The following is a 144179-nucleotide window of genomic DNA, read 5'->3' on the forward strand; positions in this document are numbered from 1 at the left end:
TGTTTTTAAATGACTGTTTTATGTCAAAAATGCTGGGGAAGCATTTTTGACCGTCTTGTGAATGAGGTCATGGTAACTTAACTGATAAAGTTACAACAGGTGACGAAGAGTCAATGGAGGACGTCTCATGTAGCAAGGTCGGCCGAGGTCTTTACCAGCCTCAGTTCGATTTAAATGGTGAGATTTCGGTACGGTGGATGAGGGACCAAGGAAGCAGCCTATGAGTGAAGCGCTAAGTCACCTGCGAAGGATCCTAGAGGGTGCTGACCATATGGTGCTTGGGCTCTGGGTCGCCGAAGATACCCACACGTGCGTCGTGGAAGATATTGGAACAAGGAGTAAGAGTTGTTTTCTAAAATCGGGCATGGATCTGATTGTTTTCTAAAATCGGGCATGGATCTGCTTGATTGACCTTGCTGGTCCTCAACGGATGAGTCCATGGCTCTTTTATATGGAGCTGTTGGTTGATCTTGCTGGAGATTCCATCTTGATTTTAATAAGTGATTATATTGTCGGGTACTATGAGCTAGGAACTATCAAAAAGTGGTGATGAGCGTTCTGGTTGCCAATGATGCCATAGGTACACCGATGAAGGAATGATTGGAAATTAGGATTCAACCGGATATTTTGGAGGATTATGATCAGTGACACTATAGTTTTATTAAATAAATATCTCGATCGAGGTATTAAATGAATCTCGACTGTCAAACATACCTCGATCGTGGTAATGACTTAAAATCTAAGCCGTCCATGTACCTTGAATGAGATACTAATTTCAAATCTCAGACGTCCATCCCTCACCAACCCTAAAATTAAGTGTGTATCTTGGCCGTTTGTCTCACTAACCCTAAAATCGAAAGCGTACATCTTGCAAACCCTAAAGTACATGATGCCACTCGAGGTTTTAAAACCAGAAAACTTTTTTTTTGCCTCATTGTCAGAAGTCATTTTCACTCTCCTTACTCTCTTGATTTGGATTAGCATTAGTGGGCCCATTAGCATTGTTTTATAGCTTCATTAGTGCTACTTAGAACTAAGCATTGGACCTTTGTGTTAGGCTTAGGTTTTAGCATGGAGTCACGCGAGGAGGGTCACAAGGAGGGCCGCTCGTCTATTGTGGACCTCATCCCTCGTCGCAAAGATAGACCGCGAGTTAGCCGCTATCTGTAGGAGTGCTAGAGACACACCGTCTACATTACATATCGTGGCAGACTTGGAGGTGATGCTTTCGTCTCCCTTCATAGCCTTCACAATATTGTTTATGTAGATGAGTGGATAGCCCACCATCGCATTGCTCCTGTGTCACATGGCCTAACATATCGTCAAGTCTGCGATCTTGGTCTGATTAGGGATGGAGCCTACTTAGATCTTTTCCTCAATAGTTGTGGGATGAGGCTTGGAGCAGGCAAGCCCCTTACTATTTCGCGGTGTTTGCATCCTCATATGATAGCACATATCTATAGTCGATATGTTGCCGCATATGGGAGGATTCTGAACAACCACCAGATTTCCATATACTTCGCAAAGCAAGTATATGCGGAGTTTGTCTTAGGGGAGGCTGAGGCCATCTCCAGGACCAGGGTAGGCGGCCTCCACCAGCCCTTCGTGTAGCTCCTATAGATCCTTCATTTGTGCCTATGTCGGGAGTCGAGGCTCTTGGCACAGGTTGTTATAGACGTACGGAGTACCACACAGAGACCATCCAGCACGTGCTGCGCTTGTTCTCATTATCGATACCGATGATAGATGTCGAGGTATTTACATATTTATTACTTCTTAAGTTTTTTTAGTCATTTATTTACATGTTTATATGTACTTTTCTAAATATATTTACATGAACGGCATGGTTGATTGTGTCACGTAGGGTCCCACACCTACCACACTGAGAGACTCACTCAGAAGTTGGTAGAGGCGAGAGAAAAGATTGACCGCCTTCTTAGAGCTGCATTACAGATGGCAGGGGCAGCTACTGCAGAGGCACAACATTTGAGAGAGTCTGGCATCCAGCAGGTAGGTTTCTCTTGCACGTAAAAGAGTTATAATTAAGGTCCTAAGTTATAAATTTCTTTAAGTAATACCTAATGAGAGAGACTAATCAATTATTTTTATGCTTTACTTTTTTGCGTAGGCTCGACTAAGGTAGATAGTTCTAGAGTTGAGGCGCACGATCACATGATTATGGAGCGGATTGCACAGCATAGGGCAGAGCAGTTGTTTGATGTTGCATGTTCGAGAGTTCCGTAGATCCTCAGACGTGACAGTGCCCTACTTGCATTTATATCCACGGCCTGTTTACAGAGGTTTTTCGATGACCTCTCCCTCAAGATGCACCACCATTCCTCCGTGATGCATGCTGCGCTCTCCGTATCGAGGACATTGATAGAACTGGTGGATATGCTCTAGGATGTGGACATTATTTCCATTTGTCTTGCATTACCCAGGACTGGTATGCTTCTCAACATGTCCCTCTTGCGCCATGCACGCATCGACCTAGAGACATACAGAGTTTTGGGCATTGATGATCTTCACCCAAGCTTCGCTCGAGTAGATGCTAGGACTGGTAGGCCTCTTAATTTTACCTCAGCTACTACTGACTTGGGACTCGGTGCCGCCGCGATGACAGAGATCAGGAGCCTGAGGTGCCTCCAGAGATTGAGTGGAGTGCACATGAGTTTGATGCATACCAGAGAGTCCTTTATGAGAGCCAGATCACAGCATACGAGCATGTGGGTGGTGCTGGTCCTAGTGGCACCTCGGGTGATGGTGCTAGCAGTAGTGCTGCTTCTCATCATGAGCAGTGTGTCCTTACAGCAAAGGATCTTACACGAGTAGAGTGGCAGACACGTACCATTCTTGATTATAGATTTTAAGTTTATAGACAGAAACGTCTTGCAGTAGCATGATGTAGAGAGAGGGAGAGGGCTATAGCAGCTTATGGGACTCGTGAGCTCTCGAGTATACCAGCACCAGCTCATGATCTTGCCTTTGAGGCAAACCTCCCCGCAGATATTCGACGACCCCCTGCAGCCCGCGGGCACAGCCTCCTCGACATGCACAGCAACCGCGACGCCCACGTCCACCAACAGTTAGAGATGATGATTTTGATTGGGTTACTGTTGATAGTAGTGACTAAACTCCGACTAGCTAAGTTAGCTCACTTACATTGTACTTAGATTTATGGGCAGTAACTAACCTCACACTAGCTGGGGTAGCTCATTTTCATTCTGATGTACTTATTTGATATTTATATCATTATGAGTTTTTCATTATTAAGTATCATTACATTTTAGTTGATGTTCTTGATTTTTTTAAAATTTTTAACACTTTGGCTATCATATTGTTTGTCGAAAATCTGCATGCCATCGTACCCAAACATGCTCCGAGATGGGGGGAACCAAACTTTGCAAGCATGTGGGGGGGAGCCCACCCCCACATGCTTGCAAAGTTTAGTCATGATCCGAGCATTTTTGGGTTAGTAATTAGTGCCCAGTGTGGATTTTTCAAGTCTCTTGGTGCTTAAGAGGCCATGGAAAATCCGGGCCTTCCCCATACCATCGTACCCAAACATGCTCCGATGGGAACCAAACTTTGCAAGCATGTGGGGGGGAGCCCACCCCCACATGCATGCAAAGTTTGGTCATAATCGGAGCATGTTTGGATTGGTAATTAGCGCCTAGTGCGGATTTTTCAAGTCTCTTGGTGCTTAAGAGGCCATGGAAAATCCAGGCCTTCCCCATATCATCGTACCCAAACATGCTCCGATGGGAACCAAACTTTACAAGCATGTGGGAGGGGCCCACTCCCACATGTTTGCAAAGTTTGGTCACAATCGGAGCTTGTTTGGATTGGTAATTAGCAGCCAGTGTGGATTTTTCAAGTCTCTTATGGAAAATCCAAGCCTTCCCCATACCATCGTATCCAAGCATGCTTCGATGGGGACCAAACTTTGCAAGCATGTGGGGGAGCCCACCCCCACATGCTTGCAAAATTCGGTCACAATGGGAGCATGTTTGAATTGGTAATTAGCGCCCAGTGCAGATTTTTCAAGTCTCTTGGTGCTTAAGAGGTGATGGAAAATCCGGGCCTTCCCCATACCGTCATACCCAAACATGCTCTGATGGAGACCAAACTTTGCAAGCATGTGGGGGGGGCCACCCCCACATGCTTGCAAAGTTTGGTCACAATCAGAGCATGTTTGAATTGGTAATTAGCACCCAGTGTGGATTTTTTATGTCTCTTGGTGCTTAAGAGGCCATGGAAAAGCCGGGCCTTCCCCATACCATCATACGCAAACATGCTCCGATGGGGACCAAACTTTGCAAGCATGTAGGAGGGGCCCACCTCCACATGTTTGCAAAGTTTGGTCACAATCGGAGCATGTTTGGATTGGTAAATAGCACCCAGTGTGGATTTTTCAAGTCTCTTGGTGCTTAAGAGGCCATGGAAAATCCGGGCCTTCCCCATACCATCGTACCCAAACATGCTCCAATGGGAACCAAACTTTGCGAGCATGCAAAACAATGCGTAAATGGGATCAAGCATTAAATTTTTACCTTAACTCCGCGTAATTACAACTTTCTACCAAAAACGATGTGGGGGCCCACCCCCACATGCTTGCAAAGTTTGGTCACAATGGTAGCATGTTTGGATTTGTAATTAGTGCCCAATGTGGATTTTTCAAGTCTCTTGGTGCTTAAAAGGCCATGGAAAATCCAGGCCTTCCCTATACCATCGTACACAAATATGCTTCGATGGGAACCAAAGTTTGCAAGAATATGGGAGGGTCCCACCCCCACATGCTTACAAAGTTTGGTCGCAATCGAAGCATGTTTGGATTGGTAATAAGCGCCCAGTGCAGATTCTTCAAGTCTCTTGGTGTTTAAGAGGCCATGGAAAATCCGAGCCTTCCCCATACCATCATACCCAAACATGCTCCGATAGGAACCAAACTTTGCAAGCATATGGGAGGGGCCCACCCCCACAGGTTTGCAAAGTTTGGTCACAATCGGAGCATGTTTGAATTGGTAATTAGCACCTAGTGCGGATTTTTCAAGTCTCTTGGTGCTTAAGAGGCCATGGAAAATCCGGGCCTTCTCCATACCATCGTACCCAAACATGCTCCCATGGGGACCAAACTTTGCAAGAATGTGGAAAAAACCCACCCCCACATGCTTGCAAAGTTTGGTCATAATCGAAGCATGTTTGGATAAGTAATTAGCGCCCAGTGTGGATTTTTCAAGTCTCTTGGTGCTTAAGAGGCCATGGAAAATCTGGGCCTTCCCCATACTATCCTGCCCAAACATGCTCCCACGGGGACCAAACTTTGCAAGCATGTGGGGGGGACCCACCCCCACATTCTTGAAAAGTTTAGTCACAATCAGAGCATGTTTGGATTAGTAATTAGCGCCCAGTGCGGATTTTTCAAGTCTCTTGGTGCTTAAGAGGCCATGGAAAATCCGGGCCTTCCCCACACCATCATACCCAAACATGCTCCGATGGGGACCAAACTATGCAAGCATGTGGGGGTGGGCCCTCCCACATGCTTGCAAACTTTGGTCATGATCAGAGCATGTTCGGGTTTGTAATTAGCGCCCAGTGTTGATTTTTCAAGTCTCTTGGTGATTTAGAGGTCATGGAAAATCCGGGCCTTCCCATACCATCGTACCCCAACATGCTCCAATGGGGACCAAACTTTTCAAGCATGTGGGGGGGGCCACCCCCACATGCTTGCAAAGTTTGGTCATGATCGGAGCATGTTTGGGTTAGTAATTAGTGCCCAGTGCTTGCAAACTTTTGTGATTTTCAACAAACAATATGGTGATGGTGATTTTCAACAAACGATATGATAGCCAAAGTGTTAAAAAATCAAAAAATCATGAACATCAACTAAAATGCAATGATCCTCAATAATGAGAAAACTCATAATGATATAAACATCAACTAAGTACATCAGAATGTGAGCTAACATAGCCGCTCTGGGTTTAGCCACTAACTCAAAAGATCAAGGTATTTTGAAAATGCACTACCCCAGCTATTTTGAGATTAGTCACTCCCAAAAATCTAAGTACAATGTAAGTGAGCTAACCCAGCTAGTCTGAGTTTAGTCACTATCAAAATAGAGATCTAGTCAGCAACACCCTCTCTAGCTCTCAACTGCTCTAGAATGCTCCCATGGTCATCCACTCGAAGCTAAAAACAAGGGTAAAAACTATGTTTTCGGCTCTCTACTCGATCAAGAGTTAGCCTGGTAGCAACCACTAGATGAGAGAACTGAAATGCCTCTAACTCCCACTTCCACTATTGGAACTCAAGACTCCCCAAATGAAGTCGACTAATCTGCTGGTAGACCCGGCCTGCCCCACAATCATGCTATGGGCGTCAAAAGAAAACCCATGATCATCCACTGTATCCTGGTCAAGGATGCACTTTAGCCTAGTGCAACTCATCACATAGTAGTCTACTCCCTCGCTGTTTCCCTCACCGGCAATAACAGCAAATACATCACCCTCTTGTAGCAAATCAGTCAAGTCATCATAACTGACCATGAACACAGGACCTGTGTGCTCATCAGACAACACTGGATGTGAAGGATGCTCAGGGGAGAGGAATGTCTGTATCCATGCATCTGCCCATCCTCTCTCGAGGCATAATGTGACCAATCGCCATCCATACATGCTCCACAGAAGCATGCAAACCGTCGTGTGTAAATCGTGGGGGGCCGCCATGGACGTGCTCTTGATGGAATGTAAGCCCAAGGTACCAGGCAGTACTGTGTCGCAGTCATGGGAGGCTCTATGGTCAATCATGCCACCATCCACATGCCAACAAAATCTCCTCACAATCTGAGCATCACGTTTGGGATACGATGATGCTGCACTCCCACACAAATGTTGGGAGCACCACTCGACTACGTGGCTCACATCTTTGAACCGCTTGCACGTTTTACACACGCGCCCGCACCATCATGCTCTCCCTTCCTGTGACCAGTCTCAAAGAATGACCAAATCACTGGGATACTAGACTGCACATGCCACCTATAAATCCATAAAACAAAGTCTTAGTTATTGATTTCTTTAAGATGTTCTAGTAAATTTAGTTTAATTACGAATATAACAGAACCATAAGTACTACCTGTAGAGCCAATAGAATTGTTGTGAATGACTTGAACTGTGTGCCACAACCATCCGACCAAACCCATCGTTGACCACGTATGATCCCACATTCTTGAAAAAAAATCGTCATGGAGACAAAAACAGTGTTGCACAAAATGTGCATCATGTGAACGATCATCACTGATATAGAAATGATACTCTCGAATAATGACACGGGGACACAAAAAATCAAATAAGTAATATAGCTCAAACACAAAACAAATATTATGAAATATAACCATTACTTGCTCTGAGAAAGTAATACTTAGATTGTATCTCCTGAAAAGGTGTGAAGGTGTAGTTCTCTGCAAAATGAATCACAGAGATGACCACACCAATAAGAAACTCTGCGAGGCATGCTCAAAACTGACGATCATGCCACTTGGCACAATGATTGTGCCGTATATAGGGGTAGATCTGCTCCCTAAATGTGGCTGTGAAGTGACAACGTGGTGTATGTTTGTCCACGAGCTGTAACTTCCTGGACTGTCCACCACTCTAGAGCTGGTGTGTCACATACTCATAACATTGCCATGGCACTATCTCTTGGTCACTTGCATCAAGATCTACCATCTGTAGATGTGCAAGTGAACTACATGATGTGTGCAATTGATCTCCACACAACACATCCTATGGAACTGGGCATCCTCCTTGTGTGCACACAAAAGAGAGTGGATGAAATCACGAGGACTACGAGGCAACTCTCTATGCCCACTAAGAGAATGGAACACATCATAAAAAAGCTTGAACTCAACATGGTAGCGACAACATGTGTCACGCTAATGTGAGTACCTCACAAACCAAGGCTTACACCCCTCAAATGACCTTTGCCCAATTTTAAGCTCTGGATACAAAGCCACAAATTGAGAATACAACTCTTGGGTCATTTCAAGAAAGCAAGCACCGTGCTCAATGAACACTCCTCTTGTCACTCTCTTACGCAAAGCTTTCTTGAAAACTGGCGAGGCACGACAATTCTCCTCCCAAAAACTTTCTATCAAGGCTCTAGTGGTTTCATCTAATAGGCGATCATGCCTAGCTACACGACCACTACTTGCCCACAAAGCACCAACCTCATTGGCATCTAAACTTTGTCATCTAATAGACCCAACTCTAAGTGCGTGTGGTACTATGGAAAGGATGCGAGATGTGGCACTCACCTTACCCTTCATTTGGGAGCTACTTATGGCTGCCACAATAGCCCATCGAGCAGCCAAAGTGTCTCCAGAGTTCCTCTTCTTGTTAACTATATAGGAATGACGAACACTTTGTAGCACCGCCAGGCTAGCTCTCCTCTCTCTTCGACCTCCAATGTTGGAAAGCGCCCTGCAGTTGGCCATGTTGGGCTGATCGATCAAAGCATCAATCACACATGCCTGTGATGAAAGCGTGAGCTCTTTGAAATAGAAATGGAAGATTGCATGGGAACGATGATGTGCCCCTGACTTTGATAGTTCTTTCCTATCCACACGATGGGTGCCCAAAGGAGGGGGTGGGTTCTTGTAGAAGAGAAGGGGACTCAGGAAGGGCGGGTTCATGTGGATTATCTAAACTAAGGGGTAGTGGGGGAGAAGAGGGCAGAGGGAGAGGAAGTGGAAGTGGAGGAGCAAGGCTTGGATCATCGCCACAACGGAAGGTGTTGCTCGTTGACGTGCTCTCCACTCTTTCTTTCTCTCACGAGCTACCCTTTTCCTCTCCTCCTCTTGAACTTAGTGGATGGGGGGAAGCCTAGTCCTATCACGTTTCTGACTCCTATGACTTTGAGAACGCATTCTCAACAAGGAAGCTAAGAGAGAAAAAATTATGAAGGCTCAATAATGGGATAGTACTAGAGATAAGTGTGGGATAGTACTAGAGATGTGTGATTATATAGGAAAAATAGGTTATCCACTTCAAATCTCATTGGATTTCCTATCTAATATTGATTGGATAATTAAGATAAACATAAAGATAATTAAAGATAAATTATTATCCACTTAAAAATTAATAATATTTATTAACAAGTCTATATATTTATCATTACTAGATATATAAATATATCTTTTATTTTATAATTATATAACTGTATTTTTTTATAATGTATTTTTTTTAAATTTTAATCTAAGGTTTAGTCTACACAAAATATTTTCAAGAAATATTAAACTTTAAAATTTATTTTTTTTAAATTGAATAACATGAACTTTAAAAATAATATTATTGATCTAATTCCAAAATATAATCCTTTAAAATTAGTGATTTTAAATTCTTTTATTTAATAAGTTATATATATTTTATTATTTAAAATTCTATATTCTATTTCTCTAAATTACTAAATTAACTTTTTCAAAAATATGTTTTTGAAAAAAAAGGGGAGGTGGGAAGGAGGTGCCACATGTCACATGCATGCATAAAACGTTGCATTCTCTTGACATGTGGCACTATTATGGTTGATGTGGCATGCCATGTCACCAAGTGCGAGGTGGCATGCAAAGGTGGCAAGAAGATGTGGCATTAATGATGACTAGGATGATGAGGTGGGGAGTCAACTAGGTTGACCATGTTGACATGGAGGGTCTAGGTGGCAAGGTGAGGTGGCAAGCTGCTTATGTGGATCTTCTCAAAGCTGATGTGGACATAAAGTGGCATGCATATATAAGACTTGTGCCTACCCAAGCCTCACACATGGAATGATATCTAAGCTTTGAAGTTTACCAAGCCTAGATTTCCAAACCTAACTAGGATTGGTTGTAGACTTGAAAAGGGGAGAGTGGACACAATATGGGAATTTTCACTTGGGAGGATTGAAAATGAGCCTTTCCATACTCAAATTAAGCCAAAATTTTTTTAATAAATTCATGGCAACAAGCGTATTGATCTCTAGAGTTTTTAGATTGAAAGATTCAATATTTTATTTTCTAGAATTAAATTACAATTGATTTAATGGACCTCTAACAGTCATACCAAATTTTCCAAAGTAAATCTACAAAAATCTAACCGTTAGATTTGTAATTTTACCTTATACCCGCATTATACTAATCTTTCTCAATCTAATCATCACTAGATCCATACAATTTGAGCATTTTCAATGGTAGATGTGGTGGGAGAATAAAATAGTATGTTTTTAACAATTCTAATACCTTTTAAATAATATAGAAAATAGTAGAACACATCAAAAATTACTCAATAAATCAAGTTAAGCTCTATGTTATTTGTATTTGTGATATGAAAAGTGGGAAAATCATATAAGAAATAATGTAAAAGTTATAGGCAATTTACTCACATTCACTGTACATGTCTAAACCTCCGACAGGGCCTATATACAATTTTGGTTCCCAAAGAAAAGGGGATTCGCAATTATTGGATATTCGATCAGATTATAGTTTTAGGTGCCCAACTTTGCATATGATGTTTCATTAGAAGACCTTGAAGTGAAACTCCTTGGCTAACTGGGAGAGAATGGCTATTCTTCTTGGAAAAATGCCTGTTTTCCGACTAAAGCCAAGGGCACCCACTACATGAAACTAGATAACTTCATCTTGCAACCACCCTTTTATTGACTAAAATATTTTTGCAAGAATAAGTTTATTTAGTACAGATGCTAATTGAATCATCTTGACTAAATTGTTTTTGTAACAAGTAGTTTATTTATTACAAATGCTGATAAAATCATCTCAACTCTCGAGTACTAGAGTATCATGTTTGTTTCATGTACTCCTAAAGTTTCATGTTTGTTTCAAGTTATGGTATTTATGAGCACCACTAAGGTTCATGAGATGATTCTCACTCAATTAAGTTTGGGAGTTAGTACAGCTCCCCCTCACAAATGTGAGCGTGGGGGAGTTAGTGCAAATTGTCCCAAAGTCATTATATTTATTGTGAAAATCTTTGTAAATGCAAATTTTTCATACTTTTGTGAATGAGGATGTAGTTTATTTTGCCTATTTCTCCTGATTTTTAATGGAAAAAGATAATAATTTCTCCCAACAAGGCCATTGTGGTAATTGGGATTTTCCAAAATTATCTAATATTGTCTTACATATTCTAAGTCTAAATTTGCAAGCTTTGCTATCCACATGGTTCCTTCCCTTGCCATTAGCATTAATTCTTGTATATCTAGCCTTAGACCTCTGCTAGTGGGGAAGGTAACATAGTTGCATGTATGTGGTTGCATAAGCTTTGAGCGCAGCAATAAGATTAGCATGGTCGGATAAAATGGTGTGATTCGTTATAATGCTTGCATCATGATCTTTGGTTGTAGCATCAAATTACCAGTTGGTAGGCATATCGACTAGACTGACATCTTTACTATTAGAGAAAGTTCCTAGTTCTTTAGTAGGCTTCTTGCCATGGAGGATCAATCACACTTGTTTTGGCATATCTTATGAAAACTCCTTGAGGTCAAGAGTGTTAGCAAGAAATTTAAAAAAATAGGAAAGGATGAGGAGGGACAATATCTTTTGGGTTTTCACTATTCTCCCTATTTTATATTCTTTAATTTTCACAAAGAGAGAAATTAGGAGCCTGTAGATGGGGTAAGTGTGTTCATCCTTAAATCTATCTTCTATCCCTTTAATCTATCTCCTATGGACAGGGTAAGTGTGTTCATCCTTTAATTTATCCCGTATCCATTTATTTGGGTTTGGAAATTATGGTTTTTGAGAGATAAATGAGTCATGCACAACATGCACATCTTCTTCCTCCAAAAATATAGTGTATTCTATATGTTCTTAATCAAAGTAATACACTAGAGTAGATGTTGAGGAGGTTTGATGTGCAGTAATAATGTCATATAACTTAAGAATACCATAAGGATGAAACATGGTGATATTGTGTATTAAAATGTGATGGTGGTGGGTATCCCATGCTTCAAATAATCCCTCTTCTTACATCCATTCTAAACTCCTTTTTTTGGGAGAGGAGATATGGAGGTTTCTATTGACGTTTTCATTAATTCCACAAGATCTTTCCATTCTTAAAAGTTAGTAGAATGCAATAAGACTCTACACCATGTGTAAAATTTGGCACTATTGGTTACAGGGAGTAGTGATCAATAGACTGTAGACATTTCAATTCTATTTCCCCATCGAATACTCCCATTATTATGGTGGGGTCAGTGTATTTTTAGTATTTTATTGAATTAATGATGAATCCCCTTAGGTGAGTTCCTCACTAACATTAATGTTAAATTAGTAGAGATAGAAGGTTAGTGAAACAAAAAACATATAAAGGTTTAGAGAGGGGTGACTCGAAGATCATCCAATGATGTGCCCTTTTCTTCAACTTATCAGATAGGTTACTTGTCTCTTAGGAGTCATGGGCTAGGATGTTTATCAAATGCTTTCGAAGAGTTGTAGTAAGTAAGCTTCCTTTGCTTCCAAAGCTTGGGTAATCTCTATTCTTCTCTCTTTCTTTTTGGAGTCTCTTAGTTATTTCCATTTTGTGGTTGGCCAATTCATTCCTTTCCTTTATAAGAACCTCAATTCTGTCTTCCAGACTTGACATGGTATTGGAATTTATTATTTAATTGTTTGAATGTGGCTCTAGTGATTGGTGGCTTTTGATCATGGCTTCCTTTTTGTGCATTATATCATGTATGTTTATTTTACAGTACATGGTTTATCCCTTCACATGTATTTTGGCCTAGGGTTTTCCTCCTCCATAGCCTCCAGCTACTTTTTGTGGTTACATTCTATTACAGCACTATTGCGCTTTTCATTTTGCAGTATACTTTGAGCATTGATTCTTGCTTCTTTCTCTAGCTCCAATTGGTTCAATAATTGCTAAACTTTTATATGTTGGTGGCAATGTCATCCTCAATCACAAGTTGTATAGCATGTTTGTCTTGCATGTAATGCATCTTTATCTTGAGATCAGAATGAAGTTTCCTATCATTTAAACTGTTATTTTTACCTTCTAGCTCTTTTATGAGAGAGTTCATTTGGATATGTAGTTTTCCATAATTTTCCTAGATGTTCCACAATCTACTTTGAAGCTCATATTTTTCCTCCTCATCTCATGACTTTGTTTTTGGGCACTTAGCTATGCATGCTGTTGTTCAATAGTTTCATGCAACTTCTTGATTTTGGTAGTCTTTTCTCTCCATTACAATTGAACACCATATTGGGGAATATGGGAATTTCCCATAAGTTTGGGACACGTGGTCAAAACTTTGGATTTGCCATAACTTGAACACCATTACTCCAAATTGTGCGCTTTAAAGCTTAATAGATCCCTCTTTTCAAGTGCTTTCCAATGATAGGTCACATGATAGGGTTTTGAAAAACTTATAGACATATTAATCGGGTCCCACCTTTTTAGTATTACAAAAATGGGACTTGGGAGATTCCCAAACTCACGAATATGGTGTTATTGCAAATAATGTGAAGGTTAATTAGCATTGACTCTAAGATACATCCTTTGCACTTTCATATAGATAGCTTTGTATTTGTCAAAAAGGTAGGGTTCCAATCCATGTGTTCACTTTTTTTGTACATACGTTTTCTTGATATATATCATGTTAGTAGGGAGTTGGTGGATGACAGGCATGCATGATTCCTTGTTGTACTTTTTGGTGCTCTTTCCATGCATGGCTGCCTCAATAGGGTTGATTTGTCTCATCCATGGTCAGTTCCTTTCTTTGTTCTTTTGAGAGGTTGTGGATCTTCTTTTTGCTATGCTCTGTGGCATGGGAAAGAGGATGGTCAACTGCTATTGTGTATGATGTTGGATTACCTCATCCAACTACATTGCATTGTGATGTTGTGGTTGCTCTATCAACATTTTTGGAGCACATCTACCTAATCAGAGCCTAATCCTAGACTAATGACAACACTAATCTAAGGTGGATGAAAATGAAGAAAACTTGTCATGAGTGTGTGCTAATTAATATATACTCAAGTACAATTAGACACCAAGAAAAATTAGCTTAGATACATAAAGAGACTTGAGATAAGAGCAATTGATATGTTTATTACTTGAAAATGGTCCCCTTTTATATGAGGAGGTACACCCTTTGGTTTGCATTTCAATGTGGGATAATTCCCTTTGCTCATGTGGCTTCATGCTAGACTTTTAACTTGCTTGGCTACTCATACTCACTCCCTACCTCTTCCTTGTGCTCAATGGAGCCACATTTCTCAACACCCTCCGTTAGTACATTTTCTTAGGCTATTGCAAGTTGGTTGGATGTGAGGTTTACAAGATATTATCATCATCCCCCTCATTTCTAACTTGGTTGGGTAACTTAGAGGCTCTTTTAGCTTGGTTACTCTCTAGCTCTTAGAGGTTATTTTAGAGATGGTCATGTTGATTTCCACTCCCCTAGGGTACTAATTTGGCTACTCTCGGGCGGTTGAGTGTTTACATTTGCATCACTTCCCCTAGGTTCTCTCTAGCTCCTCTTAGGTGTGGTAAAGCATGCTTCCAAACACATAGATTTTCCTAGAGTCATGTGGTGGCTTACAAAATATGAATTGATTAGGTTAGTGTAGTGGTTGATAGCTCCTTTTTTGCTCAGTGATGTTGCATGTTTGATATCTTCTTACTTTTGCTTAATGAATTTTCCTCATTTACTAACCTCATGCTTCATGTAGATGGTGTGTTCTTCCTCTTCTTTGCATGTTGGATGATTCTTGGCTCTTGGTCTTTGCTCTTTGGCTTGAATCTTGTCTCTTTGACATCTCCTTTGGTGTAGACTTGATGCTCTTTATGTGGAAGCCATGCTATGTGCTATGGTCATCTCATGCATAAAGTGTTATGATGATGCATTTTATGCGGAAGCCATGCTATGTGCTATGGTCATCTCATACATAAAGTGTTACCATGCATTTTATGTGGAAGCCCTTTGATTATGATCTCATTAAAGACTCGTGTGTTAATGCACACTTTGACAAAGATGTTCTGTGGTCTTCGGGTGATGGCCTATATACACCACCAACTGGCACAAGAATAGAATAAAAAAGGTAGGGTAGAAGAGGGCTTGAGCTTTTGCAAGCACACACGCACTCACACAAACCCTTGGCACCCAAACAATAGTACTACATGGATAATTTCATGAGGCTTATAGAGGATGGTTTCATACCAAGGGCCACATATCTTGACATATAAATGTCACATGCCATGCAAACTACACTGGTCCACCAGTAGCGGTTGTCATTGCACCCCCCAAGGGAGAGACATGAAGATACCACATGAGGAGCGATATCCACTATGTGCTAGCAAACAAGAGGTTGAATTAGAGGAGAAATTTATATGTAGGTACATTGTTTATTATTAGATTCGAGGGACGTTCTACTATCTCTTCAAAGGAGCACTTCATATGTAGGTACACCATATATTATGAGATTCGAGGGAGTTTTCATATTGTCTTCAGAGAGGGCTTTGGACCATTATCCTAGGATCATGGATTACCTAGATTAGGGATGCTTGGGCCTCTTCATACTAGAGCTTCATTGCCATAGAGAGTCACTGATTAGGGAGTTAAGATCCCATGGGAGACATCCACCTCGGCCCTAGGCGACCATCACTCAATTATTCTAACTGTGAGAGAAAGCCCCACAAACCATGAATGAAATACACACAGCCTCATCGAGCCACACATTCTCAAGTGCTTGAACCCGTGTGCCACATTCCACTCGGGTGTGGCTTTAGACCCAGCCATGACACTACAACGAGCCTAATGTCCCCTACTCCTTGGACCTCACCACCACCAACACAGACATCAACATTATCCTGAGGAGATCTTAAAGAGGCATAGAGCCACCTTTCCATGTCAAAATGGATTCATAGAGCCTTCTACATGTTGATCCCATGCTCGATATTCTCGGAAGATAAGAGGTCATTTGAATGAAAGTATAGATGAGTTTATTGGACAATATATCTATATTAAAGAAATATTTCATGGTGGTAAAGGAACCACTGTGTATGACCCTTGGAACAATATATTTGTAGATCTACAACAACTTCAAAGAAGAATGGTCGAGTTTTATGGAATAACATTTGAAGAGTGCAAAGGCATTTTGAAATTTATTATCAAACTGGATGAGTGAGGTTGTAAAGGAAAAGAAAATGGAAAGGATTACTATCACATTGATGAATGGAGCACTTGATACATCATTGACTGAAGCGAGTTTGAAGTATTTTAGTGTGCAGTCGGAGAAACACATATGGTGGTTGGGCTCCTTCCAGGTATGATCATTTTTTATTTCGTACTTGATTTTAGTCAATGTTTTCAAATCTTTTATAGTAAGACTTTTGTTTTGTATAATCACAGGTAAAGACAGAAGACCATGAAACACTAGATTGGGTGTTTCACCACACGGAAATACCAAGAATAATTAAAAGACAAGTGCAAGGAGAGAATCTCCATGTTGCAGGAAAAGGTGATTTTCAAGTAGAGTGGCACATGGCGGGGGATCTTAAAACACTTAAGTGCATGTATAACATTAGTAAAGGAGGTAACTCAAAGTTTCCTTGTCTTTACTGCAAAGAATCAGCTTAAGTAATGGATTCCAAATGGTGGAAGAGAGCACCTAATAGAGATAAAGTTGACCCTAACTTCAAGGCCATTCTTGACATTCCACTATGTAATGTTCACATATGCACATTGCATGCTCTATGTCGAATTATTGAGAAATTGGTATTTTTGTATATTGGATTTGCTTGGAAACTCCGTCCCGAAAGAAATAGAAAGGATGCTCTTCATGCATTGGAAAAAGTGTTATCCGATATAGGTCTGCATGGAGGTGATGTTCATATCACAAAGGATTTTAAAAAGTCTACCAATGGCAAGGAGGTACCAATCAAGCCCTCTATTGGTGGTGTTAAGGCAAGAAGATTCTTGTCTCGACCCAAACACAGTAGTAAGCAAGTAAGGCAAGGTAGAACAGTTTCAAGGATTAGTTATGGATTGTGGAAGCAAGTCCATAATGCCGTGAAAGATCATGAGGCAGATGGGGAAGCACGAAATGTGAAGGCAGAGGTGTGGAGGTCTCTTGATCAACTCTTCATGTTCTGTGACAATGTAACATGGACAAAGAGTGATTACAAGAACTTTGAAGAGGCAATTAAACATTTTGGGAAGTCAATGAAAGACGCGTGGACAGCCTGCAAAATAACTCACTACATGGTAAAGTGATTTCTTCTTCTTTTACTTAAGTGTGATCCTCTTTTCTTTTATAACTTACTATGCATTCTTATGTCTCTATGAAAATAGCATATCATCTACAACCACCTTCCCTATTTTGTCAAAAAGTATGGATGCCCAGCAATTTGGTCTACCCAAGGCATGGAGAAGTCTCACTACATGGCACGTAATGCATTTTTTAGACACACACAACACTATGGAGGGAGTCAAAAGGCAAATAGTCTGAAGAAAGTCTTCCAATGGTTTTACCGAGGCATTCTACAAAGGCTACATGCTAAAAGAAAAGTTGCTAGTTCCAAAGTCAAGCTTGCTTTTGTTCTAGCCCAAAGCAAAGACGAAGACAAACTTTGGACAATTCAATGGCAGCAGAAAGACATAGACAATGGTTGGAGGGATTCGAAGATATTTAGAAACCATAAATGGACAAGTAAACATGAATAGCAGTTTGTAACTTATTGGTGCTATGTCCACATGTTTTCAAACTCAATCAATAGATTTTTATTCTGTGGAACAAGTGACTCTTGGTGTTATGCCTATATGTTTTGAGACTCCATCAAAAGTATTTCTTTTGTGAAACATGTGATCTATATTAACAAGCATCAATACATCCATGAGCTACACACAAAAAATTCAATCAATACTACTTAATTATGCTAGACACACTATTGATCCTTACCAATAAGGTACTGAGTGTCAAACGCTCTTAGAAGCTACTGAGTGTGGGAAGAGTACTGAAGTGTCGTACGGTGATGGGACAAATGCAAAAGGGTACTGATCGTCCGTACGGACAAGGAACTAATGAGGATCAAAGACTTTGTACACCTGCCAGTCGGAACTCTCTTTTTGAACTTGATTGGACTCTTTTTCTTCCTGTTGGCTTGATGTCGACTTTCTGTTTATCAATGCTTGCCTCTGTTGCTTGTCTGAGAGGGGTATCCTTGTCTTCAGCTATCTCCACGTGTTCTTCTTCTTGGATTGTGTGGCCTGATGCAATCATGGGTGGCTCTCGAAACCTTATGAGCTTGTGTTTTCCATAGCCCTCCAGACATTTGGGCTCCTTAACACCACATGCTAATACATAAGAAGTGTAAGACAAAAAGTAAGAGGCCCTAGAGGCCTTCTTATTCACATAGTCCCCAAATATATCTATGGCGAACAACCCCTAGACAAACATTTAAAGAAGTAAACAATGGCTTCTCCATTGTTGCTCAACTGCCTATGGTAAATCAAGATCTTAGCACTGCCTAGATCATGAATATAATGAGCTAGGCTTGACATTTTGCCAAACCCAGCCGGCCTGCTTCCACTTGTTCTCTGGAGGAATGTGTCATCCTCAATTCGTAGCTGCCATGTATCAAAAGATTAGAGTGAGACAATAATACATAACTACAAAACATTTAAACACAAGATAAAGTATTTGATTTGAAGTAATAATATCATACCTTCTCATTTTCATCAGCAACAAGAAGTTCATCTTTCCGAAGATTTATTCCTCTCCCCTCCAATCCAGCCTCTTCTTTAACCTTTTCCTTATGAAGTGCTGAGAGATTCATAGCTTCCTGGGTGAGCTGGAAGGCAGCTTCATCTGGCTCTTGGAAATTTTCAGCCTCTTTGAAACAAATAGTAAGGGCCTCTGTAGGATCAAAAGTTGTTTCCAAAGCCAGTAGTGAATGGTCATCCTCTATGCCAACCTCCTTGTCAAGCCTTGAAGCCTGGGCAATAAGGGAAATGGCATAGTCCTCCCTCAAATTGAACATACACTCTATATCATGGAGGAAAACATAATCTTTACCACCAATCAAGACACCTGGAAGCATGGGCACTGCATAGTTGCTGCTCTGAACATCAAAATCTTCAACTGACTGTGCTGCCCTAAGAGTTTCAGTCCTCAATTGAACAAGGTCAAGAGCAGCCACTTGCAGCCCCTCATCCTCGAGGTTGATATCTTCTTCCTGCTCTGCCACATCTGTTGCCACAGAAATATCCTCTTTTACCTCCGCTATAGATATATCTTCTTCTTCAGCCTCCTGCCCTTGCTCTTCTAGAGATTGCTGATGGAAGACAATGTACGTAAGGAATGCCATGTTTTCCTCAAGCACTCTACACTTTCTGGTGTGCAAGTTACAGCTGAATTTATATTCCTCAGGCACGCTATCAAACCTTCTATTCACATGGTACCTGAGCCTGTCAATGGAGACAATATGATTTATATGCATAAAAACCTTTTCACCTTCCACAATCCTTCCTGCCTCTGTCACTTGTTTGAAGGTATCACAATGGTCTCTAAGAAAATCTCTGTGATGCTCCAAAACAGAGCTCATAGTGAACTCCCTGTTGAAAATACTGTGGTATATGTGGAAGTTCCTCTGAGCCTTGCACTTGTGAAGAAAGTCAAATAGGAGCAAATCTGAAGATTTGTCCTCTTCTGGTTCCCTTTCTTTTGAAAGGGAAGACTCACCTTTCTGCTCTAGTCTCTTGCTTTTGCCTGAACAAAAATTTATATACCATGAATTCTATATGCTGACATATGCAATCAGGTAATGTATAGGATATCACCAAACAACTCTCTTCATGAGCACACATGAATCACCTGGTGATTGCTGTGGTGTGAGTATAGCAGCAGAAAAGTCCAGCTTCCTCTTGAAAGGAGGGGCCTGAGAATCAACTGTTCCAAAGCAAAAACTTTTCTCATCATCAAGAAAGAAATCCCCAGGGAGATAGAAAGCAAAACAATGAGGAAACAGTGAAAACCAAAAGGGACACAAGAATTTGCAAGAAAACGCGATGTAGAACCATTTGAAAAATGTCAAGTACTCTCCTCGCATTTTGTTGCAAATTCTCCATTTCTATTGACATCCATCTCCAATCAAATGCTAGGGACATCTCACAATGTTCTGGACAGTAAATGACACTAGGAGGAATTCCCCAGGGCAAAAAAGAGCAAAACAAAGAGGAAGAAATAAAAACTGAAACTAATATCAGAATTTGTAGGAAAACGCGATTTGGACCATTTGGAAAATGTAAAGCACTCTCCTCGCATTTTGTTGCAAAATTCTAAGTCCTATTCATATCCATCTCTAATCAAACCCTAGGGTGATGTACCAGATTCCTAGGCACTGAGATTCAAGAATTCTATAGATGGAAGAAATATATATCAAAAAACATAGAAAAGAGTATAGATCTCTCACCTTTCTTTTCCTCTTCCATACTGTTGGAGTTGCCCTGGTGATTCTCTTGCTCTCTTCCAAACTTGAGCTGCAGCACAAGTAACCTGGAGATCTGGCAGTGGTAGTAGTCTTCAGACAGGTTGCAGAGTGGATGGAGTGTGTTGGGTAGGGAGTGATCAGAGGGGGAAGGAAAAGGATGATGGGAGGGTGCTGGCAGGGATGGAAGACGGGGAGGGAAGAGTGTTAATGGATATGATTATGAAATCATGATTGGCACAATTTCCAAGGCAAAAAGTGACTTTCACATGTGTCAAATTTCAAATCCCAAAAGATCTGGGTGGGACCCACACGTGTTAAAAAATGACTACATTTCACACGTGTGGTATTTAATAGCTCCTTTATTTGTATTTTGCAATAATCTACTCTCTTAACTCAGTTCTCTTGCATCTCTACCTCCCTACTCTACACCATCAGCATCCAGACCAGCAGCACAGGTTCATCCCCAGCACAGGATACTCATCATTAGCACAGCACACCTACAGATAGCTTCCAGGTCAGTAAGACACTCTATTTCCTTCTCTTCTTGTTAAATAGTATATTAGGGTAAGGTACTGATTGATGTGATGTAGGTTAGATATTATGATAAATATTATATGCATTTCTTAGATTTTTTCCACTCCAAGTAGAAGCAGGAACACTTTTTATTTGGGCTTGTTGAGTGAGAGCTTGATCACTTCTTGCTTTCTATAGACTCAATCCATGTTACACCAAGCTGTATACACACTGAAATGACTAAAGGCATGCTCCAGTATGCTGCCTCAAGAGTTTGCAGTAAAACGCGAGGAGAGGGCTTTAGAAATCTCAAATAGCCCAAATCGCATTTTGTTGCAAATTTGAAACTGCTTCTTCATCCACCCCTTTCATTGTGATTTTGTATTTTTCTAGGCTATTCAAGGTTGTATACTCCTTGCATAAACTCAATCCATATTGTTTATAGTTCTAAAGACAGAGAATTCACTGTAGGAATGCAATAGCATGTTGTTTCAAGTATTTGCAGAAAAACGTGATGATGAGCTGTTAGAAATTTCAAATTATCATAATCGCATTTTGTTACAAATTGTTCAATTTTGCTTTATCCAATTTGTCATTACCCTCTTTTATCATTCCATGTTCTCCATGGTTGTAATCTTTTTCCATTGCTTTGTATGCAGCTTTTCAGAGTGATGGCAAGAACCAAGGCAACTGCAAGGAGGTCTGGCAAGGGGCCACGGCTTGCAGCAACAGCAGTTGGGGCTGATATCAAGGAATCTAGTGTGCCTCCAAAGGGAAGAGTTGCACATGGCAGGAAGGGGAAGCCAATGAGCATGCTGCAGCAAAAGTCCAAGAGATTAAAACATTCTGCAGGTGTGCTAAAGGAGATCAGGAAACAACAAAAAGCTCTAGGCTTTGCAATCCCCAAGGCACCTTTTCAGAGGCTAGTGAGAGAAATTTGTGATAGCTGGCACCTTGGTTTCAGGTGGAACAGGACTGCCATTCTTTCCTTACAGGAAATGGCAGAGGATTACTTGGAGAAGTACTTTGAAGATGCAATGCTTGTAGCGGCCCATGCTCACAGGGTAACTCTGATGGCCAAGGACTTCAACACATTGTCCAAAGTGAGATGGAGGTATGACAAGCTGGTCCATCCTGTGGAATGGCAGGACATAAAAATGAGAGACATATTATTAATTCCACCTACAAGGAAATTGAAGGCAGATAAGGTGACGGTTGTTGAAGTGACCCACTCATCAAAGAGCACCAGAGGGAAAGCTGCTTATTATGAGGAGTCACTGAAGCAGCAAATAGAAGAATCCAAATCTGCTATAGATGTGGAGACTGTACAGATGGAGCTGCAGATACAGAGAAGGTTGCAGGAGCTGGGCCCTAACATAGTTGTCCATATTGAAGATGATTTTTTAGAGAATAATTTTGACTTGACAAAAGCATGCTTGGCAGCATTGGCTCATAAGAATGAGTATTGCTCAGATACTATCATTCTTGCAATGCTCTAGTAAGTGTCTTTTATTTTACATTTGTTTGCAAAACAATCCTTATTGTACCTCCTCCCTTACACCTTACCCTAATTATTGTTTTGTCCAATGTAGCATGATGAGAAGCTGGCTGAACCATGCTGTACAGCATACAGTTCATATTATTGATCCTGCAATTTCCTTCAAGTTAAGAGATCCAAAGGAAACTCCCATGGATATTTCCAATTGGTTCAGACACTGTGATTTTGATCATGTTGATATTTTGCTACTTCCATACCATAACAAGTATGTGGGTGGCTGCTTCTTTTGGGATTTTTCTTCAAGATTGAGTACTCTTGTAGCCTTTGATTTCTTAATGCTTTTTTCCTTATGCAGTGACCACTGGAGCTTTGCTTCTATTGACATCTAGCAGAAGCAATGCTTTTTATTCAACTCTCTTAGAAACACACATAGAGAGGTGAAATTTTAAGTGGTTTGTGTGCTATTTTTAACTTTAAACTTCATTATTTGGATTTAATGCACACTAACTGAATTATATGTATTGCAGTTGTATTAGAAGACTTCTAGATACATTGGATCACTGTCCTCCTAATGTCAATCTTTTGGATTCAATAGAGCCAATAGATTTAGAGGTAGAAAGTTGTTCCCTCTACTGATGTCTATTTCATGCTATGCCTTTGAACTTATTGAATAATTTTATTTTTTTCAGATATTAACAGATTCTAACATATCTTTCCAACTATCCATACACCACAACAAGATGATTCAAGTAGCTGTGGGCTGGAGAGTGCTGATTAGTGCCAAATATATACTTTCAAGCTATTTTGAGATAGGACAGCCAGAGCTTGTAAGAAAAAATAATTTTCATTTAGCTTCAAAAAATTTGATATTGGTACAAAGTGTTCTAAATCATCATATCTCATTGTAGATGAGAGAAGATAGCTTCAGCTCGAACTATGTATATAGTTTCAGAGCTGATATAATTTGGAAGTTTTTGAAGTATGCCTCCCCCAAACCTATTGTACCAGCTACTGTCGAGTTGGGTGAGAGCTCTAAAGTCCGAGAAGGTGTCATACACCTTGATGACACAGATGATGCAGATGTGGTGCCACAGGAACAAGGACCTAGTGCTGATGAGGAGAAGCCACAAGAACAAGGACCTGCTGCTACTGATGTTATTGAGGAGATGATGGAGCAGCAGCAAACAGATGCTCCAGGGGCAGTAGAGGAGACAATGGAGCAGCACCAAGAGACTGTACACGATAGGATGGAGCAGCAGAAAATACATTCTCCAAATAAAGATGATATGGTGAGCTTGGACCATGAAGAGCAGCCTCTAGATCAGCCTGTAGATAAATAGAAAATTGTTGTCAAGAATATGTTCTACATATATAATCAAACACTTCTGTACAGAATTTTACTTTATTGAATATAATACCTTTGTTTATGGAGTCTGTGTTATCTCAATTTTCAAATTTTCAATGTCTTTGCATTTTATTGAACTCTCTCTTCTTTTGAGCACCTGCAAAAAAGCAATATGAAACAATAGGGTAAAGTAAACTAATAGCAGTGCTTAATGAGACTAGGATAAGTCACATGGTATACCTTCTTATTGTTGTAGATAAATAAAAAGTCCTTTGAAATAGAACCTTCTGTCTCAAATAGAATGTCATTGCGTAATTGAGCTAGGGAGCAACATTGTCTTAATGAGATATTGACTAGCACATCACCATTCTCAACAACATCAATATCAAGAAGTTTATTTTCTGCACCAAAAGAATCTTCATCTTGATCCATTGGGACTAGTTTTGTACCTAGCATTCGACTGCGCTTATAATAAAAAGAAAAAATGAAATTTTGTGATGCAACCATGTACTTCAGTTGCATAGAAGGTTGGACAACCTCACAAAACACTGAACTACATGTCTTCTTATCCCAACCTTTATCCAAAAATTGTGGCATGCATGCCAGAATTGTTGCTTTAACTGTGAACATTGTTTTTGAAACCTTCACTCGAAAGGTATTAAACAAGTCTACAAAAACTGTGAGAGGCATACATAAAGAGATTTTTATTATCCTTGTGGCAATATTGGGCCTACAGCTTTCTGTACTTCTTTGAAAAGCTTGGCCCTATATGCCTCTGTAACACTAAAATGTGGGAGAGGCCAATCCACTGAATTCCATGCCGGAAGGTCTTGTTTTCTTAACACACCATGTGTGTTTGCATTGTCCAGCAATTGATAAAAATGATCAGTAAAAAATATACCGGATTGAGCTAGCTTTGTTGCACATCGACCTTGGTATTGTTGTTCTCCTATCGATCCATGCAAAACATCTATAAATCCCAGAATACAATTGATGTTTTGCCATGTCTCATACGATGAAGGGTATAAATCTGAAATAAAATAACACAAGAATGTCAATAAGCAAAGAAAAAAAGCTTTGTCTTAAAAATCCATACACCTCATAAAGAACAAAACCACAATAGAAAAATATACAATTAGGCCTGTGTTGCGGAAGATCATTTGGATAGTCTCGCAAGACAAGTTCTTTATGCATGTACACATGCTGAATCAAAACTTCTTTCACCGATATCTTCCCTCTGGTGATTTTAAAATCTCGTACTCTTCCCTTCCATGATGCAAGAAAATGTTTTTTATTTGGGGTCTCTTTCTTTTGCTAGGTTGCATGAGCACCCATGCTCCTTTCGCAACAGTAAACCTTTCCCAAGTTCCTTCCGTTTTGACTGTACTTGAATTCTCTACCAAAGAAATAGAAGAAGCAGGTCGACGGGGTAAGGATATGTGGTATAATTCTGCCTTCATAGCATTATCATCCACAGAGCGTCTTCCACAAGAACGGCCATAGTTTTTATTCACCATGGAGACCTTGTGAATCTGTAACCACAGCAAAGTAATGTAAACAAGATAACAAAGTGAAGTTTCAAGAAAGAGAAAGTGGGCAGACAGATAGTTGACAAGAAACATCTTACTCTAAGCCAAACAGGATCAAGGGAGCAGTTTTGGAAAAGAAGAGGCTGTTGCACAATGAGGCAGTGGTGTAGAATGGTAGACCTTTCGAAGGAAAGGCAGCACAACATTTCAAAGTTCAAAGGAAGGTGGAAGCGAGAAGGCCCTTGTCAGAGAAAATGTCAGACTAGATTCTATCTTCATGTCCAAAGATCTTGTGAGAATAAAAAACCAATCTCCACATTAATGTAGCACGCTTGTACCTACATAAAATATTGTTTCTTTTATTTATTTTCTCTTATTTTTGTAAATTTCCAACGTTACGTTAGCCCTCTGTTCATTAGTTGAGAGCTTATTTTTCCAAACCGTAAAAGGCCCCAAAATGAGCTCCCTTTTTCCCTAATGCTATTTTGGCCATTGTGTAAGAAGGGAGATGAAGAATACCAATGCCCCCTTCTTCCTTAGGCAAAGTCAATCTGTCCCATGCCAACCAGGCTAAGGCTTTCTTATTAGAGCTACCATTTCTCCACACAAATTCTCTAATGGGATTGATGATTTCCTGCCAATGACCTTTCCCAAAGTCAATCACTAGGCATAAGAACATATTGTAAGCATTTAAAATTGTGTTACATATGGCCACTCTATCATGAAATGGGACTCTAATGCCTTCCCACTTTTTCAAATTCAATTGAAACCTGTCCAGAGCCCAATCAATAAGTTTTTTAGTCACATCTACCCCAAAAGGAACCCCTACTTGTGTCTAACTATCTGCCCTCTTCTAATGACCTCATGCCCCCATCTCTCTAGAAAAAAATCATTATCCTCAGAGAGACTTATAATTTTGGACTTATGCATATTACATTTAGATCTATAAGCTAGCATCAGCAAAATCCTGAATGATGCCTAGGGCCCTCGTTACATTTTCATTGTCAGCTTCCATGAAAAGAAGAGAAACATCAGTAAAGCATTGTATTATCAATTGTTCCCCATTTCTGTCCAGTTACTTTCCCTTCAACAAAGTCACCTTCCAAAGCAACAATTAAGGGATCAAGAGGCAATGGCAAAAAGTAAAGGAGCAAGGAGGCATCCCTACCTCGCAAATCTGTTCACATTTTAAACCCTCTAACAACCCTACCATTCAGTAACAATTTAGAATGTCCTCCAAAAGTAAGGGTATATATACATGTAGCCATCCTCATACCAAATCCCAGTTTCTCCATTACCCTTGCTGCAAATTACCACTATCATAAGCTTTCTCTAAATCTAGTTGTAGCATAATGCATTTCTATCTTGTCCTCAATGCCAGGTCTCTGCCCGACATTGCAACATAAATATTATCATATATAGATCTTCCCTTGATGAAGACATATTTTCTCTTGACTTTAGCCAGAACTTTGTAGATGATAGTCATCAATGTGATAGGCCTCCAGTGACAATCTTTCACAGGTAACCTGCTTGGGAATGAGATTGATTAGCCCATATTTTAAATCCTTGTCCAAATTTCTTGTCCTAAAAGACTCTCTATAAAATTTCCCAACCAAATCCTTGAAGGATGGCCAAAAAGCTATTAAAAATTCTATAGAAAAACCATTCCACCTAGGTGATTTTTCCTTTCCTCGTTTATGAAGAGCATCCCAACATTCATCCACTTCAATATCCCTCTTGAAACATTTAGCCTTATGTGGATCTATTATGGTATTGACTACCTTAAGCAATTTGCTTTCATCTTGATACCTTTTAGCTGACTAATCCTCTCTTAGACTAAGAGTAGATCCCAAAAATTTCACCCATTTTGTAGCAATCAAACCTATACCCTCTATGCAACCCTTAATCTCATTGAACTTAAATAAGTGTGTATTAGGTTTCCTTTACTACTGAACATTTTCCATTTACATCTACTATCAGCTCTCCTAGAGTAGTTCTCATCTTCATTGTTCAAACCTTCTTGACATTTTAGGTACCAAATAACCTCTTCCTCAGATAACTTCCCTGTCTATCTTTTCTTCTAAAGATGACTTAGGATCTCACTCTACCTTCCTCTTTCTTGTCCCTTTTCCTTGTCCCTCAGTTTACGAACTCCCCTAATTATCCTTTGCATCTCATTAGCAAAAAGTCTTGATGATCCTTGAGAAGCTCTTCTTTTTAGCCTTTCTATGGCTTCTTGGTAATGTGTAGTTACAATCTCCAAGTAGGTGACGTGTTGATATATGTATGCTTCCAAGTTTAAGGTTGTTGTATGTATGTGTAGTTAAACTCTCAAGAAGAACAAGACTTGTAAAATCAGTACAAAGGTGTAGGAGTCATTGGATGGAAAGATGGCGTAGAGACAAGAGGATGAAACTTTGTCATTTTGCCAAAGCCCAAAAAGTTGTCCTTGGAAAAAAAGGGTTGATAGCTCTTTTTTGCGTTGAAATAATGAATTGAAAATTTCCGCATTATTGAAATTTGAGCTATGATAACGTTTTTCTTAGAGTATCTAGATTAGCATGAGAGTTATTGATTTGTGGACCTCTTGTCGTGTTTAATCAGCTACGCTATTTTGATACGCTTTATTAATATGCAGAGGTCGGGGAGGTAGATATGCAGGTTTGTCGGTAGCGATGGACTAGGTAGTCACGCGGCGACGGACAGGACGTGTGGGAGGAGTCCATCGTGGTGCGGTGGGGGTGCCCCAAAGCCTCTCTCTCTCTCTCTCTCTCTCTCTCTCTAATTTTCAAAAGCCATTACTTTCTTCTTCGTTGTCTGTCAAGAAAATTCTCTTTCGCCATATCTGCGATCTTTGCTCCTCTCTCTCTCTCTCTCTCTCTCTCTCTCTCTCTCTCTCTCTCTCTCTCTCGATCGTTGCCCTCAACCCTCCATACCTCTTACATGGTGCAAGAAGGCGGTGGCAACATGGTGCAAGAAGGCGGTCGCAATGAGGTTTTCCTGCGCAAGACACCGGTCTAACCATAGTCATCAAGGGGGCTAGCGTTTGCTGCAAATCTGGGGATTTCCTTTGCCACAGCCCTGGTGAGTCTCTCTCTCTCTCCCCCTCTCTCTCTCTTAGGGTTTCTGATTTTGGCATTCTCCTGTTCAATTACCATTGCTTGGGCATTCTTTATTCGAAAAGGTTCTGCGTGCATGCGTGCGTCTTTCTGCAAAATTCACTTTGGCCATAGCTTCGATCTTCACTCTTCCTGATACGGCTTGCCCTTGCTGGCCATACTTGTTATCAGGACAAGTTTTTCTGCAGGTTCAGGCCATGGCGATGGAGGTCGGCTTAAGTTCACATGCTGGTGTGCCTCAATTCGATCTTAGTCTAGAAAGGAAAGAACATTGGAAAATCAGACAAGAGGGTTTGTTGAAAATGGAGACACACGAGGTGTGTGCCATGGACGATAAGCCTCTCACTGCTCACCAGTTGAAATATGAAGTTACCCCACCAAAGAAGCGCCTAATGATAATCCCGAAGAAAGGTCAGGGCTCAAAGATGGCCTTGTATGCTAACTATGGAACAGGTCCTTTGTTGGTGACAGTAGACCTTTTGGATACACTCCTTTAGAGGCTCACACACACAGGGTACATGTGTTGTTGTGGCAGCATTGTCAATTGTTTGGGAGAGATGGAGGATATGCCCTTGAAGATCTGGTCATCAAAATAAAGAGCTTATCTGTTAGAGCAAGCGCTACACAAGATGGAAATATTCAGCATGTTACTTATCAGGGTCTAGTTCGTGTCCTTGTAGGTGAAGACAAAGGGGAAGAAGATGAAGTCGAATGAGATTTTTCTGAAGATGAGGAGGTTGATCATTTCTGTGATGAGGAGTTTAAGGGGGGCTTGCAAGAAGATGGGGAAGACTTGGATCTGAAGACCTTGTTGAAGCAGTATAGAGCAGCCAAACAGGAAGTCGATAATGGTACTACTTTGGAAAAGATAACCATCACTTGGCTTGACTCTTTACTGCAGCTTTCAGAATGTGGGCTTCTTATAAGAAGTTTACAGTCACCATTTGATTTTGTCGTAATGTCAACCGCAAGCTTGCGGTCTGCATTGATGGCGTTTGTGAAGTCCAAAACCAAGACAGAACGAATTGAAGCAGCCCACTTGTTTGGATCGTTGCTTTCAAGAGACTTCCTTTCTGAGACATTACATGCAACTCGAGTGGAAGAGGATGTTGATCTCAACAGCAACAAAGTGGATGAAACTCCAAACTTCTTTCTCCCTCAGCGACCTTCCGGCACTCTTACCATGGAGCAACCACTTTATGCCCCCAAAGCTTTTAGTTGCAACTGGAGCAGGTTGGAAGATCGAGAGGCTATACTTGACGATATATGGGAGGATCGAGAGAGATCCCTGCGGTCTTTGCAAGAGGATGTGAGTAAAGCACCAAAATTGCTCACTATCACAGTGACATTTTGGCGAAAGCAAGTCATGGATTTGAAGCAAAAAAGGAAGAGGAAAAATGAGAAAGCCAAAGCAAGAAAGAAGCCTCGACTACAGCAGTGATAAAGAAAGTTATGTTGCTTGCATAACAATAATGGTCTCGACTCTCTTACATCGAATATTGTAAGGATTTTGTATAATCAAAGATAGTGAAGGGTCCGCGATCAAGGAAGTTATGTTTCTTGCATAACAATAATGAAGGGTTCAATATTGATAGGATTTTGTAAAGTAGTAACCACAGAACTTAGGTAACAAAGCATCTCTTACCTTGAAGACAGTTAGGTTTATGCATTTACTGTTTATAAGCTTCAACAGATGTGCAAATTGCGAGGGAGAGTGCATCATATTTTGGTACAGCAAAGCACAAACTTAGTACGATCTTTTCTCTCATCTTTTGCTTTTCTTCCTGTCAACATCCACTGCTAGCATCTGCCCTTGCCAAGATCGTGGAAGAGAATGGGAACAGGTCAACTATCGGTAGAGATGAAAGTGCAGTACGCCAGCTTTTAAGTAATTCTACCTTGTATGCAGTGTTTCTTTAGTGACTTTTTGATTCAGTGAATCTTCATTGAAATAAAGTTTGTGGGCTCATCTATACAAGGCTAGAATAGATGTAAAAAAGTGAGACATGAGCTGTCACATGATGTCTTATGACTGGCGCTGTTTGATGCTGCTTTCTGGTTTTTCAATTCCATGCCACATTTGCAAGAGTGTCTACACACTCGGCTCGGATTCATCCTTTAAGTTGCCAATCTTCCCTGGATCTTGCCTGATTGCAAATTCTTCAACCCCTCTCCTTGATCTCTACTTGTGCTGGAATCGACATAAGACAAGTGGAGCTTGTGTTGATTTCAGAGTCTTTGCTTGCAGATACTGCCCTTCATTTACATGTTGACCAGTTTACTCTTATATATTGCAAAGATAGTTTGAGAGACTTGTGTTTATCTGATATCCTTCTCACTAGTGCTGAGTCTTGTACATCAAGTCCTTTTAGCTTTCATATGGTGTCGGCTGTTATGCTAACACTTGCTATAGATGGAATAAAACAGCTGAGTGTTTCTATGGTTATGTGCAGACCTCTAGGGTCATTACTTAGGCTATATGGTCATTTCATTTTCTCAGGAATATGGTTTATATTATTGAGTACGCAAGTGTCTGTGGAATTCCAAGTATTGCATTGGATACATGTCAAAGCAGAAAGGTTGTATGAGTACTTATGAGATCAATGAATATTAAATGAGAGCTGATGTTATTTACAAGTGTATGTGTACAATTAAGTTTTAATGTCATCGCTTAGAGGCTAAATGGTTTTCAGCTTCTCGAAGACCAATGTTTACTTTTGGCCTCGTGGTGCTGCAGACACTCCAATGGGCTCAATTGCCTCTTTGGGTATAGTTGTTTCCCTCTTGGGGATTCGTAATTCCCTGTTTGGGTTGCTGTTTCATGCCACTTTGGGTGCTTGTGGTGGACGATTATATCACCCATAATTTTGTTTTAATTTCATACCTCGTGGGTGTGGCCAACACTCCAATGGGTTGATACCTCTTTGGGCTGACTTTTCGGGTCTCATTTGTTTGCTCGAGTCTTATATTAGCATCCATTATTGGACGGACCCGTTTGGCCATTTATTTTGTTTAATATTTGTTTGTTTGTTTTTATTTTTTAATAATTATTACTATTATTTGAAAAGATTTTTGTCATGTTTGTGTAAAATGTTGTGTGTGCACGCAAGAGGAAGAGGGAGAAATGCAGAGACGCACGCAGACTTGTAGATGAACCGTTCTGATTATTATGGAAGGAAGTTGGTTACATTTATAACGTTGGGTTTATACCCTTTCGTGTGTCCTTTCAGAATGTTTCACACTATACGAGCATTAATTCGAACAAAACCATTCCCGACAATTCAAAAGAGGAGAGGGGTTTTTACAACATCATGGGTACGCTCTAGTTTTTCTAGACGTCGAATGCCAGTACTTCAAAACGTCGTGTGTGAGTATCAGATGCTACGCTTGGTTTACTCGCTATTTTTTAGACGTGTCAGTAGAAGATGACTCTCTTCCCACCATGGCCATCTGGTAGCGGTTACTCGATTTCGAGCGCGAGAGAACGATTTCCTGGTTGTTGGCGATGGCGGATTGGCCGATGAGGAGGAGGGGGGCGGTGGGCTGCAGAAGGCGTTGGCCCTTGCTAGTGGTGCTGCAAGTCTCCACGAAGGCGCCAAGCCTCTCGTAAGGTTTCTCCGGCGCCCACCGCACCACTATGGACTCGCCCTGCCCGAGTCTGAAGCGGGCCTCCTCCCACACCTCCCGGTACTTGCTGCGCAGCACAACCGTGGAGCCCGTGCTGTTCACGATTCTCGTCTCCACGCTGCTACTACTACTATTATGCCAACCATTGGACGCCAAAGTGTCCAATGCTGCACGTATCCAGCCAGCGATGGAACTCGCGAGAGCCGGGCGCTTTCTTGCGTCCAGGAAGGGCTTCATATATAATGAAAAATTGAAGAAGAGTTTCTATAGAGTTACGCTTTCTTGAAGCAGGAGAAGAGTTTCTATATATATATGCAGAGTTACGCTTTCTTGAAGCAGGAGAAGAGTTTCTATATATGTTTGTATGCAGAGCTACGCTTCTTGAAGCAGGAGACTGTTTCTCTCTGCCATAGCCATCATCTTTTTATACATGCGCGTATTCGGAGTTTATTTTGGGTAGCCGAAACGAAAGAAAGAAACGAAAAACAAAGACTTGACTTCCACGAAGAGCGTGTTGCTGGTCATACACCGGCTTTGACTAGTCAAAGAAGTGAGCGTGTGAACTTTGAAGCAAACTAATGTAGAAACCTCCTGGCATCTCACAATAAGCAGCTGCGCGCCCATGACTTTGATCGTGGAGGTTATACTAGTTGTTATATATATATATATATATAAAGTTAAGTCATTTTTCTACCTTACATAGACAATGCAGCTTTATCAGCATGCAGAAAAGGGTGCGTAGAATATATATATATAAAGTTAAGTCATTTTTCTATCTTACATAGACCATAGACAATGGAGCTTTATCAGCGTGCGCAAAAGGGGTGTATAATATTCATCTTTTTCCCGATTTTATGGGGCTTAGAAAAATGGCATAACTTTTACTTATATGAAATATGAATTACTTGCATGTGGCAAACTTTTGTCTATGTGATATATGAATAATTTTTCATGAAAATAAGAGACTATGGATAACTAAGTTGAAAAAGAAATAAGATACTATTGATAACTATGTTTTTCCCCTTCGTGCATGTGTTTCTCTCCAACAAGTGTCTATGTTGTTGTTTTTTAATTTATTAATTTGGTGTTTTCTTATGTTGGCTTTTGCTCGTTGTTTGTGAAGTTTAATTAATCTAAATGCATATGCAAGCATGTTTATTTAGGGTAAGGCTTTTTGAATGTTCTGTTTATTAAAGGTCAGGTAGTTCCGAAAGTGTTTGCCAAAGCCCCTCTATTTATGAACCATAAACTAGTACGTGCAATGCTTTTAAACCCTTTCTTTGATGTAAATAAGAGCTTAGTGGAAGCATGTCTTAGAGATTGTGGTACTGCCATCTTGGCTGTTGACACTTGCATTGAGAAGAGAAATACCCACAGCTATTGGTCCGATGCTTTATGTATCTAATGATGATGCGTCACGCCGACAAGCTAATAGCGTATGTATATCCTAAAATACATTGGATATAAATACCTAAAACTGTAGAAGTCAATTTGGAGGAGATGGGTAAACTAGAGCTTCCTCTTAGATTTGGTACATTTTTCAGGAGCTTGTTTTAAATGTGGAGGGTCTGCTCACATTGCTAGAAATTGTGTGGGAGGGGGTCAGAGTAAACCTCATAATAGAGAGAAAGAGAATGAAGGGAAAGGAAAGGAAAGCATACATAGAGGAGAGGATGTGGGTGATGAGGGGAACAATGGAAAAGGGGTCTTATTAAACAATGTTAAGTCGTCAGGCGAAGCAGAATGGAAAAAAGTTAAAGGCAAAACGAGTGTGAGACATGCTAAGGAAGAAGCAAGAAGCTAATACTATTAAGGCTATTAGGGAGGATGACTAAGGTAGTAAGCCAAAGTAAGCCATCTGCTAGGAGTGTGAGTCCGATTTTATACTCTAATCTGTTTAGTCCATTGGGAGAGGAGAGTGAGACTTCATCAATCCAGAAATTTAAATGTCAGGTTGAGGCAGCATGGAAAATGACTCAAAAAGAAGGGGAATCCAATGGGGGGAGGGGGAAGTAGATATGGTCTCTGAAACTGCTTTAACATGAATAATTATCTAAGAATGTCAGGGTGTACTTGGAATGCAAAAGATATTAAAGATAAAAAGAAAAATTGGGCCTTTTGGTATGGGTGGTTTTTGCAGGATCAAGGTGCCCAGTTTTGTGCACTTGGGCACCCTGTAAATAGTAAAAAAACAGGCATTTATTTACCTTTAGTGGCCAATCTCTCTTAGCTAACGAAGGAATTTCCTTTCAAGTTCTTTTGTTGGAACATCACATGCAAAGTTGGGAATATAGTTGCATAATCTTATTAAGCATTAGATAGTTAGAAGTCCTCATTTTCTTAGGTATAAGCTCAATGTATACACCTTGTCCCAAATTTGGGCTAGTTCCATAAAATGCTAATATCTTTCACATATAAACTCATATGAGATTTTCACTTTGCACCTTAGATCTTGACATAATATAGCGCTTAACTTGATTTTTTGAGAAATTTTTAAGCTATTTGTCCATTTTCTTTAAATATTTCAACGTCTTTAAAGTGTTATAATATATGCCAGTTTTTGCACCCTTAATAACTTCCACTAAAAAATGCTCAATCTTGTAGATCAAAAGAGTGGTAGATAGTGAGACATTGGTAGAATGTGGTGTGGTTAGTCAAAATTGCAAATTCAATGGTTGGATTTTGAATGATCTCTTTTCTAAAATTCTTCTAGGCTATCAAAAGGCCTGTAAATACTAATAATCTAGTTAGTAAAATTACATTTTAGATGTAGATCATCTAAAACCTATAGGGACTAGTGTACTTGTAATGGTGCATCTATGGAAAAAAAATTAGATCACTCTATGTATGAAAAGATTATTTTTTAATCGTTTCATCATATTTTTAATTAATTTTGATTACTTAGACTAGTTTATATTAATTTAAGTTTTATTGGGAGTAAATTTGAGTGCATGTGTATTTTTCTATTAGTTGCCTAATCTTTTGAAGTACCTTTCCTCCCCAAATTTATTGTCCAAGAATTTGTTTCCATTTTTGCTATACAGACACATAACCTTTTGGGTCTAGGATGGTAATGAAGGATATTTTTAAGGACTTGGATGTCTAGATCTTATATGGAGGGGGGTGAATGGAGGATATATTGGGGTTATGTTCATCAATAAAATCACTCTAAAGCGTAGTATAATAGCTAACCAACCCAATGGGAGAATTTTGGTGGTAGAATTTTCTGTTAAAGAGGAAAGGATTTGGCTGTAAACATTTATGGGGCTCACAATCAAAAACTCACAAGCAAAATGTGGGATTGGATTAATAACTTGAATGTTCAGAGACAGTGCATCATCTTGGGGAACTTTAACATGGTTGAGAAACATAGGGATAGATGTGGGGGGAAGGTTATGTTGATAGGACAAGAAAAGAGATGGTGGGAAGACCTGAGAGGAAGGATGACATTGAGGGATGGATGGGAAAGGGGGGACTGGGGACTAGTGTCGGGATCTCCAGGGATGGAGGTGCGTGTGCATGAGTGTGAGAAGGAGGAGAAGAAGAAGAAGACACATAGTGTTGGTGGAGCTCTGAGTGGTTCAATTTGAACCATACTCCTTATTTTATCTGTATTATTAAGAATGATATCCGTTAAGTGATGGTTAGTAAACGGGTTACAGCCACATGGCCTTTACCCCAACAATCTCCCACTTAAAGGCCAGTGTGGCCGTAAGTGGCTTTGACTAGGGTTAGGTAGCCTCACCCTACACCCATCAACTCGTGACTTTTACCAGGCAATCACATGACTAAATCAAACTAGTCACTAATCTCTAGGCCCAAGTAGTGACACTATTTTGTTACTACCAACAAGGGCCAGCTTGCCTCTACGGGCCAAGGCTCTCTTGTTGCTACAAACAGTAAGCAACTTGTTTGGACACAAGGCATAACCACATCAAGACTACGCTTGTACATGGTTCTCATTTGCCAAAGTTTATCACAATCTTCTAGCAACTGTTAAAAGATTGTGAAGGGTTATGAGCACTACGGCTCAATTAGGCTTACCTTGATTTCTCGTGATAAGCACTTCGTCTAATTTGGGCACAACTGATGCCATTGCCGGTCCTCTTAGCCCAAGTAAAACACACCGCAGTTTTAGATTTACACTATAGCCAAACTACGTGACTTTGATGGTCAATACTAAGTCTATGCTCAGCTTAAATTTAGTCTCTCTGAACCAAATGTGTGATCACCACATGTGCTACCCTCAATTCACTTCGAACTAGGACCAAGTCACTTCGGACTAGACCTGAGTGGTGACACTGAGAGACGGTGTGTCTACAGAAGAACACATTTGTTTGTCACTACAAAACAAACACAAATTTGTCCAAACAAAAACTTTGACTCTAGCAAGACGACGTTCGCAAAAGTGTAAATTGAAATCTGGTGAGGCTACGCTCCCAGAATCTTCATAAAAAAAATAAAAAATGGTCGAGAGGCTGTGCCTTGCCGGGATTATCCCTTGAGGGGATTAACTTTCCTCCCCTTCCGAGAGAGGATTCGTTTGAAATTTTCTCATTTTTAATTTCATAAAAATGAATAATGAAAATATATTAAAAAATAAATGGTTTTTTAACCCTTTTCTTTTTTTTTCTTTTTTCTTTTTTCTGGTCGCCTGCAGCGCTGGTGGCTGGCCGCTACCGCCCCTGGCTGGCCGACGTTGTGGCTACTTTGGCTGTCGTCGCCGTTGGCTGGCCGCCGCTGCCGCCTGGCTGGCCGCCTAGGCCTGGCTGGTTGCTGGGCTGGCCGCCTAAGGGTAGGTGGCTGGGCTAGCTGCCTCAGGCTCCGTGAGCTATGAGACATACGCGCTTTCCAACTGTGCTACACGACGGAGCTTCCTCTTCAACGCGTGGGGCTGATCTTCGCAGTGGGGCTGCTCTTCGCCCCCCCACTCAACGCAAGTCACCTCCCCAGGCTCTTCAACGCGGCCGTGGGGCTGGTGTCCCCCCCCCCCACACACAGGCTTCAATCGCAGACAGTGGGGCTGGTGCCGCCCTTCCCACACACAAGCTTCAACGCAGGTCGTGGGGCTGGTCTTCGCCCCCCCCACACTAAACGTTTTTTTTTTTGGCACAAGCTTCAACGCAGAGAAAAACAAACAAAACGAGATGCTTTGCTTACCTACGATGCTGCTTGCTGTGTGTGATGGGGAGAGAGAGAGAGAGTGAGAGAATTCTTCCCTTCCATTCTTCCTTGGCCGCCTCACTCCACACACTCCATTGGAGATAAGGATAAGGAGATGAATGGTTGAAAACCATCGAGTGGGCTCCAGTCCCCCGGTCATGCGCGGACTCTGACGATTCCATCAAACCACGCTCTGATACCAGTGTTACATGCTCGTAACGCCGCTATGGGCGTTACCACAGGAGGGGATGGCCTCTGGCTCACCACCCAGCCATAGAGGAAGAATGAGGATTGCCCCTCATCCCCGAGGCTATATAGTGTGTGGCCTGCCGTCCACACTAGCCTGGCCACCCATGACTCTGCATGGGCGTCCTCTCCCACTGAACCCCGGACATGGCCATCTGGTCTGCCGCCGTCGGTCACCACAGGCATTACAGCCTACGTGACATTGATACCAGTGTTACATGCTCGTAACGCCGCTACGGGCGTTACCACAGGAGGGGACGGTCACCACCCAGCCATAGAGGAAGAATGAGGATTGCCCCTCATCCCCCAGGCTATATAGTGTGTGGCCTGCCATCCACACTAGCCTGGCCACCCATGACTCCGCATGGGCGTCCTCTCCCACTGAACCCCGGACATGGACATCCGGTCTGCCGTCGGTCACCACCACAGGCATTACAGCCTATGTGACATTAGTGTTACATGCTCGTAACGCCGCTACGGGCGTTACCACAGGAGGGGACGGCCTCTGGCTCACCACCCAGCCATAGAGGAAGAATGAGGATTGTCCCTCATCCCCCAGGCTATATAGTGTGTGGCCTGCTGTCCACACTAGCCTGGCCGTCCATGACTCCGCATGGGCGTCCTCTCCCACGGAACCCCGGACATGGCCATCCGGTCTGCCGGTCGGTCACCACAAGCATTACAGCCTACGTGACAATACTCTTGGAGCAACAGTCACCCAAAGGATGTATAACTAAAGGCCTAATAGAAGCTTGTATCCAAAGAATGTATAACTAAAGGCCTAATAGAAGCTTGTATCCAACTTGGATACCAAATATCTTGGGAAACAAACTTCTTTTGTATTTGAGGATGAGAGGTGGACTCTGATTTTTGACTTGCTATATAGGGTATTTTGATGTAAGACGTAGATATCACAATCTTCTTTTAGTATAATAATTCATATATATATATTGGTCCCAAAAGAAAAAAGAGAGAAAAAAACAAGTAAAACCTTGTGAGAATTGACACTTCTGTAATTATCAATATTTATAATGTCCATTTGTTTGAGAAATACAAAATTTTAAGGTTGCGCACATCTTGATATGTTTTCGAATTTATAAATTAGAACTTTTAGTATATGATATATCAAGAGCTTTTATATTCTTGGTGTGGTCAATGAATTGCTTTTGCTCTTGTTTTGTTTTTGGAGCCGCGGTTCAGTAGCTTTAGCTCTCTCATAAGATTATGCTCCATTTTGAGTGAGACTAAACCTGTATAAATCCAAAGCCTACAGCCATGCTGGTGTTGCCATGGCTGCACCAGACACAAGAGGGAGAGGGAGAAGCGTAGAGACGCACGCAGACTTGCAGATGATCCATTCTGATTATTATCAAAGGAAGTTGGTTACATTTATAACATTGGGTTTATACCCTTTCGTGTGTCCCTTCCCAATGGGCGTTCACACTCTAGCGGATAGGAGCATTAATTCCAACACTCCCCCTTAATGCAAATGTCCGCAACATATTTGTTTTGTGATGATGTCGATACACTTTTTGTGGAAGTTGATCTTCTTGATAACCACAAGACACATGTTCCAATATGATGTTGAGACATTGTGCTTGGTAGTAACTGCAACATGTGTGTTTTAGTATGATGTCGAAACACAAGTTCTTCCACTCTCAGACTTGCTATTCGTATTCTCCCCCTCAAGTTGAGTAGTGGAATTCCAAGTATTGCATTGAGTATATGTCAAAGCAGAAAGGTTGTATGAGTACTTATGATTAATGAATATTACATGAGAGCTGATGTTATTTACAAGTGTATGTGTACAATTAAGTTTTAATGTCATCGCTCAGAGGCTAAATGGTTTTCACCTTCTCGAAGACCAATGTTTAATTCTGGCCTCGTGGGTGCTGTAGACACTCCAATGGGCTCAATTGCCTCTTTGGGCATAGTTGTTTCCCTCTTGGAGATTCGCAATTCCCTGTTTGGTTGCTATTTCATGCCACGTTGGGCGCTTTATTGTGGACGATTATATCACCCATAATTTTGTTTTAATTTCATACCTCGTGGGTGTGGCCAACACTCCAACGGGTTGATGCCTCTTTGGACTGACTTTTCGGGTCTTATTTGTTTGCCCGAGTCTTATATAGCGTCCATTATTGGACGGACCCCTTTGGCCATTTGTTTTGTTTATTGGTTTGTTTGTTTTTATTATTTAATAATTATTATTATTATTTGAAAAGATTTTTGTCATGTTTGTGTAAAATGTTGTGTGTGCACGCAACAGGGAGAGGGAGAAATGCAGAGACGCACGCAGACTTGTAGATGAACCGTTCTGATTATTATCGAAGGAAGTTGGTTACATTTATAATGTTGGGTTTATACCCTTTCGTGTGTCCTTTCCCAATTGGCGTTCACACTATACGAGCATTAATTCCAACAAAACCATTCCCTACAATGCAAAAGAGGAGAGGGGTTTTTACATCATCATGGGTACGCTCTAGTTTTTTTAGACGTCGAATGCCAGTACTTCAAAACGTCGTGTGTGAGTATCAGATGCTACACTTGGTGCTTTACTCGCTATTTTTTAAACGTGTCAGTAGAAGATGACTCTCTTCCCACCATGGCCATCTGGTAGCGGTTACTCGATTTCGAGCGCGAGAGGACGATCTCCTGGTTGCCCACGATGGCGGATTGGCCGATGAGGAGGAGGGAGGCGGTGGGCTGCAGAAGGCGTTGGCCCTTGCTAGTGGTGCTGCAAGTCTCCACGAAGGCGCCAAGCCTCTCGTAAGGTTTCTCCGGCGCCCACCGCACTACTATGGACTCGCCCTGCCCGAGTCTGAAGCGGGCCTCCTCCCACACCTCCCGGTACTTGCCGCGCAGCACAACCGTGGAGCCCGTGCTGTTCACGATTCTCGTCTCCACGCTGCTACTACTACTATTATGCCAACCATTGGCCGCCAAAGTGTCCAATCCTGCACGTATCCAGCCAGCGATGGAACTTGCGAGAGCCGGGCGCTGTCTTGCGTCCAGGAAGGGCTTCATATATAATGAAAAATTGAAGAAGAGTTTCTATAGAGTTACGCTTTCTTGAAGCAGGAGAAGAGTTTCTATATATATGCAGAGTTACGCTTTCTTGAAGCAGGAGAAGAGTTTCTATATATGTTTGTATGCAGAGCTACGCTTCTTGAAGCAGAAGACTATTTCTCTCTGCCATAGCCATCATCTTTTTATACGTGCGCGTATTTGGAGTTTATTTTGGGTAGCCGAAACGTAAGACCAAACTTAGAAAGAAACGAAAAACAAAAGAAAGTGATACAAAGACTTGACTTCCACGAAGAGCGTGTTGCTGGTCATACACCGGCCTTGACTCGTCAAAGAAGTGAGCGTGTGAAGCAAAACCTCCTGGCATCTCACAATAAGCAGCTGCTTTCGCGCCCATGACTTTGATCGTGGAGGATATATATATATATATAACTATATATATATATATATATATATATAGTAAAGTCATTTTTCTATCTTACATAGACCATAGACAATGGAGCTTTATCAGAATGCGCAAAAGGGTGTGCATAATATGCATCTGTTTCCCGATTTTATGGGGCTTAGAAAAATGGCATAACTTTTACTTATATAAAATATGAATTATTTTGTCTATGTGATATATGAATATTTTTTCATGAAAATAAGAGACTATGGATAACTAAGTTGAAAAAGAAATAAGATACTATGGATAACTATGTTTTTCCCCTTCGTGCATGTGTTTCTCTCCACGTGTCTATGTTGTTGGTGTTTTCTTATGTTGGCTTTTGCTCGTTGTTTGTGAAGTTTAATTAATCTAAATGCATATGCAAGCATGTTTATTTTAGGGTAAGGCTTTTTGAATGTTCTGTTTATTAAAGGTCAGGTAGTTCCGAAAGTGTTTGCCAAAGCCCCTCTATTTATGAACCATAAACTAGTACGTGCAATGCTTTTAAACCCTTTCACGATGTAAATAAGAGCTTAGTGGAAGCATGTCTTAGAGATTGTGGTATTGCCATCTTGGCTGACGCTTGCATTGAGCGAAATAGCCACGACTATTGGTCCGATGCTTTATGTATCTAATGATGATGCGTCACGTCGACAAGCTAATAGCGTATGTATATCCTAAAATACATTGGATTAAATACCTAAAACTGTAGAAGTCAATTTAGTGGAGATGGATAAACTAGAGCTTCCTCTTAGATTTGGTACATTTTCGGGAGCTTGTTTTAAATGTGGAGGGTTTGCTCACATTGCTAGAAATTGTGTGGGAGGGGGTCAAAGTAAACCTCATAATAGAGAGAAAGAGAATGAAGGGAAAGGAAAGGAAAGCATACATAGAGGAGAGGATGTGGGTAAGGGGGGTGATAAGGGGAACAAAGGAAAAGGGGTCTTATTAAACAATGTTGAGTGGTCAGGCGAAGCAGAATGGAAAAAAGTTAAAGGCAAAACAAGTGTGAGACATGCTAAGGAAGAAGCAAGAAAAGGTAATACTATTTAGGCTATTAGAGACGACTAAGGTAGTAAGCCAAAGGAAGCCATCTGCTCTAGGAGTGTGAGTCCGATTTTATACTCTAATCCATTTAGTCCATTGGGAGAGGAGAGTGAGACTTCATCAATCCAGAAATTTAAATGGCGCGTTGAGGCAGCATGGAAAATGACTCAAAAAGAAGGGGAATCCAATGGGGGGGAGGGGGAAGTAGATATGGTCTCTGAAACTGCGTTAACATGAATAATTGTGTAAGAATGTCAGGGTGTACTTGAAATGCAAAAAGTATTAAAGATAAAAAGAAAATTTTGGCCTTTTGGTACGGGTAGTTTTTGCAGGATCAAGGTGCCCAGTTTTGTCCACTCGGGCACCCTGTAAATAGTAAAAAAACAGGCATTTATTTATCTTTAGTGACCAATCTCTCCTAGCTAACGAAGGAATTTCCTTTCAAGTTCTTTTGTTGGAACATCACATGCAAAGTTGGGAATATAGTTGCATAATCTTATTAAGCATTAGATAGTTAAAAGTCCTCATTTTCTTAGGTATAAACTCAATGTGTATACCCTATCCCAAATTTGGGCTAGTTCCATAAAATGCTAATATCTTTCACATATAAACTCATATGAGATTTCCACTTTTCACCTTAGATCTTGACATAATATAGAGCTTAACTTGATTTTTTGTTGAGAAATTTTTACGTTATCTGTCTATTTTCTTTAAATATTTCAAGGTCTTTAAAGTGTTATAATATATGCCACGTTTTGCACCCTTAATAACTTCCACTAAAAAAATGCTTAATCTTGTAGATCAAAAGAGTGGTAGATAGTGAGACCTTCGTAGAATGTGGTGGTTAGTCAAAATTGCAAATCCAATGGTGGGATTTTTAATGATCTCTTTTCTAAAATTCTTCTAGGCTATCAAAAGGCCTGCAAATACTAATAATCTTCTTAGTAAAATTACATTTTTGATGTAAATCATCTAAAAATCGGGACTAGTGTACTTGTAATGGTGCATCTATGGAAAAAAATTTAGATCACTCTATGTATGGAAAGATTATTTTTTTATCGTTTCATCGTATTTTTACTTAATTTTGATCAATTAGACTAGTTTATATTAATTTAAGTTATACTTGTGTATTTTTCTATTAGTTGCATGATCTTTTGAAGTACCTTTCCCCCCTAAATTTGTTGTCCAAGAATTTGTTTCCATTTTTGCTATACAAGCACATAACCTTTTGGGTCTAGGATGGTAATGAAGGATATTTTTAAGGACTTGGATGTCTACATCTTATATGGGGGGGTTGAATGGAGGATATAGTGGGGTTATGTTCATCATTGAAATCACTCTAAAGCATAGTATAATCGCTAACCATCCCAATGGGAGAATTTTGGTGGTAGAAATTTTTGCTACAATAAATAAGTTAATAAGAAATTTAAATATATATATATATACATGTATGTATATACATATATATGTTAATGTGTGTGTGTGTGTGTTTGTGTATATATATATATATATATATCTACAAATGCACTACACACACACACACTGATATGTGTGTGTGTGTGTGTTATTTATATATATGTGTGTGTGTGTGTCTATGCATGTGTCGGAGTTGTGTGTCTATGCATGTGGGTGTGTTTGTATGTGTATGTATGTATGTATGTATATATAGAAACATACACATATAGACATGTGTGTGTGTGTGTGTTTCTATGTGTGTGGCTCTGTTTGTATTTGAATTTATATATATATACACAAACATACGTGTGTGTGCATGCGTGCGCATGCGCATGTGTGTGTGGCTGTATGCATGTATATGTATATGTGTGTGTGTGTCTATGCATATGTATGTTTATATATAAAAACACACTCACATGTACACATGCCCACACACACATATACATATATTTTTGTGTGTGTGTGTGTCTATGCGATGTATGTTTATATACAAACATACTCACATGTACACATGCCCACACATAGAGACACATATAAATGTGTGTGTGTGTGTTTGTATATATATATATATATATATATATATACAGACATGCACACATATATGTGTGTGTGCATGTGTGTTTTTGTATATATATATATATATACAAACAAACACACACACACACACACACACATTTATATGTGTGTATATGTATACGTGCATGTGTGTGTTTATATATATGTATATACACAGAAACACACACACACACATGTATATGTGTGTGGGTGGGGGTGTGTGTGTGTGTTTGTGTATACACACACACACACACACACATGTATATGTATGTGTGTGTGTGTGTGTGTATAAACACACACACATATATATACAAACACACACACACACACACACACATGTATATCACACAAGCATATATATATTTGTATGTTTGTGTATGTGTATGTGTTTGTATATATATATATATATATATATGTACACATATATATCACACACACACATATATATGTATATGCGTGTCTGTGTGTGCATGTGCGTGAGTGTGTATATATATATTTGTATATGTATGTACGTACATATGTGTGTGTGTGTGTGTGTGTGTGCATACATACATAGAGGGTCCTTTTGTGGACACTCCTTAACATGGTGCGGGATTTTACATCAAAAGCACTGCATGCATGGTGGCCTAACACAGTAAAACACGAGGAGCATAGCCGTTGTTACATTGAGTAAAACAAAACCAGAGGTCCCTATAGCAAACACAACCAACACCATGTGATAGTGACAATACCAAAACACCTGGTCACAAGATATATGTAATCAATGTTTTATCACTTCCACCCTCTTGAGAGTTGAGACAATATATTTTAGACATGTATGGGGAAAAATAACTAAAGTAATAGTTTTGAAGAAGGTATATTAAGACTCCAAAAGGTACTGTGCGTACATGAACTAATAGCAAGTGTTTATTTATATAAAATTGATCAAGATGGATACATGTTTCAATCTACTTCATCATCATTGCACAACTTAGCATCTATGATCCCCGCAAGTAGCTCTAAGGGAAATACCGAAGAAATGAAACATTTACATGATCAATAGGAGGAGGAGAGGGAGCAGAAGAGGGTAGCGCCTGAGTGGATAGCCGAGAGAGTTGGGGGACGTCCTCAAAGACCTCATATGACGGGGAGTAAGGTATGCCTGAAGGTTTTCTCTAATGTGGCGGAGCATCAAGTTTGTCTCTTCTCGCTTCATAGTGCTATTCTATTCTTCTCAGGTAAGCCTCCATCGAAAACAGACATTGGTAAATGGTTAGAGGAAGAGGTATTCCATGATAGAGTTCTCGCATGTCTTTTATTTAGGGAAAAGCTTTTTTAATGTTTTGTTTATTAAAGGTCAACTAGTTCCAGAACTGTTTGCCAAGGCCCCTCTGTTTATGAACCAGAAACTAGTACATGCGATGCCTTTTAACCCTTTCTTTGACGTAAATAAGAGCTTAGTGGAAGCATGTCCTGTTTGGAAACATGTCCTTTCTTAGTAGTGTACCCCCTCAAGGATGCGGATATCCAACGAGCTCGGGAGGGCAACTTGGGGAGACCCTAAACTTAAATTTTAATTGTTGTGACCCAAGTTGTTTTGCTTGTGGCTCATGTTTTTGAATTGTATCACTATTTAACGCAAGAAGATGATGCTGAAAGTGATGGTAATGATGAAGGTGGTGGTGCATGTGGTGAAGATGAAGAAAATATCAATGCGTTAATTTAATTAATTTTGGATGTCTTCATCTTTATTCATTTTTGGACACAAACACCTTATGTAATTTTTAACTATGTATGTACTTTGTAAATATAATCAATGATATTATTGTTTTGCAATTAATTTTTATGTTTGAAGTGTTTAAGTGTTTTCTTAAAATGTGATTAAGTAGTGTTTAAATAATGCGATTGAAAAAAAGTACGGATAGAATAGGGGAGAGATGTGGGGACACATGTCCCCATAAATCTCACATATTATGTCTCTGTTTCTTTTTATAGACAATCCACGGCTTTAGCCATGTGCAACTATATACACAGCTTTATGCGTGGTTATACATGGGTTATATATACGATTATATGCGTATTATAGGACCTTTTCTCCAACTACAAGATTTTAACAAATTTTACAAATTACTTCAAATAAGTTAACTACAAGTTAATACATCAACCTCAGAAGAAGAATTAAATGGAAAACTTAAACGAAAAAATATTTATGAACAGAAGAAAGACAAAAGCATTGTGTCCACAATATGCCCCCGATATGTAAGACCCGTGGTCTCACATATGAGTATTTCAATGATTTATTAAGGTATGAAGTAATTTGATATAATCATACCTCTTCTCATCCGAGGAGAAAAGAGAACATAGAAAGAAAAGAGAGCTTCATCCACGGAACCTACAATTCTTACAAACCATGTTTAATCTCTCTCTCTCTTTCACTTATGAAATAATTAAACCATATATGGAAAACAATAAGAGAATTAATACTCCCTATAGACGTTTGCTTGTCTCACCCTATCTTGACTCTACAAGTACAGGCTTGTAACTTGCAGCCACTCTATCTCTCTGGTTTTTTGTCAGAATATAGTTGAGTTGGTACTTAAAATTACGGGAATAGGCCTAGTCTACAACTCAACCGTATGCAAAAGCCGACCTAATTTTTGAGGATATTTATCATAAGTATGCTAGTATTTTTATCATTAATTTATTTTCTTTATATTTCTCTAATTGTTTAGAGATATTCATGTACTCTCATCTCTAACTATAATTCTTATTGAATAAATATAATTAAATTCTCAAGAAATTTTATAGACGGTAGTAAATGGTTGCGAAAAAGAGATCTCTCATGATAAAGTTCTTGGAGTACTTTTTTTATAGGGAAAGGCTTTTTGAATGTTATTTTTATTAAATGTCAGGTAGTTCCAAAAGTGTTCTCCAAAGCCCCACTATTTATGAACCATAAATTAGTACATGCAATGCTTTTTAACCCTTTCTTTGATGTAAATAAGAGCTTAGTGGAAGCATGTCTTGTTTGGGTAGAGATTGCGGGACTGCCATCTTGGCATTAGGGACGACTAAGGTAGGAAGTCAAAATAAGCCATCTGTTAGGAGAGTAAGTCCTATTTTATACTCTAATCCGTGTAGTCCATTGGGAGAGGAGGAGAGTGAGCCTTCATCAATCCAAAAATTTAACTAGCAGGTTGAGGTAGCATGGAAAATGACTCAATAAGAAGGGGAATACAATGTGTGGAGGGGGAAGTAGATATGGTCCCTAAAACTTCTTTAACATGAATAATTATCTCTGAATGTCAGGGTGTACTTGGAATGCAAAAGGTAATGAAGATAAAAAGAAAAACTTGGCCTTTTGGGATTTATTCAAGGAGTGGGGTGTTTCCATTTTTGCTATTCAGGAACATAAACTTTTTGGGTCTAGGATGGTAATGAAGGATATTTTTAAGGACTGGGATGTTGAGATATTATATGGGGGGTGAATGGAGGATATAGTGGGGCTATGTTCATCATTAAAAGCACTCTAAAGCCTAGTATATTAGCTAACCATCCGAATGGGAGAATAATGGTGGTAGAAATTTTTGTTGAAGAGAAAAGGATTTGGTTGATAAACATTTATGGGGCTCACAATCAGAAAATCACAAGCGAAATGTGGGATTGGATAAAAAACTTGAATGTTCAAAGATAGTGCATCATCTTGGGGGACTTTAACATGGTTGAGAAACATAGGGATAGATGTGGGGGGAAGCTCTATATGTGGATAGGACAAGAGTAGATATGGTGGGAAGACCTGAGAGGAAGGATGGCATTGAGGGATGGATGGGAAATGGGGGACTAGGGACTGGACTGTGGGAATACTTATTTTTGTCTCCAGTATTTTGGATCATTACCTAGACTAGATAGAGTTTTTTAATCAGCAAGCTGCTTGGGTTTCTCATACCCTGAAACTCTCTATTGATTCTAGCACTGCTCTATCTGACCATATGCCTCTTAGATGGAGGTGGCATGTCATGGGATGGGGTGAGGAGGAGTTTTACATATTTCCTACCAAGAAGTTAAGAGTGAATAATGTATTAAGGATGAGCTATTTAAGACACAAACTGAAGAAGCCGTAGAAAGGATGAAAAGAAGAGCTCCTCAAGGATCATGGAGACTTTTTCCTAATGAGATGCTTGGGATACTTTTGGGAGTTTGTAAACTGTGAGGGATGAGGAAAAGAGACGGCAAAGAGTAAGGTAGAGTGGGATCCTAAGTAATCTTTAGAAGAGAAGACAGATGGGAAAGTTATCTGAGGACGAGGTTATTTGGTACCTAAAATGTCAACAAGGTTTGAACAATGAAGATGAGAACTACTCTAAGGGAGCTGATAGTAGATGTGAATGGAAAATGTTCAATAGTAAAAGGAAACCTAATACACACTTATTTAAGTTGAATGATATTAAGGGCCGCAAAGAGGGTATAGGTCTGATTGCTGTGAAATGGGTGAAATTTTTGGGATCTACTCTTAGTCTAAGAGAGGATTGGTCAACTAAAAGGTATCAAGATGAAAATGAACTGCTTAAGGTAGTCAATACCATAATAGATCCACATAAGGCTTAATGTTTCGAGAGGGATATTGAAGTGGATGAATGTTGGGATGCTCTTCATAAAGTGGGAAAGGAAAAATCACCTAGATGGGATGGTTTTTCTGTAGAATTTTTAATAGCTTTTTGGCCATCCTTCAAGGATTTGGTTGGAAGTATTTATAGAGAGTCTTTTAGGACAAGAAATTTGGACAAGGATTTAAAAGATGGGTTGATAAAGCTCATTCCCAAAGCAGGTTGCTTCTGAAAGATTTAGTCATTGGAGGACAGTCAAATTGATGACTATCATCTACAAAGTTCTGGCTAAACTCATTGCTGTTAGGGTTACTTCTGTTCTTCATGATGTTATCTCCAAGTGAGAATACAGCTTCATCAAGAGAAGATGTATATATGATAATATTTATGTTGCAATGTCAGGTAGAGACCTGGCTTCGAGGAGGACAAGATAGAAATGCATTATGCTACAACTGGATTTAGAGAAAGCTTATGATAGAATACATTGGTAATTTGCAGCAAGGGTAATGGAGAAATTGGGATTTGGTATGGGGATGGCTACCTGTATATATACTCTTAGTTTTCGAGGACATTCTAAATTGTTACGGAATGGCAAGGTTGTTAGAGGGTTTAATGTGAACCTTGAAAGGCATGGATGCCTCCTTGCTCCTTCACTTTTTGCCATTGCCTCTCACCCCTTAATTGTTGCTTTGGAATGTGCCTTTGTTGAAGGGAAAGTAACTGGACTGAAGCTGAATAATGGGGAACAGTTGATAATACAATGCTTTGCTAATGTTTCTCTTCTTTTCTTGGAAGCTGACAATGAAAATGTAAGGCGGGCCCTGGGCATCATTCACGATTTTGCAGATGCTAGCTTCAGGATCTAAATGTAATATGCATAAGTCAAAAATTATAAGTCTCTTTGGATAATGATTATTATCTAGAGAGATGGGGGTGTGAGGTCATCAGAAGAGGGCAGATAGTTAGACACAAGTAGGGGTTCCTTTTGGGGTAGATGTGACTAATAAAAAACTTATTGATTTTCAATTGAACTTGAAAAAGTGGCTTTCAATTGAAAAAGTGGGAAGGCATTAGAGTCCCATTTCATGATAGAGTGGCCATATGTAACAATTTTAAATGCTTACATTATGTTCTTATGACTAGTAATTGACTTTGGGAAAGGTCACTGAAAGGAAATCATCAATCCCATTAGTGTTAAATGAATAATGATATGTCCATGATGATATAACTGCTTTGGTAACCGAAACATATTTGTTTTGTGATGATGTCGATACACTTTTTGTTGAAGTTGATCTTCTTGATAACCACAAGACACATGTTCCAATAGGATGTTGAGACATTATGCTTGGTAGTAACTGCAACATGTGTATTCCAATATGTTGTCGAAACACAAGTTTTTCCACTCTCAGACTTGCTATCCGTATTCTCCGCCTCAAGTTGAGTAGTGGAATTCCAAGTATTGCATTGGGTACATGTGGGTACATGTCAAAACAGAAAGGCTGTATGAGTACTTGTGATCAATGAATATTAAGTGAGAGCTGATGTTATTTACAAGTGTGTGTGTACAATTAAGTTTTAATGTCATCGCTCAAAGGCTAAATGGTTTTCAGCTTGTCAAAGACCAATGTTTAATTTTGGCCTCATGGGTGCTACAGACACTCTAATGGGCTCAATTGCCTCTTTGGGCATAGTTGTTTCGCTCTTGGGGATTCAGAATTCCCTGTTTGGGTTGCTATTTCATGCCACTTTGGGCGCTTGTGGTGGACGATTATTTCATGCCACTTGTGGTGGACGATTATATCACCCATAATTTTGTTTTAATTTCATACCTCGTGGGTGTGGCCACACTCCAACGGGTTGATGCCTCTTTGGGCTGACTTTTCAGGTCTTATTTGTTTGCGCGAGTCTTATATTAGTATCCATTATAGGACGGTCCTCTTTGGGTCCTTTTACAGGTCACTATCCATCGGTAGGTCTTTGCCTTTTTGTGGGTCTTCACCCATTTGTTTTGTATATTACTTTGTTTGTTTTTTTTGTTTAATAATTAATATTATTATTTGAAAAGATTTTTGTCATGTTTGTGTAAAATGTTGTGTGTGTAGGCAAATAGCTTGAAAGAGTAGGCATGTTTACGCTCACGAATAACCTGAATATTTAGGCATGTTTACGCTCACGAATAACCTGAATATTTAGGCATGTTCGTGATGTGAGTGAGTTATTGAATAAAATTATTTTAAATTATTTATAGTTATTGTTAGTAAAAATGTATTAATTCATTGGTTATTTTTTTAAAACTAAAAATAAATTAGTATTTGAAATAATAACAAAAATTATTAATGGTTGTCTATGTGGGCATGATCCAACTTTACATGATTCTCTTTTGAGCATAGATTCTAGCACTTCACTACCTAAATGCTCTTATCTTGCTTAAATTCCTTGACAATTGCTATCCTTCCCACCTCTTAAGAAGGACATACCCAAAACTAAAGGTAAGGCATTAACACTACAATTGAAGCTCTTTGGTAGATAAGTGTTTGAATAGCCTCACTTTTACTAATGTGGTTCCTTATGCCTTTACAGGATTGTGTTTTTTTGAGATGATCTTATCTACATTGTTTTTGATAGGGATTGTAATGATGGATATGAGTGTATAAAGTTTGAAGTTTCTAAATTTCATTGTTCTATGCCCAGATACCTCCTGATGGATACTTGGCGAGATACATGTCCACCATGCATTAACCCTGATAGTACTCAACCTGAACATCGCGGGGGTTATAGTGCTCCACCTTTTCAAACTCATTCTAGGTACTTTTATGCTCCCTTAGGTGAAAATTGCTGCGGGCATCACTTTGTCACTTTATTCTATCAACAGCATCATCCATTTCCACATTGTCAAGAGTGTGCACGACTTGTATTAGGAGAAGCTTCACACATTTGCTGGCTATGCCGCTCTTACTTTCAACGATATGGCACGGGCTTAATGAAACAAATAGTGGGAATTACACCCCAACGCCATAACCTTCTTGATGTGAGAGTACCACACCGAGGACCAAATCAAGGTAGATTACCTGAGGAGGTTCAAGCACAACAATGGAGGGATACATGCATAAAAACTTGCAACCACCTATCTTGCAAGCCCTTCTTCCCCCAGCCTCAACAAGTCAATTTTGGATCACTATGAGCACCTATATTGAGCAATTCCAAAATCGGAATTGTCTGCTTAACCTTCCCATAGAACCAATGCCATATTTTAGCGAGGAAGCACTCCTTTCTCCTCTACCACCTTCTCCAGAGGTCGGCTTTTGTACAGGGTTGTCCTTGCATCCTGAAGTGATTGATACAATCTTTCCAGCAGAAGTGGACACGGATCCACCGCCAGTGCAAGGATAAGCACATCAACTCCACAATAAGATCAACAAGCTAGGGCACTTTTCTCCCACTCGGTTTTTTCCCTCGGCTATATTCGGTGATTGGCACCAATAACAAATTTTATTCTTTTCTTTTCTTGTTTGTTAATAAAACATTTTGCAGAGATCTCAGCAAAACAAGAGCATACAAACACGCTCCAACAGTCCACCTACCGTGCACACAAATTAGGAAGGGGAGAGACATGCAATGCCTACAAAGAGCAAAGAGAAGCAATCTTCACATCAGCAATGCATCAAGACAAACGCGCCACATCAACGAGCACTACAACAGGTGTATTCAAATCATAATCTTTTGTTCTTTATGTGCTTTTCACTTTTGCATATATTGTTTGCATGTTCACACACAGTTGGCTGGTTTAAGTTTTAAATTAGTTATTACTATGTGGCGAGTGATTTCTAGATTCTTAGAGCAAAGAGAAGCAATCTTCACATCAGCAATGCATCAAGACAAACGAGCCACATCAACGAGCACTACAACAGGTGTATTCAAATCATAATCTTTTGTTCTTTATGTGCTTTTCACTTTTGCATATATTGTTTGTATGTTCACACACAGTTGGTTGGTTTAAGTTTTAAATTAGTTGTTACTATGTGGCGAGTGATTTCTAGATTCTTAGAGGACTTAGTAGAAGGTATTTCTATTTGAAGACAGTGTAAGATATATGCCAACGGAGTATGCCAAGTTCTTATGCTCTAGAAGTATATTAGTTATTCCTAGTGGTAGCTACCTCTAAGGTATGAGCTAGGTGCTACGATTCATAAAAAATTTACGAAACACATGCCCTAAGAAATATATAGAAGTGACTTGAGACATGATGTGTCTACGGCCATGTGAGATGCTTGGTAGGACCTTGGACTGTTTTAGCACCTTGGGACCGATGCCTTGGTTTCCATGGGGTGAACACGGACGTTTAAAAGATTAAGAAGAAGACATACAAGGACTCTATTGCCTTGATAGATGCTGGTAGGACTCTTGGGTACATTATGGGCCCTCGAGACCGATGCCCTCATCTTCATGGGGTACTCCTTATGACAAAAAGAAAGAAAAGGGTATGTCGCCCTTGAGATACTTAGCGACCTTTAGATTCTCTTGGCGGAGGTCTCTTGGCCATTGCTTGGTTCTCATTGGGATGGAACCTTCCTCTTTAATTCTCTTTAATCTTCTGCTATTTACATATCAAAAAAGAGAGAGAGAGAGAAAAGAAAAGAAAAGAAAGAAAGAAAGAAAGGTCCAATCACCATGGCTTCTATTTAGGAGTAGGGTTGCCACTTAGGAATAACTTAAACACTTTGGGACATTGAGACTGCGGTCATAACTTGCGGTGTACAAGCACACTTGCCTTTGCATAGCACTATCTACCACTTAGTCTCACTTTGACTAGTCTTTACTCGCTTCTTTTAGCACTCTTTAAAACTCTAATCGGCCTTGCACTTGCATGCTCACGTGTGAGATTTTCATTTATGGTTTTTTTTCAATAAAAGGCTTTACTTGTCTTCCATTGTTTTTTGCAACTTTTGTTTCTACCGCGCCCGAGGACGTGCACGATTTAGGAAGGGGGAATATTCCACAGGAACATGGATTATGGAAGGAGGCTGGAAGCAATTAATGCGAGAGAGTGGGATTGTAGCCATGGGAACATAAAGACGCACATAATTTTTCCATATTTTTGTGCCGAAGTGCAATGTAAATCGTTTTTGGTCAATGTGGGTTCTAAATGAGAGTTCTAAGTGTATTAAGCAAGGCTCACTTATGGGGTTGTCTACCCATGTGTGAAAGAGACTTAGGGTTAGGGTTAGTAGTGACATCTTTATAAAAGAGATGTTAGCTAAAGAAAGGGGACATGTTTTGGCCATTCTCATAAGCTATTGAGTGAAGCTCTTGAGCTCTCAAGCTATGGCAACTCTCTAACTCTCTCTCTATTGTACTCTAATGAGCATCAAGCTCCAATGAGTATAGCTCCACTTCTTTCTCTTAATCTATTTTAGCATCATTGAAGTAGATTAATCTATGATTAGTTGAATGCTTCTTTCTTTCTCTCGTGTATGCTGCATGCTTGTAGTGTGTGTGTGTGTAGTCTCCATTGATGCAAGCTCTTGCCCACTTCATTGGCAATGAGTTATTCATGGATAGACTCTCTCTATGAGCTTATGGGTTTGTGAATGTTACATTCTATGCTTGCTTAAGCTTGTGGGTTAGTAGATGCATGCTTATGGGTTTGCTGGCATTAGGGAAAGCTAAGATTTAATCAATGTTTGAATGGGATTAAGAGATTGCCATGCATTGCTTGTTCTCTTGATTAGTGTAGTAGATTTAAGGGATTGAGAGATTGATTGAGGTGTTGAATCGTTGAATCGTCAAGTGGTGGTTCGTGTATGTGAGCTCTCCCTCATGGGATAAGCCTTCATGCACTAATCGGGTCGAGTCCTCGGATTGACATTGTGTTTCTTAACACATTTGTTGATTGGTAGCACTCTATGAGCACTATATTGCACGGTAGAGAGAACCGCTCTACAGAAAGCAACTGGATGAGACCCTAAACTTAAATTTTAATTGTCACCCAACTTGTCTTGCTTGTGACTCATGTTTTTGCATTGTATCACTATTTTACATAGGAAAATGATGCTGAAAGTGACGGTATAATGAGATGAGGCACTACCCTCTTCCGCTCCCTCTCCTCCTCCTGTTGATCACACAAATGCTTCATTTCGTTGGTATTTTCCTCCACCCACGTGAGCCCGTCGTCCAAGTCCCCTGCATGTGTGTAAACCATCAGCACATTGTCATGTTGAGGCATGCACCTCACACATGTAAGGTGTACACATCTCAACTAAATGATAACTCTCTGTAGCCATCTCACCTCTAATAGGTTTATTTTGTTTTTTTATGAATTACTATAAGGCTTTATTGAAGCTGTAAAATATAAACGATTTACACCCCTTTACTTTGATTCCAATAAATAGAAGATGGAATATGTTTTTAACCTCATTGACACTTTTACCCTTCAAACTTAAAATCTGAAATTCAATTCTAGGGAAGAGGAAGCAGAGTAACACCCTTGAGTTTTCTCTCTGGTATGAATTATGAAATTACACTTTAGTATTCTTCATTATGTTCCTACAAGTGATGGAAATTCTCTAATATTTTATGACTCTAGAAGTGATGGAAATGCGCTGATTTTCTATGTCTCTATAACTATTGCAACATCAATGACCTACAGGAGAAGGTAGGCATATCCATGTAAGAATACAAGAAATATAAAAGTGAGCAGTTATGTGTGTGACTATAGTTGTTACTACAACAAACGAAGAGCAAAGCTACATGAAGAGTCGTGCAAATTTAAAAGAATCTATACATGAAAAAAACATTCATGCGACAATCAGCACGGCTATGCACATAGCTATAGCCACACATATAACCATGCATATAACCGTAGATATAACTCCATGTATAACCACGCATATAGCCACGTATATAGTTCCATGTGGCTATAGCTGTGAATTGTCTACAAAAAGAAACAGAGACAGAATATGTGAGATTTAGGGGGAATGTTTTCCCGCATCTCTCTCCTATTCTATCCTCACTTTTTTTTAATTGCATTATTTAAACACTACTTAATCACATTTTTAAAATGCACTTAAACACTTAAAACATAAAAATTAATTGCAATACAATAATATCATTGATTATATTATAGATTACATACATAGTTACAAATTACATAAGGTGTGTGTCCAAAAATGAGTGCAGACGAAGACATCGAAAATTAATTAAATTAACGCATGATTGGCTTTTTCTTCATCTTCACCACATGCACCACCACCTTCATCGTTACCATCACTTTCAACATCATTTTCCTGCGTAAAATAGTGATACAATGCAAAAACATGAGTCACAAGCAAAACAACTTGGGTGACAAATAAAATTTAAGTTTAGGGTCTCATCAAGTTGCTCTCTCAAGCTCGTTGGATATTCGCATCCTTGAGGGGATACACTACTAAGAAAGGACATGCTTCCAAATAGGATATGCTTCCACTAAGCTCTTATTTACATCAAAGAAAGGTTTAAAAGGCATTGCATGTACTAGTTTTTGGTTCATAAATAGAAAGAAAGCTTTAAAAGGCATTGCATGTACTAATTTCTGGTTCATAAACAGAGGGGCTTTGGCAAACAGTTCCTGAACTACCTGACCTTTAATAAATAGAACATTAAAAAAGCCTTTTCCTAAATATAAGAACTACGAGAACTTTATCATGAAAGACCTCTTCCTGCAACCATTTACCAACATCTATTTTTGATGGGGGCTTACCCGGGCAGAATAGAATAGCACTACCAAGCGAGAACAGACAAACGTGATGCTCCACCAGATCAGAGGAAACCTTCAGGCATATCTTACTCCCCCTCTTATAAGGTCTTTGAGGATGTTTGCCAACTCTCTCCGCTATCCACTTAGCTGCTACCCTCTTGTGCTCCCTCTCCTGCTCCTGTTGATCACGTAAACGCTTCATTTCTTCGGTATTTTCCTCCTCCAGTCTCCCCATCCTCCTTATTCTTGCAAGCGGCCCTCCATGCATCCAAACCATCAACACGTTATAGTACTGAGGCATGTGCCTCACACATGTAAGGTGCGTACGTTGATACCCCTCTCAACTAAATGATAGCTCTCTGTAGCCACCTCACCTCCAACAGGTTTAACTTGTTTTTTTTTGAATTACTATAAGGAGTTATTGAAGTTGTGAAATTTAAACGATTTACACCCCTTTACTTTGATTCCAAAAAATAGAAGACGAAATACTTTTTTTACCTTATTGACACTTTTACCCTTCAAACTTAAAATCTGAAATTCAATTCTAGGCAGCACGAGGAAGCAGAGTAGCACCCTTGAGTTTTCTCTTCTTCATTATGTTCCTATAGCTATTATTTGTGTGATTATATAGCTGAAACTATACAACAAACGAAGAGCAAAGCTGCATTAAGAGCCGTGAAAATTTAAAAGAATCTATATATGAAAAAAATCAAGGGGCAATCAGCGTGGCTATGTACACAGCTATAGCCACACATATCACCATGCATATGATCGTATATATAACTCCATGTATAACCGTGCATATAGCTACATATATAGTTGTGCGTGGCTATAGCTGTCGACTATCTTCAAAAAGAAACAGAGAGAAAATGTTTGAGATTTATGGGGATATGTGTCCCCACATCTCTCCCCTATTCTATCTTCATTTTTTTCATCACATTATTTAAACACTACTCAATCATATTTAAAAAAATAATTAAATACTTAAAACAAAAAAATTATTTTCAGTATAATAGTATCATGGATTATATTACAAATTACATACATAGTTACAAATTACATAAGGTGTTCATGTCCAAAAATGAATAAAGATGAAAACATCAAAAATTACCTAAATTAATGCATCACCTTTGTCTTCATTTTCACCACATGCACTAGCACCTTCATCATTACCGTCACTTTCAGCATCGTCTTCCTATGTTAAATAGTGATACAATGCAAAAATGTTAGCCACAAGCAAAACAAGTTGGGTGACAATGAAAGTTTAAGTTTAGGGTCTCACCAAGTTGTCCTCCCAAGCTCACTGGATATCTGCATCCTCAAGGGGGTACACTATTAAGAAACCCTATGTATCACATCCATTCAAGGGGTATTTAAAAAACCCCATTACCTATAAATTTATCATGAATAAAATGACCTCTTTTTCCTTATGGACTTATGGGTTTTTTCCAAAAAAAATTAAAAAAACCCTTTTGTATTTATGTATATTTACCTTAACATTTTGAATTAAAAAAACCCTTCATTTGAACTCACGTGCTATAGTTACATATTTTTAGGTGAACTCTGCGAGTCCGCATTAGTGACCACTCGCTCACATTTGAGCTACCCCCAAGTCTTGACTACATTGTGATGCTTGCGGTACCTATTCTCTCGAGACATTGGGAGGTGACTTGTTACCCTTTCCTACAACAAATTAACGACATGCATGAGATATGAAATCACGACGAAAAATGAAGTAAACTTAGTGAAAACTGGTAAAGAGAAAACTTACAAGTTGTGCGGGCTAGCTTGCCTTTCCTATGAATCTATACTTTGTTGAATCATACTTCAGTAATTGACTCACATATGTCACCTTTTGTGAGTAACCTCTGTAGCTTCCTTCTTCGCCTTATTCCAGTCCTAAATGGCGTAATTAGTGGACATTTGTTTCCCAATCTTTCATGCAATTCCTTGTGTGAATCCTCCTATTATTGAGGATCTTTATTATGTGATTCCTCACATAGTCATCTTAAAAAAGCGTGTGTGCAGGTAGATTTGGAAACCGCTCATGCTTTGTTTCCCTTCTCAGAAATTTTCAACTATCTTTATACGTGACATGTATAACTTAAATTCAGCACTCAACACGTCTCTTGAATTTTATGTAGTGAGATTTCACTACCACCACCATCAAAATTACAGTATAGCAACGAAACAACAACGAAATTTCATTGTTGTAGGTGTTGTTGAGCAATGAAATTTTATTGCTGAGCAGTGTTATTTTTCTATGGGATAGTGACCCAATTTCTCGACATCCCAACAAAATAAACGTTGCTATTCTCCCAACGTGTTCTAGTGATACTTTGTAAGCCATCCATGGAGTTTTGACTAGCTCGGCTTTTCCTAATTTGGCGGCACAATCTCCTACTAGACAATCTCCGTTCTTAGCTTCTTGAAAAGTTAATCCTCCACTTACGCGCACCACTTATGGCTCTCCATTTATGTGGCGAGCCTCCCCTAATCTCTCTTCAAGTGGGACCCCCTCTGGTCTCTCTCTATACAAGATATCTTTCCTCAAGCACATAATGTGTCTCTAGTGTCTACTAAAGACATAGGCCCTCTTCAAGTGGGACCCCCTCTTGTCCTCGATGGTCTCTCTCTATACAAGATATCCTTCCTCAAGCACATAATATGTCTCTAGTGTCTACTGAAGACCTAGGCCCTTCTTCCCCCCCTAATGACAGATTCAGCTCTCTCTAGTCACAAAGGCCCTTCTTCCCCCCCTAATGACAGATTCAGCTTTCTCTAGTCACAAGGGCCCTAAATGGCAACATGCCATGAACTCCAAATTTTCCTCCTTGGTGGCCAATAACACTTTGACACTTGTGCCACCCCCTCCAAATCATCGTGCTCTTAAAGTGCAAGTACGCTTCTAATGGTTCCATCTCCCGTTACAAGGCTCGTCTAGTTGCTTCTAGTTTCTCCCAGTTTGTCGGTGAAGACTACTCTAAAACCTTCTCTCTTACTTTAAGCATGGTCTCCTTGCATGTTCTCATGGTGGCAAGAGAGTAGGTTTTAGTGTAGTGCTCACACTGGCAACTTGGGAGAAACTGCAGGCAACTAGACGAGCCTTGTAACTGGATATGGAACCATCAGAAGCATTAACTTTGCACATTATCGGCTGCAAGTGGATGTTTAAATGGCCTTCCCCCTCCCCCCATTGGTTGGATTCCCCTTCTTTTTGAGTCATTTTACATGCTGCCTCAACCTGCCAGTTAAATTTTTGGATTGATGAAGTCTCACTCTTCTCCTCTCCCAATGGACTAAATGGATAAGAGTATAAAATAGGTTTGACGCTCCTAGTAGATGGCTTACTTTGGCTTACTACCTTAGTCATCCCTAATAGCCTTAATAGTATTCCTTTTCTTGCTTCTTCCTTAGCATGTCTCACACTGGTTCTGCCTTTAACTTTTTTCCATTCTGCATCACTTGTGATGACTCAACATTATTTATAAGTTTTCCTTTTTTCCCATTTCCCTTTGTTCCCCTCATCACCCCCCTTACCCACCTCCTCTCCTCTATGTATGCTCTCCTTTCCTTTCCCTTCATTCTCTTTCTCTCCATTATGAGGTCCTGAAAATGGACCAAATCTAAGAGGAAGCTCTAGTTTACCCATCTCACCCAAATTGACTTCTACAATTTTAGGTATTTCATCCAATGTATTCCAGGATACACATACGCTATTAGCTTGTCTCGGCTAGGTCACTAGATAGATAAAGGATTGGACCAATAGCTATGGCTATTTCTCTCAACACAAGCCTCAGCCAAGATGGCACTCCCACAATCTCCACCCAAACAAGACGCTTCCACTAAGCTCTTGTTTACATCAAAGAAATGGTTAAAAAGCATTTCATGTACTAATTTATGGTTCATAAATAGAGGGGCTTTGGCAAACACTTTCAGAACTACCTGACCTTTAATAAATATAACATTCAAAAAGCCTTTCTCTAAATAAAAGTACTATGAGAACTTTATCATGAGAGACGTCTTTTTGCAACCATTTACCACCGTTTGTGAAATTTCTTGAGAATTTAATTATATTTATTCAATAAGACATATAGTTAGAGATGAGAGTACATGAATATCTCTAAACAATTAGAGAAATATAAAGAAAATAAATTTATGATAAAAATAGCATATTTATGATAAATATCCCCAAAAAGTAGGTCGGCTTTTGCATACGGTTGAGTTGTAGACTAGGCCTATTCCCGTAATTTTAAGTACCAACTCGACTATATTCTGACGAAAAACCAAAGAGATACAGTGGTTGCAAGTTGCAGGCCTATACTTGTATATAGGGAGTCAAGACAGGCTAAGACAAGAAAACGTCGATAGGGAGTATTAATTCTCTTATTGTTTTCCTTATATGGTTTAATTATTTCATGAGTGAGAGAGAGAGAGAGAGAGAGAGAGAGAGAGAGAGAGAGATTAAACATGGTTTGTAAGAATTGTAGGTTCCATGGATGAAGCTCTCTTTTCTTTCTATGTTCTCTTTTCTCCTCTGATGAGAAGATGTATGATTATATCAAATTACTTCATACCTTAATAAATCATTGAAATACTCATATGTGAGACTACCGGTCTTACATATGGGGGGGCAGCTTGGAGCCAATGCTTTTGTCTTTCTTGTGTTCATAAATATTTTTTCGTTTAAGTTTTTTACATGTGAGAACTTTATCATGAAAGACCTCTTCCTGCAACCATCTACCAACGTTTGTTTTCGATGGGGGTTTACACGGGAAGAATCGAATATCACTACGGAGCGAGAATAGACAAACTTGATACTCTGCCACATTATAGGAAACTTTCAGGCATACCTTACTCTCCGCTTTTGAATACTATTGAAGTTCTTTAATGTATTCTAATAAAGAAATACATAAATTTCTATTTATGCTTAATTTATGATGGTTTATCCACTCAGGTGCTACCCTCTTCTGCTCCCTCTCCTCCTCCTATTGATCATGTAAACGTTTCCTTTCTTTGGTATTTTCCTCCTCCAGTCTCCCCATCCCCCTTCTTGTTCTTGCAAGCCCCCCTCCATGCATCCAAACCGTCAACGTGTCGTAGTACTGAGGCATGCACCTCACACGTGTAAGGTGTTGGGGTAAAGGCATTATGCCCACCCTTATAGTGTGTACAAGCCCATAAGTGCACTATGTGTACTAGTCCAATATACATGTGTGATAGGGGAGTCACAAACTCACACTCATGAGTTGACTTATCCCCACAACTCTCTCTCTCTCTCCCTTCTTCTCTCTATGTTTCTCTCTCACATGAACTCTAACCCTAACTAACTCTCCCATTCAACTGGTATCAGCAGAAATCTGACTCCAGGTCAGAGGCACGTGTGTGTGCCCAGCGCAACTTCTCATCAGAGCAAATTCGACGCCTCCCCTTTTTCTGCGATAAAAAATTACGAGGTATTTTGCTTCAATTTTTTGGGATTTTGCATGTTCAATCATCAATTGAGCAGGTACAATCATCAATTGAGCAGGTACAGGTCCAAATTGCTCAATTTTTGAGCAAAATTGGCAAAATTGGGTGACATTGGTCACAATGAGGATCAATTTGTAGGAAATTGGATGTCAAAATTTGGGGCTTTTGATGTAATTGTGCAATTAAGCATTCATACATGCTGTATGATGTGAGAAATCGCACATTCGGGCAAAATTGCAGCAAATTACGGTGCAAATCAAGGGGCTTTTGTGCCGATTGGATTGATTTGCATGCAGGCAATCGCATTTGATGCTTTGGGCAATGTGTTGATGCCTGTCAAGCACTCAATGTGCCTGTAAATCAAAGGGCTTTTATGTACTGGATGTATATGTGGCCAGGGGGAAGCATTGTGAAGACTCTGGATGCCTTCATGTGCGCTAATGTACCATGTATGATCATTCTTAAATCAAGGGGCTTTTCAAGATTTTATGCTTGTTGAGCTTGGCAAAGCAGCAGGCAAGATTTTTATGCCTTGAATCCTCAGAAATCAGCTTGCAATCAAGGGGCTTTTCCTCAATTTCTGTTTGGGGGACTGTTGTAATGTGTTGCTCCAGAAGAAGCAGAACAAGCCTATCAAAGAAAGGGGTGTAAAGCCCGCTTTTCTTACTGCTGCTGAAGAGTGGGAAGATATGGATGAGCTGGCAAGATCTACTATCATGTTGTCTGTGTCAGACTCTTTACTTTTCAGCATTCGTGAAGAGAAGACAGCTTGGGGAATGTGGCAGAGATTGCGGGACTTGTATGCCCAGCAAAGTGCCTCAACCAAAGTGTATTGGTTGAAGAAACTCATAGGTCTTCAAATGAAGGAAGGGGCGTCTATGGCAGCTCATCTCAATGAGTTTAATGGTATTGTCAGCCAAGTTATTAATCAATATGCAGATGTTGAGGGTGCTCTTCTTCAAGAAGAGATATCAAAATTATAATATACCAACAAAATTACATTGCTAGGCAACAAAACAACAAGAAAATTTCGTTGTAGGCGCTATTGAGCAAAGAATTTTTTTTGTTGAGGAGCGATATTTTTCTATAGGGCAGTGACCCAATTTCTCGACATCCCGACAAAATAAACGCTCCTAGAAAACGTTGCTATTCTCCAACGTGTTGTAGTGATCCTTGGTAAGCCATGCATTGAATTTTGACTAGCTTGGCTCTTCCTAATTTGGTGGCACAATCTCCTACTATACAAGCTCCGTTTTGAGCTTCTCGAAGAGTTTATCCTCCGCTTATCCGCACCACGTATGGCTCTCCATTTATGTGGTGAGCCTCCCCTAATCTCTCTTCACCGTCTTCAAGTCTCGCCCTATACAAGATATCCTTCCTCAAGCACATAATGTGCCTCGTGTCTACTGAAGACCTATATCCTTCTTCCCCTTATGACAAATTTAGCTCTCTCTAGTCATGAAGACCCTAAATGGCAACAGGACATGAACTCTTAATTTTCCTCCTTCGTGGCCAATAACACTTTGATAGTTGTGCCACCCCCTCCGAATCATCGTGCTCTTGAAGTGCAAGTATGCTTCTAATGGTCCCATCTCCTATTACAAGGCTTGTCTAGTTTCTTGTAGTTTCTCCCAGTTGTCTATTGAAGACTACTCTAAAACCTACTCTCTTACTCTAAGCATGGTCTCCTTGCATGTTCTCATGGGCAAGAGAAAAGGTTTTAGTGTAGTGTTCACACTGACAACTTGGAAAAAACTGTAGGCAACTAGACGACCCTTGTAACTGGATATGGAACCATCAGAAGCATTATCCTTGCGCATTATCGGCTGCAAGAGAAAAGGTTTTAGTGTAGTGTTCACACTGACAACTTGGAAAAAACTGTAGGCAACTAGACGACCCTTGTAACTGGATATGGAACCATCAGAAGCATTATCCTTGCGCATTATCGGCTGCAAGTGGATGTTTAAATGGCCTTCCTTCATGGTGGTGAACTTGATGAAGATATAAATATATAGGAACCGCCCCTCCTTGAAGGATGGCCAAAAATCTATGAAAAATTTTACAGAAAAACCATCCCACCTAGGTGATTTTTCTTTTCCCAATTTATGAAGAGCATCCCAACATTCATCCACTTCAATATACCTCTCGAACCATTTAGCCTTATCTGGATCTATTATGGTATGAACTACCTTAAGCAGTTTGCTTTCAGCGTGATACCTTTTAGCTAACCATTCCTCTCTTAGACTAAGAGCAGATCCCAAAAATTTCACCCATTTCTTAGCAATCAAACCTATACCCTCTTTGCAGCCCTTAATCTCATTCAACTTAAATAAGTATGTATCAATTTTCCTTTTACTATTGAACATTTCCATTTACAGCTACTATCATCTCTCCTAGAGTAGTTCTCATCATCATTGTTCAAACCTTCTTGACATTTTAGGTACCACATAACCTCTTAGATAACTTCCTCGTCTGTCTTTTCTTCTAAAGATGACTTAGTATCTTACTCTACCTTCCTCTTTTCTGTCTCTTTGCCTCATCCCTTAGTTCACCAACTCCCCTAATTATCCCTTGCATCTCATTAGCAAAAAGTCTCCATGATCCTTGAGGAGCTCTTCTTTTTAGCCTTTTTATGGATTCTTCTGGTTGTGTCTTAAATAGATCATCCTTAAGAAGTAAGTTATTCACTCTTAACTTCCTTGTGGGAAACATGTTCAACTCCTCCTCACCCCATCCCATGGCATGCCACCTCCATTTAAGAGGCATATGGTTAGATAGAGCAGTGCTAGAATCAATAGAGAGTTTTAGGGTACGAGGAACCCAAGCAGCTTGCTGATTTAAAAATAGTTCCCATCCATCCCTCAACGTCATCCTCCTCTCAGGTCTTCTCATCATCTCTTTTCTTGTCCTATGAACACAGAGCTTCCGCCCACATCTAGCCCTATGTTTCTCAACCATGTTAAAGTTCCCCAAGATGATGCACTGTCTCTGAACATTTAAGTTACTAATCCAATCCCACATTTTGCTTGTGAGTTTTTTATTGTGAGACCCATAAATGTTTATGAACTAAATTCTTTCTTCAACATAAATTTCTACCACCAAAATTCTCCCATTGGGATGGTTAGCTATTATACTACACTTTAGAGTGCTTTTAATGATGAACATAACCCCACTATATCCTCCATTCACCCCCCCATATAAAATCTAGACATCCGAGTCCTTAAAAATATCCTTCATTACCATCCTAGACCCAAAAAGGTTATGTGCCTGTATAACAAAAATGGAAACACCCCACTCCTTGACTAAAACCCAAAAGGCCAAGTTTTTGTTTTTATCCTCAATACCTTTTGCATTCCAAGTACACTCTGACATTCTCAGACAATTACTCATGTTAAAGTAGTTTCAGGGACCATATCTACTTCCCCCTGCCCCCATTAGTAGATTCCCCTTCTTTTTGAGTCATTTTCCATGCTGCCTCAACCTGCAAGTTAAATTTTTGGATTGATGAAGTCTCACTCTCCTCCTCTCCCAATGGACTAAATGGATTGATAAAGTCTCACTCTCCTCTTCTCCCAATGGACTAAATGGATTAGATTATAAAATAGGACTCACGCTCCTAGAAGATGGCTTACTTTGGCTTACTACATAGGTCATCCCTAATAGCCTTAATAGTATTACCTTTTCTTGCTTCTTCCTTAGCATGTCGCACACTCATTCTTCCTTTAACTTTTTTCCATTCTCCTTCGCCTCTCACCACTCAACATTATTTAGTAAGACCCCTTTTTACATCAAAGAAGGGGTTTAAAAGAGTTGCACATACTAATTTATGGTTCATAAATACAAGGGCTTTAGCAAACACTTTTGGAACTACCTGACCTTTAATAAATAGAACATTCAAAAGTCCTTCCCCTAAATAAACATGCTTGCATATGCATTTAGATTAATTACACTTCACAAAAAACGAGCAAGATCCTACATAAAAAAAACACCAAATTAATAAATAATAAAAAAACAACAGAGACACTTGTAGAGAAACACATTGACGAAGGGGAAAACCAACAAACTAAATCTATGTGAGGTGGAACACAGAGACACACTCCCATCCTCCTTCACCTCTCCTGGAAAAACCAAAATTGTGTCTCCTAAACATTCTTGATGATGATGAGCAGATATGTTTATGAGGAGTTCCATCGTATGCACTTGTGATGAGTAGGGAAAGTGGTGGTGTCATCCCACTACTAACTCTCTATACGAAGATAGAGTGAGGTTTCCTCGCATGCTCCCCATGGCAAGCAGTACAACACGAATCAAGAAATTCCTAACCCCCCATCTCCTAAAAAACCCTTGCTTTGACCTTGATAGTTTATCATCAGCAAGTGAGGATTTCATAGAGCCTCCAATGGCTACTACAAACTGGCCTTTTAACGAGTTATACTTAGCCAACAATGTTGTAGACTTACACCCTACTTGTAGATAAACATTTAACATAGATATTATTCCTCCTACTAGATCAGAGGAATTTTTCAAATCTCAATATCCACTAATGGGTGGTGTATTGGCATCCTTAAATAGATGATCAATCAAATCACACATGAGGTGGAATATGTTGATGGCCCCACCATCAGATCTATGAGATTGTGAAGCTTGAAGGGGTAAACCAAGAAAACATAGTTAAACTTTTGAACCCTAAGATTTAGATATTCACAAACCAAAAAGGATATAGACTATACATGGACCATAAGATTCTCATAGGAGAAACCCCTTTTGACCATAAAAATAGTCACTAAGAAAGAGGGTCCCCTTCAGTGTCAACAACAGGTAGGTTGCCATCTATAGAGCCTTTTGCAAAAACTATTGCAAAAACTTGATCCTATTCCCTCAAGCTATCCACGCTTGGTCGAAGATTATGCTTGTGTAGGAGTGCCAACTCGTAAGGCCACATTACCACATGATATGACAATTGCATCTAGTTTGGGACTTCCTTATATATCTTAATTGAATAATGCGCTATTGGAAATATTAAAAAAACTAGCAAAGGCTCCATCACATCAAGATCCCATTTTGGAGGGACCAATGTTGAGAAAGGGAGAGAGACGAGACAAGAGACACCACATACGCTCCACAAGAATGAATCATATTAGTCACAAGTCACATGTATATAGGCAAGACCTAGAGTGAGTTAGGGCTAGCTATATATATAGCTCCAACACCCCCACTCAAATAAAGGTCTCCAGCTGTGAGTAAAACAACCCTTGGGAGCACAAAGGAAAAACCCTTGGGAGCACAAGGGAAAAACCCAAGCTCCTACATATAAATGTACAATGCCACCTTAAAGTCCATGTGCAATGTCCTTCTATATAAAAAGTACAAAGAATAATTTGGCATGATGTGAAGTAATGTGTAAAGTGTCCTAAAGTCTATAGGCTATGTACAAGTCTAGACAAAATTGACATGACATGTGATGTGCTAATCTCCAAAAAGAGAGGCCACTGCAACTCCAAGTTTTGATCACAAAAGTGTAAACCGAGCTTCATGGAGTCCTTTGGTGAGAATGTCTGCAATCATTTGATCAGTTGGACAATGTTCTACCATTATTGCTCCTTTTCTTACTTCATGTTGAACATAGTGATAAAATGAACTGCAATATGCTTGGACTTGCTATGTTGCACATAGTCCTTGTGGCTACACTAATAGCACTTTGGTTGTCACATCTAAGAGGAGTGCTTGAGGAAGGAGAATGACCAATATCAGCAAGCAATTGTCAAAGCCAAACCAATTCACAAGCTGCTAAAGATGCAGCTACATATTCAAACTCTGTAATAGAAACTGCAAAATACAGCGTTGTTTCTTGCTAGCCCAAGATACCAAACAGCCACTATTGATAAAGAAGCAATTACCACTGGTGGATCGCATGGACAAGTTAGAGCTTGCCCAATCAGCATCTGAATAACCCAAAAGATTAAGAGAAGCTGATGAAGATATGTCTTCTTGACAGCGATATACAAGTCCCAAATCTGTAGTGTCCTTCAAGTACTTCAAAACACGTTTAGCTTGAGACCGATTTCTTGTAGATGGAGAGGATAGGTATTGTCCTAACAGATTTGCTATAAATAGAATATCAAGACGAGTGCTTATGCCCACGAATTGAAGACAACCAACAAGATTAGCATAGGGTTGATTTAAAGCTAATGATTCAGCCTCAATATTTGCAAAAGTACTCCTAGTAGAGCTTGCAAGACAAGGAGTGTTTGCCAAATGTGCAATAGCCAATCCAAACTTTTGAACAATATCTTGGATAAACTTTATTTGACGAAGAAGCAAAATACCATTGTGACGATACCTTTGAACTTGAATACCAAGGCATGAATGGATGTCACCAAGATCCACCATATCAAAGGCTGAGGATAAAACCTTTTTTACTTGTTGCATGAAAGATAGATTATTAGACACAAGTATAGTGTCATCAACATAAAGGGCCAATATCACAAAATGGTTATCCACATTGCGCTTGATATAAAGATTTGGATCAGAGAAGCAAGAAACAAACCCCTGAGATGTGAGAAATTGATCAATCTTGATGTACCATGATCGTGAAGCTTGTTTTAGTGCATACAAAGCACGGTGGAGTTGGCATACAAGATGTTTCTTTTCGAGAATTGTAAATCCTTGAGGTTGCTGCATATATATTTCCTCCTTTAAGTCTCCATTAAGAAAAGCTATCTTAACATCCATTTGATGTATTTCCAAATCAAACTGAGTTGCAAAAGCTAGTAGTACGTACTATGAACTACGGGTGAAAAAGTGTCATGATAGTCAATCCCTGCAATTTGTGAGTATCCCTTTGTAACTAAACGAGCTTTGAATTTATCAAAGGATCCATCTGCCTTTGTTTTAGTCTTGTAAACCCACTTACATTTGATAGAAGTACGATCAAAAGGTAGATTGGTAAGAACCCATGTACCTTTCGAGATCAAAGACTCATATTCAGCTTCCATGGCTTCCTTCCATTGTTCCTTTTATGGAGAGGACATAGCTTCTGCATAAGCTGAAGGATGTTCACAAACAGCCAATACGTGATTAAAGGTTTCAAGATCATCATCATATACATGATTTGCACCGTGCTCAAGTTCAATAGGAAGATCAACATAGATATCAAGATCTGTAGCAGTCTCCTTTGAAACCGTAGGATGAACATCAATAGACTTGTCTCCAATATCCATCAAAAGAGTGTTGTCATCATGCAAATCATTGTCCAAAAGTAAAAAAGGAAAAGAAGTGAGTAATGTTTTTGTATCATCAGCATCATCTGTGGACCACGAACCTCCCATCAATTGCTCATTGAATATAGCATCTCGACGACTAACAATTGTCTTTTGAGAACTTGGATCGTAAAACTTGTAACCCTTTGAGTTGTCAGAATAACCAATAAAAATAACCTTCAAACTAAAGGTTTTAGCTTGTGTCGTGTCTCTTTTGGGACATGGCTATAAGCAATACACCGAAAGACTTTGAAATGTGCAACAGAAGGAGTTTGTCCTATCCAAGCTGTGATTGGAATCTTACTAGAAGGTGCAGTAGTTAGAAGATGATTTTGAACAAAAACGGCTATCAATACTACTTCTGCACAAAAAGAGCGAGATAATCCAAAATGAATAAGCATGCATCAAAATTGTATGATTCTTTCGCTTTGCAACTCCATTCTATTGGGGAGAATATGGAATGGTATACTCATGGTGGATGTCGTGGTCGATGCCATGATCATGAAATAAGTTAGAAATATATTCACCACCATTATCACTTTGAAGAATTTTGACTCTTTGACCAGTGTGATTTTCCACAGATATTTGGTACCTCTTAAATGTGTCCAATGCTTCTGATTTATGGCGTAGCAAAAAGACATTTGTATACCGTGAATAGTCATCAATAAAAGTAATGAAGTAATGGTAGCAAGACTTGGATGGAGGAAAGGGTCCACAAATATCAGTTCGAATGAGATCCAAAAGATTATTTGAATGAATATTTGTAGACATTGGAAATGGCTTACGATGATATTTGCCTAGAGCACAATATTCACATATCCCCATATGCAGGTGAGATTTGAGGTCCGTATATATGTGTGTATGTGTGTTTGTATATATATATATATATATATATATATATATATATACACAGACATGCACACATATATGTGTTTGTGCATGTGTGTTTTTGTATATATATATATTTTACAAAAAAAACACACACACATTTATATGTGTGTATACGTATGTGCGCACACCCTCTTGAGACAATAGATTTTAGACATGTATAGGGAAAAAATAACTAAAGTGATAGTTTTCAAGAAGGTATATTAAAACTGCAAAAGATACTGGGAGTACATGAACTAATAGCAAGTGTTTACTTATATACAATTGATCAAGATGGATATATGTTTCAATCTACTTCATCATCATTGCACAACTTAGCATCTATGATCGTAGCAGGTAGCTCTAAGGGAATGCTAACATTTTCCATGCATAAGAAAGCATGATCAATACAAACCATTGGAGCTTTGTTCCGAATGAGCCAACCACATCCATTAGAAAGCCATACGTCGCGCCCATGGTTCTAGACTCTAGTACAAGAGATAGGTACATGATGTAGTTCTTCTTTTCACAATTGTACATGCACATCTCTAATGCTTGGGAGACTAGGAAAAAAGATCATACAATTTTAGTCTTCTTGACTTACTTCCATGTACAAGTTTTCTACTCACACTGAGCTCAACATCACACACCTCTCAATACCAAAGCAATAATCACCATCTTGGACTTACTGCACCACACCAAGCTTAGCACGGATTTGGAATGATACATTTGTTTCACAATTCAATCCTCTTGCTCATAAAAAATACCAAGATGTCTACAACCCACTGGTCGCAGTAGTAAGACGTTTTTTTAGCTTTAGCACTTCAGCATCTCTTCAACGATGTTTGCCTTTGTTTCCAGTAGCACCACCACCCTCCTACCTGGCCAAATCTCCTCTTCTCTCTTTAGTCGGCCTCAGAATAGCAACACATTGACCTCTTCTCTCTGCCTCAATTTAACTTCTTCACTAGGGTTCATCTCTATAGTAGTGTGGCTCTTCTCCTCCTCTCTCTTGCACAGTTTGATGAATCAACAGTGAGTCGACGCTTCCATCTTCTCTCCTTATGGACCCTAAAAAAACTATTGCAATAGTACTTTTCTCTAGCTCTCGTCTGGTCTTGGCTTAAAATACATATATATATATATATGTATGTGTGTGTATAACAATCTAGATGGCACTAGTATATCCTCCACGACGAAAGACGTGGGCGCTACACAAAGGTGGGGAGATGCCAGGAGGTTTGTAAATTAGTTTGCTTGACACGCTCACGCTAGTTTGACCACCTATACGCTATTCGTGGTAGTCAAGTCTTCTTGAAGCCGGTTCATCACTTTCTTTGGTTTTTCTTTTCTTTCTTTTGGACTCTGAACGTCGAAACGGTCATGACGCGGTTCGGCTACCCAAAATAAACTTCGAATATGCGCACGTATAAAAAGATGAGTGTGCATGGCTATGGCAGAGAGAAACTCTCTCCTGCTTCAAGAAGCGCAGCTCTGCATATATACATATATAGAAACTTTTCTCCTGCTTCGAGAAAGCGCAACTCTGCATATATAGAAACTCTTCTTCAAATTTTTATTATATATAGAGCCCTTCCTGCACGCAAGAAAGCGCCCGGCTCTCATCGCTGGCTGGTTACGGGCAAGCTTGGACACTTTGGCGGCCGAGGGTTGGCGTAATAGTAGTAGTACGAGAATCGTGAACAGCACGGGCTCCACTGTTGTGTTGCGCAGCAAGTACCGCGAGGTCCACTTCAGACTCGGGCAGGGCGAGTCTCGGCGCCTTCGGGGAGACTCGCAGCACCACTAGCAAGGGCCAACGCCTTCTGCAGCCCACCGCCCCCCTCCTCCTTATCGGCCAATCCGCCATCGCCCGCAACCAAGAGATCGTCCTCTCTCGCTCGAAATCCAGTAACCGCTACCAGATGGCCATGGTGGGAAGAGAGTCATCTTCTACTCACACATTGATCGAAGCACCAAGATACTGACACACGACGTATTGAAGTACCAAGCTTAGCACATTCGCCGTCTAGAAAAACTAGATGTCCCCATGATGTTGTAAAACCACTGGAAGCACTCCATTAGTTGCTTGGTAATGCTTTTGATACCTTTTGATCATTTGAGATCTAGTTGCTTGGTAATGCTTTTGATACCTTTTGATCATTTGATATCTTGGAAATCCAATCACTATATCTTGGAAATCCAATCACTGGGTGAATCTTAGATCCTTTGGCATCCACACACTTGGCTTATGGAAGGCTATTTCCATCCTTTTAGTGAGAGGTTTGACCACTTAAGCATAGTTTTGATGCAAGCTTTCATTGTGATTTGTCCCTTATCTATGTTATCCTGGCAAAGTTTGTTGCAACACCCATGGTAGTACTAGAGACACTCTTCGTGGAGACAACCACATACATTTACAAGATGAGTGCTATGGTCCCTTGGAGACTCCTGAGGCTCGCCTACAATCCTCCCAGTAGCTAACTAGCAGAGTAGATGGGCACAAGTCATGGTATAGCTGAGTACGTATCGGGTTCATGAGGGGACAGATCGCCTCCCCCCCACTCCAGTATGATTATAGGAACTGGGTGATTAGATATGATTTATTGGGACTATACATATAGGATACCTATATCATAACACATGGGCCACTCTCACGCAAATGGTAGTACTACATGGATACTTTCGTGAGACTAATAGAGGATTGTGTCATATGGAGCCACTCTCACACAAACAATAGTACTACATGAATAATTTGATGAGGCTTATAGAGGATGGTTTCATACTGAGGGCCACATATCTTGACATATAAATATCACATGCCATGCAGACTACAGTGGGCCACTAGTAATGGTTGTCATCATAGCCCCTAAGGCAGAGACATGAAGATACCTTATGAGGAGGGATATCCCCTATCTCGAGTCCCCTATGTGCTAGCAGCAGGAGGTTGATTGAGAGGAGAAATTCACATGTAGGTACACCATGTATTATGAGTTTCGAGGGAGGTTCTACTATCTCTTTAAAGAAGCACTTCATATGTAGATACACCATATATTATGAGATTCGATGGAGTTTCCAATGTCCCTTTAGAGAGGGGTTTCGATCCTTATCTAGGATCATGGATTACCTAAATTAGCAATGCTTCGGCATCTCTTACTAGAGTTTCATTGCCATAAAGACTCATTGATTAGGGAGTCAAGACCCCATGAGAGACATCCACCCCAGCCCTAGGAGACCATCACTCAATTATTCTAACAATGAGAGGAAGCCCCACAAACCATGGATGATATACGCATACCCTCATCGAGCCACACATTCTCAAGTGTTTGAACCCGTGCCAGATTCCACTCAGGTGTGACTCTAGACCAAGTCACGACACTACAATGTGCCTGATGTCCCCGACGCCCTCGACCTCACCAGCAACATACACATGAGCTTCAACTTGAGGAGATCTTGAAGAGACATAGAGCCACCTTTCCACGGCCAAATGGATTCACAGAGCCTTCTACATGATCCACTCGATATTCTTGATATACCTCTCTCCCTACCAGGGATTTCACTAACGTAAACGAGAACATGTGAATATGTTAATAACATATGTTAATAACACAAAAAATCTTGTGATCACATGTTATATTCACAAAGCTTTCACAAGGGCCTAAAAAAATTATCTTTGTCGGGCATTAAAAATCTTCTTAGGTGGCCACTGACCTGCTATTATGTGAAGATGGTAACATGAGAACATGGTAACATGAGAACATGTGAATAACTTATTCCCATGTGTAGCCAAGCTTTTAAGGGGTTCCCAAATGGCAAGTGACCTGTTATTTTGTGAGTGGTAACATGAGAACATGTGAATAACTTGTTCACATATGTTATTATCACAAAAAATCTTGTGATCACGTGAATATTAAATCCCTGATCCCTACCCTGGCGCTAGCTCCATAGGTTGTATAATGATGATGTTCCTACTTTATATCATATGGATTGGATTTGACATTCCCAGCTCATAGCTCTAGTATTTGTTTTCTTGGTACCATAATGAGATTATGTGGACACTATCATATCATTTTAGTCTCATAGACCCACTGGGTCTCTTGAAGACCTTTTATATAACTTTCTTTCTAATAGCCATTAATATAATCTTTATCTCTCTTTCACACACATGCACACACACCAACCAATGGTAGTATAATATTTCTTTCTTTGTCGCCCTCATCTCCCTCTCTCTCTCTCTCTCTCTCTCCATTCTAGACAGCCCCATGGGGCAGAGATACTTGATCTAAGGAGAGGGCAACACTTCAACTAATAATCATACATGGATCTACCTCATATACATTTTTCAATATTTTGTAGTATTTTCTACTCAGTTTCTCTTTGATGAGACACCAACTTCAGATGTACTCTCAGTTTTGGTCTCATAGGCCACTATGGCCTCTTAGAGATGTTAATATATCATTTAATTTCATTTCTCTCTCTCTCTCTCTCTCTCTCTCTCTCTCTCTCTCTCTCTCTCTCTATGTGTGGCTGTTGGCTAGAAGGTGAAGCAGTAAGGTTTACACTAGCATTTTCTTTTGTGGACTATGAAGGCTAGCTAAAGAGAGAGGTACACATCAGAAGACTAGACAAAGAGATAGATGCACAACCAGTTGAGAAGGCGAGGCTGGTCCAAGCAGGCAGCTAGCCAAAGAGAGGCAAAGAAGGCAGGGTTGGTATAAGGAGGAGCTACAAAGCAAGGCAGGGTTGGTATAAGGAGGAGCTACAAAGCAAGGCAAGCACTGCTAGCTAGTGCATAACAGAGCTAGCCAAGGTGCATAGCAGAGAGAAAAGCAGGCTGATTTTTTAATTACAAAATCATTCCAAGTGATCTTTCGATTGCAAGGCCTTCAAAGGGAATAGGGCAACGAGTGGAATAAAATAGGCTTGGTGAGGCTCTTCACAGTGGTTCTTGGAGGCCCATGGAAGACTTGGAGGCTTACGAAAAGAAGAAAGGGGGGAAATACTCTCATGACCAAGTTTTTTTCATTCTTTGCCTCTTAGTCAATTCCCTAAGGTTTTGATTTATGGTGAATTATATCTGAATAATCTCTACTCTCTTTCCCTCTCCTTGTGATAGCTCATCACCATTAAGATCCATAAACACAAAGCAATCTCATGATGAATCTAATTTTGGGGGTGCAGGCACATGTGATTAAAGATAGTTCAATTCCTTAGTCACCACCCAATCTAGTAAGTATAATCTATTTTGGTGCTTTTACTAAGTACTTTTTGAGGTGTAATGTACTATTAATGTGTGACAGTTTATGTGCATCTTGGGAAATTTAGTGTTGCAGATTTAAGTCATGATTTTGAGTAGGACTAGATGAGACTTGCCCACTCACTGGCTAAGATCTACGGGAGTGGTTAAGTTGACACTTGTCTCTTGCACCACACAACCATTGAAATATTGTGGCTAGTTGGTGAGGAGAGATATGAGTTATTAACCTTCTACTAGAATTGGGGGTGGGAGTATATGAGACTCACCCACCCATAGGTAGGGAGTTTTAATTGATTAGAGTCGTAGGTTGGAAATTTGATTGCTACACATATGTATTAGTTGTATGTGGTTAGAATCATTTTTTATTGCATTGAAGCAAAGGAATAGTTTGTGGTGTCATTTTTGTGTAGAAGCAATGACTTTAGCCAAAACTTTGTAGAGGACACTCATCAATGTGATAGGCCTCCAGTGACTAAATATTTCGCAAGAAACCTGCTTGGGAATGAGCTTGATCAACCCATCTTTTAAATCCTTGTCCAAATTTCTTGTCCTGAAAGACTCTCAATAAATTTTCCCAAGCAAATCCTTGAAGGATGGCCAAAAAGCTATTAAAATTTCTATAGAAACCCATCCCACCTAGGTGATTTTTCCTTTCCCACTTTATGAAGAGCATCCCAACATTCATCCACTTCAATATCCCTCTCGAACGAATTAACCTTATCTGGATCTATTATGGTATTAACTACCTTAAGTAGTGAGTTTTCAACATGATACCTTTTACGTGACCAGTCCTCTCTTAGACAGAGTAGATCCCAAAATTTTCACCCATTTCTCAACAATCAGGCCTATACCCTCTTTGGCAGCTCTTAATCTCATTCAACTTCATTAAGTGTGTATTAGGTTTCCTTTTACTATTGAACATTTTCCATTTACATCTACTATCAACTCTCCTAGAGTAGTTCTCATCTTCATTGTTCAAACCTTGTTGACATTTTAGGTATCGAATAACCTCGTCCTCAAATAACTTCCCCGTATGTCTTTTCTTCTAAAGATGACTCAAGATCTCACTCTACCTTCCTCTTTCTTGTCTCTTTTCCTCATCCCTCAGTTTACCAACTTCCCTAGTTATCCCTTGCATCTCATTAGCAAAAAGTCTCCATGATCCTTGAGGAGCTCTTCCTTTCAGCCTTTCGATGGCTTCTTTAGTTTGTGTCTTAAATAGCTCATCCTTAAGAAGTAAGTTATTCACTCTCTTAACTTCTGGTAGGAAATGTGTTCAACTCCTCCTCACCCCATCCCATGACATGCCACCTCCATCTAAGAGGCATATGGTCAGATAAAGCAGTGCTATAATCAATAGAGAGTTTCAGGGTATGAGGAACCCAAGAAGCTTGTTGATTAAAAAACACTCTATCTAGTCTTGGTGATAATCCAAAATACTGGAGAAAAAAATAAGTATTCCCAAGGTCCACTCCCTCAGTTCCCATCCATCCCTCAACGTCATCCTTCCTCTCACGTCTTCCCACCATCTCTTTTCTTGTCCTATCAACACAGAGCTTCCTCCCCACATCTATCCCTATGTTTCTCAGCCATGTTAAAGTTCTCCAAGATGATGCACTGTCTTTGAACATTCAAGTTATTAATACAATCCCACATTTCACTTGTGAGTTTTTCATTGTGAGCCCCATAAATGTTTATTAGCCAAATCCTTTCCTCTTCAACATAAATTTCTACCACCAAAATTCTCCCATTGGGATGGTTAGCTATTATATGACGCTTTAGAGTGCTTTTAATGATGAACATAACCCCACTATATCCTCCATTCACCCCCCCATATAAGATCTAGACATCCAAGTCCTTTAAAATATCCTTCATTACCATCCTAGACCCAAAAAGGTTATGTGCATGTATAGCAAAAATGGAAACAACCCACTCTTTCACTAAATCCCAAAAGGCCAAAATTTTCTTTTTATCTTTAATACCTTTTACATTCCAACAAGTACACCCTGACAGTCATTTTACATGCTGCCTCATCCTGCCAGTTAAATTTTTGGAATGATGAACTCTCACTCTCCTCCTCTCCCAATGGACTAAACGAATAAGAGTATAAAAAATAGGACTCACGCTCCTAGTAGATGGCTTACTTTGGCTTACTACCTTAGTCATCCTTCCTAATAGCCTTAATAGTATTACCTTTTGTTGCTTCTTCCTTAGCATGTCTTACACTAGTTCTACCTTTAACTTTTTTCCATTCTGCTTCACTTGACGACTCAACATTATTTAATAAGACCCCTTTTCCTTTGTTCCCCTCATCACCCCCCTTACCCACTTCCTCTCCTCTATGTATGCTCTCCTTTCCTTTCCCTTCATTCTTTTCTCTCCATTATGAGGTTTACTCTGACCCTCTCCCACACAATTTCTAGTAATGTGAGCAAACCCTCCACATTTAAAACAAGCTCCCGAAAATGGACCAAATCTAAGAGGAAGCTCTAGTTTACCCATCTCCTCCAAATTGACTTCTACAGTTTCAGGTATTGCATCCAATGTATTTGTGTACATACGCTATTAGCTTGTCGGTGTGACACATCATCATTAGACAGATAAAGCATCGGATCAATAATTGTGGCTATTTCTCTCAACGCAAGCCCCAGCCAAGATGGCAGTCCCACAATCTCTACCAAAACAAGACATGCTTCCACTAAGCTCTTATTTAAATCAAAGAAAAGGTTAAAAAGCATTGCACGTACTAATTTATGGTTCATAAATAGAGGGGCTTTGGCAAAACACTTTCGGAACTACCTGACCTTTAATAAACAAAACGTTCAAAAAGCCTTCCCCTAAAAAACATGCTTGCATATGCACTTAGATTAATTAAACTTCACAAACAACGAGCAAAAGCCAACATAAAAAACACCAAATTAATAAATAAAAAAACAACAACAGAGATCCTTGGAGAGAAACACAGGCATGAAGGGGAAAAACATAGTTATCCATAGTCTCTTATTTCTTTTTCAACTTAGTTATCCATAGTCTCCTATTTCCATGAAAAATTATTCATATATCACATCGACAAAAGTTTGCAACACGAAAGTAGTTCATATTTCATATAAGTAAAAGTTATGCCATTTTCGTAAGCCCCATAAAATCGGGAAACAGATGAATATTCTACGCACCCTTTTCTGCATGCTGATAAAGCTCCATTGTCTATGGTCTATGTAAGATAGAAAAATGACTTAACTTTATATATACATATATAACAACTAGTATATCCTCCACGATCAAAGTCATGGGCGGCAGCTGCTTATTGTGAGATGCCAGGAGGTTTTGCTTCACACGCTCACTAGTATGACCAGCAACACGCTCGCAAATCTTCTTGAAGCGGGACTTTCTTTTGTTTTTCGTTTCTTTCTTTTGGTGTTACGGTCATGACGCGGTTCGGCTACCCAAAATAAACTTCGAATACGTGCACTATAAAAAGATGAGTGCCAAAAGTTATAGGTTTGAGGCCCAAATACTTAGAGATGGTGTTTTCTAGTGTTGGGATACTTACATTAAAACTTAATTGTACACACACACTTGTAAAAAACATCAGCTCTCACTTAATATTCATTGATCATAAGTACTCATACAAACTTAATATTCATTGATCATAAGTACTCATACAAACTTTCTGTTTTGACATGTACCCAATGCAATACTTGGAATTCCACTACTCAACTTGAGGCGGAGAATACGGATAGCAAGTCTGAGAGTGGAAGAACTTGTGTTTAGACAACATATTGGAACACACGTGTTGCAGTTACTACAAAGCACAATGTCTCAACATCATACTGGAACATGTGTCTTGTGGTTATCAAGAAGATCAACTTCGACAAAAAGTGTATCAACATCATCACAAAACAAATATGTTTCGGTTACCAAAGCAGTTATATCATCATTGACATATTATTATTCATTTAACACTCATGATGCAAACATATATAGCATTACACATGAATTCATAATGCATACATCACTATACACATCACATCTCCTCATTCACCCTCATGCGGACATTCGTATTAAGGGGGAGTGTTGGAATTAATGCTCGTACTGGCCAGAGTGTGAACGCCCATTGGGAAAGGACACAGGAAAGGGTATGAACCCAATGTTATAAATGTACCCAATTGTTCGATAATAATCAGAATGGTTCATCTGCAAGTCTGCATATGCGTCTCTGTGCTTCTCCCTCTCCCTCTTGTGTCTGTTGTGCAGCTATGGCAACACCAGCATGGCTGTAGGCTTTGGATTTCTACAGATTTAGCCTCACTCAAGATGGACCATAATCTTATGAGAGAGCTAAAGCTATTGAACCGTGGCTCCAAAAACAAAACAAGAGCAAAAGCAATTCATTGACCACACCAAGAATATAAAAGCTCTTGATATATCATATACTACAAGTTTTAATTTATAAATTCCAAAACATATCAAGATGTGCGCAACCTTAAAATTTTGTGTTTCTCAAACAAATGGACATTATAAATATTGATAATTACAAAAGCATCAATTCTCACAAGGTTTATCTTGTTTTTTTTTCTTTTGGGACCAATATATATATATATGTATTACTATGCTAAAAAAGATTGTATTTACATCTTACATCAACATACCCTATGTAGCAAGTCACAAATCAGAGTCCACCTCTCATCCTCAAATACAAAAGAAGTTTTTTCCCAATATATTCATTATCCAAGTTGGATACAAGCTTCTATTAGGCCTTTAGTTATACATCCTTTGGGTGACTGTTGCTTCAAGAGTATGATCTACCTTGTTTACTTTCTTGTACGACCTTTTAGTCCTTGGTCCACATTTTATTGGTCTTTTTCTTGACTTTAGCTCTATTAATACTTGAATACAAAAATTATTGATAATTAGGCTCAACCTAGTATGCAAGAATGTTTTCCCTTCCATGGATACAATCAAGATATGGCTACCTAAAGGGTCATGATCATTTGTATCATCACATCCTTATTCTGCTTATTAATCAGATGTATATACTAGCAAATATGAACACATTTGTACATCAATCTTATTACATCCAACCCTGTATCAATAGCCCTTTGAAATATAATACAGTTCCTAGTGTTCCATATTTCTTAAAGACAACAGAATCTGATTATGTTGAATATAAGATCAGCATATTGCTCATTGGATGCCCATTTCTCAGCAACCAATCCTTTCATAGTCTATACATCCGAGTGCAACTATACACCCATTTACAGATTTTTGACCAAGTATCTCTAATAGCTGGAAAGTCCCAAAAGGCATGTTTTCCATCTTTAAGATCATTTTTGCATCTAGGAAAGCACCCATTAGTAAAGTTTCTGTGCACCAGTTTGACCCACAAAGGAAGAGCTTCCTTACAAACTCTCCATAGGAGGACTTGGGTCTTAATAGAGATCTTTAATTCCCAGATGGTCTTCCATCTTTTCCTCTAGCTCTAGGGACCCCAACTTGTCTTCTAGATCTTATTACAATAAACCACATTCTCTCGACCCCAACTTGTCTTCTAGATCCTATTACAATAAACCACACGATCCTCAGTTTTCCTTAGTTCCCTATACAATATACTGGTGGTCCCCTTGTCGAGCTTAACCCCATTATACCAAACCCAATCCTTTACCCAACATGATTCATTATAGGCTGTGGAACACCATCCTTTTTGCACCACTTCAAGCACAAATTTGACTAACTGTCTTTTCCCATAGTTCAGACTGAAATCCTCATCCAGCTGTTCAAGATCCTTCCATCCCACCAAAACCCTATCCCAGCAATCAAATAATTTCTTAAGGCCTTTAGTATTCAAGATCCTAGCAGTGTTAAGGTCCTCTAGGGCTAGAGGAGGGTTAAGTTTATGTGTCCAACAAATCCCAAGGCACAACAAAGAATTTCCTAAAACTCTAGCACATCCCTCCCATACTGTTAATTCCAAAGTCTCTTTCCATTTATTACTCAACATCCTCGCCAGAGAAGAGCCTGCGATCTTGAGGGGGGCATAGGAAAATAACTTATCCTTCCAATATAAACGTTGCTATTTGCCTCCAAAAGAGACATGAGAGACTTCAATAATTTCCTTAAGAATCATTGTCTAGAAGCATTTAGGAAGCAAGAGTGCTATTCTGGCCATTGTGTGAGAAGGGAGATGAGGAATACCAATGTCACCTTCTTCCTTAGGCAAAGTTAATCTGTCCCATGCTAACCAGGCTAAGGCTTTCTTATTAGAGCTACCATTTCTCCACGAAAATTCTCTAATGGGATTGATATTTTCCTGCCAGTGATCTTTCCCAAAAGCAATTACTAGTAATAAGAACATAATGTAAGCATTTAAAATTGTGTTACATATGGCCACTCAATCATGATTCAATGAGACTCTAACGCCTTCCCACTTTTTCAAGTTCAATTGAAACCTGTCCAGAGCCCAATCAATAAGTTTTTTATTAGTCACATCTACCCCAAAAGGAACCCCTACTTGTGTCTAACTATCTTCCCTCTTTTGATGACCTCACACCCCCATCTCTCTAGATAATAATCATTATCCAAAGAGACTTATAATTTTTGAGTTATGCATTTAGATCCTGAAGCTAGCATCTGCAAAATCGTGAATGATGCCCAGGGCCCTCCTTACATTTTCATTGTCAGCTTCCAAGAAAAGAAGAGAAACATCAGCAAAGCATTGTATTATCAACTGTTCCCCATTATTCAGCTTCAGTCTAGTTACTTTCCCTTCAACAAAGGCACATTCCAAAGCAACAATTAAGGGGTGAGAGGCAATGGCAAAAAGTGAAGGAGCAAGGAGGCATCCATGCCTTTCAAGGTTCACATTAAACCCTCTAACAACCTTGCCACATTCAGTAACAATTTAGAATGTCCTTGAAAACTAAGAGTATATATACAGGTAGCCATCCCCATACCAAATCCCAGTTTCTCCATTACCCTTGTTGCAAATTACCAATGTATTCTATCATAAGCTTTCTCTAAATCCAGTTGTAGCATAATGCATTTCTATCTTGTCCTCGAAGCTAGGTCTCTACCTAACATTGCAACATAAATATTATCATAAATACATCTTCTCTTGATGAAGCCGTATTCTCACTTGGAGATAACATCCTGAAGAACAGAAGTAACCCTAACAATAATGACTTTAGCCAGAACTTTGTAGATGATAGTCATCAATTTGATAGGCCTCCGTTGATAGGCCTCCGATGACTGAATCTTTCACAAGCAACCTGCTTTGGGAATGAGCTTTATCAGCCCATGTTTTAAATCCTTGTACAAATTTCTTGTCCTAAAAGACTCTATAAAATTTTCCAACCAAATCCTTGAAGGATGGCCAAAAAGCTATTAAAAATTGTACAGAAAAACCATCCCACCTAGGTGATTTTTCCTTTCCCAGTTTATGAAGAGCATCCCAACATTCATCCACTTCAATATCCCTCTCAAAACATTAAGCCTTATGTGGATCTATTATGGTATTGACTACCTTAAGCAGTTCATTTTCATCTTGAGACCTTTTAGCTGACCAATCCTCTCTTTAGACTAAGAGTAGATCCCAAAAATTTAACCCATTTCACAGCAATCATACCTATACCCTCTTTGTGGCCCTTAATATCATTCAACTTAAATAAGTGTGTATTAGGTTTCCTTTTACTATTGAACATTTTCCATTTACATCTACTATCAGCTCCCTTAGAGTAGTTCTCATCTTCATTGTTCAAACCTTCTTGACATTTTAGGTACCAAATAACCTCGTCCTCAGATAACTTCCCCATCTGTCTTCTCTTCTAAAGATGACTGAGGATCTCACTCTACCTTACTCTTTGCTGTCTCTTTTCCTCATCCCTCAGTTTACAAACTCCCCTAATTATCCCTTGCATCTCATTAGCACCATGATCCTTGAGGAGCTCTTCTTTTCATCCTTTCTATGGCTTCTTTAGCTTGTGTCTTAAATAGCTCATCCTTAATACATTATTCACTCTTAACTTCTTGGTAGGAAATATGTAAAACTCATACCTTACTCCCCCTCGTATGAGGTCTTTGAGGACGTCCCCCAACTCTCTCGGCAATCCACTCAGGCGCTACCCTCTTTTGCTCCCTCTCCTCCTCCTATTGATCATGTAAACATTTCATTTCTTCGGTATTTTCCTCCTCTAGTCTCCCCATCCTCCTCCTTGTTCTTGCAATCCCCCCTCCATGCATCCAAACCGTCAACATGTCATAGTACTGAGGCATGCACCTCACACGTGTAAGGTGTGCACGTCATTACCCCTCTCAACTAAATGATAGCTCTCTACAGCCACCTCACATCCAATAGGTTTATCTTGTTTTTTTTCTGAATTACTATAAGGCTTTATTGAAGCTGTAAAATTTAATCGATTTTTACCCCTTTACTTTGATTCCAACAAATAGGAGACAGAATACCTTTTTTACTTTATTGACACTTTTACCCTTCAAACTTAAAATTTGAAATTCAATTCTAGGGAAGAGGAAGCAGAGTAACACCCTTGAGTTTTCTCTTTGGTATGAATTATGAAATTAGCTTAAAATTTAGTATTATTCATTATGTTCCTATAGTTGTTATGTGTGTGACTATAGTTGTCACTACAATAAATGAAGAGCAAAGCTACATCAAGAACTGTGCAAATTTAAAAGAATCTATATATGAAATAAACATCAAGCGACAATTAGCATAGCTATGCACATAGCTATTGCCACACATATAACCATGCATATGATCGTATATATAACTCCATGTATAACCGCACATATAGCTGCATATATAGTTGCATGTGGCTGTAGTCCTCAACTATTTTCAAAAAGAAATGGAGACAAAATGTGTGAGATTTATGGAGATATGTGTCCCCACATCTCTCCCCTATTCTATCCTCACTTTTTTTAAATCACATTTTTTAAACACTACTTAATCACATTTCAAAAAAATAATTAAATACTTAAAACAGAAAAATTATTTGCAATACAATAATATAATGGATTATATTATAAATTACATAGATAGTTACAAATTACATAAGGTGTTCATGTCCAAAAATGAATAAAGATGAAAAAATCAAAAATTACCTAAATTAATGCATCAGCTTTGTCTTCATCTTTACCACATGCACTTGCACCTTCGTCATTACCGTCACTTTCAGCATCGTCTTCCTGTGTTAAATAGTGATACAATACAAACATGTTAGCCACAAGCAAAACAAGTTGGGTGACAATGAAAGTTTAAAGTTAGGTTCTCACCAAGTTATCCTCCCGAGCTCATTGGATATCTGCATCCTCGAGGGGGTACACTATTAAGAAACCCTATGTATCACATGCGTTCAAGGGGATTTTAAAAAACTCATTAACTACTAGCTTTTGCAACTCAGTTTGATTTGGAAATACATCAAATGTATGTTAAGACGGCTTTTCTTAATGGAGACTTAAAGGAGGAAATATATATGGAGCAACGTGAAGGATTTACAATTCCCGAAAAGGAACATCTTGTATGCAAACTCCACCGTGCTTTGTATGGACTAAAACAAGCTTCACGATCATGGTACATCAAGATTGATAAATTTCTCACATCTGAGGGGTTTGTTTCTTGCTTCTCTGATCCAAATCTTTATATCAAGTGCAATGTGGATAACCATTTTGTGATATTGGCCCTTTATGTTGATGACACTATACTTGTGTCTAATAATCTATCTTTCATGCAGCCAACAAGTAAAAAAGGTTTTATCCTCAGCCTTTAATATGGTGGATCTTGGTGACATCCATTCATGCCTTGGTATTCAAGTTCAAAGGTATCGTCACAATGGTATTTTGCTTCTTTGTCAAACAAAGTTTATCCAAGATATTGATCAAAAGTTTGGATTGGCTACTGCACATTCGACACACTCCTTGTCTTGCAAGCTCTACTAGGAGTAAGTACTTCTGCAAATATTGAGGTTGAATCATTAGCTTTAAATCAACCCTATGCTAATCTTGTTGGTGGTCTTCAATTTGTGGGCATGAGCACTCGTCCTAATATTCTGTTTGCAGAAAATCTATTAGGACAATACTTGTCCTCTCCATCTACAAGACATTGGTCTCAAGCTAAACGTGTTTTGAAGTACTTGAAGGGCACTGCAGATTTCAGACTTGTATATCGCCGTCAAGAAGACACATCTTCATCAACTTCTCTTAATCTTTTGGGTTATTCAGATGCTGATTGAGCAAGCTCTAACTTGTCCATGCGATCCACCAGTGGTAATTACTTCTTTATCAATTGTTGTTTGGTATCTTGGGCTAGCAAGAAACAACGTTGTATTGCAGTTTCTACTACAGAGTCTAAATATGTAGCTGCATCTTTAGCAGTTTCTACTACAGAGTCTGAATATGTCGCTACATCTTTAGCAACTCTTGAATTGGTTTGGCTTCGACAATTGCTTGCTGATATTGGTCATTCTCCTTCCTCAAGCACTCCTCTTAGACGTGACAACCAAAGTGCTATTAGTCTAGCCAAGGACTACGTGCAACATAGCAAGTCCAAGCATATTGCAGTTCATTATCACTATGTTGGACATGAAGTAAGGAAAGGAGCAATAATGGTAGAACATTGTCCAATTGATCAAATGATTGTAGACATTCTCACCAAAGGACTCCATGAAGCTCGGTTTACACTGTTGTGATCAGAACTTAGAGTTGCGGCGGCCTATCTTTTTGGAGATTAGCACATCTCACGTCATGTCAATTTTGTCTAGACTTGTACATAGCCTATAGACTTTAGGACACTTCACACATTACTTCACATCATGCATATTTATTCTTTGTACTTTGTATATATAAGCACATTGCACATGGACTTTAAGGTGGTATTGTACATTTATATGTAGGAGCTTGAGTTTTTCCCTTGTGCTCCCAAGGATTTTTTTACTCGCAGCTAGAGACCTTTATTTGAGTGGGGGTGTTGGAGCTATATATAGATAGACCTAACTCACTCTAGGTCTTGCCCATATATATGTGACTTGTGACTAACATGATTCATTCTTGTGGAGAGTATGTGGTGTCTCTTGTCTCGTCTCTCTTCCTCTCTCAACACAAAAGGCCAAGTTTTTCGTTTTATCTTTAATACCTTTTGCATTCCAAGTACACCCTGACATTCTCAGACAATTATTCATGTTAAAGAAGTTTCACGGACCATATCTACTTTCCCATTGGATTCCCGTCCTTTTTGAGTCATTTTCCATGCTGCCTCAACTTGCCAGTTAAATTTCGAGATTGATGAAGTCTCATTCTCCTCCTCTCCCAATGTACTAAACAGATTAGAGTATAAAATAGGACTCACGCTCCTAGCAGATGGCTTACTTTATCTTACTACCTTAGTCGTCCCTAATAGCCTTAATAGTATTACGTTTTCTTGCTTCTTCCTTAGCATGTTTCACACTTGTTCCTTCTTTAACGTTTTTCCATTCTACTTCGCCTGAGGACATAACATTATTTAATAAGACCCTTTTCCTTTGTTCCCCTCATCACCCCCCTTACCCACCTCCAGGGATTTCATTAACGTCTTCACAATTTCGTGATCACGTTAACAAAACCTGTTGTTAACATAAAAATTCTTGTGATCACAATGTATATTCACGGGCATTTTTTATGACCTGCAAAAACCTTCTCTGCCAGTAATCCCGCCGGGAAAATGTACATTTCCCGGCGGGCCCGCCGGGAAAACCCATTTTCCCGGCGGACAAATTAAAAAAATAAAAAATAATAAAAAATAAAAAAAACATCTTCACAGTCATTCTTACCATTTTTGGGCCTTCTGGACTCATTTATGATGTCAAAAGTTCAAAATTCTTGGCACAAAAAAAGTTTTGTATAATTTGCTGGCCTTAAGTTCAATTGACACACCAATTAAATCTAACTATACTTACATCAATTGACTCAATTGTCCATGACATCATTGCACTCAATTGAGCCCAATTGGACTCAATTACACTTGATTTACACTCAATTGATATTAATTGGGTGTTAATTGATGTCAATTGTGCCTAATTCGACGCAATTGAGCCCAATTTACACACAATTTGCATAAATTGGGTGTAAACTAAGTATCAATTGAGTCGAATTGGACTCAATTGATAATAATTGGATGTTAATTGATATTAATTAAGCCCAATTGACTTCAATTGGGTGTTAATTTATTACAATTAATGTCAATTAAGCTCAATTGAGCTCAGTTGACATCAATTGGGTGTCAATTGATATCAATTAAACGCAATTGAGCTCAGTTGACATCAATTGGGTGTCAATTGATATCAATTAAGCTCAATTGAGCTCAGTTGACATCAATTGGGTGTCAATTGATATCAATTGAGCTCAATTGGGCTCAATTGCACTCAATTGACACTCAATTGGGTGTTAATTGCATCCTATTGTGCTCAATTGAGCCCAATAGGATGCAATTAACATCAATCGGGTGTCAATTGATCACAATTGATATCAATTGGGCTCAATTGCACTCAATTGTGTGATCGATTGTGTGTCAATTGATGTCAATTGAGCCTAATATGATACAATTGAGCTCAATTCATGCCCAATTGGATGTAAATTGAGTGTCAATTGAGCCGAATTAGACTCAATTGATAGCAATTGGGTGTTAATTGATATCAATTAATATCCAATTAACACAATTAAAGTCAATTAAGTCTAATTGACTTCAATTGGATAATTTGGGTGTCAATTGAGCTCAATTGGACGTAAATGACATCAATTGGGGGTCAATAAACATCAATTGAACCTTATTGACATCAATTGGGTGCCAATTAACATCAATTGGACTCAATTGACATCAGTTGGGTTTCAATTGAGCCAAATTGGATGCAACTGACATCAATTGGGTGTCAATTGATTACAACTGAGCTGAATTGGGCTCAATTGCACTCAATTGATATTAATTGGGTGTCAATTAAACCTAATTCCATGCAATTGAGCTCAATTGACATCAATTCACATCAATTGCTCTCAATTGATATTAATTGGGTGTCAATTGATGTCAATTGAGCCTAATTCGATGCAATTGAGCTCAATTCACATCAGTTCATATCAATTGGGTGTCAATTGATGTCAATTGAGTAAAATTGAGTCTAATTGGGTGTCAATTGAGTCAAATTGAGTATAATTGGGTGTCAATTGATATCAATTGAGCCAAATTGAGTCTAATTGAGTCCAATTAGACTTACTTAAGCTAAATTGAGTCTAATTAGGTGTCAATTGATGTCAATTGAGCCAAATTGAGTCTAATTGGGTGTCAATGGAGCCTAATTGACATCAATTGGGTGTCAATTGATGTCAATTGAGCCCAATTGAAGCTAATTGTGTATCAATTGACACACAATTGATGTCAATTGGGCTCAATTGACATCAATTGGATTCAATTGACACACAATTGATGTCACATGGGCTCAATTGACATCAATTAACACCTAATTGATGTCAATTAATATCAATTGGGTGTCAATTGATTATAATTGATGCTAAATTGAATGAATTGAGTTCAATTGACATCAATTAAGTCTAATTGGGTATTAATTGATCAATTGGGCTCAATTGATATCAATTGACACCCAATTGGACTTAATTGATATCAATTGGACTCAAAAGGGTGTTAACTGATGTTAATTGAGCCCAATTGACATCAATTGGGTGTTAATTGAGCTCAATTGGACACAATTAACAATAATTGGGTATGAATTGAACTCAATTGACATCAATTAGGTGTCAATTGAGCCTAATTGCATCCAATTGAACTCAATTGACATCAATTGGGCAAATTGCATCCAATTTAATTCAATTGATATCAATTAAGCCTAATTGCATCTAATTTAACCCAATTGGACTCAATTGAATCCAATTGGACTCAATTGACATTAGTTAGGTGTCAATTGAGCCTAATTGTATCTATTTGGACTTAATTGATATCAATTGGGTGTCAATTAAACCCAATTGGAGTCAATTGATATCAATTGGGTGTTTATTGATATTAATTGAGTTTAACTGACATCAATTGGGTGTTTATTGATATCAATCGAGTCCAATTAGATGCAATTGGACTCAATTGGGTGTGAATTAGACTCAATTAATATCAATTGGGCTCAATTGACATCAATTAGGTGTGAATTGATGTCAATTGAGCCCAATTCGATGCAATTGATATCACTTGGGTGTCAATTAGACTCAATTGGCACCCAATTGATGTCAATTGAGTCCAAGTGGATGTCAATTGATATCAATTGAGCCCAATTGATCAATTGACACCCAATTAGACTTAATTGATATCAATTTGACTTAATTAAGTGTTAATTGATATCAATTAGACTCAATTGGGTGCTAATTAATATTAATTGAGCTCAATTAGACTCAATTGATATCAATTAGGTGCTAATTGAGTGTAATTGATGTCCATTAAGCCCAATTTGGCTTAATTGACATCAATTGGGTATCAATTGACTACAATTGATGTCAATTGAGCTCAATTGACATCAATTGGGTGTTAATTAATGTCAATCGAGTCCAATTAATATCAATTAGGTATCAATTAAGCCAAATTGATATCAATTGGGTGTCAATTGAGCCCAATTCACATCAATTGGGTGTAAATTGAACCTAATTGAACTCAATTAACATCAATTAGGTGTGAATTGATGTCAATTGACCCCACTTGAATGCAATTGATATCAATTTGGTGTCAATTGGACTCAATTGGCACCCAATTGATGTCAATTGAGTCCACTTGGATGTCAATTGATATCAATTGAGTCCAATTGATCAATTGACACCCAATTAGACTTAATTGATATCAATTTGACTCAATTGGGTATTAATTGATGTCAATTGAACTCAATTGGATGTTAATTGATGTTAATTGAGTCTCAATTGGGTGCCAATTGAGTGCAATTGATGTCAATTAAGCCCAATTTAGCTCAATTAACATCAATTGGGTGTCAATTAACTACGATTGATGTCAATTGAGCTGAATTGACATCAATTGGGTGTTAATTGATGTTAATTGAGTTTAATTGACATCAATTGGGTGTTAATTGATGTCACTTGAGTCCAATTAGATGTAATTAGACTCAATTGGGTTTGAATTAGACTCAATTGATATCAATTGGGCTGAGTTAATTGGGTGTCAATTGAGCCCAATTGACATCAATTGGGTGTGAATTGAACGTGATTGGACTCAATTGACATTAATTAGGTGTGAATTGATGTCAATTGAGCCCAATTGGATGCAATGGATATCAATTGGGTGTCACTTGGACTCAATTGGCACCCAATTGATGTCAATTGAGTCCAATTGGATGTCAATTGGTACCAATTGAGTCCAATTGATCAATTGACATCCAATTAGACTTAATTGGTATCAATTTGACTCAATTAGGTATTAATTGATATCAATTAGACTTAATTGACTTAATTGGATGTTAATTGATGTTAATTGAGTCTAATCAAACTCAATTGATATCAATTGGGTACCAATTGAGTGTAATTAATATCAATTAAGCTTAATTTGGCTCAATTGGCATCAATTAGGTGTCAATTGACTACGATTGATGTCAATTGAGCTCAATTGACATCAATTGGGTGTTAATTGATGTCAATTGAGTCCAATTAATATCAATTGGATGTCAATTGAGTCCAATTGACATTAATTGGGTGTGAATTGAACCGGATTGGACTCAATTGACATCAATTAGGTGTGAATTGATGTCAATTAAGCCCAATTGGATGCAATTGATATCAATTGGGTGTCACTTGGACTCAATTGGCACCCAATTGATGTCAATTGAGTCCAATTGGATGTCAATTGATATCAGTTGAGTCGAATTGATTAATTGACACCCAATTATACTTAATTGATATCAATTTGACTCAATTGGGTATTAGTTGATGTCAATTGGACTTAATTGGGTGTTAATTGATGTTAATTGAGGACTCAATTGACATCAATTGGGTACCAATTGAGTGCAATTGGTGTCAATTCGGCTCATTGGCATCAATTGGATATTAATTGACTAGGATTGATGTCAATTGAGCTCAATTGACATCAATTGGGTGTTAATCGATGTCAATTGAGTCCAATTAAGCCCAGTTGTGTCCAATTGGGTGTCAATTGATTGAATCCAATTAAGTCCAATTAAGCCCAATTGAGTCCAATGGGGTGTCAATTGATGTCAATTGAGCCCAATCGATCAATTGACACCCAATTAGACTTAATTGATACCAATTGGACTCAATTGGATATTAATTGATGTCAATTAGACTCAATTGGAAGTATAATAAGATCTAATTGATGGTAATCGAGCTTAAGGTGATAAATTTAGAGATAACTTTTTTTGTACAAAGAATTTTGAACTTTTGATATCATAAATGAGTCCAGAAGGCCCAAAAATGGTAGGAATGACTGTGAACATGAATATATTTTGACCATTTTTTTAACTTTTTTTCCCGCCGGAAAAATGGATTTTCCCGCCGGAAAAATGGATTTTCCCGCCGGAAAAATGGATTTTCCCGGCGGGCCCGCCGGGAAAACAAAAAGCCCGGCGGGCTTCGACAGGTTACCAGGTCACTGGTAACCTGCTATTTTGAGAACATGAAAACATGTGAACATGTGAATAACATGTTCACAAGTGTTATTAACAAAAAAAATCTTGTGATCACGTGAATATAAAATCCCTGCCCACCTCCTCTCCTCTATGTATGCTTTCCATTCCTTTCCCTTGATTCTCTTTCTCTCCATTATGAGGTTTACTTTGACCCCCTCCCACACAATTTCTAGCAATGTGAGCAAACCCTCCACATTTAAAACGAGCTCCTGAAAATGGACCAAATCTAAGAGGAAGCTCTAGTGTACCCATCTCCCCCAAATCCACTTCTACAGTTTTAGGTATTTCATCCAATGTATTTCAAGATATGCATACGCTATTAGCTTGTCGGTGTGACGCATCACCATTAGACCGATAAAGGATCGGGCAATAGAAGTGGCTATTTCTCTCAACGCAAGCCTTAGCCAAGATGGCAGTCCCACAATCTCTACCAAAACAAGACATGCTTCCACTAAGCTCTTAATTACATCAAAGGGTTAAAAAGTATTGCACGTACTAATTTATGGTTCATAAATAGAGGAGCATTGGCAAACACTTTCGGAACTACATGACATTTAATAAATAGAACATTGAAAAAGCCTTCCCCTAAATAAATGCATTTTAATTAATTAAACTTCACAAACAACAAACAAAAGCCAACATAAAAAAACACCAAATTAATAAATAAAAAAACAACAACAGAGACACTTGAAGAGAAATACATGCACGAAGGGGAAAAACATACTTATCCATAGTCTCTTAATTCTTTTTCAACTTAGTTATCCATAGTCTCTTATTTCCATGAAAAATTATTCATATATCACATAGACAAAAGTTTGCCACATGAAAGTGATTCATATTTCATAAAAGTAAAAGTTATGCCATTTTCCTAAGACCCATAAAATCGGGAAACAAATGAATATTATATGCACCCTTTTCCAAAACAGCGCTGCCTTTGTCGACCCCTCCTCTTCACCAGTATCTCCTGCTCCGGTAGCGATGCCACCTCAGGTCATCAGCATCTCTCCCTCTCAAAAGGCAGCATGGTTCTTAACTGCTCTCATGCTACGTCCTTCATCCAAGCCAGGCAGGACTCTATCTGTTGGTGGTACAGTTTGAAAACCTTCACACACAACACGATTTAAAAAAAACATTAATAATAATAACAATAAAATAACACCTTCATGTCCACATAGACAACCATTAAAAAATTTTGTTATTATTTCAAATACTAATTTATTTTTAGTTTTTTTTAAAACAACCAATCAATTCATACATTTTTACTAACAATAACTATAAATAATTAAAAATAATTATATTCAATAACTCACTCACGAACATGCATGCCTAAATTCGTGAGCACAAACATGCCTACTCTTTTAGGCTATTTGCATGCACACACAAAATTTTACACAAAAATGACAAAAATCTTTGAAAATAATAATAATTATTATTAAACAAAAAAACAAACAAATTAATAAACAAAACAAATGGGCAAAGACCCACAAAAAGGCAAAGACCTACCAATTGGCAGTGACCCGTAAAGGACCCAAAGAGGTCCATCCTATGATGGACACTAATATAAGACTTGGGCAAACAAACAAGACCCGAAAAGTTAGCCCAAAGAGGCATCAACCCGTTGGAGTGTTAGCCACACCCACAAGGTATGAAATTAAAACAAAATTATGGGTGATATAATTGTCCACCACCACAAGCGCCCAAAGTGGTGTTAAACAACAGGGAATTGCGAATCCCCAAGAGGGAAACAACTATGCCCAAAGAGAGGCAATTGAGCCCATTGGAGTGTCTACAGCAGAGCAGCCACGAGGCCAAAATTAAACATTGGTCATCGACAAGCTGAAAACCATTTAGCCTCTGAGCAATGACATTAAAACTTAATTCTACACACACACACTTGTAAATAACATCACCTCTCATTTAATATTCATTGATCATAAGTACTCATACAACCTTTCTGTTTTGACATGTACTCAATAATGCAATACTTGGAATTCCACTACTTAACTTGAGGGGGAGAATACGGATAGCAAGTATGAGAGTGGAAGAACTTGTGTTTCGACGTCATATTGGAACACACGTGTTGCAGTTACTACCAAGCACAATGTCTGAAAATGTGTTTTTTTTCATTTGGGACCAATATATATATATATATATATATATATATATATATATATGTATGTATGTATTATTATGCTAAAAAAAGATTATATTTACATCTTACATCAAAATACCCTATTTAGCAAGTCACAATTTGGAGTCCACCTCTCATCCTCAAATACAAAAGTTGTTTCCCAATATATTTAGTATCGAAGTTGGATACAAGCTTCTATTAGGCTTTTAGTTATACATCCTTTGGGTGACTATTGCTCCAGGAGTATGATCCACCTTGTTTACCTTCTTGTACCACCTTTTAGTCCTTAGTCCACATTTTACTGGTCTTTTTCTTTACTGTAGCCCTATTAATACCTAAATACAAAAAATATTGATAATTAGGCTCAGCCTAGTATGCCAAAATGTTTTCCCTTCCATGGATACAATCAAGATATGGTTGCCTATAGGATCAAGATCGTTTGTATCATCACATCCTTATTCAGTTTATTAATCAGCAGATGTATAGACTAGGAAATATGAACACATTTGTACATCAATCCTATTGCATCCAACACTATATCAACAGCCCTTTGAAATATAATGCAATTCCTAGTGTTCCATATTTCTCAACGATAGCAGAATTTGATTATGTTGTAGATAAGATCAGCATATTGCTCATTGGATGCCACTTTCCCAACAACCAATCCTTTCATAATCTATACATCCCAGTGCAACTATACACCCATTTTTTACATATTTTGGACCAAGTATCTCTAATAGCTGGACAGTCCCAAAAGGCATGTTTCCATCTTTAAGAGCATTTTTTCATCTAGGAAAGCAACCATTAGTAAAGTGTCTCTGCACCAGTTTGATAAGGAAGAGCTTCCATACAAACTCTCCATAGGAGGACTTGGGACTTAAAAATAGATATCTTCAATTCCCAGATGATCTTCTATCTTTTCCTCTAGCTGCAAGGACCCCAACTTGTCTTCTAGATCTTATTACAATAAAACACATTCTCCCGACCCTAACTTGTCTGCTAGATCTTATTACAATAAACCACATCATCCTCAATTTTCCTTAGTTCCCTATACAATACACTAGTGGTCCCCTTGTCAAGATTAACCCCGTTATACCAAACCCAATCCTTTACCCAACATGATTCAACATAGACTGCGGAACACCATCCTTTTGGCACCACTTCCAGCATAAATCTAACTAACTGCCTTTCCCCATAGTTTAGACCGAAATCCTCATCCAGCTGTTCAAGCTCCTTCCATCCCCCCAAAACCCTATCCCAGCAATCAGACAATTTCTTAAGGCCTTTAGTATTCAAGCTCCTTAGCAGTTTTAAGGTCCTCTAGAGCTAGATGTGGGGGTTAAATTTATGTGTCCACAAAATCCCGACACAACAAAGAATTTCCTCAGACTCGAGCACATCCCTCCCATACTGTTAATTCCAAAGTCTTTTGATTTTTTACTCAACATCCTGGCTAGAGAAGATCATGTGATCTTGAGGGGTGCATAGGAAAACAACTTATCCTTCCAATATAAACCTTGCCTCCACAATTTCCTTAAGAATCTTTGCCTAGACCTCCTCTTGATGCAAGCATTTTGGAAGTAAGAGTGCTATTCTGGCCATTGTGTGAGAAGGGAGATGAAGAATACCAATGCCCCCTTCTTCCTTAGGCAAAGTCAGTTTTTCCCATGCCAGCCAGGCTAACGGTTTCTTATTAGAGATACCATTTCTCCACATAAATTCTCTAATGGGATTGATGATTTCCTGCCATTGACCTTTCCCAAAGTCAATCACTAGGCATAAGAATATAGTGTAAGCATTCAAAATGTTGTTACATATGGCCACTCTATCATGAAATGGGACTCTAATGCCTTCCCACTTTTTCAACTTCAATTGAAACCTGCCCAGAGCCAATCAATTAGATTTTTATTACTCACATCTACCCCAAAGGAACCCCTACTTGTGTCTAACTATCTGCCCTCTTCTGATGACCTCACACCCCCATCTCTCTAGATAAAAATCATTATCCTTAGAGAGACTTATAATTTTGGACTTATGAATATTACATTTACATCCAGAAGCTAGCATTAACAAAATCCTGAATGATGCCCAGGGCCCTCCTTACATTTTCATTGTCAGCTTCCAAGAAAAGAAGAGAAACATCAGCAAAGCATTGTGTTATCAATTGATCCCCATTATTCAGCTTCGGTCCAGTTACTTTCCCTTCAACAAAGCCACATTCCAAAGCAAGAATTAAGGGGTGCGAGGCAATGGCAAAAACTCAAGGAGCAAGGAGGCATCCCTACCTCGCAAATCTGTTCACATTAAACCCTCTAACAATCCTGCCATTCAGTAACAATTTAGAATGTCCTCCAAAAGTAAGGGTATATATACAGGTAGCCATCCTCATACCAAATCCCAATTTCTCCATTACCCAGTCGTATTCTACCATAAGCTTTCTCTAAATGCAGTTGTAGCATAATGCATTTCTATCTTGTCCTCAAACGCAGGTCTCTACGTCGACATTGCAACATAAATATTATCATATATAGATCTTCCCTTGATGAAGCCATATTGTTGCTTGGAGATAACATCCTGAAGAAGAGAAGTAACCCTAACAACAATGACTTTAGCCAGAACTTTGTAGATGACAGTCATCAATGTGACAGGCCTCCAATGACTAAATCTTTCATAGGCAACCTGCTTGGGAATGAGCTTGATCAGCCCATCTTTTAAATCCTTGTCCAAATTTCTTGCCCTAAAAGACTCTCTATAAAATTTCTCAACCAAATCCTTGAAGGATGGCCAAAAAGCTATTAAAAATTCTACAAAAAAACCATCCCACATAGGTGATTTTTCCTTTCCCAGTTTATGAAGAGCATCCCAACATTCATCTACTTCAAGATCCCTCTCAAAACATTTAGCCTTACCTGGATCTATTATGGTATTGACTACCTTAAGCAGTTTGTTTTCATCTATATCTTGATACCTTTTAGCTAACCAATCCTCTCTTGGACTACAAGTAGATCCCAAAAATTTCAACCATTTCAGTAATCAGATCTATACCCTCTTTGCAACCCTTAATCTCATTCAACTTAAATAAGTGTGTATTAGGTTTCCTTTTACTATTGAAAATTTTCCATTTACATCTACTATCATCTCTCTTAGAGTAGTTCTCATCTTCATTGTTCGAACCTTGTTGACATTTTAGGTACCAAATAACCTCTTCCTCAGATAACTTCCCCGTCAGTCTTTTCTTCTAAAGATGACTTAGGATCTCACTCTGCCTTCCCCTTTCGTGTCTCTTTTCCTCATCGCTCAGTTTACGAACTCCCCTAATTATCCCTTGCATCTCATTAGCAAAAAGTCTTCATGATCCTTGAGGAGCTCTTCTTTTCAGCCTTTCTATGGCTTCTTCAGTTTGTTCATCCTTAAGAAGTAAGTTATTCACTCTTAACTTCTTGGTAGGAAAATTGTTCAACTCCTCCTCACCCCATACCTTGACATGCCACCTCCATCTAAGAGGCATATGGTCAGATAGAGTAGTGCTAGAATCAATAGAGTTTTAGGGTATGAGGAACCCAAGCAGCTTGTTGATTGAAAAACACTCTGTCTAGTCTAGTGATGATCCAAATATTGGAGACAAAAATAAGTATTCTCATGGTCCAGTCCCCAGTCCCCCATTTCCCATCCATCCCTCAACACCATCCTTCCTCTCAAGTCTTCCCACCATATCTTTTCTTGTCCTCTCAACATAGAGCTTCCCCCCACATCTATGCCTATGTTTCTCATCCATGTAAAAGTCCCCCAAGATGATGCATTGTATTTAAACATTTAAGTTATTAATCCAATGCCACATTTTGCTTGTGATTTTTTGATTGTGAGCCCCATAAATGTTTATCAGCCAAATCCTTTCCCCTTCAACAAAAATTTCTAGCACCAAAATTCTCCCATTCGGATGGTTACCTATTTTACTAGGCTTTAGAGTGCTTTTAATGATGAACATAACCCCACTATATTCTCCATTCACCCCCCCATATAAGATCTAGACATCCCAATCCTTAAAAATATCCTTCATTACCATCCTAGACCCAAAAAGGTTATGTTCTTGTATAGCAAAATGGAAACACCCCACTACTTCTTGAATAAATCCCAAAAGGCCAAGTTTTTCTTTTCATCTTTATTACCTTTTGGATTCCAAGTACACCCTAAAATTCTTAAACAATTATTCATGTGAAAGAAGTTTCAAGGACCATATCTACTTCCCCCTTCCCCCATTGGATTCCCCTTCTTTTTGAGTCATTTTCCATGTTGCCTCAACCTGCTAGCTAAATTTCACGTTTGATGAAGTATGACTCTCCTCCTCTCCCAATGGACTAAATGGATTAGATTATAAAATAGGACTTACACTCCTAACAGATGTCTTGCTTTGGCTTACTACCTTAGTCGTCCCTAATAGCCTTAATAGTATTACCTTTTCTTGCTTCTTCCTTAGCATGTCTCACACTGGTTCTGCCTTTAACGTTTTTCCATTCTGCTTCACCCGACGACTCAACATTATTTAATAAGACCCCTTTTCCTTTTTTCCCCTCATCACCCCCCTTACCCACCTCCTCTCCTCTTTGTATGCTTTCCTATCCTTTCCCTTCATTCTCATTCTCTCCATTATGAGGTTTACTCTAACCCCCTCCCACACAATTTTTACCAATGTGAGCAAACCCTCCACATTTACAACAAGCTCCCGAAAATAGACCAAATCTAAGAGGAAGCTCTAGTTTACCCATCTCCCCCAAATTGACTTCTACAATTTCAGGTATTTCATCAAATGTATTGCAGGATATACATACGCTATTAGGTTGTTGACGTGACGCATCATCATTAGACAAATAAAGGATCGGACCAAGCTATGGCTATTTCTCTCAACGCATGCCTCAGCCAAGATGGCAGTCCCACAATCTCTACCCAAATAAGACATTCTTCCACTAGGCTCTTATTTACATCAAAGAAAGGGTTAAAAAGCATTGCATGTACTAATTTATGGTTCATAAATATAGGGGCTTTGGCAAACACTTTCGGAACTACCTGACCTTTAATAAAAAGAAAATTCAAAAAGCCTTTCCCTAAATAAAAGTACTGCGAGAACTTTATCATAAGAGACCTCTTCTTGCAACCATTTGCCAATGTCTATTTTTCATGGGGGCTTACCCGAGTGGAATTGAATAGCAATACAAAGCGAGAAGAGACCAACTTGATGCTCTACCAGATCAGAGGAGACCTTTAGGAATACCTTACTCTCCCTCGTATCAGTTCTTTAAGGACCTTCGCCAACTCTCTCGGCTATCCACTCAGGCACTACCCTCTTCCGCTCTCTGTCCTCCTCATGCTGATCATGCAAATGCTTCATTTTGTGGGTATTTTCCTCCACCCAGTCTCCCCATCCTCCTCCTTGTTCTTTCCTCCACCCACGCAAGCCCGTTGTCCAAGTCCCCTGCATACGTGCAAACCATCAGCACGTCGCCATACTGAGGCATGCACCTCACACGTGTAAGATGCACACATCTCAACTAAATGATAGCTCTCTATAGCCACCTCACCGCTAATAGGTTTAATTTGTTTTTTAATGAATTACTACAAGGCTTTATTGAAGCTATAAAATATAAACGATTAACACCCCTAGAAGACGGAATACTTCTTTTACCTCATTGACACTTTTACCCTTCAAAGTTAAAATCAAAAATTCAATTCTAGGGAAGAGGAAGCAGAGTAACACCCTTGAGTTTTCTCTTTGGTATAAATTATGAAATTATAATTTAGTATTCTTCATTATGTTGCTAACAAGTGATGGAAATACTCTAATATTTTATGACTCTAGAAGTGATGGAAATGCGCTAATTTTCTATGACTCTATAACTATTACAACATCAACCACTGCAGGAGAAGGTGGGCATATACATGTAAGAATACAAGAAATAGAAAAGTGAGCAATTATGTGTGTAACTATAGCTGTCACTACAACAAATCAAGAGAAAAGCTGCATCAAGTGTCATGCAAATTTAAAAGAATCTATACATGAGAAAAACATTCATGCGACAATTAGCACGGCTATGCACACAGCTATAGCCACACATATAACCACGCATATAACCGTATATATAACTCCATGTATAACCACGCATATAGCTGCGTATATAGTTGCACATGGCTATAGCCATGGATTGTCTACAAAAAGAAACGAAGACAAAATATGTGAGATTTAGGGGGAATGTGTCCCCGCATCTCTCCCCTATTCTATCCTCACTTTTTTAAAATCGCATTATTTAAACACTACTTAATCACATTTTAAAAAAACACTTAAACAATTAAAACATAAAAATTAATTGCAATACAATAATATCATCGATTATATTACAAATTACATACATGGTTACAAATTACATAAGGTGTGTGTCCAAAAGCGAATAAAGATGAAGACATCAAAAATTAATTAAATTAATACATCGTCTTTTTCTTCATCTTCACCACATGCACCACCACTTCATCGTTACTGTCACTTTTAGCATCATTTTCCTATGTAAAATAGTGATACAATGCAAAAACATGAGTCACAAGCAAAACAAGTTGGGTGACAATTAAAATTTAAGTTTAGGGTCTCATCAAGTTGCTCTCCCGAGCTCGTTGGATATCTGCATCCTTGAGGGGATACAGTACTAAGAAAGGACATGCTTCCAAATAGGAAATGCTTCCACTAAGCTCTTATTTACATCAAAGAAAGGTTTAAAAGGCATTGCATGTACTAATTTCGAGTTCATAAACAGAAAGAAAGGTTTAAAAGGCATTGCTAATTTCTAGTTCATAAATAGAGGGGCTTTGGCAAACAATTTCGGAACTACCTGACCTTTAATAAACATAACATTAAAAAAGCCTTTTCCTAAATAAAAGACCTACGAGAACTTTATCATGAAAGACCTCTTCCTGCAACCATTTACCAACATCTATTTTCAATGGGGGCTTACCCAGGCAGAATAGAATAGAATAACACTACCAAGCAAGAGCAGACAAACCTGATGCTCCACCACATCAGAGGAAACCTTACCCGGGCTTACCCGGGCAGAATAGAATAGCAGTACCAAGCGAGAGCAGACAAACCTCATGCTCCATCAGATCAAAGGAAACCTTCAGGCATACGTTACTCTGCCTCGTATGAGGTCTTTAAGGATGTCCGCCAACTTACTCTGCTATCCACTCAGCTGCTACCCTCTTCTGCTCCCTCTCCTGCTCTTGTTGATCAGGTAAACGCTTCATTTCTTCGGTATTTTCCTCCTCGAATCTTCCCATCCTCCTTCTTGTTCTTACAAGCCGCCCTCCATGCATCCAAACCATCAACACGTCGAAGTACTGAGGCATGTGCCTCACACGTGTAAGGTGCGTACATCGATACCCCTCTCAACTAAATGATAGCTCTCTGCAGCCACCTCACCTCCAACAGGTTTAACTTGTTTTTTTTATGAATTACTATAAGGATTTATTACAGCTATAAAACTTAAATGATTTACACCCCTTTACTTTAATTCCAACAAATAGAAGACAAAATACGTTTTTTTCCTTATTGACACTTTTACCCTTCAAATTAAAATCTGAAATTCAATTCTTGGCAAGAGGAAGCAGAGTAACACCCTTGAGTTTTCTCTTTGGTATGAATTTTGAAATTAGCTTAAAATTTAGTATTCTTCATTATTTTCCTATAGATGTGTCAGGACTATGGTCCTACGAAAGTCGAACCCTAGCATAAGTTAATAGCTTTCGGAGTCTCGAGAGTATTATTAGTGCTAGCGGGGTTCAGGGGTTAATGGGCGTTAGGGTTTGGTCGATGTGTGTACACATCTAAGTTAGCACGGCTCTTAAGTAAGATGGACGGCCGGGCTAGGAGGTGTGGACACAGGCCAGGGTTTTGGTATAAAACTCAACGAGAAACCCTAACTCATCATTATATGGGTGGAAGTCGAACCCTAGCATAAGTTAATAGCTTTCGGAGTCTCGAGAGTATTATTAGTGCTAGCGGGGTTCAAGGGTTAATGGGCGTTAGGGTTTGGTCAATGTGTGTACATATCTAAGTTAGCACGGCTCTTAAGTAAGATGGGCGACCGGGCTAGGAGGTGTGGACACAGGCCAGGGTTTTGGTATAAAACCCAACGAGAAACCCTAACTCGTCATTATAAGATGTTACATGTGTGACTATATAGCTGTCACTACAATAAACAAAGAGCAAAGCTGCATCAAGAGCCGTGAAAATTAAAAGAATCTATATATGAAAAAAACTTCAAGCATCAATCATCGCGGCTATGCACACAGGTATAGCCACACATATCACCACGCTATGACTGTATATATAACTCCATGTATAATCGTGCATATAGCCGCATATATAGTTGTGCGTGGCTATAGCTGTCGACAAAAGAAACGGAGACAAAATGTGTGAGATTTATGGGGATATGTGTCCCCACATCTCCCCTATTCTATCCTGACTTTTTTTAATCACATTATTTAATCACTACTTAATCACATTTAAAAAAATAATTGAATACTTAAAACATAAAAATTATTTGCAATATAATAGTATCATGGATTAAAAAATGAATAAAAATGAAAACATCAAAAATTACCTAAATTAATGCATCAGCTTTGTCTTCATGCACCACATGGACTAGCACCTTCATCTCATTACCGTCACTTTCAGCATCGTCTTCCTGTGTTAAATAGTGATAAAATGCAAAAAAGTTAGCCACAAGCAAAACAAGTTGGGTGACAATGAAACTTTAAGTTTAGGGTCTCACCAAGTTGTCCTCCCGAGCTCATTGGATATCTGCATCCTCTAGGAGGTACACTATTAAGAAACCCTATGTATCACATGCGTTCAAGCGGTATTAAAAAAACCCCATTACCTAATGAATTTTTCATGAATAAAAGACCTCTTTTTCCTTATGGACTTATGGGTTTTTTCAAGATAATTTTTTTGTTCTTATAACTGTAGGACAATCAGTTTATTATACTTTTTACTCTCATTTAGTTGTTCTCTTTGATGAGACACCAACTTCAGATGTACTCTCAGTTTTGGTCTCATAGGCCACTATGGCCTCTTAGAGACGTTAATATATCATTTCATTTCATTTCTCTCTCTCTCTCTCTCTCTCTCTCTCTCTCTCTCTCTCTCTCTCTCTCTCTCTCTATGTGTGGCTGTTGGCTAGAAGGTGAAGCAGTAAGGTTTACACTAGCATTTTCTTTCATGGACCGTGAAGGCTAGCTAAAGAGAGAGGTACACATCAGAAGACTAGACAAAGAGATAGATGCACAACCACTTGAGAAGGCGAGGCTGGTCTAAGCAGCCGGCTAGTCAAAGAGAGGCAAAGAAGGCAGGGTTGGTATAAGGAGAAGCTACAAAGCAAGGCAAGCACTGCTAGCTAGTGCATAACAAAGCCAGCCAACCTGCATAGCAGAGAGAAAAGCAGGCTAATTTTTTAATTACAAAATTGTGGCTATATGCAAACTGGCGTATATTATAACACTTTAAAGACGTTGAAATATTTAAAGAAAATGGACAAATAGCTTAAAAATTTCTCAAAAAATCAAGTTAAGCTCTATATTATGTCAAGATCTAAGGTGCAAAGTGGAAATCTCATATGAGTTTATATGTGAAAGATATTAGCATTTTATGGAACTAGCCCAAATTTGGGACAAGGTGTATACATTGAGCTTATACCTAAGAAAATGAGGACTTCTAACTATCTAATGCTTAATAAGATTATGCAACTATATTCCCAACTTTGCATGTGATGTTCCAACAAAAGAACTTGAAAGGAAATTCCTTCGTTAGCTAAGAGAGATTGGCCACTAAAGGTAAATAAATGCCTGTTTTTTTACTATTTACAGGGTACCCAAGTGCACAAAACTGGGCACCTTGATCCTGCAAAAACCACCCATACCAAAAGGCCCAATTTTTCTTTTTATCTTTAATATCTTTTGCATTCCAAGTACACCCTGACATTCTTAGATAATTATTCATGTTAAAGCAGTTTCAAAGACCATATCTACTTCCCCCTCCCCCCATTGGATTCCCCTTCTTTTTGAGTCATTTTCCATGCTGCCTCAACCTAACATTTAAATTTCTGGATTGATGAAGTCTCACTCTCCTCTCCCAATGGACTAAACAGATTAGAGTATAAAATCAGACTCACACTCCTAGCAAATGGCTTACTTTGTCTTACTACCTTAGTCATCCTCCCTAATAGCCTTAATAGTATTAGCTTCTTGCTTCTTCCTTAGCATGTCTCACATTCGTTTTGCCTTTAACTTTTTTCCATTCTGCTTCGCCTGACGACTTAACATTGTTTAATAAGACCCCTTTTCCATTGTTCCCCTCATCACCCACATCCTCTCCTCTATGTATGCTTTCCTTTCCTTTCCCTTCATTCTCTTTCTCTCTATTATGAGGTTTACTTTGACCCCCTCCCACACAATTTCTAGCAATGTGAGCAAACCCTCCACATTTAAAACAAGCTCCTGAAAAATGTACCAAATCTAAGAGGAAGCTCTAGTTTACCCATCTCCTCCAAATTGACTTCTACAGTTTTAGGTATTTAATCCAATGTATTTTAGGATATACATACGCTATTAGCTTGTCGGCGTGACGCATCATCATTAGATATATAAAGCATCGGACCAATAGCTGTGGGTATTTCTCTTCTCAATGCAAGTGTCAACAGCCAAGATGGCAGTACCACAATCTCTAAGACATGCTTCCACTAAGCTCTTATTTACATCAAAGAAAGGGTTTAAAAGCATTGCACGTACTAGTTTATGGTTCATAAATAGAGGGGCTTTGGCAAACACTTTCGGAACTACCTGACCTTTAATAAACAGAACATTCAAAAAGCCTTACCCTAAATAAACATGCTTGCATATGCATTTAGATTAATTAAACTTCACAAACAACGAGCAAAAGCCAACATAAGAAAACACCAAATTAATAAATTAAAAAACAACAACATAGACACTTGGAGAGAAACACATGCACGAAGGGGAAAAACATAGTTATCCATAGTATCTTATTTCTTTTTCAACTTAGTTATCCATATTTTCATGAAAAATTATTCATATATCACATAGATAAAATAATTCATATTTTATATAAGTAAAAGTTATGCCATTTTTCTAAGCCCCATAAAATCGGGAAACAGATGCATATTATGCACACCCTTTTGCGCATTCTGATAAAGCTCCATTGTCTATGGTCTATGTAAGATAGAAAAATGACTTAACTATATATATATATATATATATATATATATATATATATATATAACAACTAGTATATCCTCCACGATCAAAGTCATGGGCGCGAAAGCAGCTGATTATTGTGAGATGCCAGGAGGTTTCTACATTAGTTTGCTTCACACGCTCACTTCTTTGACGAGTCAAGGCCGGTGTATGACCAGCAACACGCTCTTCGTGGAAGTCAAGTCTTTGTATCACTTTCTTTTGTTTTTCGTTTCTTTCTTTTGGCCTTACGTTTCGGCTACCCAAAATAAACTCCAAATACGCGCACGTATAAAAAGATGATGGCTATGGCAGAGAGAAACAGTCTCCTGCTTCAAGAAGCGTAGCTCTGCATACAAACATATATAGAAACTCTTCTCCTGCTTCAAGAAAGCGTAACTCTATAGAAACTCTTCTTCAATTTTTCATTATATATGAAGCCCTTCCTGGACGCAAGAAAGCGCCCGGCTCTCGCAAGTTCCATCGCTGGCTGGATACGTGCAGGATTGGACACTCTGGCGGCCAATGGTTGGCATAATAGTAGTAGTAGCAGCGTGGAGACGAGAATCGTGAACAGCACGGGCTCCACGGTTGTGCTGCGCAGCAAGTACCGGGAGGTGTGGGAGGAGGCCCGCTTCAGACTCGGGCAGGGCGAGTCCATAGTGGTGCGGTGGGCGCCGGAGAAACCTTACGAGAGGCTTGGCGCCTTCGTGGAGACTTGCAGCACCACTAGCAAGGGCCAACGCCTTCTGCAGCCCACCGCCCCCCTCCTCCTCATCGGCCAATCCGCCATCGCCGGCAACCAGGAGATCGTCCTCTCGCGCTCGAAATCGAGTAACCGCTACCAGATGGCCATGGTGGGAAGAGAGTCATCTTCTACTGACACGTCTAAAAAATAGCGAGTAAACCAAGCGTAGCATCTGATACTCACACACGACGTTTTGAAGTAGAAAAACTAGAGCGTACCTTGTAAAAACCCCTCTCCTCTTGCATTGTAGGGAATGGTTTTGTTCGAATTAATGCTCGTATAGTGTGAAACATTCTGAAAGGACACACTAAACCCAACGTTATAAATGTAACCAACTTCCTTCCATAATAATCAGAACGGTTCATCTACATGCGTCTCTGCATTTCTCCCTCTTCCTCTTGCGTGCACACACAACATTTTACACAAACATGACAAAAATCTTTTCAAATAATAGTAATAATTATTAAAAAATAAAAACAAACAAACAAATAAAGAAAATAAATGGCCAAACGGGTCCGTCCAATAATGGATGCTAATATAAGACTCGAGCAAACAAATGAGACCCGAAAAGTCAGCTCAAAGAGGTATCAACCCATTGGAGTTATGGGTGATATCATCGTCCACCACAAGCGCCCAAAGTGGCATGAAACAGCAACCGAAACAGGGAATTGCGAATCCCCAAGAGGGAAACAACTATACCCAAAGAGGCAATTGAGCCCATTGGAGTGTGTGCAGCACCACGAGGCCAAAAGTAAACATTGGTCTTCGAGAAGCTGAAAACCATTTAGCCTCTAAGCGATGACATTACTTGTAAATAACATCAGCTCTCATTTAATATTCATTGATCTCATAAGTACTCATACAACCTTTCTGCTTTGACATGTACCCAATGCAATACTTGGAATTCCACTACTCAACTTGAGGGGGAGAATACTGATAGCAAGTTTGAGAGTGGAAGAACTTGTGTTTTGACATCATACTGAAACACACGTGTTGCAGTTACTACCAAGCACAATGTCTCAACATCATATTGGAACATGTGTCTTGTGGTTATCAAGAAGATCAACTTCCACAAAAAGTGTATCGACATCATCACAAAACAAATATGTTACGGACATTTGCATTAAGGGGGAGTGTTGGAATTAATGCTCGTATCCGCTAGAGTGTGAATGCCCATTGGGAAGGGACACACGAAAGGGTATAAACCCAACGTTATAAATGTAACCAACTTCCTTTGATAATAATCAGAATGGTTCATCTGCAAGTCTGCATGTGTCTCTGCGCTTCTCCCTCTCCCTCTTGTGTCTGGTGCAGCCATGGCAACACCAGCATGGCTGTAGGCTTTGGATTTATACAGGTTTAGCCTCACTCAAGATGGAGCATAATTTATGAGAGAGCTAAAGCTACTGAACCGCGGCTCCAAAAACAAAACAAGAGCAAAAGCAATTCATTGACCACACCAAGAATATAAAAGCTCTTGATATATCATATACTAAAAGTTCTAATTTATAAATTCGAAAACATATCAAGATGTGCGCAACCTTAAAATTTTGTATTTCTCAAACAAATGGACATTATAAATATTGATAATCACAGAAGTGTCAATTCTCACAAGGTTTAACTTGTTTTTTTCTCTCTTTTTTCTTTTGGGACCAATATATATATATGTATTATTATACTAAAAAAAGATTGTGATATCTACGTCTTCCATCAAAATACCCTATATAGCAAGTCACAAATCAGAGTCCACCTCTCATCCTCAAATACAAAAGAAGTTTTTTTCCCAAGATACTTGGTATCCAAGTTGGATACAAGCTTCTATTAGGCCTTTAGTTATACATCCTTTGGGTGACTGTTGCTCCAAGAGTATGATCCACCTTGTTTACTTTCTTGTACCACCTTTTAGTCCTTGGTCCACATTTTACTGGTCTTTTTCTTGACTTTAGCTCTATTAATACCTGAATACAAAAAATATTTATAATTAAGCTTAGCCTAGTATGCTAGAATCTTCCATGGATACAATCAAGATATGGCTACCTAAAGGGTCACGATCATTTGTATCATCACATCCTTATTCAGTAAACTTATTAATCAGATGTATAGACTAGCAAATATGAACACATTTGTACATCAATGCTATTGCATCCAGCCCTATATCAATGGCCCTTTGAAATATAATTAAGTTCCTAGTGTTCCATATTTCTCAAAGATAGCAGAATCTGATTATGTTGAAGATACGATCAGCATATTGCTCATTGGATGCCCATTTCCCAACTAACAATCCTTTCATAGTCTATACATCCCAGTGCAACTATACACCCATTTACAAATTTTGGCCCAGGTATCTCTAATAGCTGGATAGTCCCAAAAGGCATGTTTTCCATCTTTAACAGCATTTTTGCATCTGGGAAAGCACCCATTAGTAAAGTTTCTCTGCACCAGTTTGACCCCCAAAGGAAGAGCTTCCATACAAACTCTCCATAGGAGGACTTGGGACTTAATAGAGATCCTCAATTCCCAGATGATCTTCCATCTTTTCCTCTAGCTATAGGGACCCCAACTTGTCTTATTACAATAAACCACATCATCCTCAGTTTTCCTTAGTTCGCGATACAATATACTGGTGGTACCCTTGTCGAGCTTAACCCCGATATACCAAACCCAATCCTTTACCCAACATGATTCAACATAGGCTATGGAACACCATCCTTTTTGCACCACTTCTAGCACAAATCTGACTAACTGTCTTTTCCCATAGTTCAGATTGAAATCCTCATCCAGCTGTTCAAGCTCCTTCCATGCCACACCAAAACCCTCTCCCAACAAAATCAGACAATTTCTTAAGGCCTTTAGTATTCAAGCTCCTAGCAGTTTTAAGGTCCTCTAGGGCTAGAGGAGGGTTAAATTTATGTGTCCACCAAATCCCAAGACACAACAAAGAATTTCCTGAAACTCTAGCACATCCCTCCCATACTGTTAATTCCAAAGTCTCTTTACATTTATTACTCAGCATCTTGGCCAGAGAAGATCTTGTGATCTTGAGGGGGGCATAGGAAAACAACTTATCCTTCCAATATAAACCTTGCCATTTGTCTCCAGAAGAGACATGAGAGACTTCAACAATTTCCTTAAGAATCTTTGTCTAGACCTCCTCTTGATGCAAGCATTTAGGAAGCAAGAGTACTATTCTGGCCAGTGTGTGAGAAGGGAGATGAAGAATACCAGTGCCCCCTTCTTCCTTAGGCAAAGTCAATCTGTCCCATACCATTTCTCCACAGAAATTCTCTAATGGGATTGATGATTTCCTACCAGTGACCTTTCCCAAAGTCAATCACTAGGCATAAGAACATAATGTAAGCATTTAAAACTGTGTTACATATGTCCACTCTATCATGAAATGGGACTCTAATGCCTTCCCACTTTTTCAACTTCAATTGAAACCTCCAATCAATAAGTTTTTTATTAGTCACATCTACCCCAAAAGGAACCCCTACTTGTGTCTAACTATCTGCCCTCTTCTGATGACCTCACACCCCCATCTCTCTAGATAAAAATCATTATCCTCAAAGAGATTTATAATTTTGGACTTATGCATATTACATTTAGATAAGCTAGCATCAGCAAAATCCTGAATGATGCCTAGGGCCCTCCTTACATTTTCATTGTCAGCTTCCATGAAAAGAAGAGAAACATCAGTAAAGCATTGTATTATCAATTGTTCCCCATTATTTAGCTTCATTCGAGTTACTTTCCCTTCAACAAAGTCACCTTCCAAAGCAACAATTAAGGGGTGAGAGGCAATGGCAAAAAGTAAAGGAGCAAGGAGGCATCCCTACCTCGCAAATCTATTCACATTTTAAACCCTCTAACAACCCTACCATTCAATAACAATTTAGAATGTCCTCCAAAAGTAAGGGCATATATACAGGTAGCCATCCTCATACCAAATCCTAGTTTCTCCATTACCCTTGCTGCAAATTACCAATGTATTCTATCATAAGCTTTCTCTAAATCCAGTTGTAGCATAATGCATTTCTATCTTGTCCTCAAAGCCAGGTCTCTACCCGACATTGCAACATAAATATTATCATATATAGATCTTCCCTTGATGAAGCCATATTTTCTCTTGGAGATAACATCCTGAAGAACAGAAGTAATCCTAACAGAATGACTTTAGCCAGAACTTTGTAGATGATAGTCATCAATGTGATAGGCCTCCAGTGACTAAATCTTTCACAGGCAACCTGCTTGGGAATGAGCTTGATCAGCCCATATTTTAAATCCTTGTCCAAATTTCTTGTCCTAAAATACTCTTTATAAAATTTCCCAACCAAATCCTTGAAGGATGGCCAAAAAGTTATTAAAAATTCTATAGAAAAACCATTCCACCTAGGTGATTTTTCCTTTCCTAGTTTATGAAGAGCATCCCAACATTCATCCACTTCAATATCCCTCTACAAACATTCAGCCTTATGTGGATCTATTATGGTATTGACTACCTTAAGCAATTTCCTTTCATCTTGATACCTTTTAGCTGACTAATCCTCTCTTAGACTAAGAGTAGATCCCAAAAATTTCACCCATTTTGCAGTAATCAGACCTATACCCTCTTTGCAGCCCTTAATCTCATTCAACTTAAAAAAGTGTGTATTAGGTCTCCTTTTAATATTGAACATTTTTCATTTACATCTACTATCAGCTCTCCTGGAGTAGTTCTCATCTTCATTGTTCAAACCTTCTTGACATTTACATCTACTATCAGCTCTCCTGGAGTAGTTCTCATCTTCATTGTTCAAACCTTCTTGACATTTTAGGTACCAAATAACCTCTTCCTCAGATAACTTCCCAGTCTGTCTTTTCTTCTAAAGATGACTTAGGATCTCACTCTACCTTCCTTTGTCCTGTCCCTTTTCCTCATTCCTGAGTTTACGAACTCCCCTAATTATCCTTTGCATCTCATTAGCATAAAGTCCTCATGATCCTTGAGGAGCTCTTTTCAGCCTTTCTATGGCTTCTTTAGTTTGTGTCTTAAATAGCTCATCCTTAAGAAGTAAGTTATTCACTCTTAACTTCTAGGTAGGAAATATGTTCAACTCATCCTCACCCATCCCATGACATGCCACCTCCATCTAAGAGGCATATGGTCAGAAAGAGCAGTGCTAGAATCAATAGAGAGATTTAGGGTAGGAGGAACTAAAGCAGCTTTGCTGATTAAAAAACACTCTATCTAGTCTAGGTGATGATCCAAAATACTGGAGACAAAAATAAGTATTCCCACGGTCCAGTCCCCAGTACCCCATTTCCCATCCATCCCTCTCAGGTCTTCCCACCATATCTTTTCTTGTCCTATCAACATAGAGCTTCCCCCCCAAACCTATCCCTATGTTTCTCAACCATGTTAAGGTCCCCCAACATGGTGCACTATCTTTGAACATTCAAGTTATTAATCCAATCCCACATTTCGCTTGTGATTTTTTGATTGTGAGCCCCATAAATGTTTAGCCAAATCCTTTCCTCTTCAACATAAATTTCTACCCACCAAAATTCTCCCATTCGGATGGTTGGCTATTATACTAGGCTTTAGAGTGCTTTAAATGATGAACATAACCCCACTATCTCCTCCATTTACCCCCCATATAAAACGTAGACATCCCAATCCTTAAAAAATATCCTTCATTACCATCCTAGACCTAGACAGGTTTTGTTCCTATCTAGCGAAAATGGAAACACGCCACTCCTTGAATAAATCCCAAAAGGCCAAGTTTTTCTTTTTATCTTTATTACCTTTTGCATTCCAAGTACACCCTGACATTCTCAGATAATTATGCATGTTACAGAAGTTTTAGGGACCATATCTAGTTCCTGCTCCCCCCATTGGATTTCCCTTCTTTTTGAGTCATTTTCCATGCTGCCTCAACCAGCCAGTTAATTTTTTGGATTGATGAAGTCTCACTCTCCTCCTCTCCCAATGGACTAAACGGATTAGAGTATAAAATAGGACTCACGCTCCTAACAGATGGCTTACTTTGGCTTACTACCTTAGTTGTTCCTAATAGCCGTAATACTATTACCTTTTCTTGCTTTTTCCTTAGCATGTCTCACACTGGTTCTGCCTTTGACTTTTTTCCATTCTGCTTCACACCTGACGACTAAACATTAAATTTTAATAAGACCCTCTTTTCCTTTGTTCCCCTCATCACCCCCCTTACCCACCTCCTCTCCTCTATGTATGCTTTCCTTTCCTTTCCCTTCATTCTCTTTCTCTCCATTATGAGATTAACTCTGACCCCCTCCCACACAATCTCCAGCAATGTGAGCAAACCCTCCACATTTAAAACAAGCTCCCAAAAATGGACCAAATCTAAGAGGAAGCTCTAGTTTACCCATCTCCCCCAAATTGACTTCTACAGTTTTAGGTATTTTATCCAATGTATTCCAGAATATACAAATGCTATTAGCTTATCGGCGTGACGCATCATCATTAGACAGATAAAGCATCGGACCAATAGCTGTGGCTATTTCTCTCAATTCAAGCCTCAGCCAAGATGGGAGTCCCACAATCTCTACCCAAACAAGACATGGTTCCAATAAGCTCTTATTTAGGGTTAAAAAGCATTGCATGTACTAATTTATGGTTCATAATTAGAGGGGCTTTGGCAAACACTTTCAGAACTACCTGACCTTTAATAAAAAGAACATTCAAAAAGTCTTTCCCTAAATAAAAGTATTGCAAGAACTTTATCATGAGAGACCACTTCTTGCACCATTTACCAATGTCTGTTTTTAATGGAGGCTTCCCTCGGTGGAATTTAATAGCACTACAAAGTAAGAAGAGACTAACTTGATGCTCCACCAGATTAGAGGAAACCTTTAGGAATACCTTACTCTCCCTCCTATGAGTTCTTTGAGGACCTTCGCCAACTCTCTCGGATATCCACTCAGGCGCTACCCTCTTCCACTCCCTCTCCTCCTCTCCTGTTGATCACACAAACACTTCATTTTGTCTGTATTTTCCTCCACCCACTCTCCCCATCCTCCTCCTTGTTCTGTCCTCCACCCACGCAAGCCCGTCGTCCAAGTCCCCTGTATGTGTGCAAACCATCAGCACGTCGCCATGTTGAGACATGCACCTCACATGTGTAAGGTGCACACATCTCAACTAAATGATAGCTCTCTGTAGAGCCACCTCACCTCTAATAGGTTTAATTTGTTTTTTTACGAATTACTTTAAGGCTTTATTGAAGCTGTAAAATATAAATGATTTACACCCCTTCACTTTGATTCCAAAAAATAGAAGACGGAATATGTTTTTAACCTCATTGACACTTTTACCCTTCAAACTTAAAATCTGAAATTCAATTCTAGGGAAGACACTACAAGACAATGCTGCCATACACGCGTTTTATACACGCGATAAATTACGGGCGCGTGTATGGTCGCGCATGTATTTGAATAGAATCAGGCGCATGTATTTTGGCGTTTAAATTCACGTGTATATTGGCATTTATCAGCGCGTGTATAAGCGCGTGAAAATACACGCAATAATACACGCATCAATACACGCATTAATACACGCATCAATACACGCTTGGTAAAGAAAAACTGAATTCCTTTACAAAATTAAAAACTATTTTCTTTAAACCATCTCATAGTACATTACAGTATATATCATTACACAATCCCACTACATGCATTTACAACAATGAAATATATTCAAAAATAAATCATGAGATGATAATTAAAAGACAACATAAATAGAAATGTCATCAATTTAGAACGATACAGTGACGGATTGGTTAGGGTTCAATCTCATCTTCAATAAGATCCATCCTTGCCAAACGATTAACATCAATATCCATTTGATCAATCGATTAAATTTATTCCACTATCGATATTCTGTACTCCATTGATAATGGTATCGATGTCCTGATCATCCTCATCAACATCACCATCATCCTCAATGGTAGGCTCATTCTCATGATCATGAGAAATGGCACGCTCATCCTCATTATCATGATCATCTCTTATTTCTTGATCATCGATCACAACATCTTCATTGGCATGTTCGACATCATCTTCATTGCGGCTTGTTACATCCTCCATATGCTCCATATCAGTAAATGTATTATACATCACTTTGGAACGTGGTGCAATAGGGATGACGTACCACCATTTAATGTCATGCACCATTGGTAGATAGATAACCTACTCAAATACACATACTGCAGTAATTAATTAGCATATTAAAAGTCAAGGGGTACGCGAGCTTAGATATATATGTACATGAAACACATTAGTAAAAAAATGCATACCTACTCACATTGTTGTGGCAATACGAGCCTATCTTTCTTTGTTTGCCAAAACTTTGTAGAGTCAATAGTTACATAGCCACTTGCATGGCGTTTTATCGTTGTATTAGGCCCTTTTTGCACCACGTTCATTTGCCATTTGACATCCAAAACATACACAAAGAAGCGACGAAAGTCAAGCCTAAATATGTCTTGGATTGTGCCACAATAATCATCCATTTTTCCATTAGCTCCCTCAAAGCTACTAATGACACTGCAATCTTGTGTATTCCTCTTTTCATCAATTCTTTGTGTTCGAAAATGCTTGCCTTCACACCATACAGCATTGAACATAGTGCACTGGACCAAAATAGAAGCAATATATATAAGCAATGTGAATAAATATTAAAAGCAAATCACTTACAACTAATGCAAAACATTAGTTCTATGTACCTTTAACATGCATCCTCGTGCATACTCCCATTCTTCCGCCGTGATATGCAGCCCCTTGTCGCTCTCTGCTCTCTCCATTTCCTCATGCAACCAATCAACATGGATATCATTCGGAAGTGTTGCTAGATGATTAGGGTACGCCTTACGAGAGCCAGGTTGCCTCCGAAAGAGAGCTCTTTCTGCTTGCTTTTTTGTCTTTGCATCCTCATATCTTGTAACCCATCTGCTCATCACATCACTATTAAGGATGCAAGTGAAATTGAGATCATCAATCAATGTTCTGTCAATTACTTTACTCTGTCCTTTTCCTTGAGGCACAATAGAGGTCATCCTCAAGTCCTCTTCATTGCTCCATAGTCGTGTGGCAAAGAGCTGTCCACCTGACCAAGAAATTCTGAAATATATACAAGAGACTCTTGTATCAACCAACCCTCGACCATGCTTCCTTCAGGCCTTGCACTTTGCCTCACAAAGTCTTTTAAGGTCTTCATGAAGCGCTCTAGGAAGAACATCCAAAGTGCATGCACAGTGCCACATAAAGCGATTTCGTCCACTAAATGCACAATGAGATGTAGTTGACTTGTGAGAATGGTTCGCGGAAAAGTCTCCTCTATCAAACAAACCACCTCCACTGCCATAACACGTGCATCATCCAACGTGGCTGGATCAATTGCTTTGGAACTAACATATCTGAAAAAAAAATAGTACGTTATATCTCATGCATGTTCATTTTGCAAGGTATAATGAAGGGTGATTTGACATGGGTTTTACATACCTCACAAGCTCACCCATCTTGTAAATACATTTTTTCAAACTCTTATTTGCACAATGGTCGATGCTAGTAGGTAGTATGAACTGCGCACATAAGAGCACATGTATGTATGGTTTATGGCATTACAAAGTTTAATTTCAACGTACAAGACTTGGAAAACACTTACTTGGAGCATCTTGTGCCAATCATGGGACTTCAACCCATATAGTTGCTCAACGCCTCTTTTCTTAGTGGTTGTAAAGGCTCCCTTCAATGACCTCATGCATCCAGTGGGAGTACGCAAAGTGGTGATGGCCTGCTTTACCTGCTTCTCCTCTTTCTTTGATATAATCCATGGTGCAGGCAGAAGACGAACGTGCCCACCCTCCTCTCGTGGCCAAGCTTGACGCATACATCCTGCGACCCACAAGTCCTCACGTACGCTAACATTGTCTCATTTACCAATAATATGTTCCCAAATACCAGATCCCACATTCTTGAAGATGTGCATGGGATCAAGAAGATGGTTGATCTTAAGATGGGTCCACATTCTTGAAGATGGTTGATCTTAAGATGGGTCCAATATGGTAGTCGAAAAAAAATGGAGTACCTACACAAGGGATTGCTCTATGTGACCTTTAATCCAATTAGAGACTACACAAAACAAGATTGAAAAACATTACTATACCTGTTCATGCCACCTGGAGGAAGAATATTTGTAGACTCCCAAATACACTTCCAATCTTTTGCACGAAGTGTTTGTGGAGGAATGTTACTCTTACGAGCAACATATTTAGGATGATCTGAGGGGAGAAATCGATGATGATTATCGAATATGGTCTTACACAAACCGTCAGCATACTCATGTACTAACGAAGGGCCACAAACAGGACATGCATGTTCACCCGATATTTTCAATCCTGTTAAAATATAAATAAAAGTTAGAATAATAAAGTCAATATTTATAATTAATATAGCCAATAGTATTAGAGTAGGGAGGTAATTAGAATTCTTACCAGAGCAATCGCTGTATCCTGGAAAGTCATGCATTGTCCACATCAACACTGCTTTTAAGTCGAAGTGTCGAGAGGAGGGAGGCCTACTAATGTCCACCACCGCAACACCTCTCCATAGTTCCTCCAACTCATCAATCAACGGTTCGAGATAAACATCCATATGCTTGACTTTATGTTTCCCTGGAATTAGAAGGGATAACATAAGATGTCCCTTCTTGATCGCCATTGATGGTGGAAGGTTGTAATTCACCAACACAACTGGCCACACGCTGTATGCGGTACTTTTGAAACCAAATGGATTCACTCCATCCATACCTAGGCCAAGTCTCAAGTTTCTGGGCTCTGTTTTAAAGCTGGGCCACTCATCTTCAATATGCTTCCAAGCAGGAGTGTCTGTGGGAATTCTCCAGCATCATCTCGTCGACGCTTTGCGTGCTCTCGCCACGCTAGGGCACCATGTTAGGGTGTGGTACTGCATCCTGCTTCAATTAGAGTTTATATATTATAACTCCATTAATTTAATTTGGATACCATGAGTCATTTGAATACCATCAATTTACATCTACTCACCTCTAAACCTGTTTGATTCCATTCTCCATACATGGAGGTCGCGTGTAAAAATGCGTGTATAAACACGTGTATCCTATCTGCACAGACTGTTCACGCGGATATACACGCGTTTTTGGACAGGTGTATACACGCGTTTCTGGGTGTATACACGCATTTTTGGACGGGTGTATACACGAGACTGTGTTTCCTGTTTCTATGGTTTGCAGGCTGATAGGTGACTTGAATGATGATATTTGTGTGAGTCAAGATACAACCCATGATGTACATGAGGATTATTTTTGCAGATTCCTTATGGATATTCCAGGTTCTTCATCCGATCCATTTGCGTACAGCAATTGGCTGATGGAGATGCTAAATCATTTTGGGCGCCATCCTGGTCCAGTTGAGCTTACAGAGTACATGTATGCCCATCCCCCTCCTTCCATGCCTGGTGTCTATACCCCTATCGCGAGTATCCAGGGCACTCCACTGTCGTCTATGCCTACGAGTCCGACGAGACGGCATGCAGCTTCTCCTCTTCCATGCCCATCGAGGAGACATACCTTGTCCCAGACACACTCACGCACACCCTCCCAAGCACCGTCACGTCAGGGATCACAGCCACCATCACGTACTCCCTCAGAGCCACCGTCACGTCAGGGCTCACAGCCACCATCACGTAGACAATCCCCCAGTCGTGACTCCACCCGCAGCAATAGGAAGAGTGGGAGTGGAGGATGCGGCGGGTGCTTTGGTGGGGGAGGTAGTAGGGCACGCGGTGAGAGAGGAGATAGAGGGAGAACAGTTAGAGGAGATAGTTCGGAAGAGGAGGAGATGAGAGAGGTGGAGGGAGTGATCTGCTATGATGTGACGGATAGGGGCGGGATAGTGATGGATGCGAGGGGGAGGGAGGTAATGGAGTACATGCGTGGGGTAGTATCAAACTTGTATAGAAATTGTTTTATTAAATTTAAAGATCAAAATAACCGATTAGTTGGGGAGGTGATAGAGGCTGTACATAGTCGGTACCCCAATCCCCCACATGCTACATTCTCGGATGTATGGGGAAGGACGCGAATAAGGGAGATCTTAAGTAATAAAAGATCTCACCTTAAAAAACTCGCGTACGATGACCGGCTAAATGTAGCTGCGGGTGGCTATCCTACGGAGAAACCTGCCACTGCGCACAAACGCGAGTGGAAGGAGGCAAAGAAATGAGCAGAGGGTGGCGTGAAGAGCAGGCAGCATGTGGAGGCACGACAGATCTAGATGGAGACCATTGGATCTTCGCATTTCGGATCTGGCAGCGTCGAGTCATGGGAGGCAGAGTTCGTAAGTATCTTGCCACTTTATTTGATTGTTTACTTAATTCATTGATTCTATGATTGTTTTAATCTTACAAATTGTGTTGATTATGATACAGCGACGGGTTATGGGGAGGAAGCCCACAACCCATGATACTGCGTATGCTCGTCGGGCATAGCAGACGTGACACGTGGGCCATCTTCAGAGCCGAGGGACGTATTACGGACGTGCAGTTTGAGATGGCCATGAGACCATACGGTCGACAGGTACTTGAAAACTCTAAATGAATGATTTTGGTTTATTGAATTACAATATATATACTTATATACTATATATTACTTGAACAGGCACAAGCTGCTGATGATCCACCCGCCGCCACTACAGAGGGTGGACGTGAGCACTACTCATCAGACATTCCGACTGATGTGAGCTCATCTGAGCATGGAGGGAGCACCGAGTCATCATCTGGGTCTGAGTAGTACTCAGACTTATAGTATCACATTCCATATTGAGGATGTGGTTGTATATATTTTTTTGTAAACTGAAGCCATGGGCTACTTCGACATATGGACTCCCTTGTATATATGTGTAATTTTGATAGTAATATTGAATCGTGAATCGATAGTATTGCATTCATGTCTGTCTTGAATCGTGTATTGATAATGTATGCATTCATGTCGTTCTTGTCTTAATCTTTCTCATGGATATGTTCTTCGTGGATGGTCCAATGCACAAAAAAAAAATCCAGAGAGTGTTATTGGGTGCTGGAATGCTGGAATGCTGGAACAGCATTCAAGTACCAAATAGCACTCTCTAGATTTTTTTTGTTGCTCTCTGTTCACGTGTATAAACACGTCAGAACTGCAAACAGTAGCGTGTATATACGCGGATAATCTGTAAAATACACGTGTATAAACGCTCAAACCTGAGAAATACGCGTGTATAAGCGCATCTAAATTCACAAAATGCATGTATAGACGCTTGTATCAGCGCGTCTAAATGCAGCTGGAACTGACAGAACGCGTGTATAAGCGCATCTAAATTCACAAAACGCATGTATAGACGCTTGTATCAGCGCATCTAAATGCAGCTGGAACTGACAGAATGCGTGTATACTCCCGTGTATCAGCGCGTCTGAATAGTCCTATACACGTGCTTTTACACGCATGTCTGTGGCCGCGATGATACACGTGCTGATACATGGGCCCGCTACTTTTTTTCACAAGTCATTTTTAGCGGCTAGGAGCACGGGTATAAGCCCGATCCCTTGTAATGAGAGGAAGCAAAGTAACACCCTTGAGTTTTCTCTTTGGTATGAATTATGAAATTATACTTTAGTATTCTTCATTATGTTCCTAACAAGTGATGGAAATTCTCTAATATTTTATGACTCTAGAAGTGATGGAAATGCGCTAATTTTCTATGTCTCTATAACTATTACAACATCAATCACCTACAGGAGAAGGTAGGCATATCCATGTAAGAATACAAGAAATATAAAAGTGAGCAGTTATGTGTGTGACTATAGCTGTTACTACAACAAATGAAGAGCAAAGCTACATTAAGAGTCGTGCAAATTTAAAAGAATCTATACATGAAAAAAACATTCATGCGACAATCAGCACGGCTATGCACACAGCTATAGCCACACATAACCACGCATATAACTGTAGATATAACTCCATGCATAACCACGCATATAGCCACGTATATAGTTGCACGTGGCTATAGCCGTGCATTGTCTACAAAAAGAAATAGAGACAGAATATGTGAGATTTAGGGGGAATGTGTCCCCGCATCTCTCTTCTATTCTATCCTCACTTTTTTTTAATCTCATTATTTAAACACTACTTAATCACATTTAAAAAACACTTAAATACTTAAAACATAAAAATTAACTGCAATACAATAATATCATCGATTATATTACAAATTACATACATAGTTACAAATTACATAATGTGTATGTCCAAAAATGAATAAAGATGAAGACATCCAAAATTAATCAAATTAACGCATGATCAGCTTTTTCTTCATCTTCACAACATGTACCACCACCTTCATCATTACCATCACTTTCAGCATCATTTTCCTACGTAAAATAGCGATACAATGCAAAAATATGAGTCACAAGCAAAACAACTTGGGTGACAATTAAGATTTAAGTTTAGGGTCTCATCAAGTTGCTCTCCCGAGCTCGTTGGATATTCGCATCCTTGAGGGGATACACTACTAAAGAAAGGACATGCTTCCAAATAGGACATGCTTCCACTATGCTCTTATTTACACCAAAGAAAGGTTTAAAAGGCACTGCATGTACTAATTTCTAGTTCATAAATAGAAAGAAAGGTTTAAAAGGCATTGCATGTACTAATTTCTGGTTCATATACAGAGGGGCTTTGGCAAACAATTTTCGGAACTACCTGACCTTTAATAGACAGAACATTAAAAAAGCCTTTTCCTAAATATAAGACCTACGAGAACTATTCATGAAAGACCTCTTCTTGCAACCATTTACCAACATCTATTTTTGATGGGGCTTACCCGGGCATAATAGAATAGCACTACCAAGCGAGAACAGACAAACCTGATGCTCCACCAGATCAGAGAAAACCTTCAGGCATACCTTACTCCCCCTCTTATAAGGTCTTTGAAGATGTTTGCCAACTCTCTCGGCTATCCACTTAGCCGCTACCCTCTTGTGCTCCCTCTCCTGCTCCTGTTGATCACGTAAATGCTTCATTTCTTTGGTATTTTTCTCCTCCAGTCTCCCCATCCTCCTTTTTTTTCTTGCAAGCAGCCCTCCATGCAACCAAACCATCAACACGTCGTAGTACTAAGGCATGTTCCTCACACGTGTAAGACGAAAACACCTGTGCAGAACTTGAAATGCAAAAACGGAGCCCGAAACGACCTCAGATGCAAATTCTGAGAACGCAAAGCCTGCAAGCGCTCGTGAAAGCTCACCTCAATCGGAGAACGTGAGTCGGAGGGTGCTGGCGGCGTAGCCCTAGGAGCCGATGCCTGCTTTGATACCAATTGTTGGAATTAGGGTTGCAGGAAAGCACACAAAGCTTGGAGAAGAAGAAGCAAGAATGCACACAACACAAAGTGTATTAGATTGTGTCAATGTACAAAAGATAAGTTAGCCCTAGAATGATGGGCGTATATACAAGCCGGGGAAAAAAACCTCCTAAAGAGGGAAAAAGTACCCCAGCGGTCCTAAGTGTGTTCACACACATCACTGCCTATATATATGGCAACATGTAGTGTGTGTGTGTGTAGTCTCCATTGATGCAAGCTCTTGCCCACTTCATTGGCAATGAGTTATTCATGGATAGACTCTCTCTATGAGCTTGTGGGTTTGTGAATGTTACATTCTATGCTTGCTTAAGCTTGTGGGTTAGTAGATGCATGCTTATGGGTTTGCTAGCATTAGGGAAAGCTAAGATTTAATCAATGTTTGAATGGGATTAAGAGATTGCCATGCGTTTCTTGTTCTCTTGATTAGTGTAGTGGGTAAGGGATTGAGAGATTGATTGAGGTGTTGAATGGTTGAATCGTCAAGTGGTGGTTCGTGTATGTGAGCTCTCCCGCAAGGGATAAGCCTTCATGCACTAATCGGGTCGAGTCCTCGGATTGACATTGTGTTTCTCAGCACATTTGTTGATCGGTAGTACTCTATGAGCACTATATTGTGTTGAAATATACAAGTGAATAGGGTGTGTGCGGGAACAAGCCCTTGGTTAGAGGCTGTAAAAGAGAATGTGTAAATGTGAAAGAACCTATGAAAAGGTGAGAAGAATCTACTGGGTGAGAATAAAGGGTAGCATGAGAAGAATTAGGAAGTGTGGAGATATTCTGGGAAGTGTGGAGATATTCTGGGAGATATTAATCTGGGAAAAGTGAAGAGGTGAAGAGAATCAGGGAAAAGACGTGGAGTGAATCATGGACAAATCAGTGGGATTTGATGCTCGATGTAAACTCTATAAATTGAGGCATTGCCCTAATGAGAATTTGCTGGTTTTTGATTATCCATGCCTACATTAATCTATTTGTTAATTATCCACTAATTACATCTTAATTATTTGCTAATTACTTTGTTAATGATGTTGATTCTAGTGTTTGATCCACCATAGCTCATCACAATGCCCTAATTTCAACATGGTATTAGAGCCATGCCTAGAATCCATCAGGTTTATGAGCCCATTATTAAATTAATCAAGATTAGTAGATAATTAAGAAATAATCTAATTTTTAGTTCAACTAGCTTCTGTACCCCTAGCCAGTGGAGGAGTTCATTCTCCTTGCACACTTCAAATTAGGCCAAGCCAGTGGAGGAGTTCATTCTCCTTGCACACTTCAAATTAGGCCAAGCCCTTTTAGGTACTTAAACTACACTCAAGGGGCTACAATCTACTCAAAGGAATTGAAGCGAATCAGTGCGAATCGCCGGCAGCAGCACGAATTGCAGGTGCATTTTTTTCTGAGGAAAATTGACATTGCAGTTTCCACAAATCAAAGTTCTCTAATTCCTCTTAGCCCAAGGTGTTTTTAAGCATGCTCTACAAGCTGGTGAAGACTGAATTCAATTTCATCAAGTCTACAGTGAGATCCAAGCTCTTCATCAAATCTGCAGGTGACTTTGGTAAAATAGAGATTAAGCTTTCAATATTTGGTCAAATCTTGTGTTTCTTGGCTTAATCCTCTACTAGACTCATTGCTATTGATGCCTTTGAAAGCATTTGAGCTCATTTGAAGTCTAAGGCACCAGATCTGGACTCCCCGCATACTCTGTTTTCTACACACAAAATAGTTGATTAATTTGCTAATCAGTGATTAATCAATACTAATCACTGTATTTTGGTGCAATTGAGGGTTCAAATTAACCACTAGGTATCTGATACAGATCCCTTTAACTTCAGATTTTAATTCAGAGTTGGTTTGATACTCCAACCATTCCGTACAAATTGGTTACACTTGATTTAATGTAATTTCTGGTAAAATTATGCTGATAAAATTTTCAGACAACTATTCATGTTACAGAGATTTCAGGGACCATTTCTACTTCCCCCTCCCCCCATTGGTGGATTCCAATTCTTTTTGAGTCATTTTTCATGCTGCCTCAACCTGCCAGTTAATATTCTGGATTGATGAAGTCTCACTCTCCTCCTCGGGCCTAATGAACTAAACAGATTATGCTTGCATCAAAACTTTGCATCCATGATGCTTACGTGGTCTAACCTCTCACTAACAGGATGAAAATAGCCTTCCATAAGCCAAGTGTGTGGAGGCCAAAGGATCCAAGATTCATCGAGTGATTGGATTTCCAAGATATCAAATGATCAAAACGTATTAAAAGCATTACCAAGCAACTAATGGAGTTCTTCTAGTGGTTTTACAACATCATGGGGACATCTAGCTTTCTAAACGTCGAATGTGGTAAGATTGGTATTTCAATACATCGTATGATCAAAAGGTATTAAAAGAATTACCAAGAAACTAATGGAGTGCTTCTAGAGGTTTTTCACACCTCAAGAACCCATCTAAGGAGGCTCGGAGGTGAAGGTAGAACCCCACTTAGCAACACTTGACAAGTAGAAATATAAGGGGATTAACCCAATGATAACTATGTGGATATGGGGCTGTGAGTATCACACTTCGAGGGTAACACTAATGAGGAGGCTGGGAGAGATGAGGCTCACACAAGCATTCCCATAACTGGAAGTCCAAGGACAGAGAACTCACACTTAAAAAGCAACGCAGAGGAGGCCGAGAAGCGTGAGGCTCATGTCCATGAGGCTCACAACCACATGTGAAGAGACCCACATGAAGCTAGGAAGGACCCTGACAAAGCCATTATCATTTGTTAGTTATCATGTCAGTGTGAAGTAAGTGAGGAAATTGAATGCACAAAAATGACACCACAAACTATTCCTTCGCTTCAATGCAATAAAAAAAGGTTCCAACCACATACAAGTAATGCATATGTGTAGCAATCAAATTTCCAACCTACCACTCTAATCAATTAAAACTCCCTCTCCTTACGCTTCCCAATCTGTAAAAATATAGAAAGTGGCACAATAACCAGAAAGGGTAAGGGTTAATTCTAGACATGTAGTGGAATCAGATATACCTTTCTTCTCATCAACTTGAAACTTGAAACTTGACTCTTCCACATTGTCAAAGCCCATGATGCTAAAGTGTTGGCATAGGTCTGCTAGGCTCTAATGCTTACTTTTTGTCACTCACTCAATCCATCCATTTTGCATCATCACAGCTACCTCAATAGGCACAATTTCTTCTTTTGAGGCCTGGAGTGGGATCCATGTCCTGTGCTTTTGCATCCATCTTTGGTAGTGCAGACGCATGTACAAAATAGAGCGTGCCTTCAAGAACATAAAAGACACTATAGAATCTACCTTGATGTGACTCCTCATTAACCTCCCAACCCTCTCCTGGTAATCCTTGAATGAGGTCAGACCGTACCTCCTTACAAATATACATTTTTTTTGTTTGGCACATTGGCATGGAATTGAACGTGTACAAAAACATGTAAAGGACAAAACCAATTTAGCCCTACTGACCTAGATGCCTTTGAAAACTTGAGTGATGTCTTGATATCACTTACCATCTTAAACTTTAAGCATAAGATGGTCCAAGCATCAGGTTTGGGCCATTCAGGATTGTTAAGAGGGGGGTTGGGGATCTCTTCTAGCTTGCCAAATAAACCTGGTTTTTTATCTACAAAATATGAGTGAGAAAAGAAAAAGATATTGTTCTGTACAAGATCACTTGGGCTTTGTGATACAAACATTGCCTCTCCAATGGATGCATGCATAGCATAGAAAACTCCAGTGAGGCTTTGGAGTGGTTGTTCCTCAACATAATTAGAGGGAAAAATATCTACAGATAGAGACATAAGAAAATGGAGAATCATAAGAAAATTTTAAACAAAAAATCCAATATTAGCATGTTGTTAAAGCTGTGTTTATATTACACTGAAAATTTGAAGTAAACCTTGGTCATTAGCCTTGAATGTACAGGTCTCCAAGGGTATACACATATTGCATTATGGCAACCAGTCCTTCCTTCTTAGTATGCTTGAAACCTTATAGCCACCCCTTCCAATGATGTAGCATATTCCCCAATTGACGCACTCGATGTGGTCCCTTAGAGCTTGGCTGCATGTAGACCCAAGCCCCAACCCTGAATCTTGTTGGAGCCCAAACTCCATTCTCATCTCTTGTGTTATGCAACACAAGCTCTTCCACCTTCTCCCTAGGTCTTCTCACATTACTGGAAGAGGCCATGGTGGTAAGAAAAGAGAAGAAGGGAAAAGAAAAGCTTGTTTTACAACAAAGGAGTGGAGAGGAGAGAAAGTTCAGGGTTTTTAGTGCACCAATGGAAAGTGTAAAAAAGGGTTAGAGTTTGAGAATAGGCTTCGTGAACCTAGAGTAGACTAAAGAGGGATAGAGTTTCTACACCAATGGAGAGGGAGGGAGCTTAAGAGAGAGAGTGAGGGAGATTGAGAGGGAGGGAGATTGAGAAGGAGGGAGAGCTTGAGAGGGATGGAGTTTCTGCACCAATGGAGAGCTTAGAAAAGGAAGAAAGAGGGAGAGGGAGCTTGAGACTAAGGGAGCTTGAGAGGTATGGAGTTTCTGCAGCAATGGAGAGCTTAGAAGAGAAAGAAAGAGGTTCAAAATTAGCTTTCCAAACTTAGAGTATGTTGGGGGGAAGTTTGAGAGGGAAAACACACTTTTGGGAAAAAAATAAAAATTTTCAATTTTTAGGGTTTTTAATCTATGCGATTCTAGGTGGGGGGGACCTCTAAGTTTGGACCTAGGAGGTAGGGGGACAAGAGTAGTAATTAGGCCCCATTAGCAAAACAAAGCCTAGGCCCCCTACTAGGGTCAAAGAAGTCAAAATTTGAACACATGCGATCTACACAAGTTTTATATAGTTATCTCCCCGAGGTGCACACAGTAGCATGTGGCTATTTGGAGGACACAATAGCCATAGAAAAAAGACCATGTGTGTATGTTGGCCATAAGGTGAAGCAGCAAGGCTTACACTAGCATTTTCTTTGGTGGACCGTGAAGGCTAGCCAAAGAAAGAGGTACACATCAGAAGACTAGACAAAGAGAGAGATTCACAACCACTTGAGAAGGTGAGGTTGGTCCAAGTAGATGGCTAGCCAAAGGGAGGCAAAGAAGGCAAGGTTGGTAGTACAAGGAGGAGCTACAAAGCAAGGCAAGCACTACTAGCTGCGTATAACAGAGCCAGGCAAGGTGCATAGCAGAGAGAAAAGCAGGCTGATTTTTTAATAACAAAATCATTCCAGGTGATCTTTGGATTGCAAGGCCTTCAAAGAGAATAGGGCAACGAGTGGAATAAAATAGGCTTGGTGAGGTTCTTCACAATGGTTCTTGGAGACTCATGGAAGACTTGGAGGCTTACAGAAAGAAGAAAGGGGTGAAATACTCTCATGACCACGTTGTTTTCATTCTTTACCTCTCAGTCAATTTTTAAAGGTTTTGATATATGGTGAATTATATCTGAATCATCTCTACTCTCTTTCCCTCTCTGTGTGAAAGCTCATCACCATTAAGAGCCATAAACACAAATCAATCTCATGCTGAATCTAATTTTGGGGTGTAGGCACATGTGATTGGAGCAAACCAACTTAAAGATAGTTCAATTCCTTAATCACCACCCAATCTAGTAATTATAATCTATTGTGGTTCTTTTACTAAGTACTTTTTGAGGTGTTATGTACTATTAATGTGCATCTTGGGAAATTTAGTGTTGCAGATTTAATTCATGATTTTGAGTAGAAGTAGATGAGACTTGCCCACTCACTGGCTAAGATCTATGGGAGTGGTTAGGTTGACACTTGTCTTTTGCACCACACAACCATTGAAATATCATGTGAAGGTTCATGCCTGTGAGGCTCACACTTGTGAAGGTTCATGCATGTGAGGCTCACACTTGTCAGGGTTCATGCGCATGAGGCGCTCATGCTTGTGAAGGTTCATGATTGTGAGAATAACACTTGTGAAGGTTTACACTCATGAGGTTTACACCCGTGGTAAGGCTCACACCTCAAGAGCCACACAAAAGAGGCTCGGAGGTGAAGTCACAACCCCACACAGCAACACTTGACAAGTAGAAATATAAGGGGATTAACCCAATGATCACCATGTGGATCTGGGAGTGTGAGGATCACACTTTGAGAGTAACACTAATGAGGAGCCTAGGAAATATGAGGCTCACACAAGTAATCCCATAATCGAATGTCCAAGGATAGAGAACTCACACTTCAAAAGCAACACAGAGGAGGCCGAGAAGTGTGAGTCTCATGTCCATGAGGCTCACGGTGGCCATTAAGAGACCCACACGAAGCTAGGAAGGACCTTGATAGAGCCATTGTCAAATGTTAGTTATTATGTCAGTGTGAAGTAAATGAGGAAATTGAATGCACAAACATGACACCACAAACTATTCCTTCTCTTCAAAATAAAAACGACGTCGTGGAATTTCAAAATAAAAAATTTCCCCTATGAGGCACATGTATCTTGCTCGTGGCCTATATGATCCACGCGTAAGTCTCTCTCTCGCTCACTCACCCCATACATTCATCAATGTCTCTCTAACACACATGCATGCAAGGGAGAGAAAAACAGAGCCATGTTGGAAACCATCCTTGTGTGTGTGTGTGTGTGTGTTTGTGTGTGTGTGTGTGTGTGTGTGTGTGTGAGAGAGAGAGAGAGAGAGAGAGAGGGAGGAGGGATACAAAGAAATAAATATTATAGTACCATTGGTTGGTGTGTGTGTGTGTGAGAGAGAGAGAGAGAGATAAAGATTATACTAAAGTCTACTAGAAAGAAAGTTATATAAAATGTCTTTTAAAGAGCCACTGGGTCTATGAGACTAAAAGTGATATAATAGTGTCCACGTAATCTCATCATTTCAAAAGAAAACAAAGACCAGAGCTATCGGTTCTTTTTCCTCTTAGTGGTCCTTTTTCTATTGGAATGTAGGGTCTTGTCCACTAGATTTGCCTTTGCATCCCTAGTTCGAGGTGTCTCATCAGTCTGCATTTCAGCATTTTGCGTTTGTGATCTAGTCATGACTCTAAGTGGCATGACATCCTCATTCTCTGATGAAGGTGGCGATGGAACTGCCTCTACAAAGTTGAGTGAGACCTTTGGTTGAGAGGTGCCTTCCTCATGTGGTTTCAGTAAACAATCCTTTGGAAAGTGTTCTACACAACACCCTAGACAATATCTTTCAATTGGTGGAAACTGTGGTACTATTGTATTGGATCGAGCTGCTTGCCTTTGGCGATGTGGACAATCTCGAGCCTAATGGGCTTCTCCACACTCATAACAGGGGCCCATTAGTTTTGCTTCTACTCGACCTCGCCAGTAACATAGACATCAGCCCCAACTTGAGGAGATCTTGGAGAGGCATAGAGCCACCTTTCCACGCCTAAACAGATTCAAAGAGCCTCCTACATGATCCGCTCGATATTCTTGATATACCTCTCTCCCTACCTTGGGGCTAGCTCCATAGGTTGTATAATGATGATGTTCCTACTTTATATCATATGGATCGGATTTGACATTCCCATCTCATAGCTCTAGTATTTGTTTTCTTTGGTACCATGATGAGATTATGTGGACACAATGGAATCATTTTAGTCTCATAGACCCACTGGGTCTCTTGAAGAAGTTTTATATAACTTTCTTTCTAGTAGTCATTAATATAATCTTTTTCTTTCTTTCACATAGATGCACACAAACCAACCAATGGTAGTATAATCTTTCTTTGTTTTTCGCCCTCCTCTCCCTCTCTCTCCCTCCCCCCCTCTCTCTCGCTCTCTCCCCCCCTTACATGAATGTGTGTAAGTGAGAGATTGATGAATGTATGTGAGGGAGAGAGAGAGAGAGAGAGACTTACGCGTGGATCGGATAGGCCACAAGAAAATTGTGTGTGCCTCATGGGGGAAACTCTTTAATCGACATTGTTTTTCTTAAAGTGACTACCATCGATTAAGTGACTAGCATTAGTTAATGGACATAATTCTAGTATGCAGACATCTCTAAAATGACTAGCATTAGTTAATAGACATAATTCTAGTATGCAGACATCGCTAAAATGACGCAAATAAAGTCATTTTAAACGAAAAAGTCGTGTCATTTAACGAATGCCATAATAGTGAAAACAATCATCACTTGTGCAACAACTATCATCGTATATGTGATGCCAATCATCATATATATGACACGCTTGTATTTCTTTTCCACCCTTCCACAGCATTTCTATGGGGGGTTTCCCTTGTAGTGCATTAAGAATGTCACTATGACCTTGGACTCCTCATTTATCAGGCTCTCATGATTATTGGAAGTGGGTGATCGGATATGATTTATTGGGACTATATATATAGGATACTTAGATCATAACACATGAGCCACTCTCACACAAACGGTAGTACTACATGGATACTTTCATGAGGCTTACAGAGGATTGTTTCATATTGAGACACTCTCACACAAAAAATAGTACTACATGGACAATTTAATGAGGCTTGAGGATGGTTTCATACTGACGACCACATATCTTGACATATAAATGTCACATGCTATGCAGACTACAATGGGCCACTAGTAGCAGTTGTCATTGCACCCCCCAAGGGAGAGACATGAAGATACCTCATTTGAGGAGCGATATCCACTTTGTGCCAGCAGGAGGTTGAAACATAGGGGAAATTTATATGTAGATACAATGTTTATTATCAGATTTGAGGGTCGTTCTAGTATCTCTTCAAAGAAGCACTTTATATTTAGGTACACCATATATTATGAGATTGGAGGGAGTTTCCACTGTCTCTTCAGAGAGGGCTTTGGACCCTTATCCAAGATCATGGATTACCTAGATTAGCGGTGCTTGGACCTCTTCGTACTAGAGCTTCATTGCCATAGAGACTCACTGATTAGGGAGTCAACACCCCATGGGAGACATCCACCTCGGCCGTAGGTGACCATCACTCGATTCTTCTAACCATGAGAGGAAGCCCCACAAACCATGGATGAAATACACATAGCCTCATCAAGCCACACATGCTCAAGTGCTTAAACCCGTGGGCGAGATTCCACTCGGGTGTGACTCTAAACCAAGCCATGACACTACAACAAGCCTGATGTCCAAGACTCCTTGGACCTCACGCAACACAGACAACAACCCCATCATGAGGAATCTTGGAGAGACATAGAGCCACCTTTCCATGCCAAAATGGATTCAGAGAGCCTTCATAATGTTGATCCCATGCTCGATATTCTTGATGGACCCCTCTCCCTACCCGGGGGCTAGCTCCATAGGTTGTATAATGATGATGTTCCTACTTAATATCATATGGATCGGATTTGACATTCTAAGCCCATGAGGAGCATCAACCTCAACCTGGGCCTAGTGCTAAACAAGATGAGGCTATTAAACCGAGGATAGTTCAGGGGGTTCTGTTTTTGTGGATAAGGTGAACGAGACTCTAGATGCCATCATTGATGCTCATAGAAGTTGCATTGCAGCTTTATCTGAGCTACCTAAGAAGCTTCGAGAATACCCAAACCCTCGTGAGGAGAAGATCAATCTAGCTGTACATCAGCAACTCATTAGGGAAGCTCAATCAATACTTGAGGGTCCACCTCCACCTATCCCTCGGGGCCCCACCTCTCTTAAGCCAACATTAGAAACCATACCAGAAGTGTCATCAAGTTGGGAAATGAAAAGTGAGCTGATCTCACAAGATCATAGCGAGAAGTCTGCACCAATTGACACCCCATTGAAAGAAGGCATTTTGCCACCATCTAGTCTTGCCTTCCCATTCAATGATGAAGTTATTGCTGCTAACGAGAGGACATGGCAAATGAGACGTGGGTAGCAGTTCATGAGAAAATTAATGAGAATATGTCCTCTATTATTTCACCTCCATTCTCTGAAGTGGATTTTACCAGGGGCACAGAAAACAACTTTAGACGCCCAAGCACCCAGGAGGAAGTTCAAACAATTGTTTCTCCTAGAAGTAAGCATACAATGAAAACCTTACCCTGCAGGAGGCCTCTCTTCCTCATAGGCCATGTCAGCTTTGCGCCGCTTCTTCTGAAGGGTTTCTTGAAGCAGAGCCTCCTACGTACTGCCCTGGAGTCTGGTCGACCTTGCAAATGCCCTTCTTTCCCAGGTGCATGACGAATTCTGTGAGAGAGGACCATTGGGTGGCATTCATGTGCACATGATGGCGGTGGCCGATGTACTCATCGTAGACGGCATTGGCAGACGGGTGCGGGAGTGGCTTTGCTGTAGGTGCTCCAGGAATGCGCTCTCGAACATGGCTGAATAGCTTTCCATGAAGACCGCCGCGCTCTCCCTGAACAGCCCCAGCTGCCGTAGGTGGCCCTTGCTGGTGCCGTGGCACTTGAATCCATTCTCATCGCGACATTGCTTCTTGCAGCTCTGGCAGTACCACTTGAGCTTCTGGCGGGCCGTGCCTTGTCGCGCTTTGGCGATGGCCTTGGGGCCCATGGGTTCCAGCTTCGTCATCCCAATCTCCTGTCTTTAGCAGATGAAAAGCCTCTTTTTCCCCACACCAAATATATCCACAGCTAAAAAAAATCCCCTAAACCAACTCTTTGTAATTAAGTATTTTCAAAAAGATCGTAGTAGCCATCTTAGCGATGAATTAATTAAAAAATAATACATGCAAAAAAACTTTTTGGTATCGAGTTTTTGTATGCAAATAATTACATATTTAAATTTACCTTACAGTAAGGTTATCACTAAGGTTTCATACCTTACTGTGCCTAAGGTTTTATACCAAAAATTAAATACGAGCACCCTTTAAAAAAATTAATTAATGTGTTAGAGTGAATAAGCACCCTTAAAAAAACTAATCAATGTGTTAAAGTGAATAAACACCGGCTTTAAGAAGACTTGACTACCACGAAAAACAGAACACCACCTTTAAAAAAGATTTGTTGTGTGTGCATATTCACTTTTTTGTGTGTGCATTACATAATTAATGCCCACGGTAGTAGGCATTAATTATTTAATGCACACACCTTAGCATGAAAGCAATGTTAAATGCCGACGTGACAGAGGTTCTCGAATCCTACGTGAGGCCTATGCAGGAGCGATCGGCCTTCGACAGAGTCCGTGCGATACTGACAATAACGATTTGGAGATCCCTATTGTGGACGTGTCCGAGGCAAAGAAGCCCGAGATGTGGGCGGACATCGTCGATCAGGTGACGAGCCTAAGGTGAGTCCTCATCAAAACAACTGAGCTGTTCTCGGCAACCACCTATTGGGTGCGCGAGTGGAGACTTCTACGTTTTGAGGTTTAAATTCAAAAACACAAGGAAGTAGCATGCATCACAAGGCTATAGCAGAGAGGGCACTTCAGAAAAATAGCCACAACCTACACAGAGAGAGGTCATGCCCTAATCTACCAACAAAAGAAGGGGGCAGGGGGAGAGACAAGGAGAGAGGGAGCTAATGCTTTCCAAGTGATATACGACGAAAGAGGAGAAACGTTTCAGAAATACTAAAAAGGAGAAATCGTATAAACATACTACTAAAAAAAGCCTCCAACCAAACCTTCGCAAATCTAAATACCGTTAATCAAACCTACCAAAAGAAGCACACAAATCTAAATAACGTTAATCAAACCTACCAAAAGAAGAACACAAATTAATTAATGCCCACCAAAAAAACGTTTTGGGGCCTTATTAAGAAGACTTGACTGCCACAAAAAGCTTGTACCACGAAAGCCTGTAGGTGGTCAAGGAAGCCAAACTAGCCTGAGCGTGTCAAGTAAACTACTATAGAAACATGCTGGCATCTCACAATAACAGCTTTTTTTATGGGTTGTAGCCCCGCTTCCATCTAGATTGTTATCTACACACACATATAAATGTTGAGTCATTTTTCTATCTTACATAGACCATAGATAATGCACCTTTATGAGCAGGTGCATCCTCATCAAAACAGTTGAGCTGTTCTTGGCAACCACCTACTGGGCGCGAGGGGAAACTTCTACATTCTAAGGTTTAAATTCAAAAACACAGGGAAGGAGCATGCATCGCAAGGCTATAGCAGAGAGGGACACTTGGGAAAAATAGCCATAACATGCACAAAGAGAGGTCATGCCCTAATCTACCAACAAAAGAAGGGGGCAGGGGGAGAGAGAGAGAGAGAGGAGGGGCTAATGCTTTCCAAGTGATATACAGAGAAAGAGGAGACACGTTTCCACAATACTAAAAAGGAGAAATTGTATAAACGTACTACTAAAAAAAGCCTCCAACCAAACCTTTGCAAATCTAAATAACATTAATCAAACCTACCAAAAGAAGCACACAAATTAGTTAATGCCCACCAAAAAAACGTTTTGGGGCCTTATTAAGAAGACTTGACTACCACGAAAAGCCTGTAGGTGGTCAAGGAAGTCAAACTAGCCTAAGCCTGTCAAGTAAACTAATGTAGAAACAAGCTGGCATCTCACAATAACAACTTTTTTAATGGGTTATAGCCCCGCTTCCATCTAGATTGTTATCTACACACACATATAAATCCCGAGTCATTTCTCTATCTTACATAGACCATAGACAATGCAGCTTTATCAGTATGTGTAATGGGGTGCACGCAGAATATTTGTCTGTTTCCCAATTTTGTGGGGCTTCTAAGCAAAATGGCATAACTTTCATTTATATAAAATATGAATTACTTTCGTGTGGCCAACTTTTATCTATGTGATATATATGAGTAATTTTTCATGTAAATAAGAGACTCTCTCTCTCTCTCTCAACATTATATTACATTCAGAAGCTCTTCATCTTGGTGGTACACAATGGCGGTGATAGTCGGGATCATGGTGGAGCTCATAGTGCTCAAGCAATAGGGGTGAGGACTTTAAACAATTTAGGCAATGGGCCTTGGATATGCCCGGGGGCTACTATTGGAATTCATGGTTTAGCTTTAGGATTATCTTTAACCTTTGTGGTGGGTGATTTTACAAGGAGTAAAAGGGACTAGATAAGCTAGTCAGAAATAGGACTCTAGGTGGCATGGGTGTGACATGGCATGGGTCAAGTGGGCACCCTATTTGAAGAGGTCTTCGAGGTGGCTTCAGATGCTCTCAAGGGGCACTAGACATCATGGGGATGATGTCATTGAAGTAGGCGCCTTCTTCTTCGTTTCCCTATAAATTGGGAGGTCACACTTAGCTTCAAATAACAATTACATTAGGGAGAAAATGGGCCCTTTACTAATCAAAAAATTAGTGCTAATCAAGATATCCACCAATGGGAAGGGGGGGAGTGCACATTCTATCCACTAGCTTCCATCTCTCTCTAGAGGTCACACCAAAGTTCAAGGCAAGGGTCAAATCTCCTTTTTGAAATGAAATGGGCCAACATTTTAAAATAAAAAAGTGCAGTTGGGCCAAAAAAACCTAAAATTTGAAAATTTGGTTTTCCCTCCAAAAACGTGTTTTTATCTCAAAAAAGGTTACCTAATCATATTCTATGGTGAGAAACCCATTTTTCAAGCTCATTTAAGCTCTATAAGCTCTTAATCTCTCTCTAATCCTCTTCCATAAGCTTCCTTAATCTTCTATTATTGCATAATCATCTCTAAAGCTACTGTAACCTCCCTAATCTCATCTTGCTCTCTCTTGCTTACCCATACCGAACTTTAATCTTCTATCTCTTCATATATGTAATCTTGTATTTCTTTAATAAATTCTTAAGCTGTTGTGCCCTCTCTTTTCCTCACTGTTCTTCACCCATACATCTCATTATGCCTACTTCTAGTAAGAGACCAAGTGATTCCATCTTTGAATACCTTCTCTACAACACTACAGATGATGAAGGTGAGTGGATGGTGCATCCATTTAGGATGAAATATTAGGTTTATATGCAACCAAGTTCTATAGGTCCATATTAAGTTCTTAATCGTGGTGTTTTGGAACACCATTGGAAGGGAAGGATTCTTCATTTCAAGAAGGATAAGAATGGAGAAATCAAGGCAATAATACAACATGTCTACATGGCTATAGACATGCTAAGGTACTCCTTGAATACATGACTCATTAACCGCTGAAAGGTTGCTGGTGCATTTGTTAGACCAAATGGCATAACAAAATAGGCAAAGATGCCATCTTCAGTAGCAAAGGCTGTCTTGTGTTGATCCTTTGGATCAATTGACACTTGATTGTAACTGGAGAATCCATCCAAGAAACTATATGCCTTTTTCCCTGCAACTCATTCCAGAACATGATCCATGATTGGAAGTGGGTAATGATCAGGTACAGTAGCTGCATTTACCTTCTTGAGGTTTACACATACTCGAAGTTTTTCATTTTTCTTGGGCACCACTACAATAGGGGAGACCTATTCAGTGTGTTCAATCTCATAGATAAATTCTGTCTCTAAGATCTTGTCTATTTCTTCTTTTATCTTTCGTGCAAAATTCTCATTGTAAGTATAAGGACATTGCTTGGAAGGCTTTGCATCCTGTCGCAATGGAATTGTATGCTGACATATGCTTGGATCAACTCCTTTGAGGTCTTTATAACTCCAAGCAAAAACATCGCGATACTCCTTTATTGTTTGAATTAATAACTTCTCCTCATCTAAGGACAAGTCTGTGACAATCCACACATAGCGAGGCTCTTCTCCTGGCTTAGCAATATCAATCTTTTTTGCATCTTCCGGGCCATCATATGAAACCCCTGGCATGCTTGGCTTTTGTCGCATGGGCTGTTGAAGAACAATCTTCCGATCTTGAAGAGTGTACTGTGTGAAGTTGGGGGGAACATTGAGACCTTGTTCTTGTCCACTTGAGTCGTCACTCATTGAAGACCATGTGGTTTTGAGCTCTCCTTTGCCATCTTGCATCGGATTTTTTTGTTCAACCGTTATCTTGGCACTTTCGACACTCTCTTTTGAATCGGTTTTAGACTTGAGTTTTGTTTTTTGTTTCTTCATTTTTTTTGCGATTTTTGCTAACAGCTTTTAGCTTTTCTCCTGCCTGGAATCCATCTGATCGTTTTACTTGGTCTTTGATACTATCTTGTGCTTGGACATAGTATAGATATCCGTTCTTTCCTGAGAAGTGAGGTGGTGGTCGAGAGTGTTCATTCTTAACCTCCTCCTTTTCTTTTTGTAATCTCTCACGTCGTTCCCTCTCATCTTGTTTACGGATTCTCTTATGGCTCTTACAGCATTTACGTTTAGGTCGGCTTCGAGGGATCTCTACTTGAACCTCCCTTCCTCTTAAGAGTAGGCGTGCCTCCTAACTCTTCCTCAGGGATTATCACATCATTATCAAAATCAGAGTCCCATCCATCTTCCTTATCAGCATCATTAGCAGATTCGAGTGTTAAATCCTCCACTAAGACTTCCTCTACATGTAGTGTTGTTTGGTGGATGCATCCCCATAGTACAAAACATCTAGAAGGTCACGTGGTTGTACCATTCGTATAGGAATAATGTCATATCCATTTGAGTCACAAAATTGAATTGGCTTAAGTAAAGCACAGGTCGATAAAGTTGCAAGGACATGACTCCATTCTAGTGGATCAATTAAATGCTCAGGGAAGGGTTGTGGAATGTATGCCTCATCTGATACGCTTCGATTACCCTTAAGTCTCTCAGTGTTGAAGTCCTTACATGAGGCTCCACATATCCACAGATCTTCTCGCCCATCTGACAATGTAACTCTTGAGCCCTCAGATGAAGCAGAATCAAACAAATCTATTGGAGACCTTGTTACATCACGATAGGAGTGATTCTTTAGGTTGACCCTTGTGATGACAGAATCATGTCGGAGGTACAAATAATTGTATCCCCAATCTTGAATCATTTGAAATTGTCGCATGAATGGTCTACCCAATATCACTTCATAGTTTGGATGTTTTCCAAAAAACACCATATTGGGGAATATGGGAATTTCCCACAAGTTTGGGACACGTGGTCAAAAGTTTGGATTAACCATAACTTGAACACCACTAATCCAAAATGAGCGCTTTATAGCTCTTTAGATTCCATTTTTCAAGCGCTTTCCAACGATAGGTCATATGATAGGGTTTTGAGAAACTTACAAACATGTTATCCATGTCCCCTTTTTTTAAGTATTCAAAAATGGGAATTGGGAAATTCCCAAATTCACTAATATGGTGTTAAAATCCACTACTGCAAAGGTGTGCTCATATTCAATCCCACATGTGGTGACCAATATGTTCTCAAGCATCCCAAGGGGATGTTCTAAGCTTCCATCTGCTGGCTGCAAGCGCATCCTGGTACTCCTAATAGCTGGTTTGCCCCACTTTTCCCAAATGGACCTTGTCACAATGCCCACTCCTGCACCACTATCAAGTATTGCAGTTGAAGCTACTTTTCGCACTTCTAATGGGAGGGTAGCATTTCCCTGATTGTCCTCACAAAATTTTCCTACTTTGTTGTTGATAGGAACTGGCATAGCATGCTTTGTCTCAGGGTGTATAGTACAATGATGGTGACCCTTTTGTAGCAATACCTGCTCTAACAAACATGTGGCAATATCATTCCACAACTCAAGTCGAAGCTTTATCAAATCAAGCAAAGGTAAGGTACAAGCCACTGGTGCTAACAAAATAGCTTGCACGATACCCATATCCATCTCCTTTGTCAACCTTTTATGCATGGAGGGTATCCTCAAGGTTTGAGAACAGTTCTCATATTCTCCCAAATATGATGGTAAGGTTTTCATTGTATGCTTACTTTTAGGAGAAACAATTGTTTGAACTTCCTCCTGGATGCTTGGGCGTCTAAAGTTGTTTTCTGTGCCCCTAGTAAAATCTACCTCAGAGAATGGAGGTGAGATAATAGAGGACATGTTCTCATTAACTTTCTCATGAACTGCTGTCCACATCTCATTTGCCATGTCCTCGTTAGCATCAATAACTTCATTATTGCATGGGAAGGCAAGGCTAGGTGGTGGCAGAATACCTTCTTTCTCAATGGGGTGTCAATTGGTGCAGACCTCTCGCTACTATGAGCTTGTGAGATGAGCTCACTTTTCATTTCCCGACTTGATGACACTTCTGGTATGGTTTCTAATGTTGGCTTAAGAGAGGTTGGGCCCTGAGGGATAGGTGGAGGTGGGCCCTCAAGTATTGATTGAGCTTCCCTAATGAGTTGCTGATGTACAACTAGATTGATCTTCTCCTCAATGAGGGTTTGGGTATTCTTGAAGCTTCTTGGGTAGCTCAGATAAAGCTGCAATGTGACTTCTATGAGCATTGATGATGGCATCTAGAGTCTCGTTCACCTTATCCACAAAAACAAAACCCCCAGAACTATCCTCGGTCGTACTAGCCTCATCTTGTTTAGCACTAGGCCCAGGTTGAGGTTAATGCTTCTCATGCACTTTTTGGGATGTAAAAGTTTGATCCCTCATGTTTTGTTTAGAGGCTTCTTGAGAACTAGTGGATGCACTTTTAGTTCGCTTGTTTCGGTTCTTTTTCCTCCTAGTGGTCCTTTTTCTATTGGAATGTAGGGTCTTGTCCACTAGATTTGCCTTTGCATCCCTAGTTCGAGGTGTCTCATCAGTCTGCATTTTGGCATTTCGTGTCTGTGATCTAGTCATGACTCTAAGCAGCACGACATCCTCATTCTCAGATGAAGGTGGTGATGGAACTGCCCCTACAAGGTTGAGTGAGACCTTTGGTTGAGAGGTGCCTTCCTCATGTGGTTTCAGCAGACAATCCTTTGGGAAGTGTTCTACACAACACCCTAGACAATATCTTTCAATTGGTGGAAACTGTGGTACTGTTGTATTGGATCGAGCTGTTTGCCTTGAGCGATGTGGACAATCACGAGCCCAATGGGGTTCTCCACACTCATAATAGGGACCCATTAGTTTGGCTTCTACTTTCCTTTGCTGCCATTGACCTGAGGGGCCTTGAGTCCTAGGTTGGTATCCGCCTAGCAACATTAAAGAATTTTGTTCCCTTGGTTGAGCCTCCAGCGCTTGGCTTTGATATGCGGGACTTTCAAAGAGATTTTCCTTGGATGAATATGATGCATATTCCTCCTCCACATAGCCTAGGTTTACCAAGTCTCTACACATATTTGAATTGTCGTAGTCAACAACCCTTACAGGAGTAGTCCCAAGAGCAGGAGGTTGAACACCAAGAACAGGTCGTGCTTGCTCTTGTGCCATCGGTGGCTTACGTTCAAAATTAGTATACTGTTGATACATTTATGGAGCCACTCCACCCCTTTGCTGCTCACGCTCCTGTCTCATTCTTGCAATGCAAGTACATTCCAGTGTGGTGTGGGTAAAGTTCCAAGCACAGGCCTGGCACCACTTCTTTGTGGGTTGGTTTGTGACTAGAGGAGAAAAGGTATTACATTCTTCGGTTTTATGGTTACTGCCACATGCTCCACAAAGATGAGGACCTGTAGGTAGTACACTCCTCATTCGCTGCTGCTGTTGTTGTGGCTGCATGGGTGGGCGATAGGTTTGTCCCAATCTCCTTAGTACTAGGTTAGCTATCTGGTCTGGATTTACTAGCGCGCTAGACCCTGAACTTTGGTCATCACCCCACTGATCTCTAGGTTTCACCTCAGGGCCAGTACCATCTTGGAATTTGAAGTTATCGGTGAAATCCATAGCATCATGGCAACACTCATTGAAATTTGTATGCTTCTTTGCATAGAGATGTGTATGCAATGTTGAATTTTTTAGTCCTTTTAAGAAGAGAGAAATTAATCGACTCTGGGTGGGCTTCTCATCTTCTGGGCAACGATTAATGTACTGCTTCATTCTATTTACACAATCTCTAACACACTCTGTCTCACCTTGCTTGAAAGAGTAGATGTTTGCTACTGTGTCATGTTGAATCCCCATCAAGGAAAAAGCAGCAATGAATCTCTCTTCCAATACTCATAAAGAAGATTTGTCTGAAGTCTCTAGTGCCTGAAACCAAGCAAGGGCCTTTCCCTCAAGAGTGAGCCCAAATCCTTCAATTTGAGTATGCTTGTCAGTCAGCTCGAACTGCTTGCCTAAATGTTGCTACATGGTCATATGGATCTCCCGACCCTTCGTACTTCTTTACCAGTTTCTGGAGAGTTGATGGCCTTACTTGTCTTGAATACTCATCATAGGGCCTACGGCCTCTCACTCTCAGTGGGAATTGTTCCTCTCTTTGGTAAGATGGTCCACATGCATCCCAAATTGGTGTGGGTCCCTTATTACCTGCCTCACCAAAGATCTTGTTACCCGCACTTCAGGAGGTGCATTTATGGGAGGCCGAGTTGGCTCCCCTACCCTCCGATTGTTATAGTGAGAGAAATGTTGTTGTGGTGTGATCTGTGGTTGCACTTTTGGTGTAGGATAATATCTTGGAGCTAGAGTTGGGCTACTTGCAGTGGTCCACTTTGATGTTGAGGCTCCCTCTCTAGTGAACTCTCTTAGGGGAGGAGCAACAGTTTCTCCAAGAAAGGCTGTCTCTCCTGGTTTAGATGTATTTGTTGACAACACTTCCATGAACAATGGTTGTCCTTTCCACGTGAGCTCCCGAATCTCCTTTCAATCTAAGGTTCTGTATTCATTGGCCCATTTATCAACAATTCGGTTCATGTGTCCTGCAAGCTTCTCGACTACCACCACAAGTGCTAGAGGAAGATCTAGCTCTGGCAATCTAGTTGTGGCGTAATATCCCTCTAAAGAGTCCTTATAGACCTCTTGAAGTGGGTCATCATGTAAGACCTTTGTCACTGGAATTTGTCATACAAACTCCCATTGGTTCTCAGCCCCTTGATCCATTTTGCTCTTGCCTTTCCTATCCCTTTCCAAATTTAGATCTACAAGAAGTAAATCATCTATGGATGGCTTTGAGGAATGGGCATTGGAGGGTCCAGGCATGTCCGGCTCAATGAGCCAATCATCTCTAGACTCCCTTGCTCTGGAAAGCTTTGATAAGTCTAAGAACTCGCTTTTAGAGAGCTCCCCTAATTTGTCTACATTCTCTGGATGATAGGTGACTTCGTAGCGAACACCATCTCCACCCATGTACATGTTACCCTGGTCATTGACTAGAGGTGCTCTATCAAGTTCTGAGAAAAAGTGCGATCTTAACAAGATATCGTTGTTGTGGATCCCTAAAGATCTCAGCTCCTTGAGCATTCGTGTAGACATATTGGAGTCTCACATTGAGTGTTAACCCCATGGTGTCGGCTTCAAATGGATTAAAAGATCTTGTGGGTATTCTATTTGGGGCTAAGGGATGACTATTTGACGGCCCTAGATTGTCCATGGACAATGAGCTAGTTGTTCTGGAAAGGGTATCGGATTGGGATTCGGAAAAGATTTCAGCAATATCTGCCAAATTTTCTACCGATTGGGTCCCACTTTCCTGCGTAGGTACTCTAGAAGGTGCCCTAGGCCCTATGGCAGAGTCTATCTGACGACCCGACCGCAAGTGCATAAGGTCAAATTTTTTTTGGTTTTTATGTTTTTTTTGTTTTTTTAATATATATATTTATGTATATATATATATATATTTTTTACCCTACCTAACTAAATGCAACTAAAATAAATATGCGTATAAATACTTATCCTTTTTTTTCTTTTTTTTTAAAAATTACACACAAATACTAATTATGCAAAAAATCACAGAAATTTAAGAAATAAAAAGTGCAGAATATGCAAAAAATTTGGATTCCTAAAAAATACATAATTTACAAAAAAAAAATTCTATTTCTATTTCTATTATTTTCTTTTCTTCTCTCTCTCTCTCTCTTTTTTTAATTTTTATTTTTCTTTTTTTTATTTTTATTTTTTTCCTACTAATTACACAAAAATACTAACTATGCACAAAATTACAGAAATTCTAAAAAAATGCAAGTCATTCTAATTATGCACAAAAAAAATTACAAAAGTTTTAAAAAAATGAAAAATTACAGAATAGGTAAAGAATATGGATTCCTAAAAAAACACAAAAATTGTTTTTTTTTTGTTTTTTTTCTTTCTTTCTTTCTTTTATTTTAAAATAAAATTACATATATATATATATATATATATATATATATATATATATATATATATATTTATTGTTTTTTTTTCTTTTTATTATTATATTTTTAAAAAAAATGCAAAGAAAGAAATTAAAAAATAGAAATTAAAAAAATAAAAATAAAAATTTACTAACCTTATCGTGCGCTGTTCCGGATTCCTCGCCGCCTTTACGTGTTTGCTGACATTCGCCGCCCACACGACCTTCGCACCCACCGGCCAGTAGCCGCCACCTCTTTTTATTAGCTGGCTCCTCTATCAATGGCTCCCTCGCAACGACGACCACCGCTTCGTCTCGTCCAGAGGTCCGGCTATGGCGGAGCAGCCTTCTGCACACACCTCGTTTCACGCAGACCTTCGCAGCCACCTCTCGCTTTCTTTTGGCTTCGCTCGCCTCCTCGGCTACTCAACTGCCGGCTGCGCACCTTCGCAAGCTTTCTTCTGCTGCGTCAGAGCCCCAGGCTCTCGCCTTCTTCTGCTACGTCAGAGCCCCAGGCTCTCGCCTTCTTCGCTACTCCACGCAGCCGCCTGCGTTGCTTTAAGCTGTGGCGCCCGGCCACCACTGCCTTCTTGCCGGTCGCCTCCACGCCACCTCCAACAGCCTCCAGCCGCCTCCAGCTGCCACTCGCCTCACATCTGCCAATCGCCTCACAGCCGCCTCCAGCTGCCACTCGCCTCATAGCTGCCAATCGCCTCACAGCTGCCTTCGCTAGCCAGCAGCTTACTCTAGCCTTTTGCTGCCCCGCCTACTCTTCTTGCTACAGCTTCTTGCGGATAGGCTCAAGGTCACGATGATCATTAGGTGAAAATTGTTTCTCTCTGATCCCAACTATGGACACATGCATGGTTATATGCCTTTTCATGTATCTTTACATGTGTCGCCGGTGCTGGAAATTTTTTATTGCATTAAAAATATATATATATATATAACAAAAAATAAAAAATAAAAATAAAATTTGCAACCTCTCTCCTCCTCTTTTTTTCCTTTCTCCCTTCTCTTTCCCTCTCTCCTCTCTTCCTTAAGCGGGCTTCATGCTTGGGAGCCTATGGAGCTTGCATAAGCTATGGAAGAGCTTAGCAACGCACCTCTTTTCTTTTTTTATTTTTTTTACTAATTACATGTTAGCGAAAAGCATGAAAGCATGAAATGACAAAAAACAATGAAGGTAAGCATAGTGAACGGTACTTGAAAAAGAATAAAAGCAATAAAACATTAAAAAAAACAATACGGGAGAAACCTCAATCGCTCAATGGTTTTTTTTTCTTATCCTAACCTTATCCACTCACACCGGGATTGCACACCCAAACTTAACCTAATCACTCAATGGTTTTGCAACCAAAAGAGAAAATAGTGGTGGTTTCCACACACTCTCAATCGGATTTGAGTCTTCTCCCCTACAGCGGTGCCAATGGAGAGACGGAAAACTCTCTCACTTGTAGCAAGAGTAGTATGATCCACATGTAGCTCAATCCAATGTGATTTACATCCCTTTCGGAGCTAGGGATTCAACCCGTACCGGTGCACAAAAGCTTATCCATTTGATGGAGAGAATGCTAAGAATACTACTACTATTGACATAGACTTAACACACACACAAGCTCAATCTTGCTATTGCTCACTCACTCATCATCCCACTCATTCATGCATCCAAACAAGAA

The sequence above is a fragment of the Cibotium barometz genome, chromosome 51 (genome assembly GCF_041138505.1).
Source record: "Cibotium barometz isolate CiBa-2024 chromosome 51, ASM4113850v1, whole genome shotgun sequence".
Taxonomy (NCBI): domain Eukaryota; kingdom Viridiplantae; phylum Streptophyta; class Polypodiopsida; order Cyatheales; family Cibotiaceae; genus Cibotium; species Cibotium barometz.